Source organism: Lemur catta, chromosome 3 (assembly GCF_020740605.2).
Source record: "Lemur catta isolate mLemCat1 chromosome 3, mLemCat1.pri, whole genome shotgun sequence".
Lineage (NCBI taxonomy): Eukaryota > Metazoa > Chordata > Mammalia > Primates > Lemuridae > Lemur > Lemur catta.
Window position 1 is genome coordinate 41,612,537 of NC_059130.1, and position 144,179 is coordinate 41,756,715.

Consider the following 144,179-nt stretch of genomic DNA (forward strand, 5'->3'; position numbering starts at 1 on the left):
AAGCCTTTGAATAAGATAACTTTTGTTTCTTTACATAGTCCCTGGCATTTGTGGTAGGATTGGGCCTAGTGGCTTAAAAGAGCCATACCAGTCTGTACAAAATCAAAAAGTTATAAAGAATATTTTAGGGGGTGGTGTGTGGGTGCCAATGGTGGTTATTACAGTTGGGGCAGACAGAGCAATTGACGGAAACACAACTTGGTCTCAAGTAGGAATTGAGACTTTCATTTGTCAAAGGTTCCTTGTACATAGTGAGGAAGAAGACTGATGATAGATTTAGTAATCTTACTGCTGTGATGTGCTCCTTGGTGCCCCGGGGAAGAGGATATACCTTGATGAGCGTGTCACAAAATCTCTCTTCCTTGAAAGTAATCTACCAATTCATGCTTATTCATTTGTTTAATATTTATACTGTATTTGTTTTTAGTGTTTAGATTTGAGGCAAAAAATATAAATTAGGCATCACAGAATTTGGGATGTATTTGTCCTTTTGTGAAGAATAGGCAACATTATTTCTTCCAATTAAGGACCAAAACCCAATGACTAATAGGAGTTAGGGAGGAAAATGGGAGTGAGAAACATTGAAAAGGAAGGAGAGATAGAAAAAGAAAATGGGAAAGCATGACTGAGAAAGAGAGAGGAGACAAGACAGTGTTGAAGAGGGTTAGGGCTGAACCACATAGGGTTGGCATAAGAAAAACAGCATGTATATATACTACAAAATATTTAGAAGGAGATATCTTTGACCATTTCAGCTACTATGTCAAGCAAAGAAAATCAGTTGAAACAGTTGTGGGTGTATACGCAGCTTGAACATTAAGAAATGCAAGCTTCCTTGGAACTAGATCACTGGCTTCTTCTTGATTGGGGGTGAGGATAATGTATGTAGCCAATCAGAATGAAAGCAGGTTGTCAGAAACCAATGGGAAGTAGGCATGGAAATGGCTTTTGGCATGGTATCAGTTGGTAATCCTGGCCCTGGCAAACGGACACAGAACTGAGCATTTATCTTTGGGATTTTGAGAGCCTTCATCTTGATTTCAACTCTGAACCAGCTTAGACTTGGAGGAACATATCTCTGGTCTTGGTAGTTTGGGGAAGAGCTCTATTTGAGGGTCATTAAGGATAGCAGGGTTTGAAGATGCCAAGGACCTGAAGGACTGGAGGGACAGGTGAAGTGATTTGAATTTGTAGTATTTTGAATCTCTTTTCTGGCCCACCCTCTGCTTTACATCAGAATCATTGCGACCTGTAGACCAAACAAGTGCAAAACAAGGGACCAAAGATAAGCTTTAAATATATGTGGGCATACTTCAGGAACCTCTAGGATTTTTAGGTTAGGGCTAGCTGCAAGGAAAAGTAGAACAAGTCCTTCTCAGGACCACTGCATAGATTTGCACAGGCTACATTCTGCACAAGGCACCAGCTGAGGTGGGCTATTGGGGCCAAAATCTAGCCTGTTATTCACATGCCAAGCCACATGCCCTGTTTCAGGCTTCATTGCTCTGAGGAAGGGAGCCTCTTTAAAATTTACTCAAAGGCACCATATGATCAAACTAACCTTGGTCTTTTCCTTTGTTTAGGTTATTCACCCTCATCCTCACACTCAACCTTAACTGGGGTGACTCAACTTTGACCTTGTTTCCCATTTCGATTCTTCATTTGGAGGGGGCTGAGAGAGGAAAAAGAGGTATTGGGGTTGGAGTAGTAAAGTGGAATTCCTGAATGATTTGTACTGACAGAGAAGGAGGAGCATAATATTTACCATTGCTCCTTCCACCTCAAAGAGTTCAGCCCATCAAATACTTTTGGAGAGCCTATCTTGTGCCACAAAATGTGTGCACAGCCTAATATTCAGTTAATATTACATTAATTTAATAGTAATATTAATATGCAGTCAATATTCATCCCTGGTCTTTGAGAAACTCACTGTCCAATGGGGAAGGCAAGCACATTCCTGTATCATTACAATGGTAAGTGCAACAATCCATATACCCCCTCTCCCATACATGTAGCAGTGCAAGAAACACCAAAGTACTTTCAGTGTTCCTATAAAATGTTTTTGGAACAAGAGGTATTAATATGTGCTCTGTGACAAGAAGAGACATGCTCAGATCTCACTGTGGTGCAATCTTAGGTAGAAAGAGTGTGGATGAATTGGGTCCTGGCAGGTCTCATGTTCTTTTTGCATATTATTACAGGTTAGTCTGCAAAAGTGAAAGTGCCAATAATAACATATACGAATCCATCAAGTTAAGGCTGGAAAAGCAGTGGCAAAAATGAACTCTTTCTGGTCACAAAAAGATGATAAAAAACCTGATTTACTCTGCGGGAAGCCAGCTGACTACCTTGTTCAAAAGGAATATTTCACACTGCTTGTCTGTTTCATTGTTGTTTGGGGAGGTAGGTGGTTGTTTTTGAAATTTATCTCTCCTCTGCCCTTTGAACCTCTTCTCAGTGCAGAAAGTGATCACAACTACATCAAAAGAAGGGGCTCAATGAAGCTATAAGATGTGAGTGAATGCTGTCAGTCTAGCTTCATTTAATTATAAGTAGCATCTATGCTATAATTCTTCGTTTAGTAACATTTGCTGAGCATGGCAGTGTGGTAGGCATGTAAGGAGAATGAGGCAGTCCTTAAGCTTGAGCAGCCCTCTCATGGGGGACATTGGTGAACAAATAATTACAAAAAATGCAATGTGGTAGGTATAACTTTAAAGGTATGGTCAGGATTCTCTGGTCACCAGAGGAGGGAGAGCCTTATACAGCCTGCCTGGCCAGGCCTGACCTGACTGAAGTATCTGAGATGGGGGGAGGATAATTGGAGCAAATAGACAAATAGAGCCCAGACATACAGTTTACCATTGACATAACTGATGTCATTAATTTCATCCGTTTCATTATGGCTTTTGATGTGATTTTTCTTCAGGAAAGAGGAACCACCCACCCCACCCTCCAGAAGAAAATTAGGAAAGGCTTCACAAATAAGGGCCTCTTAAACAATGATTAAAAATTCAACAGGAATAGGGAATAATATTCATGTAGCTAAAGTAACATATTCAACAATACAGGTGCTTTATTCCACAATTCAACTTTAGAGAAAAGTTTCTAGATTTCTGTAAAAGAAAATTTATTTGGGAAAGATGTCAGCTGGTTTAAAATCCTTTCTTGAACTAGGAAGACTATCAAGGAACAAATAATAAAGCCTAATGAACTTCTTCAATTTTATCCACTGTATCAAGGAGTGAAATTGCTCTCTCTGGGGGTCTTTAAATATTTACTAATGACTTTGGTCCCTTTTGGTCTCACAAGATGCTGACGACCAAAAACCTCACTAGCTCTAGATCCTTTATAGAGACAAATACTCCAGGAGGAAAGGGCATTGCAGAAATAGTGTGAAAAACATTTCTTTATCTGGTCTTACCTGTAAGAAGTAGAGATGCTCCTCAATTTATGATGCAGTTATGTCCTGATAAACCCATCATAGGTTGAGAATATTGTAAGTTGAAATGCATTTAATTCACCTAACCTACTGAACATCATAGCTTAGCACAGCCTACCTTAAAATCTCTTAGAACACTTACATTAGTCTACTCTTGGGCAAAATCATCTAACACAAAGTCTATTTTATAATAACGTATAATCATGGATTTTATTGAATATTGTATAAAATTGAAAAACAGAATGGTTGTATGTATACTTGAAGTACAGTGTCTACTGAATGTGTATCACTTTCCCATCACCATAAACTTGAAAAATCACAAGTCGAAGCATCATTTAAGTCAGGACCATCCGTATTCAATAAATATTTGCTGATTTGGCTTAACCCATAACTGGAAGGCAGCAAATGCAGCATCTAGGGTGTCAATGAATCTTGTCCCAGGCATAAATTAATTGGATTATAGTCTATATCTTGCCTCTGGAGTGAACGAAATGAATGGTTTTGGAAAGAGTAGAGAGTTTCAAAGCAAGAAAATGCAGATAGGGAATAATAAGTGCCATTTGTTACTTGTCTCATAAAGGCAGTTTTCTTTATGGTTAGAGCTTAGTTAAATGTATTTCTGGCTTTAGGAAAATTATAGAACATATGTTGCTGTAGCTTAGGATGAGTGATTATTAATATAAGATATACTATGTAGATATGAAGTTTGGCTTTTTATAATTTCTTGCCATCAGATCTATTGTTAAGATACCCATACAGTGATCCTAACATGTCACTGGGTGGGCCAGTCAGACACTGTTGAAACGTCAATATTTTCCAGATTCACTTGTTAGAGATGCCTCATTATGTGTGTCTTGTTCTTAAGAGATAGATTTGTAACAGTTGTCAATTATTTATCCATATGATATGACACTCAGAAGTTTAAGATTAAATAAGTAGAGAGAAGGAATATTAATGAAATCATTTTGAAACTATAAATTATGTTTAAATAACACACACATTATTTCTTTAGGGCTTTTGAGGACATATATAAAGAATTCTGACGTCCTTGTTTTGACAGTTCTTTCTCTGTCAGGATTTGTGATAGGACGACTGGCCTACGATTTTATTGAGGTATTGTATGTACAATAAATTAGAGAATAAATTAAAGGACAAATACCAAAAATAAGGTTCAATCCCACCTCATCCCCTAAAGCATGGAATTTTTTTATATGAACAGCTAAAAAATTTCACCTGATATCAAAAATTTTGAAAATGAAAACCATACATAAACTAGGGAAGCTGAAAATAAAGCAGTAATTTGAAAGTGAGAAAAATTTGTTTGTATTCTTGGGTTCCTTAGCATCTGCCTTTGAAGGCTTGCTCTGGTTTTCTTCCCCTGGACATACATAGGCTTCTTCCTGCTGTTGTTTTTAATACTTGTAGAGACCACTAGTCATTTTCATTATGAGGCATGGTTATTCTTTTTTAACTGCTAGATTCAATGTAAAACATGCAGCATGTAATATACACTGCAGATACAAGGAAAAAAATCATTGATTTATCCACTTAGTATTAACTCCTGATTTCAACTGCATAGCAATGCAATCAATAACAAAACATGCATCATATAATATACACTATAGATACAAGAAAAAAAATCATTAATTTATCAACTTAGTATTAACTCCTAATTTCAACTGTATAGCAATGAGATCAATAACAATTTGCCTTCACTCATTCCCTTATTTTTTAAAAATGGAGATAATGCTTATACCCCTCTAGGATTATAAAAGCCTCTTCTTAATCTTCTGAAATACCACCACTATTACCACCTAACATCTTTTGCGTGTTTACTATGTGCTAGGCTCTTTTAAGTGTTTTGTGTTTATTAAGTTATTAGCCTATTAACTCTTCAGTTAAATCATTTACTCTCACAGCACCCCAGTGGAAGTAGGTACTCTATTCCCATTTTACAGATGAGGAAACTGAGGCACAAGGAGGTCAAGGAATGAAAGTTAAACTATTCATTGGGCCAAAATAAACTTTTTAGAAGGGAATATTTATAGCACTTTAATCATTGTTGTTATATTTACCGCTAATCTATGTACAACCTTCATGATTTATGTCTTATAAATACAATCTGTACTATTATCTATGTACGCTTTTTCTCTACTGACTCACTAAAAGATTTTAAATCCTAAGCAACTGTCTGTGAAACCACAAGTACTTGTTTAAGATTCTTTCCCCTGCCTATTGTAAATTAAAATAAACATATAACAGTCAAATAAAAAAATACTTACCTGTGAATCACCTAAAATGTTTTCTGGTGTCACCAATGGTAGGTTTTCCACTTTTGAAAATACTGGTTCCCTACCACAAGCAATGTTCATGTAGCCAAAACCCACACAATTCTCTCTCTCTGTATATAAAGGACTATATAAATATATATAAAACCTGTCTGGATGGTTAGAGCAATAAATCTACCCCAAGACCCCCAGGATCAACCTTGCAGATAATCTCTCATTAGTTGCAAACTGGAATGTTCTAAAATTTATATTGATTGACATAGCATCAACCTAATTTCTAATACTTGAAAATGACAGTGAACTAATTTCTTGTTTGCCTTTGTTACTTTAGGTGCACCAAGCTGTCTATCCTCTTCTAAGAACACCAAGTTTTTCACTTTATTCATTTTTTTTACCTTTAATTATATTTATGGCTGCTTTGGATGTGGACTGTTATGTACTCAAGAATATATTTTGGCAGGTAAGAACACATTTTAAAACAAATTATGGTCAATTCTTGCTTATGCATGTTGACAGAGAATATGACTGTCTGTATAGAAGATGAATAATTTTCAGATTGCACATTTCTAGTTTTGCCCTCTTCATTTTGCCAAACCGATAATTAAAGAGAGTGGAAGAGAGAGGGAAGGAATTAGTATTTGCTGAGTGACCACTGTGACTAGGCAGTCTCAGTGTAAATATCAGAGTAAATATGAACTCCAATTTGTGTCTGAGCAAACTGAAGCTCAGCTGTCACAAACAAGGTTGATAAGTGGCAAAACCTGGATTCTAGTACTATGTTTAATTTCATCCCACTGTATCTGTAGATTTGCTCCTGTTTTCACTGCAAAGATTGTTCTTTGTGCCTTCTCTCTTTTTTTCTTAATCATGGTATTGAACTATTTTGTCTTTTCAGAAAGTATTTTACTTTCTTTGGTTTTATTTGGTTCTTTATAACATCTTGAGTTAACATTAGTTGATTGACTTTTAGCTTTTTTGTTTGTATTTAGTGCATTTAAGGTTTTAAATTTTCTTTTTAGTGGCATCCCACGTTTTGATTATAGTGTTTTCATTATCATCCAATTCTAGATTTTCATATAATTTTTTGACCTATTAATTATTTAGAAGTTGTCTTAGATTTTCCAAATGTGGCTTTTATTATTATTTCGCTTATCACATTGCAATTAGAGAATGTGTTTTGTATATTAGGTCTTGTAATTTGTGAATATTTGCTTTGTAGCCTTGTACATGATCAGTTTTCCCAAATGTTCTGCCTTTGCTTTACAAAAATGTATATTGTCTAATTGTTGAGTATAGGAGTCTAAATTTGTTCACCAGATTGTTTTCTTAACTATGAAGTTCATTTTTCTATATATCTTTGCCAATATTGTTTTTCTGCTCAATCTAAGTTTCTACTATGACTCTGGAATTATCAACTTTTCCTTGAAATTCTACTAGTTTTTACTTTATATAGAGGCTAATTATTAAGTATCTACAAGTACTGTTATTTTTATACTTGTTTTTTTTCTCATTATTTAGGTACCCTTTCATCCCAAATAATGCTTTTTGCTTTAAGTCAATTTTGTCTGGTATTGCTATAGTTATACCAGCTTCATTTTGGTTAGTGTTTGCCTGCTATGATTTTTCCATCCTTTTATTTTCAAGATTTTAGTGTTCTTATGTTTAGATGTCTTTTGATAGTATACAGTTGCATTTTGTTATCTTATCCAGGTTAAGAATCTCTGCTGTTTTTTTTTTTAAATTAGTTTTAGTCCATGAATATTTATTGTGATTAAAAATAAATTTAGAAGGGCAAAAGATTTGGACAGATTTGAGACACCAAGAAAGATATATGGATGGACTATAAGCACTTAGAAAGACGTTCAACATAATAAGTCATTGGGGAAATACTAATAAAACCACAATGAGATACCACTGCATACCTATTAGATGGCAACAGTAATAACAACAAACCTGATAATACCACCAAGTGCTGGTGAAGATGTGGAGAAAACAGAACTTTCTTACATCGATGGTGAGAATGAAAAATGGTATGGCCACTTTGGAAAACAGTTTGGGAGTTTCTCATAAAGTTAAACATATATTTACCATATGACCCAGCAATCTTACTCCAGTAAGATATATATATATACTTCAGTATATATATATACTGTAGTATATATATATATATATATACTGAAGAGAATTGAAAACTTATGTTCACGTAAAAATTTCTATGTTAATCTTTATAGCAGCTTTATTTATCATCTCAAAGTCTGGAAACAACTAAAATGTTCTTCCATTGGTCAATGGATAAACAAATTGTGGAACATCTTACTATGGAATATTACTCAGCAATAAAAAAGGAATGGAGGATTGATGGGCACGACATGGAAGAGTTTAAAATGCATTATGCTAATAGAAAGAAGCCAGACTCAATAGGGTCCATACATATTGTATAATTCCATGCATAGACCTTCTAGAAATGGCAGAACCATAGATCTGGAGAATAGATCATTGGTTGCCAAAGACTGGAGGTGGAGGAAGGAATTGAATACAAAGGGGTAGCACAAGGAAAATTTTTGGGGTGATGGACCTGTTTATTTTTTTATTGAGACAGGGTCCCGCTCTGTTGCCCAGGGTAGAGTGCAGTGTCATGGACATAGCTCACTGTAGCCTCGAACTCCTGGGCTCAAGCAATCCTCCTGCCTTAGCCTCCTGAGCACCTGGGACTATAGGCACAGGCCACCATGCTCAGCTAATTTTTAAATTTTTTGTAGAGATGGGTTCCGCCTATGTTGCCCAGGCTGGTCTTAAACTCCTGGCCTCAAGCAATCTTCCTGACTCGGCCTCCCACAGTGCTGGGATTATAGGTGTGAGCCACTAGACCCAGCCATGTTTTGTTTCTTAATTGTGGATGTGGTTACATGACTGTATGCATTTATTAAAACTCATATAACTGTACACCAAAAGAGTGAATTTTACTGTTTGTAAATTAAAAATAGATTTTAAAAAATCAAAAGAGAAAAGTATTTGGATTTTTTTCTCACATATTATGTTGTACTTTGTATTTACCATGCTTTTTCTTTAGTTTTTCTCATTCTTCCCTTTCTCAATCAAATTGATTCAGTTTTCTTTTTCCCTTTTGTTCTTCCTACTTGTTCAAAAATTTTATAATCTACTTTTAATTTTGTGGCAGACACTTCTGATTACTTACCCAATATGCATTCTCTCTTTCTTTCTCACTAACAAAAACTTAATATTTTTTGTTTGGTATGACAGAAGGTCCATTGTAAAAGACCACATTTCACATCATCCCTTGCACCTATGGTAGCCTAAGAAGTCTGTCTGGCCAATGAAATGTGTACAAAAGTTTGCCAGATAAGGTTTCTAGAAAGCCCTTAATAAAGGGGCCAAATCAGCTGGCACGTGCTTTTTGGTCTTGGTTTTATCTGTCTTTCTGCCTGGAGCCCTCCAGTGGGCTGGAGGAGCAGTATCCATCTTGAGATTATGAGGTGGTGAACATGAGAACATGTACTAAGGATGGCTGAACAAAAAGAAAAAAAACAGCCTTGGTCCTTGAGGGCATTGGGAGCCACCATACCAGCATAAGTTTGCTTATTCTGGACTTAAGGTTACTTGAGAAAAACAAAATCTCCATTTATTGACACTGTAAGTGCTGTTTTCTGTTAAGTGCAGCCAGAATTGTTATATTTCTAAACAATGCAATTTTCTTAATGGTTTCATATGTTTTTAAACTAAAATTTTTAATAATCACATTTGATTTAATAAGTCTAAACCTAAATCAATGTATCTATCTTTCTCTAAATAATGTAGGAACTTCAGAATGCTTTAATTTCAATCATCCTTTCTCATCTTATATTTTATTACATTATTAACATAGAACTACCATTTCTGAAATTAGTTGTCATCATTATTATTACTATTATAAATGTTTTAAGTACTAATGCTTCTCTACACTCATCCACATGCTTACTAATTTTAATTTCTTTGCTCACTGTTCCTTCTTGCATCCTACTCCATCTTTCTGGATTCAGCTTCCTTTTCCCTGAATTGTTGCTTTAGTAGTTTTTAAAAAATTTTGTTTAGGCTGGGAGGCCGAGGCAGGAGGATTGCTTGAGGTCAGGAGTTCAAGACAGTCTGAGCAAGAACAAGACCCCATCTCTACTAAAAATAGAAAAAAATTAGCCAAGTAACTAAAAATAGAAACAAAAAGTTAGCCAGGTGTAGTGGCGTGCACCTATAGTCCCAGCTACTCGGGAGGCTGAGGCAGGAGGATTGCTAGAGCCCAGGAGTTTGAGGTTGCTGTGAGCTAGGCTGATGCCATGGCACTCTAGCCCAGGCAACAGAGTGAGACTCTGTCTCCAAAAAACAAAAAAAATTAAAGTAAATTAAAAAATAAAAAATTTTGTTTTTAAAATTGACATACAATAATTGTATATATTTATGGTGTACACAGTGATGTTTCCATACATAAAATGTATAGTGATCCCATCAGGGTAATTAGCATATCCATCATTTCAAACATTTATCATTTCATTGTGTTGGAAATATTCCATATCCTCCTTCTAGCTATTTGAAATTATGTAATATATTATTGTCAACTTAAATCATCCTACAGTGGTATAGAACACTAGAACTTGGTCCTATCTATTAATACCTTCTAGCTGTAATTTTGTATCCTTTTCATTAAAGATCTGTGAGTACTCACCTCTCTTTGTTTAGTAGTCTTTGTTTCTCTGAAAATGTGTTTATTTTGCCTCAATTTGAATAACAGCTGAGCTTAATTGTTGCTTTTGAGACAACTGCTATCAGTCTAATTGTCATTCTTTTGTAAGCACCAGTCTTTTCTCCCTTTTAAGATTGTCTCTTTTTCTATGGTGTTCTGTACAGTAGTCCCTCCTTATCCATGGTTTTGCTTTCCAGGGTTTCAGTTACCTGCAGTCAACTGCAGTTCGAAAATACTAAATGGAAAATTCCAGAAATAAACAATTCATAAGTTTTAAATTGTGTGTCTTTCTGAGTAGTGTGACCAAATCTTGAGCCATCCCACTCCATCCTTCTCAGGAGGTGAAACATCCTTTGTTCAGTCCAGTGTATCCACTCTGTGTACATTACCTGTCCATTAGTCATTTAGTAGCCATCTCACTTACCAGATTGACTGTTGAGGTGTTGCAGTGCTTGGGTTCAAGTAACCCTTATTTTGCTTAATAATGGCCCCAAAGTGCAAGAGTAGTGATGCTGGCATGTTATTATAATTGTTCTATTTTATTATTAGTTGTTGTTAATCTCTTACTGTGCCTAATTTATAAATTAAACTTTATCATAGGCATGTATGTACAGGAAAAAACATAGTATATATAGGGTTTGGTACTATCCTTGGTTTCAGGCATCCACTGGGGTCTTGGAACACATCCCCTGGAGATAAGGGGGTACTACTATGGCTTCACTGTGATGTTCTGGGTGTTGGTATCTTTTTATTTATCCATACTGTGACTTCTTATGCTTCCCACATCTGAGGATTAATATATTTCACCAATTGTAGACACATTTCAGCTCTTATCTCTAATACTTTCTATACTTTGTTATTTCATTCTTTTTTTTTTTTTTTTGAGACAGAGTCTCGCTTTGTTGCCCGGGCTAGAGTGAGTGCTGTGGCATCAGTCTAGCTCACAGCAAACTCAAACTCCTGGGCTTAAGCGATCCTACTGCCTCAGCCTCTCAGGTAGCTGGAACTACAGGCATGCGCCACCATGCCCGGCTAATTTTTTCTATATATATTTTAGTTGGCCAGATAATTTCTTTCTATTTTTAGTAGAGACGAGGTCTCGCTCTTGCTTAGGCTGGTTGGTCTCGAACTCCTGACCTTGAGCGATCCACCTGCCTCGGCCTCCCAGAGTGCTAGGATTACAGGTGTGAGCCACTGCGCCCGGCCCATTATTTCATTCTTGAATTCCCATTTGTTGTATGTTATTTTCTCATCGTATTCTCCATGGCTTTTAATTCTCTTTTATCTTTCTGTGCTGTATTCTATGTAATTTCCTCAAATTCAGCTTCCCATTCACTACTTTTTCTTTAGTAGTGTTTAATCTACTGTTTAATTGAATCATTGAAATTTTCAACCTTTATTCTTTTCTAATATGTGCATTTACAATTATAAGCATTGCCTTAAGCACTTTAAGCACTGCTTTAACTGCATCCCTCTAGTTTTGATGTCTTGTTTTCTTTGTGATTCAGCAAAAAATGTTTTAATACTTGAATAAAATGGAAAATTCCTAAAAATATGTCATTTGCCAAAACTTACTCTAGAATTTAAAAAGACCTAAATAGTCTCATGGCCATTAAAAAATTGAATTGGTAGATAAAAATCTTCCAAAAAGGAAAATATGACACCCAAGCTATTTTAAATACAAGTTCTGTGAATCAGTATAAATGATAACTCCAATCATATGTCTTACAGATAAAGTAAAAGATGAAACCCTCCCACACTTATTTTATAAAGCTTGTTTAACCTTAACACCAAAACTAGACAGGAATAGTAAGAGAAAGAACAATTATGGGCCAATCTCACTCACATAGTTGGAAAAATTCTATATAAACTTTCGGCACAAATATATTCAGTGACATATGAATAATAAAAACGTGATCAACTTGTGTTTATTTCAGAACTACAAAGTTAGCATTAAAAAAATCTCTTTTGTAATTCAATCTTCTTAAAAGATTTAAGAAGAAAAGCCATATAACATCACAATAGATACAGAGATAACATTTGATAACACCAACATTCATCAAAACATGATGTAGGCTGATTAAAAAAATCAACATGCACTCATGATAAAAATAAGGGATAGAAGAAAACTTCCAAATATATATAATTAATAGCCTTAGAGAAACAATAAGGAGTAAGATCATAATACTATAAAAAGAAACAGAACCAGAAAGAAATCTTGAAAATTGAAAATATGATAGCTGAAATGAACTAATTCAATAAAAGGGTTTAATGGGAAAGTTGTGGAAGTCTTACAGAAAGTAGAACAAAAGACAGAGATGGAAAATAAGAATGTTGAATAATACAACTATTTTTCCCTAAGGAATAATTTTGGAAAATAAATATTTTATTATACTTGGGCATAAACAATGTGTTCAGAGAAATTACAAACTGTGGGAATCACTTAATCTGAAGCATTTTATGGCCTCTCTCCTCCTTATTGTAGAAATATTTGTTTTATAATTAATAAAAGGTTAAGGGAGAATCTTCTCTGAATATTTTAGTGCCTTGGTATATAAATTTGTGTTATGTACTACACATAATATGTCAGTAATGATTTACTTTCAACACTGAAGAAGCCAGGGTGTGTTTTATTTTTATTTATTTATTTTTTTATTTCAGCATATTATGGGGGTACAAATGTTTAGGTTCCATATATTGCCTTTGCCCCACCTGAGTCGGAGTTTCAAGTGTGTCCATCCCCCACACGGTACGCACTGCTCCCATTAGGTGTGTATATACCCATCCCTTCCTCCCCCCTCCCACCTGCCCAACACCTGATTAATGTTACTACTATAGGTGCACATAAGTGTTGATCAGTTAATACCAATTTGATGGTGAGTACATGTGATACTTCACTTAGTGGAATGGGCTCCAGCTCCATCCAGGATAATACAAGAGGTGCTAGATCACCATTGTTTTTTGTGGCTGAGTAGAACTCCATGGTATACATATACCACATTTTATTAATCCACTCATATATTGATGGGCACTTGGTTTGTTTCCACATCTTTGCAATTGTGAATTGTGCTGCTATAAACATTCGAGTGCAGATGTCTTTTTTATAGACTGTCTTTTTTTCCTTTGGGTAAGTGCCCAGTAATGGGATCAAAAGGTAGTTCTACTTTTAGCTCTTTGAGGTATCTCCATGTTACTTTCCACAAAGGTTAAACCAGAATATGTTCTATATAGAAGCAGGAGAAATTGCATTCTGTTTTAAGAACATTTTGATATTGAGAACTATTAAACTGGAAAAGCAACAAGAAAGAGAGTTTAAACAGTCTTTTTAACAAGAAGGTAGAATTTTGTTTGTTTGAAAGGGCTGGTTTCTTAGAGGCAGGTGGTTAAACTAGAATATTTTTTAAAGTTATTATTTTCCAGAGTAATTGCATATAATTTATAACCAATATCTGACTCTTGGGACACAAGTAAATGCAGTCATGCCATCTTTAGACTTTAAATCTAATACTATGTTATGAATTCATTCACAGGTCTTGTCTACTGGATTAATTAGCTTTTTTATAGCATTCATCATAATTGGGTATATCGTTCTGGTATTCAATAAAAGTTCATGGGATTTGCAATCCTGCCTGCTCTTTAGCATCACCCTCAGCATTATAGATCCTATTCATTCTGTGGCTTCAATGAAAACTATTGGTATGTCAAATTTATTTCTCTCTCTTATCTTTGAAATATAAGGATACATTTTTTTGATTATTATTTTTTGCATGAATTGTGCATCCAAGCAGAGTAGGAATTTATGCTCTTCTTGGGGATGAAGCATTGCTTGACTTGAAGGAGACAGTGCAAATAAGATAACCACTGAGGATCTGAGATAAACAGAATCAATTATAATCTCAAAGGATATTTTTAAGAAGAAATGTAACCTTTCTAGGGGGTGATAAAAATTGGCATTCTTATTCCATTCCAGTGAATTCTAAGCCACAAGATAGAGATTCTAAGTTGATGAGTTTGTTTACCAGTTCAGAGAAAAAATAAAGACCCCCAGTGAGACTTCTCCAAAGCCTTGCTACCTCTTGTTAGAACTGCCTCCATTTTGGAATGGCTAAGGTTTGGGCAGGTGGCAGAGGGGGTTAGTAGTTTATTGCAAAGAAAAGGGGTAAGTTTTAGTCTGGCTCTCAAATATGTTACTCAATAAAAGCTGATTCCCAAGAGGGTTTGGAGTCCTGCACTACTTCCTATCTTACTTGGTAAGATAAAAGATGATTCCACTCTGAAATAGCCTCCTATTGTCATGTTTTATTAACACAGCAGTATAACATGAAATGGTTAGATGCTATGGTTTCTGTTTTTAATTCAGAAATATCAGAAGTATTGGTTGTATTTAGTAGAAATATATTACCTTATTATTGGAGTGAAAAACCTCCAACCTTTCCAGCATGTGATATTCCTATTTTTATACCCATTTATACCTACAGTTGGGAAAACATAGGAGGGTTTCAGGCACTTTTTGTGGTGATGTTTGAAATTGTTTCAAGGTAATTATATTTCTCAAAGAGTATGATCCCTTTCTCTTTTTTCTCATTATTTCCCTGAACAATGTTTTTTCTGTCTTTCTCTTTTTAGCCATTTTTATGGGCCCTTGTTTTATTACCTCACGCTTGTCCCACTCCCTTTTCTGCAATCTCTGAACTGTAAATTGTTATAATAAATGATCAATGTTATTTATTGCAGTTTCAATTTAAAGTTTTTTTCCAAAGAGCAGTAGAAAGTCTTCTATTTTCTTTAAGAAAAAACTAATGAAGGTATTTGGCCAGCTCTTAATTGATATTTTCTTTATGTCACTAACACTCAGTTAGTATATGAGTTCTGGATCCAGTAGCATTTTTTCCTGGTAGGACAAATTTGATTTGTTTTTATGCAGAAAATCACTGTCACTTATTTTTGATGTTGGCTGGACCACCATATAGCTCTTTTGTATAAATTAGATAAATGGTCCTTCAAAGCAGTTTACTTCTATCAAGTTGTTATATTAATTTTTTAAAGGAACAACTATTTTTTGCCTTATGCCTTAAATTATCATAATATATAAAACTACAGCTTCTACAATGTTAACGGTGCTTCTTTAGATGAGGTGCCCTTGTGGATTGTAAAACTTGTACAACCTAAATCTGAGATGCATTGGCTCCCTGAAAAATGTAGTGGATGTTCATATGGAAGTTAAAAGGAACTTGTCTATTCATTACCTGTTTTAAAAGATCAGATAGGACTCAAATAATTTTTATTTTAAAGCAAATCTGGAAGAGGATCTTATAAAAGAAGAAAATACAAAGTTTTAGTATTATCTCAGTTGAATAAAAAGAATTATATGCTCAGAAAAAAACTTCAAGGCCAGGTGCGGTGGCTCACGCCTGTAATCCTAGCACTCTGGGAGGCCGAGGCGGGTGGATGGCTAGAGGTCAGGAGTTCAAGACCAGCCTGAGCAAGAGCGAGACCCCATCTCTACTAAAAATAGAAAGAATGATCTGGACAGCTAAAATTATATATATAGAAAAAAATTAGCTGGGCATGGTGCCGCATGCCTGTAGTCCCAGCTACTCGGGAGGCTGAGGCAGAAGGATTGCTTAAACCTGGGAGTTTGAAGTTGCTGTGAGCTAGGCTGACACCATGGCACTCTAGCCCGGGCAACAGAGTGAGACTCTGTCTCAAAAAAAAAAACAAAAAAACCCCTTCAATGTGAAAATGGTTATATCTGGGTCATGAAATTATAGAGGTTTTTTGGTTTATTCTTTCCTTTTCCAGGTTTTACAATGAATCAACATAAGATAGTCCCATGTTAAGCCAATAAAGAAGGTAGAGAGTAATTCTTGTGGTATTTTACTATTAAAAATAAGTGTAAGTCAAATCCAAAACTTTATACACCAAACCTTATACTTTACTTGCCACAGTTACCTTACTGAATCTAAGAGAAGAGTTAAAGGATTTCTTCATCAGATAAATCAAATGTGCTAATAATCTCCCAATGTGTTTAACCAGTATTTTTGTGCCCTCTGTCATAGTCAAAGTTGGTAACAAGTAGTAAGATGAGATGATTGTAATTTATCTTAATAGCAGCAGATTAGGTACTGCAGAAGAAAGGATTAGTGAACTTGAAGACATAGCAATAGAAAGTACCTAAAATAAAATACAGAGAGAAAAAGACTGAAAAAAAATGAACTGAGTATCACTGAGCTGTAGACAACTTCAAATGACCTAACATATGAATCCCCAAAAGAAAGGGGAGAGAGGGACGAACGAAAAATATTTGAAGAAATATAGATGAAAAAATTTCTAAATTTGATTAAAAATTAAAGCCACAAATTCAAGAAGCTCAATAAACACCAAGCCCAAGAAACACAAAGAAAACTACACCAAGGTGCATAAAAATCAAATTCCTTAAAACCAATGATAAAGAGAAAATTTTAAAAGTAGCCAGAAAAAAGGACACGTTATATTTGGAGGAAGAAAAATAATAACAACAGACTTCTCTTCAGAAACAATGCAAACCAGAAGATGGTGTAGCAACATTTTTAGAGTACTAGAAGAAAAATACTGCCGTCTGAGAATTCTATGTTCTGTGAAAATATCTTTCAAAAGCAAAAGTAAATAAAGACTTTCTTAAACATACAAAAGCTGAAAGAATTTATCACCAGCAGACCTGCACTACAAAAAATGTTAAAGGAAGTCCTTCAAGCAGAAAGAAAATGACATCAGATGGAAATTTGGATGTGGCATCTACTCAAGCCTCTGGCAACTGCTAACCTATTTTATTCTCTATGTATTTGCCTATTCTGGATATTTCATATAAATCAAACCATTCAGTATGTGACTTTTGTGTCTGGCTTCTTTCACTTGGCATAATGTTTTTAACGTTCACTTTGTAACGTGTATCAATAAGTACTTCATTCCTTTCTGTGTAGGAATAATGCCCCACTGTAGGACTATACTACATATTTATCTGTTCATCAGCTGATGGACGTTGAGTTGTTTCTACATTTTGACTATTGTGAATAATGCTGTTATGAACATTTATGTACAAATCATTGTGTGAACATACATTTTCAGTTCTCTTGGGTATATACCTAGGAGTAGAACTGCTGGGTCATATTTTGTACTTCTAAAATGAGATTGTTTTGGAGTCTGAGTCAAGCTACATGTAGTACCTTGAGACATATTTGCCTGTTTCTGAAGTTCAATGAACAATACAAGGAGTGCTAGGGCCATGTTCCTTTGCCGTTGGAAATACAGAGGCAAAATAGAGAAATTTAAAAATGGTGATTGTAATTTTCTTTCAGACCCATCCCAGTCATGTTACCTTATTTTCCTTCTTCTTCTTTTTTTTTTAAATTATTTTTTCCTATCCTCTCCCATCTCTTCTTTGTTTCCTGTGCAAGAACATCATTTATAGTTTATGTTTCCTTTTCCAGGCATTTCTAAAATGTATATTGATGTCATTAAAGGAGAATCATTGATCATTTGCGGCTTCATATCCATTTTTTTTGGAATTTTTCGGAGCAACTCAATACCCATTTCTAGGTTTACAGGTAAGAGCATTTTTTTGTCTGTATATTTTCTAAAATCATTCTCATTAAAATTAAAATACATTCAAGATGTCTTAACTTTGCTGCTTTCCCTATACCTTACTTTTGGACCAATTAAAATGATATATCAGGTGCCAAGAAAACACTTATAGTCAGCCTTCCACATCCAGGGATTCAACCAACCACAGAAGGAAAATTTTTAGAAAACAAATAAACAAACAACAAAAACTCAATACAACAACAGAAAAATACAAATTAAAAAACAATACAGTATAACAATTATTTACATAGCATTTACATTGTATTAGGTATTATAAGTAATCTAGAGATTTAAATCATCATACTTTTAAATCAAATACACAGGAGTACGTGCTGTAGGTTATATGCAAATACTATGTCATTTTGTATCAGGGACTTTCATCTTCAATTCTGGTATCCTCAGGGGCTTCTGGAACCAATCCCCCATGGATATCATAGGTATGACTGTATGTGTTTTCTTGGAAATTAAGGGGGAAAGAACGTTAATGATTTCATCTCTCTCAATATGCACACAGTTGTGTCACCTCCTTCAGATTTACTTCTTTTCTGGGTCAATCTGAATCTCAATGAGAGATAGTGTGGTCCTGTATTTAAATCTGAGGGTGAAAGCAGAATGGTTCATGCAGTCCTGGAGAGTCTGGTCCCAGAAATGACAATAGCCAGATTCCTGTGGCAAAAACTCATTGGGAGATGGCCTTGCTAGGTTTCCAAGGGTGGTATTAGTAGAGAAGAAAGGGGAAAAAAAAAACACAGCACACCTCTTTTGCCAGATTTTCCAGAGACACTCCCATCTGCTGCAGAATGAGGCCCCCACTCAAAATCTCAAGAGCAAACCAAAGTGCACAGTCCCAAATGCCATTAATGAAAAGAAAGCAAAGTTATAGCTCAACTTTTTGTTTCTTATTTTCTCTTTCCTTCTTTTGTTTTTTCTAGAGTTACCTGTAATCATGGGACTCACTGTGGCCATTTTTGGAAGCATAATATTTGGATATTGGTGTGCAAAAATCATTAAGTTTATATTGACTGACCTTTTTAGCAATGTGCTGACTGACATCATTCTCTGCTTTTCAATGGTGTACATGACTTTCTACATTGGTAAGGCAGAAACAAATACAAAAAATGCTGTCCTTAAAGTAAGCTTTACATATCTTTATTTTTTCTTGATCTTGAATCCAGTTACTTCTTTCTAACATCTCCTCCTTTTTGTGGGCCCTCTGTGTGTCTTGTCATGTTGTCTTACTGCCACCTCTCTCTCTTTCCTGGTCTCTCTTAATATCCTCTTTATTTCAACTACATGTCCCTTCCCCTTGCACTCTTCTCTATGGTTACTTTCTTATTCTTTTTGAGATCTACCTTAGACCTTATGTATAGTCACCAGCAGTCAGTCTCCTGGAAGAAGAATCAACACTGAGCTCATTCCTGCTCTGACCCTGAGCAACCTCTTTGTAAAAACGACAAAGTTGGAAGAGATGCTCCTGAGGTCTTTTCCAGCTCAACAGCCTTTAATTCAATGGATACCAAATTGAAAAGACTGTAGAAATGGCGGCTCTTACCTGAGGCTAGTAGGCAGGAGAGGGTATATTTCTATCTGGATAAATATGTCTATCAGGTATATTTACGTCTGGAAGAGAAGCAAGAGAGTGGAATAATTACAAGAGTTAAGAGTGCCCAACACTGGTGGACCTTCAGCTAGTATAGTCCAGTGAAATTCAGGGAATTAAAGTGTTTACTGGCCTGCGGTAACCAGTCTCCAACGGTCATAGTAACTGTGGCCAAACTGTTAAATTCTGCCTTTGCTCTCATCCCACACAGTGAAGCAACTTCCATCCATGAAAGAACTCATGTTTCAAGATGGAGTTTTTCATCCAGTTACCCCAAAGCACTGCTTCTTCTAAAGATAAATTGCCACCTGGGAGTTGCTCACTACCCTGAATCAGTAAAATTATAGAAAATATTCTATAATTTTAGAAACTGAAGGCTCATTTCCTTCAACTCTCTTCATTTCTTTTCTCCCCCTGTGAAGATTTTATGGATGCCTTAAATGTCTGAAGAAAAACATTTGATTTAATCTTTCTCTCTGCTAGACTGTGAGTTCCTTGACGTGGAGGCTGTCTCTTAGTCATCTTTTTATTTGTTCTCTTTTCTAAGTTCGGAGCTTGCCATATGCCTGATAGTAATTTAACACCTACTGGTTGAATAAACCAATACTAGTCTTTGAAGAGCTTTGGAGTTGGGCAGACTTGGAAAATTACTTCACCTCTCTAAGCTTCAGTTTCTTCATCTTTAAAAGTGGCATAATACCACCTCATATATGGAGGGTGCTGCAGGCATTAACGGGATAATGTGTGCTGTGTGACTCACTTAGCGGGTGTGCTGGAGATAGCTCTTACTGGCTGGCTGCATCATGCACATCTCTTTCCATCTCTCTGTTCAAGTGACATCACGTTGGTAGTTTGAAATTGGCCATGGTGGGAGTCTTTACACTATAGAAATTGGAAGACACTACAACACTACAAATCAGGGCTTCTTCCCCCGTGCCCCCCAAAAGCTGGTTTTAAACATTTACCAGCACACCACTGGGCTTAAGGTAGGGCAGTCAATAAATGTGGATTCACTTCTCCTTTACTTCTGAAAAATGGAGGTGCTTTCCGTCAATGCTTGGCATCCTCCTATCAGATGTATGGGGGCGTGAATTGAGGGCATGGGGATAAGATGGGGTTCCTGAGTCTTTAACATCATTTCCACATTAGAAGACTCCCAGTCCTGGTATCCAACTTTTCAAGTTGGGATAGGGTTGTCATCTAGTTAAGCAGTATGGATTCCTTATGCTTATTTGGGTATGCAACCAAAAAGCTTAATCTGTTCAGCTCAATTCAATGCAAATCAAATGTTTACTAAAAATATATTTAAACATTATGAGGTCTAATTATTTTTTGCTAACTAAACAGTATCATAAAATATTTGCAGCTGATTTCTATGAGTGTTTAATTCACATAGCTGTAGAGTATAAGATCTTTAAACAAATGAGCCACTTTTGACTTAACAGAGTGCAGAGAACTGAGCCAGAATCTTGGTTCTAGTCTTAGCTTTAGCTCCAACTAGCTATGTTACTTCACACAGTACTTTAATTCTTTTGGGCCTCAGTTCCCTCACCTGTAAAATGAGGAAATTGAGTTAGGTAGTGGTGGGGTGGTAAACTGTCTCTCTGGGGATAAAGAAAAGCCCTGATTTGTAGTGTTTGCCAGTTTTTATGGTATAAATTCACCCACCATGGCTGATATCAAGGATGGCTTTGGTCAATAGCTGGCTGCCACAATTACCGAAAATGTAACAGCTGACTTTCCTGAGCAGGTACAAGGTCTCTAAGTATTGGCCTTACAGAGATTGATGATTTTCTCTAGAATTTATGCCTCTGAGATTGTAGCTACTACCAGCATAAAGGGAATATCTTTATTTCGGTTGCATTTGTTTAGGTAAGACTTACTGCAGGGTGTGAATCACTGAGAGAAGGTAGGAATTTAGCATTAACCACTCAGGCTTACATACAAGGGCTGATAGGAAAGTACCCAGCCCCATGATATGAAAAATAGTATTAAAAATGGCTGGATCCATTCTGGACTGCCTTTGTATATCCCCAAGGCAGGACTCTTGTGTCAGGACTGATTTTGGCCAATGATTCTTTGTAGCTTCAAGGCATCACTGTGCCCCTACTCAGAATTAAACCTTGCTAGGTCGCCTCCTGGTACAGTTTGAATTGTGTTCCCTCAAATCCTAACCCCCAGTACCTGTGAAAGTGACCTTATTTAGAAATAGGGTCTTTGCAGATGATCAAGATGAGGTCATTAGGATGGTCCCTAATTCAGTATGACTGGGTCCCTTATAAAAGGGGAAATTTGGACACAGGGACAGACACACGTAGAGGGAAGATGATGTAAAGACGCGGGGAGAATGGCAGCTACAAGGTAAGGAATGCCTGAGGCTGCCAGATGCTCGGAGAGAGGCCTGGAGCAGGTTCTCCATCATGGCCCTCAGAAGAAACCAAACCTGCGCACGCCCTGATCTTGGACTTCTAGGTTCCAGGACTGTGAGACAACACATTTCTGTTGTTTAATGAGGAATTAAAAAGCCACCTCAGGAAGTCTTTTACTCTTACACTTAATAAGTTCCCAACAGCAAAGTCAGAAACAGGCACTGTTAGGAAAAGTTCCCTTGCCAGAAAGCTAAAACATAGGTAAAATTCTCACTTCACATCCTCTGATGTAAACATTTTGGTCACGGTTATCTATTTTTGTTCTTTTCCTTCACTAATAAACACACCATCAGCTGGCTTCAGTCCAGAGAACATCTGATTGAGGTTAGAGAGTCACCTCTCCAAGCACGTATAGTAATTTCTATTTTTGTTGCTATTGTGTTAAATTCACGAAACTCAGACTTTTACAAATCACTCCACTCGTATCAACACATTCATTCTTTTTCATGAAATAATATAGTCACAAAATTGTACAGACATTGCAACATGACAAAGGAGGCAATGCTTCTGGGGCATGGTTGGTTGACAGGTGACGCACCTAGGAATATTGCTATATTGGCGCATGGAAAAAGTTTGAATTTAGTGTACAAAAGGCACTTTAGGAGCGTTGATGTATAATTCAAAAAAGAATGCGAGTTACATAAAAGTCCAGGCTAGAGGCATTCCAAGATGGGGAGAGGGGTGGGTCTATCCTAGCAGGGGGGATATTTTATCGAGTGACATTACTTACAATTTCTGGGGAACGGAGATAATAAAAAGCAGGAGGACTTTTAGTCAGTTTTATTACCATTTTAAAAGTCTACAAACCATGCAACCCTTTCTTGCCTGTGACTGGGCTGATTATTCCCTTTGTTCCTTCTTTATAAGATAATAATTATAGAGAATTGGAAATAAGGTTTTGAGAGGCAGTTTCCCTGTCATCACAGTTTGCAGCACCATTGGTTTTACTATCATTGATTATTAATTAATCACTTTTTTGGAGACTAAAAATTGGATCTCGCTATGTTGCCCAGGCCGGAGTGCAGTGGTGATTCATAGCCGTGATCACAACTCCCTATAAACCTCGAACTCCTGAGCTCAAGGGATCCTCTACTTCAGCCTCCAGGGTAGCTGTGACTAAGGCGCACACCACCGTGCCAAGCTGTCATTGGTTATTTAAGTTAAATTCAGTTAAATAAGTAGATAAAAAGAAGCTTAAAGTGAACTCAGGTGATTAGAGAAACGAATGATAAAATCCTCTTTAAATTAATAAACAATATTAATTTACTAAGCAATAGTGATAAGATAAAAACAATTAATAGCATAATAATATTGATTATCATTTATTCATTGCTTTAAGTGTGCCAAGCACTTTTTATGTTCTCTAATTCAATCTTCACAGCAACTATATGAAGCATGACTGTTTTACACTTAAATGCAGGGGCACTGAGGGAGAAAGGGGAGGGTCGCATTCCAAGAGCAACCAGCTCTGCCCTGCCCTAAAGCTCTTCCATTCCTCCCTCTCACGTTCTTTCCCTTCCTTTCTGTCTGACTTTTTAAAATGTGCTATTCGATGACTCTGCAGCCTAAGACTGTTGGTGTTTATGGTATTCAGACATTCTCCATGCTTGGTTTTCCTGCCTCAGATTACATTTACACCTTTGTTTACAGCCCAGTGAATTACAACTTTAATTAGGGAGGGCTATATCAGGTAAAAGAAAAGCAGGCTTCAGGAACTGCAGTCACTAAGGAAGTACTGAGTTTGGCCCATAACTGCTAGCACATGTAGGGCAATGTTTCTGAGGTGCTTAAGGAGCACCTTGAGGGCTATTAAACTTATTTTTCCCTTATCCCTATTCTCAATGATCGCCTACAGCAGAGCTTGGCAAACTACAGCCTCTGGGCCAAATCTGCCTGTTTTTGTGCCGCCTGTTAGCTAAGAACAGTTTTTACATTTCAAAATGGGTTAAAAGTATCCCAAGAATGGAAAAAATAAGCACCACATGTACTCATCAGCAAATTGGTTTCCCTGATCATCACCTAAGTGCATATTTGGGAATAACACCAGTCGGGTGTTGGGCAGATGTGGGTCGGGGAGGGGATGGGTTTATACCACCTACATGATGAGTGCGATGTACACTGTCTGGGGAATGGACACACTTGAAGCTCTGACTCGGGGAGGGGAGGGCCAGGGCAATATACATAACCTAAACTTTTGTACTCCCATGATAAGCTGAAATTAAAAAAAAAAAAAAGAACATAAACGAATGAATAAGGTAATTTCAAACAGTAATAAATGTCCTAGAAATGAAAAAAAAAAAAAAAGAAGATATTTTGTGGCATGTAAAAATTATGTGAAATTCAAATTTCAGTGTCTATAAATAAGTTTTATTGGACACTCGTTCATTTACATATTATCTGTGGCTGCTTTTGCACTACAACCGTTGAGTTGAGCTGTTGTAACAGGCACCATATGGCCCACAAAGACTAAATATTTACTATCTGGTCCTTTACAGAGAAAGTTTGCCAGCCCCTGATCTACTGGATTAGGCCACTCCCTTGAAGCAACTTTACAAGAACTGCTACTCTTAAGTTTCCTACCAATTCTTCACTCAAGATAAAGTATGTCAGTGTATAGATTTAAATGCATTTAATTTTATTCATTTTTTTTTCTCCCCAGTGGAATTTTTGGGAATGTCAGGTGTTGTTGCTTTAGTCACTGTAGGACTGAATTTAGATTCCTTAACCTTTAAACCGAAGATCAAGTTCATAATTACTAAGTAAGTTTCCTATTATGTACTTGGTAGAGATCTCATAGAAGTTTAGTACATAAGGAGTCTCGCCTTCATGGACATCAATAAAACTCCCTTTATGTAATTTTTTTCTACCTTTAAATTTTAAATTTTGCTATCAGTTATCTTTAAGGAATTTAAGGTACCAACAATTATTGACGTTAATTGATATTCCCGTTATCAATAAAGTGGCTCAAAAACCATAGTGCTTTTAAATATACACAACTCCCTGATAAAATTTTACTTTCAACTGTGGAGATTTAAAAAAAATAAAGACTTTTTCTCTTTGTTTCCTTCATAACGTACCTGAATGACAGTATACTATTATGGGAAAGCTGGAAAAGAGAAGTAGCAAAAAGATGCAGCACCACCAAAACTTCTACCCACCCTTTACCCCTGCTGATGCAAATTGTCACGTGGACATCTCTGCACAGAGGGAAAACCATTTGCCGATCTTCTCAGACAATAAATTAGCCATTCTCTGAGGGACTATGATGAATTACAGAATTGGTTCAGAATTATTGGTCACCAAATCATATTCTAGTATGGAGATTCTCAAGTCAGATGAAAGCAAATGTCGAAATGAGAAAAATAAGGCATAATCTTGAGTTTTCCCATGAAAATTAATTTATTTAATGTAAAGGACTATCCATTCTTTTGAAATTATGCCCTTCATACTCTTCTGTTGTTCAAAATGTCCTTTCTTTTATGAAATTCCAGTGATAGAAGATAGTACTTTCTTTTTCTACTTAGCAAAATAAAAAAATCAAATTGGCACCTATAACTATCCCACTTTTGTGTGTCTGTGAATAAAACTTTACTGATTTTTCAAATCCAAAAGCTTGGAAATAACTAGTTCACAGAACATACACTTGGTGTTGTGTCTGAATTTAGACAGTTTCCTGAACTCAGTCATGCTTTCTGTCAGCATGATTATAAATTACTTATTTTATTCTCTCAATTGTTTACTCTTTTACCTATTCAGCCAATCCTTTCTAAATGTCTGCTGTGATCTGGATATTGCATCTTAGGGTTGGGGCTATGAAAATAAGACCCTTCTCAGAAGGTGCTCATTGTTGAGTGGCAGACATATTTATATAAGAAAGTAATGGTATGTGTGAATAATTATGTATTTATTGGGATCCTACTATATGTAAGGAATTTTTTAGGTCCTGTGGAGAGATTTTAAAAAGTATTCAACTCACTCAGTTATTCCATGACTTCTGAATTTTCAGTAAACTAAGCACTGGGGTTTGGGGTCCCCCCACTCATGCCTTTGCCCTATAGGAGTTCTGAGGCAGATGAATCAAGAGAAGAGGAATCACCCAAAGAATCAAGGATCTCCTTGATTGGGGTAATGCTGCATCAGAGAACTTGGTTTATATCTGCAGCAAAAATGAGGCTTCCTAATGTTTCTTTCTGAGTGTAGCTCTTGAGACCCACCTGCAAAGACACTGGTTTATGGGCAGACACACTGACCTAGTAGGCTGAAAGGGAAAGTCCTGAGAGGAACAGTCGAGAGACAGGAGGCCTTGAGATCTGCCTGTAGATCTCACACCTGGCCCTGACACGGAACCAGACAGAGCGGAACACGGACTCTGCCGAGGCCTCGGCCAATGCCCCCACCACTGGGCTGTGTTGGTCACTGAGTAAGAATCTCTTGGGGTAGGGGGGTGGGGCTACGCGTGTAGATATTTAGAATGCAATCTGGATGATTCTAATGCTTCCTTCTGCGTAAAAACCATGGTGATGCAGACGTTTGGCACTGTAGGGATTCAGAAGAGTGCTTAAGATGGTTTCATGGACAACATAGGATTTAGAGTTAGCCTTACAAGACTTTTAGGAGTTCAGTAGATGGGAAAGAAGACAGGAGAGGCTTTGAAAGTAAGGGGAAGAGCACATGCAAGTCACAGAAGGAGAAGTTGTGCAGAGGGCATTGAGATGATCCTTTCAGTTACGGCAAAGTCAAGGTTAACCAAGTACCTCCCTGAAGCAACCCCAGCTCTGGGCTTAGCTGTAACAGGCCCAACAGTTGATATGCTGCCAGCTAATCCCAGAGAAACGGATAAGTCATCAACTTGGGGAGGTCCTCATTTTTCTGCCTTGCTCTTATTATTTTGCTGTGAAAAGCAGCCCATGGGTATTGGTATGATGAGAGTAATGGAGAATATGGAACTGGGTGTTTTCAGATCCCACAAAATACTTTTAAATGTTACTGTAACAGAGACAAAGGCAGGAACCTCTGCTAAGACAAGCATGGTAGTTATAAGATACATGATTTTATGTGAAAAGGAAAATATTTTAAAAATACTTTGCTTAAAAATGTCATTTCCTTTTCATTCATCCTAGGTTCTTAACAATGTTTTCATCTGTATACCAACATTTAATATATACTTTCTTTGGCATTGTGATTGGATGTGGAGAAACCAAGTATTATACGTTTTACACCATAGTTTTCACGTTCATCTTATTTACAACAGTGACTTTGACTAGGTAAGAATTATATTTTAAAGTTTGTTTTACTGAACTTAGGTTGTCAAGCCCAGAATTAGAATTGGGAATCAGGCGAGTGTAGCAAAAAGTGCCTCAGACATGCAGTCAGGAAACCTGCATTGTTGTCAAGGCCTTGACAATAAGCTTGCTGTGCAACTTGGGTAAGTGTTTATTTTTCAAGATTTCATTCATAAAATGAGAAAGGGCAGACCAGCAGCATTGGCATCACTCGTAAGCTTGATAGAAATGCAAATTCATGGGCCCATCCCAACCTACTGAATTGAATCTCTAAAGACGAGATCCAGGAAACAGTTTTAACCTGCTCTCTAGGTGGTTAAAGTTTGAGCACCACTACACCAGATTCATGGCTCTTAACATTTTTGTTGACTTTCATCATCATTAACTATCATCAATAGCTATGATAGAGCCATTTATTAAGCACTCACTGTGGACTATATGCCATTAGCATGAATACAGCCCTGCAAAATAAATGTTATTGCATCATTTCACAGATGAAGCCAGAGAGCTTAGAAACTTGCCTAGAGTCAACCAACTTTTAAGGGCAGAGTTGGGATTTAAACCTGACTTTGTGAGCATGCTTCTTCCAAAATGCCGTTGCCCACTAGTGGTAGTTGTGTCTGTCCTAAGAATTCATGGCAGTGTCTCTGAAAACTCAGGGTAGTGGCCAAGGGAGCTTACCTTATGAGATGTTCTCATGGAAGCTTGCATCTGCTGACTCAGAGGCATTGTGTGCAACTCAGATAGTCAATGTCACACAGGAGAATATGTACACAGTCCTGTGTGCCACCCCTATCCCCTACCCCAACAGTGTTGGGCCTAACATTGGTGTCAGCCAGCCGTACCTATGTAGCTGTCAAATCAGTGACCATCTTATCTTTTCTCTGTCTGTCTGTCTGGACCTCTTAAAAAATCATTTTTAAATTAGTCATTGCTCCCTAGTATATTTCTGGGTCCAAATCCCATCTCCCACACTTATGAGCTTTATGTCTGTGTGACTTTGGGCAAATACTTAATATAAGTTCCAACTCACTTATCTGTAGAATGGGCATAATAATAGAACTATCTCAGAGAGTTGCAATGAAGATTAAATGAGGTAATGCAAGTACAAGAGTTTAGCACCATGCTTGGCACATAGTAAATGTTCAGTAAAGTTAATTTTTTACTATTATTTTGGCTATCCTTACTTCCTCAGGATGCTAGAATTGAAACTTCAACATAATGAAAGAATTCCCCAAAGAAATGATCTAATTTTAAAACTAAAACATTATTATTAAATAATAAAATTAAAATATGACAACAAACCACTGTATTTGTTTTTTCAATCAGCCGATATATATCAAGCGTCTATTACATGTCAGGCATTGTTCTAGGTGCTTAGGACACTTCAGTGGACAAAATAGCTCTAAAAGACAAAAATTTCTGCCATTAAAGAGTTTACACCATGATAGGGGTTTTCAAACAAAACCAAAAAGCATATGAAATAATGAAAAGAAAGTGATAAAGACTATGAAAACAAACAAAGCAGGGTGAAGGAATTGGTTGAGCCAGTATTGCATAGAGGGCTGCATTTTAAATCGGTAGTCAGGGTAGGCCTCACGGAGAGAAGGTGACATTTGAGTGAAGATCTGAAAGAGGTAAGGGAGCCAGGCAGACAGCAGGGGGAAAAAGCTTTTAGGAAGATACTCATTGCTGTGCAGGCCCCAGGGGAGGGGCCGGCCTGGCATGTGCAGGAAACAGCGAGGAGGCCTTGGTCACTGAAGAAGAGAGAAAGGAAAGCAGAGGAAGATGAGGTTAGAGCACTAATTATGAAAAAAAAAAAAGAGAGAGGGGCCGGGTGCAGTGGCTCATGCTTGCAATTTCAGCAATTTGAGAGGCTGAGGTGGGAGGATTGCTTGAAGCCAGGAGTTCAAGGTTATACGGAGCTATGATCGGGCCATTGCACTTCAGCCTGGGTGACAGAGTGAGACTCTGCCTCAAACTAAAAGAGAGAGAGAGAGAGATAGAGAGAGAAAGAGAGAGAGAGAGAGAACCATACTGAATGATTTTTTGAGCTAAAAAAACTCCTGGAAGAATGTACACCAACCCCTTAAGAGTGGTTACTTTCCTCTGGAGAATGGGATTTGTGGAGGGGGAATAAAGTCAGGGCATTTTGGCTTTTTAAAATTTTATATACTTCTTTACTATTTCAAATTTTTGCAATTTTGATACATTGATTTTATAATTTAAACCAAAGATAAAATAAATAATCAAAACCTGATTCATACAAATCTATAAGAAAAGTAACCAGGTCTCCAACAGATTTATTTACAAAGGGTATACATTCATAAAAGAGGAATTATGAATAACTAAAATATTTTTTAATTTCAAACTTGCTAGAAATTAAAGAAATAAAAAAATGAAAAGTGGTCCCATTTTTCAGCCATAAAATCAGTGGTTTCAGCAAACCATAACTTTGGTCCTGTGAGAGAGTGTGATGGAAAGGACCCTGCTGGACAGTGTCCCTGCCCCCCTCACCAGCTACCTCAAATGACTCTCTGGCCCTTTCTGTCTTCAGTACAGACAACGCAGGACTTCTTCAAGTCCCTCAGACACTTGTCCCTTCAGAGCCCTTCCAAGCTGTCCTCCTGCTGCCCTTCACCCTTGGCCTGGATGCCTTTTCATCCTGCAGATGTCAGAATACATGATACTTCCTCAGGGAAAGCCTCACTGCTTCCTGCCCCTGCCACCCGCCGCCACAGGCCAGGCACTGCTCTTCTACGCTCTTTGGAACTGTGTGATTCTCCTTGGTAGCACTTAATGCAAGTATGAGAGGATGCTTACTTGTACTGTTGATGATTTAGTGGTTGTCTCCCCAGTGTGATGTAATCCTTGAGGGCAGGAATCAGCTGTCTTGATCTCTACAACATCCTTAGATATTCTAGAATAGAATTTTTATACGTATCTGTTGAACAACTAAATTTTATCAAGCATCTTATAAATGTTCATATTCCATTCTAAGAATGCGATTATTAAAAATGAGCAATGTACTCATCACATCATATACATTAAGTACATATGTGCAGATTTTTATATATTAATAAAGCTGTTAAAAATATTTTAGAAAATGTAGACAATGATTTATTCAAATGGTCTTCATTGTAGTTACAGTCACAGTGATGAAAAGTTAGAAACAACCAAAATGCCCAACTACTGAGGTGTGTGAATTGTGGAGAATCTTGTACTTACCTTTTATGAAATCACTTACCCTTGATGTGTATATTTTTAAGACTAATAGAAAATTGTTACTAATCTGTTAATAAACTTTATTATGTGGCAAAACTTTGAAGCATATTTAAAATTAACAGCCTTTGAAGGTAGACTGAAAGCTATGAATTTGTGAGGTTATTTGCATTTTTGATAATCAGAAAAATAAAAATTATGAAACTCATTAAAAGGTATCTTAAAATTATTCAGACTTCAGGATTTGGCTTTGATAAGGTACAAACTTAGGAAAGAAAGTACAATCGATTTCCACCTTGACAAAGTTTAATCTGGCCTCTTTGATGTTGAAGTCAGCGCCTCCCGGGAGCTCTGAATTCTCTTCTGTAGCCATTGGGGACATGGGCCAGTTTCTGACTGGGGCAGTGACATGTATGACCTCAATGAATTTTTTCCATATAGAGTTTATAGGACTTCTTTAAGTCCTATATATATGGGGTATATAACTTAATACCTGTTATAATAGTGCCCAGATCTTAGTATTCAAAAAATAAGTTTCTATTTTTAGACCTGGCTTTACTATGTGACTATGAAGTAGACCCTGGTGGATTTAGTTTACATACACTTAGGTAAATTCATTCCAATCCAGTGACTTCTCAGGCCAGTTAGTTATGGTCTAGTATGTTATATACATACATGAAGCCACCTCTGATATTGTTCTTTTCTTTTTTTTTTTTGAGACAAAGTGTCATTCTGCTGCCTGGGCTAGAGTGCCATGGCATCAGGCTAGCTCACAACAACCTCAAACTCCTGGGCTCAAGCGATACTTCTGTCTTAGCCTCCGAAGTAGCTGGGACTACAGGCATGCACCACCATGCCTGGCTAATTTTTTTTGCTATATGTTTTTAGTTGTCCAGATCATTTCTTTCTATTTTTAGTAGAGAGACGGTCTTGCTCTTGCTCAGGCTAGTGTCGAACTCCTGACCTCAAGCGATCCTCCCGCCTTGGCCTCCCAGAATGCTAGGATCACAGGCAGGAGCCACTACGCCCAGCCTAATATTGTTCTTTTCAACCCTTGGGTTGGCACTAAAAGTGATGGGGGGGGGTATGGATCCCTTATGTGATTGGTCAGTCCTTCAGTCCTTTTGGGAACGGGTGGAAGCAGTTGATCTTGTTCATGTGTGATTGGCCGGTCATGGTGGCAATGGGAAAGGACTAGTGATCTTCTTTTTATCTGGCCAGTCCTGTTCTGGCATCAGTAGGTGATGTCCTTGAAGGCTGTTCTCTGGACAGGGGCTCTAGTCAGGACTGTGTTGTGTCCAGCTCCCTCAGGTTGGTGATACTCCTGAGAGATTGGCAGACTTCCCATTCACACTGCAGGCATCAGCAGGACCCCACATTTCTCTGACCAGCTTCTCCCACCTTGAAGTTCTCCCCTTTGAGTCCCTGACTTTAGATCTATTGGAATTATTCAGGCTTTCTCTTTAGTGGGAAAACAGCATGTCAGTCACCTCTGCTTACAATTAGGGAGTGTCATTCCATATCTTCTCTTTCTCTTCCTCATCCCTGGTGCCCCAGACTGGGGGTGGCATAGAGACACTGTTTCCTAGCAACTATTATTTTTTTACAATTTTTTTTTATTCTTATTTCAGTATATTGTGGGGGTACAAAAGTTTAGGTTACCTATATTGCCCTTGCCCCCCCCACCTCCCTGACTCAGAACTTCAAACGTGTCCATCCCCTAGACAGTGCGCATTGCATTCATTATGTATGTATACACCCATCCTCTCCCCAACTCACATCTGCCCGACACCCGATTAATGTTATTCCTAAATGTGCTGGGTAGGTGCCCAGTAATGGGAAAAGATAAGCTTCATAAGGGAGGCTTAAGAAATGTGTTATGGGGCTTCATAGCTAGTTGTGGGGTTCTATGGAATGCCCACTCCGTGCCAGATTTACATATTCAAAGGAGTCATAGATTGGGTTTCCTGGGAACAGATTCTGAGAGAGAGTTGGGAGACTGTGGCAGAAGGTATTGGGCGAGCGAGGAGGCAGCATGGGGCAGAGGGAGAAGCTGACCTACAGCACAGTTTCACTTGAGGCTCCGCTGAGCTATGGGAAGCTGTGAGTTGGGAGGGCTTTTGGAGTTGTCCCATATCAAGACAAGAGGTTAGACCCTGGTATCCCTGCCTCATGCAGTCGTTGGCCAAGGGCCATCTCTTGAGAGAGAAACAACTTTGAGTGGGGCAGGTTCCTGAGTGCTGGGGCAACGTGCAGTGAGGGACGGAGCCATGAGGGCCCACTAAAGCCTTAGATTCCTACCAGGTGGGGAATGTATATGTCAGCTCTGAAGAGGGTGCCTAGGTGGAATGCCACAATATCCTCTGTAAAAGGGGGTGTGCTTTCTGTAATATATTGGTGTCTGTTTTTTTAACTTCTTCATATATGACCTTCCCTCTGTATAGCCAAAAGAAGGAGTATTAAGGTTTTATAATGGAATGCCAAAATAAAGAAAAGAGTTTGTATTCAGCTTTTGACTTCCAAATATTTCTGAAACCCCACAATGAGATAACAGTCCTGAAAGCCAGGCTTTGCTGAAGATGAGAATACTTTGCTAAATTCTGAAAGTGCCTTTTTTTAAATATCAAGAGACAAGCTTGGTAGTTTAGGATTATATGTTTTTATTTTATGCCATAGTATAGATGATGGAGGATATGAAAACAAGAAAGGATGTAGAACCATTGCTGGAAAGGGAGAGATTAGAGGGAGTTGAGACTAGGGTGGGGATGCCATTTCACCTCAACCCCACCCACACTTCCCCTCCTGTTTGGAACTCTGAGAAAATGCAGCCTCATAGGGTGGCATGAGCCAGTGTATGGCTAATGCTACTGAGTAGAAATGGTCAGTTTGGTAGTAGAGAGGAAGCCTGAGATTAGGGCCTTTGATTCTTACTTAATCCCTTCATGACATGGGAGAGGTCCAGAAGTTCTTTTCTCCTCAGTGGGGAATTAAGAGATACTTGGTGAGTTTGCTAGAGGGGGCCACCAAAGTGACCCTGAGTTTGAAGGCTGCAAAGGAGACCATCCAAACCTAGGGTCAAATGGAAAAGGCAGCAGACCTCAAGGGATCTGCAGTGCTTATGGGTGGGAGGTCTAGTTGACAGGGGGAGATAGTGAGACAATCTGAGCAATAATAATACCATGCACTGGCTTTGCTGAGAAAAATAGACCAAGGATATTTCCCAGTCAATGCGTCGAGAACAGGGGCCACAGGACAAACACAAGACACCTAAATCAACAGACAGTTCTCTGCAACCTTCTCCCTGATGCCATGAGCTGTGTTAATTTTCTCCTATACCCTGTCTTAGAAATGCAGGGCAGGAGGAAACATCTTGGGAAATAGGAGAAACTGCTTTTTGTAGGGAACTTTGAATTGACTGTTTGCACAGGCAAGACCAAGGCAAATCCAAAGAGTCTTTTAAACTAGAAGATACTAAGTTGTGTAATTTGAAAATTTACATTTCTTTCTACCATGGAAACTTGTGTGCAAACTGAGATTGGTCACAGAGTATAAAGAAAGATACATGGCTTTTTGCACATTGCTTGACTCAGCTATACATCTATTATCTCATTTCATCTTCATAACAACACTAGGAGATGAGAATTATTGCCTCAGTTTTATAGATGAAGAAACTGGCCAAGAAAAGCTAAGTACCTTCCCCAAGGTCAAATGGCTAATAAGTGCCAGAGATCTTGCTGAACTAATGGCTCCATCTCACTAGAGGAAAGGCTTTGATGGACAGAATCATCATTAAGTGGGCCCTAAATGTATGGGTGGGCTTTCCATAGAGACTTACTGAGAAAAACACTTCAGAGAGGATGAGACATGACAAGGAAATGGAAAGTCATGGACATAATAATCATTGCTGATTGAGTATTATGTATTGATACATAATTATACCATATGTAATTATGATTATGTATTGATCATGTATTGAGTGCTGACCACATACAAAGCATGATTCTAAACCCTATAAGTGTTGCCTCATTTAATTTAATTGTCACAATAATCCTTTGAGGCAAGTACAATTGTTATCATCATCTTCATTTTACAGATGAAGCTGAGAGAGGTTAAATAACTTGCTTAGGTTTATGTAGTTGGTAAATGGCAGGCCTAAATTTGACACAGGTAGACTGACTTCAGAGGCTCTTCTACACGGCCTCCCTGTTTTTGATATCAGGAAATGACATAAGTTGTCCTATTTTTGCTGGACTCTGATATTTTAGGGAAAGATTATTTAGTAAGGCTAAAAAGGTTGGTTAAAAGTCACTTTGCAAAAGCCTTGAATACAAGGCAGAGGAGTTTGCCCAAATTAATTATATATGTTATAGGTAGTGATTATAGATTTTCTGTTTCTCAATGATAGGAATTCTCTAAATTGGCTCATATAATTCCTAGCTGAGCAACTGATATGCAATATACTTTTTGAGGCTAAGAACATGTCTGATTTTACTTTTGCTGAAGTTTCATTTGTTCTAAATCATTTGAATAATAGTACTGATATTCTTTCAGTGTAGATCTCCTAAAGACAGATTTTAAATTTTGGCACAAGATCCTATAGGGAAATGATCTGGAGAGCAAGAAGGCACAAATGGAAATTATTCATGTGACATTTAGTGTATGATTCTTATGGGAGCTCAAGAAAAATTTGTTGGGTTAAGTTTATTAATGTGTCTACAATAATTTTACTTTTTGGTTATGATCTACATATTATCCCCCCATTCTAAATTCTGAATTCAGTCATTTTATGGCTTTTTGGGGAATAGAAGAGTTTGTCAACATTCTTTGAAGAAGTTTCCCTGCAGAAGTTTATTATCTAAGCAGTACACACTGGTGTTAATGATACTTCCTTATATTTGTTTAGAATTTCTAGCATTGTTTTTCCGGACTTGAGTATTACATGCAAAATTTAGATAGCAGATTTGATTAGTTCCATGAAGTTTGAATGAATTATCAAGAAACTGCATTATTTTATCTTTCCTGAAAATTTTTCTGTGAAATTTAGTATTCAGTACATGGTTTCAACTGTGAATAACATTAATATATAAGGTGTGATTTATTTATTTTTAACATTTTTCTCTACACAGATTGTTTACTATTTTCTTAGTGAGCCCTATTTTGATGTATTCGAGTTATGAATATAATTGGCGATGCGGAGTTGTTATCACATGCTCTGGAATTAGAGGAGTTGTTAGTTTACTCTTGGCTCCTGATATTTATAATTTGTCTGAAGAAAAAGTAGATGCACCACAAATGGTAGGAAAAATTGTGTGTCATGATTTTTTCTTTTTGTTCATTTTTACTTATTTTGTAGCACTTGTCAAAGTATTCAATAATAAAGTTAACCAGTTTTGAATTAGATTTTTAAAATGCATTCTTTTAAGTAGGAAATTATTTATGTTGACAGCACGAAAGGGATCAATAGTCATGTAGTGGTTACGGACTTGGTGTTAGATGAAATCGGGTGCCAATCCTGACTCTACCATTCACAGGCTGGGGACCTTGAGGAAGTTCACCAGCCTTGCTGAGCCTCAGTTTCCAGTTGTGGATTGAGATGATGCATAGTAAAATACCTGACACAAATGCTATTTTTCCATAGCTGTCAGAAAGCATGAAAAAAATAACGTCCTTATGGAGAATCCTGTAGCTGTTAGAACAAAACCTGAAACACAAGTTACATATACTGAGAGAAGAAAGATTTTGTAAATATTTCATCTCATTATATTTATGTCTTTAGGGCTAATTAAAAAAATTAATTTCTTAGAAAATTCTTGCTGAAGACTCCATTACTTATAGTGAAACACAAAACTTGTGTTTCCTTTCTACTCTTTCTCAAAGCCTTTTTCCCATGGGTTAGCTGGTAGATTTCTGGGCAGTCTGGTGGCGGCAGCATCTGTGGTCCTGACACTCTGGGCAAGATCCAGAGAGTCCAGTGCATCTGCTGGCCACCTTGTGTGTTAGGGTACCTCATCATTTGTGACAGTACTGTGTGAACTAGTTAGAGAACTTGCTAGAAATCCCCAGGATCAGCCTCCCACCACCTCCCAGTGAAATAGCCTGCAAACCTCCTTCTAGGAGGGAGAAAACCACTTGAATAATATGAACTTGAGATCACCTGTCCCTCTACCAAGGAATCCAGAAGTAGATGTACAGAGTTTCCTAATATTGTCTGATTTACAGTGCACTTTCTGTTCTTCACTATTTTGCTCATGTCCCAGAAGGCCCAAGCAGTACAGTGTTTTTCAAATACTTTCTTTTTGGAAGCAACTGTCAACCTCTCCATCTTGTAAGTGGAGAAATCAAAATAAGAGAGTAGCCTTCCATATGTACCACAATAGGAAGAGAACTCAGGTGCCCTACTCCCAAAAGAGGAAGTGCTTTTTTTGATGGAGTAGCATATTCCTCACCACATATTTCCTAAGGATTTATATCTGTGGCCATGTCAGGGCATTAAGTTGGAGTTCTAGTAAACCTGTAGTTTTGCAAAGACTTTGGGTCCTTTCCTGTTCCAAAGGAAAAGTATAATAACCAACATTTGAGCTTCTTCAATTCTCTTTTATACAAGGAATTGGCCTAAAACCAAGTCAGTAAGAAGTTAACTAACATTTGATTATCATTTTACAGTGTGTCCTAATTCTGTCTGATGTTAAGAATCCCCTTGGCTCCACCCTACAACCTCTAGAATCACAACCTGCAGAGAAGGGGCTTGGGAGTCAGTATGTTTAACAAACACTTCAGGTGATTGTTGTTAGCAGTCAAGTTTGGGAAACATTCTCTGGAGAAGACACTGCTACTAACTTCATTTTTCAGTGAAGGACATGAGGCTTACAGTGGTTAACTGACCCCAGATCACATGGCTGAAAAATAGCACAGCCACAGCCTATAAAAGTGGTTGTCTTTCTGCTGCTGCATGGCACCCCTGCAGACCCTGCCATGGCTCCTGCCTGCTCCTTCAGAGCTTCTTGTACAGCTAAAGTAAATGCCGGTGGCAGGCACACCTCCCTCCCCTGTCCACGGTCACCCTTGCCTGTTGTTGCTAGGCTTTCTCCCTACCCTGTAGGTTCCATAGTCATGTCTGTGATGCTACCACCTTGCTGTCCTTGCATGACTGCTGCCAAAAGTGGAAACTATAGAGAGCTCTTTCCTCAGTGTCCTTAACCCAGGATCTATATGATGTATTTTTTTCCTCATTCAGATCAAAAATTAATTTCTGCCCCAGTACATCATGTTCAAGCAGTGTCCACAAAATATTCCTTTGGCCTCAACTTACTTATCAGGGGCAGGATTCAAAAATGTGGATTAAGATAGAGTTTTGTTGGTGGTTAATTGAACAATTGATCTCCTTTGGAGATCTTATTTAATATTTTGGTTCTAACTATTTAATGTGTTTTATTTTTAGTTTATATTCTATGTGCAAGCAATATCATTACTGACCATGGGAATAAATTCATACCTGATGATTTGGTCAGCCAAGACATTAGGTAAAGTATATGAATTATGCACAAATTAACTGGGGAGAATAATGCAAATAGGTTATTGTTGGGAATCATGGGGACATTTCTCATGGAGCTCAAGGAATTGGTTTAGAAATTATTCATTTTCATTCACTCATTGTGTATAGATGCTGTATGAATTGGGATATTGGTTCAGCCGGTTTAACAGAAACCAAGGAACAGAGGCTTAAACAAGACAGAGGGGTTTTCTTTCCCTTCCACCACAAAGTCCAGACAAGTGAGATGGTTCTGCTCCACGAGGTTGTCCTAAGATTCAGATTCCTTTTCTTTTGTTGCTCCTCCATTCCCTAAGGTGTTGCTCTTATCTACAGGGTAGAAGCCTGCTCACTACCACCATCTCTACAATCCAATTAACGAGAAGGGGAAAATGGTGGGAAGAGGGGTGTGTGGCAATGGAGGGTAAGCAGCTTTCTTTTAGGGGCACGGTCCAGAAATTATCTGGGGGAAAAGCTAGTTGGGGAGGATTAGGCAAAATTTTATGGTAGGGTTTAGTATAGTCCGATGTGCCATGACTTGGTCCTCAATTTGCTAGTGCAGAGACCTGATTTTGTTAGGTATCTAAAATTGATCAGACTACTGGAGATTTACAGATATAGGCATACTTTGGAGCTATTACAGGTTTGGTTCTAGACCACCACAGTAAAGCAAGTATGGCAGTAAAGTGAGTGTCTGCGCATTAAAGCGAGTATTGCAGTACAGAAAAAATAGTCGTACAAACTATTTGGGTTCCTAATGTACATAAAAGTTATGTTTACACTATACTGTAGTCTATTATAATGTGATAGCATTATGTCTAAAAAATGTACATGCCTTAATTAAAAGTACTTTATTGTTAATGATCATCTGAACCTTCAGCAAGTCCTAATCTTTTTGCTGGTGGAGGGTGTTGCCTCTATGTTGATGGCTGCTGACTGATCAGGGTGGTGGGTGCTGAAGGTTGGAGTGGCTTTGGCAATTTCTTAAAACAACACAACAGTGAAGTTTGTGGCATCAATTGACTCTTCCTTTCATGAAAGATTTTTCTGCAGCACGTGATGCTGTTTGGTTCCATTTTACTCACAGTGGAATTTAATTGGAGTCAGTCCTCTCAAATGCTGCCACTGTTTTATCAGCTAAGTTTATGAGATATTTTAAATCCTTTGTTGTCATTTTAACAATGTGCACAGTATCTTCACCAGCAGTATATTCCATCTCAAGAAACCCTTTTCTTTGCTCATTCATAAGAAGCAACTCATCTGTTCAAATTTTATAAGATTGCAGCAATTCAGTCACATCTTCAGGCTCCACTTCTAATTCTAGTTCTCTTGCTATTTCCACCACATCTGCAGTGACCTCCTCTGAAGAAGTCTCAAACCCCTCAAAGTCATCCATGAGGGTTGGAATCAACTTCTTACAAACTCCTGTTAATGTTGATATTTTTACCTTCTCCCATGAGTTATGAATATTCTTACTGGCATCTAAAATGGTGAATCCTTTCCAGAAGGTTTTCAATTGACTGCCCAGATCCATTAGAGGAATCAGTGTCTATAACAGCTATGGCCTTATAAAATATATTTCTTAAATAATAAGACTTGAAAGTTGAAATAACTCCCTGATCAAGGGGCTGCAGAATGGATGTTGTATTAGCAGGCATGAGAACAACATTCATCTCCTTGTACATCTCCATCAGAGCTCTTGGTTGACAAGGTGCATTGTCAGTAAACAGTAGTACTTTGAAAGGAATCTTTTTTCCTGAATAGCAGGTCTTCACAGTGGGCTTAAAATATTCAGTACACCATGCTGTAAACAGATGTGCTGTCATCCAGGCTTTGTTGTTTCATTTATAGAGCATAGGCAGAGTAGATTTAGCATAATTCCTAAGGGCCCTTGAGTTTTTGGAATGGCAAATGAGCATTGGCTTCAACTTAAAGTCACCAGCTACTTTAGCCCCTAACAAGAAAGTCAGCCTGTCCTTTGAAGTTTTGAAGGCAGGCATTGACTTCTCCTCTACAGCTATGAAAGTCCTAGATGGCGTCTTCTTCCAATAGAGGGCTGTTTTGTTTACATGGAAAATCTGTTGTTTAGTGTAGCCACCTTCATCAATTATCTTATCTAGATCTTCTGGATAACTTGCTGTAGCTTCTACATCAGCACTTACTGCTTTACCTATCTTGTACTTTTATGTCATGGAGATGGCTTCTTTCCTTTAACTTCATAACTCAACCTCTGCTAGCTTCCAACTTTTCTTCTGCAGCTTCCTTCCTCAGCCTTCATAGAAGTAAACAAAGTTAGAGTCTTGCTCTGGATTAGGCTTTAGCTTAAGGGAATGTTGTGGTTGGTTTGATCTTCTATCTGGACCACTGAAACTTTCTCCGTATCAGCAATAAGGCTGTTTTGCTTTCTTATCATTCATGTATTCACTGGAAGAATACTTTTAAATGTCCTTCAAGAACTTTTCCTTTGCACTCACAACTTGGCTGTTTGGCACAAGATGACTAGCTTATGGCCTACCTTGGCTTTTGATATGCCTTCATCACTAAGTTTAATCATTTCTAGCTTTTGATTTAAGTGAGAAACATGCAACTCTTCCTTTCACTTGAACACTTAGAGGCCATTGTAGGCTTATTAAATAGCCTAATTTCAATATTGTTTTGTTTCAGGGAATAGGGAGCCCTGAGCAGAGGGAGAGAAGAGGCGGAGGGGTATGGAGGGTGGGAGGGATGGGAAAGGCCAGTTGGTGGAGCAGTCAGAACACACACATTTGTTGATTAAGTTTGCTGTCTCATACAGACACAGTTTGTGGCACCCCAAAACAATTGCAATAGTAACATAAAAAATCACTGATGACTGGCCACAAATCTTTAATTTGTAAAAACATGCAATATCTGCAAAGCACAATAACGTGAGACACAAGAATGGAAAAACAAGCACCATATGTACTTACCATCAAATTGGTATTAACCGACTTAACTGACCAACACTTTTAAACTGCACCTATAGTAATAACATTCATTGGGTGTCGGGCAGATGGGAGGAGGGAGGAGTGGATGGGTATATTCACACCTAATGGGTGTGGTGCGCACTGTCTGGGGGATGGACATGCTTGAAGCTCTGACTCGGGTGGGGCAAAAGCAATATACGTAACCTAAACATTTGTACCCCCATAATATGCTGAAATAAAAAAATATTTAAAAAAAAAGAATGGAAAAACAAGCACCACATGTACTCACCATTAAATTGGTACTAATCAATCAACACTAATGTGTACCTATGGGAAGTAACATTCATAGGGTGTTGGGCAGGTGGGAGCAGGGAGGAGGGGATGGGTAAATTCATACCTAATGGTTGCGGTGGGTGTTGTCCGGGGGATGGGCACGCCTGTAGCTCTGACTCAGGCAGTGCAAAGGCGACATATGTAACCAAGGCATTTGTACCCCCATAATACTCTGAAACTAAAATAAATAAACAAATAAATAAATAAATAAAAATGAAATGAAACACAATAGATCAAGGTATACCTGTAACACATTCACTGTGTTCATGGATAAACCATAAAATCAATTGACTAATTTGTAGTGAGGATTTTTTTCTATGTCTGGAACACTTGTGGTATTATCAGAGTATTCATCTCTGAATATAACTTTCCTTGATAAACCAAATTGGTAATCAGAAGCTTTCTTGTAGAGCATGGAACTGAGAGCAAAGGAAGGGCAGTGTTGAAGGAGAGTTCTTCTAAGTAGGGAAATAGCCTGATTAATTTACTGTGCCCTGCCCATAGAGACATCATCGCTTTGCTTGTGTCTTTTCAGACAGTCCTGCCCATTCCTGCAGCTGTGTCGCATAGATATTCTTGCAGAACTTCCTGTGACAGCCCACCTCAAAGCCAAGGGCTCTAATGTATGAATGGGGCTAGTAAATAGGGCAGATTTTTGACAGCTTTCCTTTTTCCCAAATTGTGAGTTTGCTCTTGTTTGCAGCGAAAAGGTGTGCTTGAATCAGCAAAAGCCCACACTGGAGTGTGAGTGCAGTTAATCTGATCCCAGAGGCTTGCTCACACCTTCCTTCCCACCAAATTCCTTTGGCTCCTGGGGATCCAGACCCATTGTGCTCTCTTTGCTTAAGATACAACGTCTGTGTTTCTCCTATGCTTGCTTTCTTGTAATTCCTCCTACTCGGATACTCAAAGGTGAGATCAACAAGGAGTTTTACTATCATGGTAATGCTTTTTTCCTTTTCTTTTCCTACTCTATGACATTTTGGTTGTACTAACTAAACTTCAGAATTTTCTTCCTCTATTTCTTTTTTTCTATTCATTATGGAACAAAGATTACACAGCAAGTACTTTATCCTTTCTGAATCAATGCTCATCCTTTCTAGACATACTATGTGTGGCACACATTTAACAGGAACTTGACAGAATTGAATTTTATCAGTAAGAGTTTCAAACCAACTAGCTCCATCTGGTCTAATGCTTTTAAGAGACCCCCTCCTCATGTTACTCCAGGATCGTCTTAAACACTGGGAGCGCATTCAGATGTACCAGTGCCACCCAGTGGCCCACATACACTCATGTTTCCCCAGAGCACCTGGAAAGTGGCTGTTGCCTCATCATATGGGTAGGATCTACTTGGGCAACTGAATACATTTGCTTCTTTTGTAGTCTTAGCCATGAGAATTTTAACTCTAAAGCCAACAAGCTAACAACTGCTGACTCTTCAGCATCTTTGCTCTGGGTCATAGAGAACTGATCCTGATACTTGAAAGGGATATGCCTCCACACCTTTTTGAATCCCCCGAATTTCAAGTACTTCAATTGCACACAGTATCCCATGGAGAATGAAATAAAGTTAAACTGAAACATTCAGGAACCATTTTAATCCTTTAAGAGATATTTCACATGCAATTACAAAAAGAGAACTACTTTGTTGAGATGGAATTGTGAATGAGTAGGCTGAGTCATTTGCTAGTTAAATTCTTCTCTTTGACAGGTGAGTGTCATAGCTATATCTTCAAATTCATACCTCAAGAAAATACAAAGGGCTACAAATTTTGAACGTATAGATTTTCTGGTCAGGAAACAGAGTTGCTAAATTTGACAATCTATACTGCAGTGGCCCTTAAATTGTGGTATATAGTATATAGGAAACAGTTGTAAAACTTGTTAATGCAAATTCCCAGGCGAATCTGATTCTGTAGGTATAAGGTGGAGCCCAGGAATTTACATAGTTTAATAAGCAGCCCTTCTACTTGTAGAAGACACAAATATTTTTCTACACTTTGAGAAATAATGATGGGGTGCCTTGAAGTAGTAAGTCATGTCTTTAGCTATAGGGAAGGAAAGGAAACTAATAAACATTCTTTAGTAGTTGAGTTCGATAAAGTTGAGCTATATAACCAAAAGGAAACAGGTCGTTGGGTAATTTTCTAGAAAATTTTGGACAAAAATTGTCCTTATTCTAACCACTCTGGTTTTTCCATGCAAGTGATCTCAAGATTTCACTGCATAATCATGCAACAATTTTTGCTTTCCTTTGCAGTCTTCACTATTAAGGGCCTTGCTTTTCTTTGTTACAGGTTTGTGTGCTATTTCTCTCCCAAGACAAATGGCCATGAAAAATGTCAGTCAGCATATACAGGAGATAATACAAAACACAATAACTTTATCTAAAACAGAAAAAGTGTTGACAAATGTTAATTGGACCTTCGTAGAAGAAAAAACAAAGATTGAATATATCATTCCTGTGAGTTGATACCTGGCAAAAAATAGTCTTCCTTTCCTTTCCTTTGTCTGACTCTCTTGCTTTATTCTATTGTAAAAAAACCTGATTCAGGTGTCAGAAAACTGAGCAGAGATATTACTAGCTTTGCTATTTTGGTGAAATGACTTCTTTGAGTTCTGTCTTTAAAGAGAAGGTCTTGGTGTTTCAGCCTTATTTGCCAGGTACCAGGAGAGTGGATGATTTTACAAACTGGCTGTTTGAGTATCAGTCAATGGCCTCTGCCAAGACATTTCCGAAAGGTGGAGGAAATGAGAGATCTCTCCTTGTAGAAGTGTTATAAAAAGCAGACAACATAGGCTGATTTAGAAAGCAGTCAAATATAGACGGGTTTGGAGAATTGGGCTTCTAAATCTTCCCAAATGAATATTTACTTCACCACAATTGAAAGCAACACTTCTTATGTGGAAAAACATTATCCAAGTTATACATAGCAATTTATAGGAGTTATTTTAGCAATTTCAGAAGTTATCATAGGAGTTATTGAAATCTTTTTGAGTGCAGAATTTGACAGTTTCTAATTATTTTTACTTATTTTTAAACTTCATCTCTTCATGTTTTATAACTTAGTCTGATGCTTTTCAGTTTTCCTGCACTTCAAGTAATGACAAAGAGGCGTCCCCAACAGATGAAGTTTTAACAGAAGAAGCCAAATTGCACATGGCTGTAATACAAATGGTTGGTACTATTCACATCAACCACTTTTAAATTTCTTTTCTTGCAATGCTTTTAATCCTTACATATAGTTTTCAGGTGACTAGAATTTTTTTCATCTTTTGATAGTCTATTGGTTGTTAAAATTATTGTGTGATTTACTAAAGTTAAAAAATAATTTTAAAAAAACTTCTTTAGGCCTTAAGTTCAAGTTACACACCTAAACTTATTCTAAATTTAGCAAGTTTTAGCAGTCACTTTTGAAAGTCCTTAGAATAATGTCTGGTGCCATTTACATGCTTAGATAATTAAACAGCTTCAAATATTTGAAACTGCTTTTATAAATTTAACACATTTGAGTTCCTTTTGCAGAAAATTCTCTCACGTGCTTATTTAACTCTTAGAAATGTAATAAATTAATATTTATCTGGCAGAGGAGACACCATGATCACAAAGGTGGTTTCCCCAGGACAAGGCTTATCCATTGCACTCCAGAAGTGCTGACCCCTGCAATTTCCCCAAATGTGGGAAGCATGTTCACACTTATAAGTGGGGGCTGAGCAATAGGTACACATACTCATACAGAGTGACTTAATGGACATTGGAGATTCAGAAGGCGAGAAGGTTGGAGGGAGGTGCAGGATGAAAAATTACCTATTGGGTACTATGTACACTATTCAGGTGATGGGTATATTAAAAGCCTAGACTTCTCCACTATGCAATTCAGCCATGTAACCAAAAATCGCTTGTATCCCCTAAATCTATGTAAATTAAAAAAAATACCAAAAAAAAAAAGAAATGTAATAAGTTAAAATAAATCTGGTAAATCAAAAATTCTCTTAAAGTGCTGTAATACCAATATTTAAATGTTCTACCGTAAACATAAGAAAATTACTTGATAAAATTAAATTTGAATCAAGTTATCAAATTGCACATTTTAAATTGGGGCTTTATTCTAGTAGAACAAATTTTATTTAATATGACAAGTGTATAAAATACTCATTATGTCCAGAGTTTCTTCCTTTTCAGTTTCTTTTAAAAACTTATTCATTATGGAGAATTCCTAACATATACAAAAGTAGGCAGAATAGTATAAAGAACCCCCATGTACCTATCACCCAGCCTTAAAAATCATCCACACATGACCAGTCCTGCCCTATCCCAATCCTCATTCAGCCCTCTACCTTCCATACTATTTTGAAACAAATCCTAGATATCATATCATTTGTAAATATTTCAGTACGTATCTCTAAATTTTAAAGTCTTTTAAAAGATACAGTAAAATACTATTATATCTAAAAAGGAATAATCATTAGTAACATTAAATATTGAGTCAATAATAAAATTTTCAATTGTCTCATAAATGTGATGTTTATTTTTATAGTCTATATTTTCTAATTGAACTCCAATAAAGTCCGCACTTTGCAATTAATTGATGTCCTTTAAATCTCTGTTAACCTATAAATTCCTTCTTTTTTTGTTTCACTTTTTCTTTTTGAAGAACATATTTCTTCTTAATAGAAAAATTATTTTCATTTTTTTAAACATTTCTACACTTAATTTAAAATATTCTCATCCAGGTGCAGTGGCTCATGCCTATAATCCTAGCACTCTGGGAGGCTGAGGCAGGAGGATCACTTGAGCTCAGGAGTTTGAGACCAGCCTGAACAAGAGTGAGACCCCATCTCCACTAAAAATAGAAAAAATTAGCCTGACATGGTGGCACATGCCTGTAATCCCAGCTACTCGGGAGGCTGAGGCAGGAGGATCGCTTGAGCCCAGGAGTTTGAGGTTGCTGTGAGCTAGGCTGATGTCACAGGTGACAGAGCAAGACTCTGTCTCAAAAATAATAAAATAAATAAAATAGTGAAATAAAATACAATAATTCTTAGAGTTTGAAAGGCTCTCACCCATAGTAAAAGATTAAGTATGGCCACAAATTCTTTTCAGAGCCTCCTATTAAGAAGCAGTGATTTTATCCCCACCTCTTGAATTTGGGCTGTTCTTGTGACTTGTTTTGATGCAATAAAATGTGGCAAAAGTAATTTTGTAAATATTCTGGAGCCTAGGCCTTGAGAAGATTTGTAGCTTCCACTTTCTTCTACATTGAATGCCACCCTGATATTGTCAGGCAAGGAAGCCGGCCTAGCCTCTGAAGAATGAGAGGCCACATAGAGGAAAACTGAGGCACACAGCCAAAAGCCAGTACATAACTGCCAGACTTGTGAACAAGGCTATGTCAATCCAAGCGGTGGGACAATAGACTCAATCTCTGGATGGTAAGAGTGGCAAAGAATTTATAGCCACTTTAACGTATCACATTTGGCCACTGGCCATAATTACTTATACCCTTCCTACATGCAAAATACACTCACTCTTTTCCAAGACCTCCAAAAGCTTCATCCAATTATGCTTTCAGACTCAAGTCCAGTATCTCATGATTTGCATTTGGTCCAGGTGAGAAGCTCTTTGGTTGCATCCTTTTCTTTAAAATTTCAAAATATTAAGGGGGGTACAAATGTTTTAGGTTACGTGGATCATTTTTGTAATGCTTGAGTCCTGGTTATAGGTATGCCCATCACCCAAATAGTGTTCATAGTACCCATTAGGTTGGTTTGTTCCCCTCTGCTTTCACCCCCCAGTTGCTTTCCATTGAGTTTTACTTCCTTCTGTGAACTTGTATGCTCATCAGTTAGTTCCAATTTAATAGTGAGTACATGTGGTGTTTGTTTTTCCATTCTTCACTTAGGAGAATGGTCTGCAGTTCCATCCAGATCTTGGCAAAAGGTATTAATTCATCTTTTTATGGCTGAGTAGTACTCCACTGTATACATATACCATATATGATTAATACACTCAGGAATTATGGACACTTGGGTTGATTCCACATCTTTGCAATTATGAATTGTGCTGCTATAAATATTCTAGTGCACGTGTCTTTTTATAGAATATCTTTTTTTCCTTTGGGTAGATGCTGGGTAATGGGATTGCAGGATCAAAAGGTAGTTCTACTTTTAGCTCTTTGAGGTATCTCCATATTGCTTTTCACAGAGGTTGTACTAGTTTGCAGTTCCACCAGCAGTGTATGAGTGTTCCTATCTCTTTGCATCCATGCCAACATTTATTGTTGTGGGACTTTTTGATAAAAGCCATTTTCACTGGAGTTAAATGCTATCTCATGGTGGTTTTGATTTTCATATCCCTGATGACTAGAGATGTTGAGGATTTTTTCACTTGTTTATTGGCCATTAGTCTGTCTTCTTTTGAAAAGTTTCTGTTCATGTCTTTTGCTCACTTTTTAATGGGTTTACTTGATGTTTTCTTGCTGATTTGCTTGAATTCTTAATAGATTCTAGTTATCAGTCATTTGTTGGATGTACAGGTTGCAAATATTTCCTCTCATTCTGTAGGTTGTTTATTTGCTCTTGTGATAGTTTCTTTGGCTGTGCAGAAGCTTTTTAATTTGATCAGGTGCCATTTATTTATTTTTGTTGCTGCTGTGATTTCTTTTGGGGTCTTCTTCATAAATTCTTTGCTTAGGCTGTTGTCTATAAGAGTTTTCCAACATTTTCTTCTAGAATTCTTATGGTTTCATGCCTTAAGTTTAAGTCTGTTATCATTATGAGTTGATCTTTGTGAGTGATGAGAGGTGCAGATCCTGTTTAAGTCTTCTACATGTAGCTATCCAATTTTCCAGCACCATTTATTGAATGAGGATTCTCTTCTCCAACGTATGTTTTTGTTTACTTTGTCAAAGATCAGATGGCTATATGAGGATAGTTTTATGTCTGGGTTCTTTGTTCTGATCCACTGGTCTAGATCTTTGTTTTTGTGCCAGTACCAGGCTATTTTTTACTGTAGCCTTGTGATATAGCTTATAGTCTGGTAAATTGATGCCTCCCAATTTGTTCTTTTTGTTTCAGGTTGCTTTGGCTATATGGGGTTTCCTCTGGTTCCATAGGAAGAGTAGAATTATTTTTTCTAGATCTGTGAAAAATGATGTTGGTATTTTAATAGGGATTGCATTGAATATGTAGATTACTTTGGGTAGTACAGACATTTTAACAATGTTGATTCTGCTGACCTATGAGCATGGTATGGTTTTCTATATGCTTACGTCCTCTGCTATTTCCTTCCTCAGTGTTTCATAGTTCTCCCTGTAGAGGTCTTTCACCTCCTTAGCTAAATATATTCCTAGGTAATTTATTTTCTTTGTTTATATTATGAAAGGTATTGAGTCTTTAATTTGGTTCTCAGTTTGACTGTGCTTGGTGTATATTAATGCTACTGATTTGTGTACATTGATTTTGCAACCTCAGACTTTGCTGAATTTATTTATCATTTCCAGTAGCCTCTTGGCAGAATCTTTTGGGTTTTCTAGATATAAGACCATATCTTCAGCAAAGAATGATAGTTTCACCTCTTCTTTCCCCATTTGGATACCCTTGATTGCCTTCTTGTCTGATTGCTGTGGCTAGAATTTCCAGCACTATGTTAAATAGAAGTGGTGATAGAGGGCAACTTTGTCTGGTTCCAGTTCTAAGTGGGAATGCTTGCTATTTTTCCCTGCTCAGTATGATGTTGGCTGTGTGTTTGTTATATACGGATTTAATAATTTTGAGGTAAGTCCAGTCTGTGCCTATTTTCTTAAGCATTGTTATCATAAAATGGTGCTGAATTTTGTGAAATGCTTTTTCTGCATCTATTGAGAGGATCATGTGGTTTTTGTTTTTGCTTCTATTTATGTGATAAATTACACTTATAGATTTGTGTATGTTGAACCATCCCTGCATCTCTTGGATGAAGCCCACTTGGTCATGATGGATTATATTTTTAAGGAGCTGCTGAATTTGGTTTGCTAGGATTTTATTGAGAATTTTTACATCTATATTCATAAGGGATATTGGTCTGCAATTTTCTTTTCTTTTCTTTTTTTTTTTTTTTGATACAGAGTCTTGCTTTGTTGCCCGGGCTAGAGTGAGTGCCGTGGCATCAGCCTAGCTCACAGCAACCTCAAACTCCTGGGCTTAAGCGATCCTCCTGCCTCAGCCTCCCAGGTAGCTGGGACTACAGGCATGCGCCACCATGCCTGGCTAATTTTTTTTCTGTATATATATTTTAGTTGGTCAGAGAATTTCTTTCTATTTTTTTTTAGTAGAGACGGGGTCTCGCTGTTGCTCAGGTTGGTCTCAAACTCCTGACCTCGAGCGATCCATCTGTCTTGGCCTCCCAGAGTGCTAGGATTACAGCCATGAGCCACCGCGCCCGGCCACACAATTTTCTTTTTTTGTTGAATCCTTTCTTGGGTTTGGTATCAAAGTGATGTTAGCTTCATAAAACATGTTGGGAAGGATTTCTTCCTTCTTGATGTTATGGAATAATTTCTACAGGATAGGTATCAGTTCTTTGAAGGTCCAGTAAAATTTGGGTGTGAAACCATCTGGTCCGGGACTTTTTTTTGTTGGAAGATTTTTTTATTGCTGCTTCAATTTGTTACTTAATGTTGGTCTGCTTAGGAATTTTATTTCTTCCTGATTGAGCCTAGGGAGGCTGTGGGTTTCTAAGGATTTGTCCATTTCTTCCAAATTTTCAAGTTTATGTGCATAGAGATTTTTGTAGTATTCATAGGTGATATTTTGTATTTCTGTAGTATCAGTTGTAATTTCTCCTTTTTCATTCCTGATTGAGCTTATTAGAGCCTTTTCTTTTCTGCTTCTGGTTAGGCTAGCAAGAGGCCTGTCAATTTTGTATATCTTTTCAAAGAACCAACTCTTTATTTCATTAATTTCAGTATACTTTTTTATTATGAATTTCATTTAGTTCTGCTCTGATTTTGGTTATTTTTTTTCTGCTGCTGGGTTTTGGATTAGTTTGCTCATTCTTTTCCAGTTCCTTGTGATGATTCATTAGATTGTGGATTTGTGATTTTTCTGTCTTTTGGATGTAGGCATTTATGGCTATGAATTTTCTTCTCAGGTCTGCTTTAGCTGTATACCACAGATTTTGATAACTTCTGTCCTCTTTATCATTTAGTTCAAAGAATCTTTTGATTTTCATCTTAATTTCCTCCTTGACTCGACTATCATTCAGCGGTAGGTTGTTTCACTTCCATGACTTTGTGTAAAGGTGAATGTTTTTGTTGGAATTGATTTTGAATTTTATTCCACCATACCCTGAGAAGATGCATGGTATAATTTTAGTTTTTTAAAATTTGTTGAGACATGTTTTGTGGTCTAGGATGTGATCAGTCTTAGCGAATGTTCCATGAGCTAATGAACAGAACGTATATTCAATGGTTTTGGGTAGAATGTTCTGTAAATGTCTGTTTTGTCCATTTGTTCTAGAGTTCTGCTTAATTCCATTTTTTTTGTTTGTTTTCTGTTTGGATGATTTTTCCTATTCTGTTAGAAGGGTGTTGAATTGCCTGGCTATTAAAGTGCTGATTTTTATCATTTTGTTTAGATCAAGTAGGATTTGCTTTATGAATCTGGGCACACCTGTGTTAGGTGTATAAATATTTAGAATTGTTATGTGTTCTTGTTGAATTATTCCCTTTACCATTATGTAATTACCATCTTGGTCTTTCTTTACTTTTGTTGATTTGAAGTCTATGTTATCTGATATGTGAACTGCTACACCAGCTTTCTATTGGTTTCCATTTGCACGGAATATTGTTTTCCATCCCTTTACCTTGAGTATGAATGAGCCCTGTGGGTTAGATATGTTTCCTGGAGACAGCAGATAATTGGCTTGTATTCTTTTTTAAAATCCATTCAGCCAGCCTGTGTCTCTTCAGTGGGGAGTTGAAACCATTCACATTTATTGAAAGAATTGATAAGTGGGGTGGATTTCTGTTCATCCTGTTTAGTGGTTAGTAGAACTTTGTTGCTTTATCTCTTGACCCATTGTCATATCTGGGCTTTAGCTTCTGGGTCATTTGACACTAATGTGTGTCTATTGTGGTGATCCGTGTATAATGCAGTCTAGGAACTTCTTGAAGGACAGGTCTGGTCTTGAAAAATTCCCTCAGTGTTTGATTTTCTAATAATGTCTTTTTTCCCCCTATACAAAACTTAGTTTTGCAGAATACAAAGTTGTATGCTGGCCAGTATTCTGTTTGAGAAGATTGAGAATGGGGCCCCAATCCCTTCTGGCTTGTAAGGTCTCAGTTGAGAAGTCTGCAGTTAGGCTGATGGGTTTTCTTTTTTAAGTTACCTGATACTTTCACCTTACACCTTGTAGGAACACCTCTTTCATGTTTATTTTGACCAGTTTGGTGACTATGTGTCATGGTGTTTGCTTCTTTCTGATGAATCTCCCAGGAGTCATTTGAGTTTCTTGTACCTGGGTATCTAGATTTCTAACAAGGCCAGGGAAATTCTTCTCAATTCTTCCCTCAAATAGGTTTTCCAACCCTGTGTATTTTCTTATTCACTCTCAGAGATGCCTATGATTCTTATGTTAGGCCTCTTTACATAATCCCGTATTTCTTTGTAGGCTTTGCTTGTTCCTCTGTTCTATCTCTGTGACTGACTTGTTTAATTCAAAGGTGTTGCCTTCAAGCTCTGAGATTTTTTTCTTCTGCCTGATCTAACCTATTCTTAAGGCTTTGCACTGTGTTTTGTATTTCCTTGAATGAGTCTTTCAATTCCAGAAGTTTGTTTGATTTTTCTTTAATAAATTCGGTTTCTTTAGTGAATTTTTCATTCATTTCCTGCATCATTTTTGTGGTTTCTTTGTGTTGGGTTTCTATTTTCTCTTGTGTTTTGTTGAGCTTCCTTACAATTCATGTTTGAAATTCTTCCTCTGTCATTTCAATATTCTGGTATTGGTTGGTATCCTTTGCTAGAGAGCTGGTGTTCCCTTTTGTGGGTGTCCTTTTGCTCTGATTTTTCATACTTCTGGAGTTCTTTCACTGATTCCTTCTCATCTAGGGCAGCTGTTGCTTCTTACTTTTGGATTATCTTTTGTTTAGATAATTACATGACCAGTTTAATCTCTGTGCCAGTAGGTAGGTGTTGCTTGTGGGTGAGAATAACCCACACCCTGTATGGTTGAGTCAGTAAATAATGTAAAGGGTGTGCAAATTGACCTCCCTGTTAGTAAGTGGTGCTTGGCAAAAGGAAGAAGCTGCAATGTTGTTTTGGTGTTCTGTGGCCAGCTATAGTTTCTCAGAAGAAGCACTCTAATGTCCCAGGTGGTGGGTAGGGCCCTGGAACTTTCAGATGAGTCCTTATTCTCCACCTAAGCAGGTGTAGGTAGGGGAGTGAGCCTGGGAGTGCCTGGGTTTGGTGAGCCTGCCCTCAAGCTCCACAAATTCTGGCAAGGGATCTGCTTCAGCAGGGGTCAAAGGTCTGCTCCTTGCCTCTGGGGAAAGCTGCTGGGGAGTGGCTGATGTGGGCCCAGTCAACCAGAAAGTCTGCATGTGGAGGTAGGCCTCTCTGAGACTCATAATCTGACAGTCTGGAGCAGGCCTTGCTCCTTTCCACCCTCCTTTATTCTGTGGTTTCCTCTGGGTCTCTGTCAGCAGAGAGAAGCTTAAGCCAGCTGAGCTCCCCTACAACTGTAATGCAGGCCAGGAGGTTCCCTGCCCATGATCCTGGCCTAAGTTGGGAGCACAGCCCCTCTCAGGGAGGAGGGATGACCCTGAGCACACCACAGGTAGAACTCACACTGCACTCTCCCCACTGATCTGCCCCTTTGGGGCAGATATTCTCAAATATCCCTTGTGTGCACCTGCACAATGTAGTCAAGACCTGGGATCATGGGATCTGATCTCTGGGCCCATTCCCAGGGCCATAGAGATCAATCCTTGACCATGCCAGGGAGAAGCATGCTGGTCCAGAGTCACCCACAGGGTACCCAAGCTGGTTCAATGTCCCTCTACCTTGGGGCATGCCGTGCTTTCGTGAGGCAATCAGGCAAGTGGCACTAGGGAAGGCCAGCAGTCAGGGAGCTCACAGTCTGAGCACCCCTCAGTCCATTGCAGGACCCCCAAAAGGAAAGCTCTGAGCCTGCTCTCTGTGGAAGTCTCTGTGTGGCAGCTCGATCGTCTCTCTCAGCAGCTGTGGGGGGTGGGAGAAGGGGAGAAAAAGAGTCTGGGTGGAGGAAAGCCAGCACTATGGTCATCTCCAACCCTCTCTCTGAGAGGCAGTTCACCCAGAATGACCAGGCTCTGGAGTCATGCAGATCACCCAGGACCCAGTGGACCCTTGTGGTTCCTGTAGTCTGGGCTGGAGTTGGGAAACGCCTGTGTGGAGATGAGCAAGACAAAACCTGAAGAGTTGAAGCCCCCTGTGGAGGACAAAGTCACATAATAGGTAGAGAAGCAATATGGTGCCTGTTGTCCAGGCTCAGGTCTATAGGGCAGGAGGCACCCTGGCAGGGCTGGGAGCCTGGTGCCCTGTCTGCAAGAAGCTCCCAGCTCACTGGTGGCAGAAGTTTCTGGGCTCATGTGGGCAGAAGCTCTCTCTAGCAGCTTGGAAAGCCCACTAACTGTTTCATATGTGAGGGAGGGAGAAAGTAACTTCTCAAGCTACCCTTCTTGCTGGTCTCTGAGCCTCTTGGTGGTTGATCTCTACTGATACCTCTGTCCTTGCAGTTCTGCTCTGCAACCTCTTCCCTTGGAGTCTCCTGAAGGTTCTGGCACCCTTCCTTTAGACCTTCATCCAATCTGTTTGTTTGTTTTTTCTCTTTCTTCTAAAATTTTTTCTTCTCACTCAGATGCTCTGGGTGGTGGTGTCTCTGGTCTGCCATCTTGGAGCTCACTCTATATGCTAAAACCCTCAATGTATGTTCCACCTTTTCATAGCACAGCTGCCTCCCTCCAGCTTCCTACAGCAGTTTCCTCACTGTTCTTCCAGCTTCTACTAACAGTCTTCTCATTGCCCTTCTAATCTCTGCCCATGACCTGGTCCCAAAGTTAATGCCATCCATATATTTTAACTTATGAAGGCTTTCCACAGTTGGTATTGATTTCTGTTTTAGTTAGCTATATTTTGCTATGTAACAAGCCACCCCAAAACTTGGAGGCTTGAAACAACAATGGTTTATTGGTTGTAATGGTTCTGTGTGTTGGCAACCTGGGTGATTCTATTGTTGGTCTTGCTTGGGATGACTCATGTGTCTGCAGGCATCTCATAGATCAACTAGGGTTGGAGGGTCCAGTATGTCTTCACTCACAGGTTTGGCAGTTGATGCTGGTTATCTTTCAGGGCACTATGGTTTTCCTCTATATGGCCTATTCTCTTCCAGCAGGCTGGACTGGGCTTCTTGACAGCACAGTGGTCTCTGGATTCCAACAGGACAAGAAGGGAAACTGCAAGGCCTCTTAAGTCCCAGGCTCTGGAACCTGAACAATGTCACTTTTAACTCCATTCTATTAGTTAAAGCAAATCACAGAGCCAGCCCAGATTCCATGCGTGTAGAAGTAGATTCCACCTCTTGATGGGAGGAGCAAATATACTAGTTGCAAAGGGGCATGGACACAGGGAGGCATGATACACTGGGGCCACTGTGAAAAGGACCTACTGTGTTTACTTCTTTATTTTTACTTATTTATTTATTTTATTTTATTTTTTTGAGACAGAGTCTTGCTCTGTTGCCTGGGCTAGAGTGCCCTGGAGTCAGCCTAGCTCACAGCAACCTCAAACTCCTGAGCTCAAGTGATCCTCCTGCTTCAGCCTCCTGAGTACCTGGGACTACAAGTGTGTGCCACCACACCTCGCTCATTTCTTCTATTTTTAGTAGAGATGGGGTCTCACTCTTGCTCAAGCTGGTCTCTAACTCCTGAGCTCAAGCGATCCTCCTGCCTCGGCCTCCCAGAGTGCTGGGATTATAGGTGTGAGCCACCGCACCTGGCCATGTTTACTTTTTTTGCCCAAAAACTCCTTGGAGTGACTGGCTCTATGTTATCTTTGCATGGCTTTCCCAAGAGTACCTTCTGCTCTGGCATTCTTTGTGCTTTTGTGACCCCTTTTCTTTGCATTCTCCTTCATGAGCTCCTCTTTTTCTTTTTATCCCTTTAATGTTGGTGCACCTCAGGACTCTTAACTCTGTCTACTGTTTTTACTCTACAGTCTCTCCTTCTTTATTCTCAGCTACACTTATTGTTTTAATTCTATCTGTGGACGCTCTTGAAATCTATAATGTTCCTTCCAAACCTCGCACCACCAGCTCTTTAGACTCCTGAATCCAACTGTGAGTAGACATCTTCTTCTGGACATTTTTCTGTACCTCAAATCCATATTGAACTATCCCAAGCCTACTGTTGTATTCCTGGTCTCAGTGATGGGACCATTACCATGTGGTTGCCAGGGCCAGTCCTCTCCATCCCTCTCCCTCCAAGCTCTATCAATCTTACCTTTTAAATATTTGTCAAATATACCCCATTTCTTCCTTGTGTATCTTAATTTAGGCCACCATAAACTCTTGTCTGGATAGTAACCTTCAACTGGTCTCCCTCCCTCCAATATTTCCATTCTCAATTCACAGAGACATACAAAAAGACAGGTGTGACAACACCACATTCCTGCTTAAAAGCCTACATAACTCCTCAGTGCCTACATTTTTGAATGTGAGTTCCAAAGTACACTTGCTCCATGGATGTTAATAGGGACTACATGAAGAAAAAGTTTCCATACTCAAATTAGTTTGGAAAATGCTGGTTTAAACAAAGGTAAACAGATTTTTTTTTGGACCTTCTTGTAGAAAGTCTCAGAGTTTTTCATATGCTGATGTACACTGAGATTCTCCAAGAGGCAATATTGAATGCAGCACCTTCTTCCTCCCTTTTCCTTACCCTGCATAGTTTTCCAGGGATTGGGGTTTTCAGGAATATCTCACAGGATGAGTGTATCACACTCCAAGAAAAGCTTACCTATTGAGATTAAGTCTCAAGATTAAGATACAGTTTTCATCTGGATAATCATGGTCACCCTTAAAACTCAACTGAAGTATCTCCTCCAAGAATTTCTCTCAGACTGCATGTCCACATCAATGATTAATGCCTTGTGATTAATTTTATCGTTTTACATTTCTGACATTGTTTCATAATTATATACTTCTAACTTTTTCTCCTCCCCCACTAGACTGTGAGCTCCTTAAAGCCTTGGATTATACTTTCATTGCCCTAACACAGGGCTTGGAACAGAGTAGGCATTTAAAAAATATTTGCTTAAAGGATGAATAAATGAACATTCCATCATATTAATCAATTATAATTTTCTTGAGCTAGGCTTACTTCTGGATGGGCAGGGCTGGAACACTACAAGTGTGATAATTGCATATATGCCTCAGGGCTGAACTTCTGGGACACAACTTTCTTATAGTGGGCATCTTGCCAGGGCCATCATGGAGCCTTACACAATGGAGAAATCCATCAGCTGCCCATGTAGCCCTCAGATTAGGGGTAGTCTGGCTGCTGCCACCATACCCTTTGGAAGGCAGCTTCAGAGTTTGCATATGTTTTATCAAAGCTATTACTGGTGGATCATTTTTCTGTCTCCTGGAAAAGGAGCTGATGAATGGATGGCCATTGTCTTGAGATATAAGCGGAGTGAATTCCCTCCTTTCTTGCTGTGACTATCATCCCTAAAATTGTAAAACTTGAGCAAGTATGCTAAATGTAGTGGAGGTTGGAGGTAACATTTCTGAACAAAGGACAGGCAAGAGTACATGGTCAGTATGTGAAGAAAGTTTAGACAGTATTCCCAGGAGGTAACTCTAACTTCTGAGTTTAATGCCAGTGGCATGTAAAAGGTGTAATTTTTCTCCTATTTTGGGGGGAGGATTGACACAAGAATACAGTCTATCTTTCCCTTTAGATAGTTCTTTATGGGGTTGAAATGATTAGTTACACTTAGAATCAATATTTTCCACGCTCTATTCTGCTGTAGAAAGATGATGCTACTGATGCTATTTATATTACTAAAGCAAACTCTATGAGTTGCATAGATTTTCATTTTCTTGAAGCTAGGAACCTTTGTATCTCTTGTAACATTCAGGACTATACTTTGTTAAAAATGAGTATTCATTAAATATTGAATAATGAAAGAAATGAAATTTATTTCCTACTAGGGCACTTTTTGGAGATTCTCCAAGAGGGAATATTGAATGTAACATTTCCTTGTAATAGTATATTTTCATATATTGGATTTAGTAATAATGGTGAGGGTTATGTAAGGATTAAGAATAGTACATTACATTTATGTGTTGATTTTTTGTAATTTTTGTTTAAAATTATATATTTAGAGTAGCTTTGAAAAACAGTGTAACGATGGAATCCTTGAAGCAGAGGCAGCTCACATATTAATTGGTGCAACCAAAAGCTATTACCTCATCCAAGGAAAGTGAGTGTAATACTTATTTAATTGATATTTCCAAAATTGAATGGGTAGATGATAACGAATGAACAAAATGAGAATTAAATGTCCAAACTGATCAATCTATTATCTCATCTATCTGTATCCATCTATCTTCTGTCTGTCCATCTGTCCATCCTTCTGTCCTTCTATCCATGTATTTTCCATATTGCTTGTTTATATTTTTCCCCCCTGAGGTTTTATAACCTTGGTGACATTAGGGAATTCTGGAGGAAGATCTGACTACAGTGTAATTAGGTAAGAGATTAGGGGGTCCATAAAATGGAATCTATATAGCTTCAATTACTATTATAATTATTTTGTCTTTATACTGTATGGATTAAATTTCTGGATAGGAGATGTACAGAAGCCTGGAGGCTACTATTAGACTGATCACTGGGGTAGACCAGGCTCTGGAGGAACTGACCCAACTGCCTGTTGATAGATGCAATTAAGTCTGGTGGGAAAAGCTCAGTGTCAGAGATTTATTGATTTCTGGTCACAGTCCTGGCAAACATTAGATAATGGATGGTCTAAGACAAAGCTCTGAGGCAACAATGATAGCAGATCCTAGCTGGGTGACAGTTAATATTTCAGCATACTGATAACCTATTTGGGGACCCTATGATCAGTCCCTGGGATAAAGTTTGGGAAGGGTAGGGCCTTCAGAGTTTTGGAGAGGCTTGGTCTAGGCAACCCATGACAAAGAGAGGCTTGATTCTTAACCCCAAAGAATTGGTCTAGCGAAGGTGTACTTATGTTCTACCTCAGGTCAGGAATGGTTGCAGGAACAGGGGAAGCAGGAGTCTCATGCTGAAAATGTTCCTGTGCTATGACCATGGAAGGCTAGGTGGATGGGTGCAGAGGCTTGGGACTGAGCATATTTAAGAGGTTCATATAAAATTTATATTGGGTATAACTTCTCCTTTTCTATTATCCTAAGTATAGCACTTGCTTTTTATTATAACAAACATGTATACTTTTCTCTGTTAGATTCATGAGTATATATGATGTTTCAACTTATGTAAAAGCCAGAAATTGGCTTGTTAAGTTTAAAAAACTTTTAACTTTCTTGGAATATCGTAAAGAAAAGATACCTTTTCTTCTACCTGGGTAAGTACTGTGAACCTTTAATAGCAATATACTTGAAAATATGACCATTTCTACATTGCCAGAATAGATTACCTTGATTTTTCTTATTTAAAAAAACTAAGGTTATGGTTGACCATTATTGATTGAGTGGGAATGACCAGAGAGCTTGCTTCTCTTCCTCCTTTCTGCTTTAGCAACTTCATTAACATCTCTATTAGAGAGTAGGGTAGAAAAAGAAAAGGATGGTCATATTTGGATTCTTCAAGTTTTAATTGCTATGTCTTAGGGTCATATTGTGTACTGGGCTGCTTACATATTCTGGGTATAACATGAAATAAGGGTAAGAAAAATCTAACTGGTGGACTAGAGCCAACTCTGTTTAATTTCATCTGTGCCTGATGGAAAAGAACCATGGGTGGTTCTGTTAATGCCTCTAATTAGAAAAAAACACAACATGTTCTTAATGATACCTATAACAAATTTTCCAAAATATCACCAAATACAGATTTTACTTAATGTGGGTAGACTCTATTTTATTACATAAATTGCGACCTCACATACTTTTCATAGCAAAGAGACAAGGCTTTTCTACCAATAAAAGATGTCAAAACAAGAGCATACCAGGAGTGTTAATGCTGCTAGATTTTAAGTGCATGTTAACAAAATCTTTTATAACAAATTCTGATGATTTTTATTCTCTTCTATTTAATAAATTCAAACAGAAAAATAAAAAAATTAAAGCTCCAGAATCTTGACATATTTCCCAGTGACCTCTTTTTGTTATGCTCTACTTTAGATTGATTGAAAAGTTTTAAGAAATATATGTCATAGTTATTATTGAATAGAATAGTTTTTCCTGTCCTTAATTTTAAACAATGCCAATGTGCAATCCACTTTTCCCTAAATGTGCAATCCACTTTTCCCTAAATTTTTTTCTTGCTTTGATTTATGAATCTTTGCATTGTTTCCTAAGTACTATAGCCTTGGTTTTAAAAAATGCTTCCCATCCCTGATGTAGATTAATGAGTCATATTTTTATCTTTCTCCATTACAATTTTTATGTATAGAAAGTATGCTTTTGATTTTTGCTTGCTATTTTTCTATATTATTTATAGTCTTCTTCCAATTAATTTTAATGATTTGTTTAAACTAATGTTGAACTTCAGCTCTTAATTGTCATACTTTTAAGCAATCTGACATTTAATTTATCTCATTTTTTTCAGGACCAATAAATTTCTGATTTTTGTATATCACATTGTATTTTCTGAAGAATTTGAATATGCAGGACATATTATAACATTTATGTATATTTATCCCATGATAATACATATGTGGCCAATGGCAAGAGAGTTAAATGTGTCAGCATTGATATCAATAAACTACTATTTTATGTTTTTATATGTATTACAATCAGCATTGAAGGTACTGTTTAAAGTAGAAATGTATTCTATAGAAAGAACATATTTTTAATCCATTTTTGTCATATTATTGAAATAGCTTGATACCAGGAGCCATTTGCTATAATAGTTGATGAGAGCCTGGAATTTTAGTAACCTTTTTGAGTTTTCTGAGTTTAATAACAAAACAGTCACAGCCTTGGACATCAGATAAGTATCATAAAAGTAGAGAGAATCTCAAGGATCAGGTAAAATAGAATTGAAAATCCAGACATGGATGTTTCCCTCAAATACTTTCTATAATGCTGCAAGAAATAAATAAGTGAATAAAAACAAATTGGTTTGCTAGGTCCTTGTCATAATATGAGAACAACTTCTTAGGATAAATTCTTCAAAGATGATTTATCAGCATTACTGTTTCCATGCTTTATTATTAATAGTATTGCAATGAATCTGTTTATTGCCCTTTTTTAATGCTTGTGTTCAGCATTCCAGCTTCATTATAGATTATGTATTTTGAATCAAATGATAATTTTTGATGTTGGAGATTAAAAAGAATTTTGGGAGGCTTCCAAATGAATAACTTAAAGCTCAACCTTGGGAATATAACTCATTTGTAGTTGAGGACTTAACTGTTAAATTTGTAGATCCCCACCCCCCCATCACTGTATACATGCTATGAAATGACATGTAATCTATTTGTTTTCTAAACAGATAATAATTTGGAAAAGGATATATTTTCAACAACCTTGGAATACTTTGGAATTTTTAATTGTGGTTATTGGAATTGTTGATGTCTTTTGTGTATACTTTGTCAGATTGAGACCAAACAACTTGGTTCTTATTCAGTTTACAGTAATAATAGGATATTTCAGAATAATTAGGTTTATTCCTATGTTAAAGGTAAGACTTCACATTTTTAAATATTAAGGTTTTTTTCCCTACATTGTTTGTTAAATGAGTTAAGAAACCTCATTGTTTTGAAAGAAATGAGGGAAGGAGTTGTCTCTTTTTCTGGACTACAAATAGGATAGAACTCTCCCAATACGTGTCTGCTTGGTACATTCCATCACCTTCTTCATGTCATGGCTCAAATCTCACACTGTCACAGAAGCCTTCCCTGACCACCCTATGTAAAATGGCAACATGCCCTCCACACCCCCAGATTTCTACCCCATCCTCTTTATCCCCCTCCACCTGCTTAACTTTTTTCTTCCCAAAGCACTTATCACCTGTTTACTGTATGTTGTATGTACTCTCCATGAGGTAGGGTTCTTTGTTTTGGTCATTGATGCAACCTATGGCTCTAGAAGAGTGTCTGGCATATAGTAAGTACTTTGTAAATATTTGTTGAACGAAAGAATGAAAATCTTGGTGCCACTAGAAGCAGGGTCATCCAAAAACAAGTTCTTGGAGTTTCAACTTGTTCATATCACCTGAACTGTGCAGAGACAAACATATTTTCTCCATAACCACACTGCCACATAGCAGGCTGCCTATGGAATTTAACTTTACCATGACCTTCAATCTCCTTAGCAATTACTATCCCTTCTTTCCATGGCTCTGGTTTTGATTCTGAAGAGAGATTTTTAAATTTTCAGTCTCAACTCTTACACCTACTTTCTCTCTTTCCAATGGAGTTGCATTATATAAGTTTTTAACTTGGGAGCTTTATATGGTTTCACTTGCCACTCTATTCTTTTTGTTGTTGTTTAATTCTTATTACATCAAACAAGCCTATTAGTATGTATTGAAGTTATAGAGCATTAATATTTTAAAAAAATTTCTTTAAACCTTAATGGCAAAACGCACACATTAGAATCCTCCACCTAGTCCTCATTCTCCATACAATTTATTTATTTATTTATTTATTTATTTTTAATTTCAAAATATTGAGAGATACAAATGTTTTTGTTACATGGATAGCTTTTATAATGTTTTAGTCAGGGCTATTAGTGTGCCCATAACCCGAATAGTGTTTATTGTACCTGTTAGGTAGGTTTTTATGCCTCCTCTTCTCTCCCCTCCCCTCTTCTCGATTTCCAATGATTTTTACTTTTTTCTGTGCCCATGTGTACCTATCAATTAGTTCCAAATTATGTGAAAGCACATATGATGTTTGTTTTTCCATTCTTGAGATACTCCACTTAGGATAATGGTCTCAAGTTCCATCCAAATTGCTGCAAAAGACATTGATTCATTCCTTTTTAAATTTTAATAGTTATCTTTAAAGCAGAATTGTTTGCATCTCTAGCTTGTGTGTACAGACTTTCTTTTTTTGTTCCTTCCTTTACTCTATATTGGTGTAATCAAACTTTAGAGTTCATAAGAATTACCATGCAGAGTTGTATACGCAAAACCTGCTTCCAAGGATAATTTTGATTCTATGTGATTTTTGCCTGATGAGCTGAGTTTAGAGCAAAGTGCTCATGTAAGATATAACTCTACCATAACACAGACTTCTCTAGAAATCAGAATGTGTCATGTGAGGCTAAGACTTAAAATGGAAAAATGGAAGGTAGAAATTTCTTTAGGTAATCGCTATCTATCTTATACTAAGAAATGTAAAATAATTATTTTAGAAGTAATATTTTGTGAAAAATACTTAAAATGAAACAAAGATTTAAAGAATGTATTATTGTGGGAGCCAAGTCTATCTAGATTGTGGCCAGCAATGTTTTGCACCAGCTGCCGCTTTGGTCTAGCACGCTCTGACAAATCTCAATGAACTATATTTAAAGAATTAGTATTATTATGATTAGCTTTTTTACTGAGCACTTACTATTTTCCAGGAACCATGTTAAACACTTTACATACATTATCTAGTAAATTATTATAACAGCCCTGTGAGGTAGGTTTCACCACTCTGTAAAGTGAGGTGCCTTAATAGCCAGTCTCAGCACCATGCAGCTTTCAAAAGAAACAAATCTGCATTGGAAAATTTGAAAGAATATTGGATATCTTTAGGTGATCTAAGGGGTAGCTCAGGGGAAGCTCAGGGGATGTCAGTGCATCATGGGGTAAAGCTTTGAAAGAATCCTCTTTAAACATCTCTCCCTTTGCCTAAAGTTTCACAAGTAAACGTAGCAGCTAAAACAATCTCTCTCTGCTCCTGTAATTCGTTCACTATGGTGTTATTTTCCTGTTCACTTTTTCCTCCCGTGTTCCCCTGTCCCTCCCCATCTGCCCCTGTGCTCTGACACAACTTCACCTCTGTGGGAGCCCCTGCCTGTGTGACTGACCGCATTGCTTTTAAGAAGGAGCTTTGCTGGAATTCCAGTATTTAGATACTATTTTCCTCATAATACATGTGAGGAAACCAAGTCCTCAAAGACACTAAGTCACTTGCTCAAGGTCACAGAGCTGGTGACTAGGAGAGCTGGTATTTGAACCCAGGGAGGTTTATATTTACAATCTCATTCTCTTATGTCACTAGACTGGCCTGCCTCAGCCTATGATTAGAGAAATCTAGCGCTAAGAAGGACCTTAGATACTTTAAGTGCCGTATCTTACATGTGAAGAAACTACGGTGCAGAGAGATGATTTATTCAGTTAGTAGCTGTCATCTAGGTTATAGTGCCACCAGTCTTATCTCCTGAAATCTGGGAATACAGAGCCTGAGGGAAAAGGCAATGCTAGAAACTTCCCCCTAAGGCTAACAAAGGCAGTTGTTCATTAGGCTTTAATTTCTTTGGGAGTGGATCTCACATCTGAGTATGCGTAAACTCACCTGGAGGATGTGTTGAAACACTGATTGCTGGGCCCCACTCCAGAGCACCTGACTCAGCCGGTCTGTGCTGGGGCCCAAGAATGTGCATTACTAACAAGCTTCTGGGTGCTGCTGTTGCTGGTCTAGAGATAACACTCTGAGAGCTTCTGCTTTAGAGGGTGCTTTGTGTCATCAAATTTACAGGGTTTTTCTTTTTTACCTCTCCATTATTCCAGATATTAATACCAATACTGAAAGATATTGCAGATGTGCAGATCAAGAAACGCCTCAGCTTGATGTATAGTATTACAAAAGGCTATGTCAAAAGTCAAGAAGATGCCAAACTTTTAGTAAAACAAATTTCTAGCTGTGAATCAATGTATCAGGTGAGAAACAAGCACTGGTCATTTGGGGAAAAAAACACAACACTTAGGTGTATTAATTTAAGACCATTTCTACATGTATTTGGCCAAACTGACAAATTCCAACAGTTGAAGGGGATTCAATTATTTATGACGTTATATGAGGTGCTTCAGAGGAGAATAGTCTCTGATCTTTACATGTCAACTAATATCAAACTTACTTACTATCTTCATAGGAGCAAATATATGATTTTTTTTCTGAGTGCAGAGTAAAGAAGAGATTCCCTCTGGCTTTGTAACATTCTAAAAGACAGGGCACTTGGAAAAGGCTTTATGCAGGAGTAGAAACTTGAACAAGGCTTTAAAGAAAGTATAGGGCTTGAGCAGTGAGGAAGAGAGAAAAAGAGAACAAAGATTTGACAGTGAAAACTTAAATCTTGCTATTGTGGAGTGGGCAAATAGTGGTATTTATTTTTTTAACATTCAAGACCCTCCTCATTTCCAGGCAGTATGCAGTAGGTATCAAATGGGAGCATGCAGATGGAGTGAATCACCTCCTACCCAGGCTCCCTCATATCAGTCTGTCCACTCCAGGCCACTCTCTGCAACTTAGTAATGTTCCTAAAAGGGCTATTTTACATTTCATATGTACTATCTGCTTAAGAATATTCAGTGGCTCTGCATTGCCTAAAGAGTAAGGTCTTTGAATGTAAATATAGGAGAGAACACAGAATAAAACAGCAAAAAATAATCACCCATAATTTTACCACTTGAAAATAATATCACAAAAGAAGTAAAAGTATCTCTCCCAGCTTTCTACCACTACCCAGAGAGAGCACCTAATAACCATTCCTGTGTTAAATTCTTCTGCTGCTTACCATAATTTTAATAGTATGAACTTTGTCTTTTTTTTTTTTTTTTTTGGAGACAGTGTCTTGCTATATTGCCCAGGCTGATCTTGAACACCTGGCCTTAAGCAATCTTCCCAACCTTGGCCTCCCAAAGTTCTGGGATTATAGGTGTGAGGCACCATGCCTGGCCTGCACATGTACTTAAGGAGATTAGAACATTCCTCTCCTTTAGCCTTTTCTTTTCTTGGCTGTCTTAAATTTTCAGGGCTACTATTCTTACAGGGTAAAGGTTTACAACATTTACATTCTATTTTGTGAGTATAATTAAGTCTTCATTATTTTTAATAGGTGACTTTATAAATGGAAAATAAAAAACAACTGTTAATTTGTTATGATTGCATAAACATTATTCACTATAGAACCTATCATTTGATTCAGTTCATAATAAAGGAAATATGATCTGATGTTATAAAAAATTTGCTACTTGAAGGAGACTGTTTTTCATTTAAAACATTCAAATGGATTAAGAAATTTTTTTCTTTTTTTTCCTTTTGGTGATATTCCTTAGTCACTCTTTTGTGAACCCTGTGAACTCTTCTTATTTTCCATTTGATTTATTATGTTGAATTATGCCTATAATTTTTGTCATAGGACATATGGAATTAAATGTCTAAAATTATTTTATTTTGCTCTCATAATTAATAGTTTGACTCTCAAAAACCATTTTCTTTCTACAAAACTTGAAGATGTTACCCCTCTTCAACATTGCTGATATGTCTGATTTTACCTGTGCTTTTGTAGATGACTTTTTTTCTCTCTTTGGAGGCTTTTAAAATTTTCTCTTTATCCTTGGAGTTCTGAAATTTCACCAGGATATGTCTAGGTGTGATTTAAAAACATTATTTCCCACAAAGTACTTGGTGGGGCCTACAATCTAAAGGTTCCCATCTTCTTCCATTATTTCTTTATTTTTTCCCCGTTTGTGTTTTCTACTTCTAGCAGCCTTTTAAACAGATTTTTGAATTTTTAGAGTTAGTCCCTGTTTCAACTTTTCTTATAACTTTCAACTCTTTGATTTTTGCAGTGAGAATCCCTTAACTTGATTTTCCAGGTTACTAATTCACTCTTTAGTTGTGTTCATTCTGCTGTTCAGCCCATATATTAAACCGTATTTTTTTTTGATAATCACTTTTGATCTCTCAAAACTAGGATTGCTTCTTTTTTATAGCAACTGTTTCCTTTTTTAAAAAATTCATATGATGTTCTCTTGAATTTCTTTAAGTTTCTTTACTTTGTGTGTTAATTCTGTTTCTTGGAGTTTATTCACCTATTTGCAGTGTTTGGTTCCTGTGTTTCATTTTGTTCCCTGACTCCCCAATGTTTGGTGATTTTGGTTATATTTTCTTATGTGTAGAGGAGGGTCTAAACTGAACAGTATTGATAGTTGAAAGAAATTCTTTCAGCCCAAGTGAGACTCCTGATTTCTTTTCTTTTCTTTCCTTTTTTTTTTTTTGAGACAGAGTCTCGCTCTGTTGCCTGGGCTAGAGTGAGTGAGTGCCGTGGCGTCAGCCCAGCTCACAGCAACCTCAAACTCCTGGGCTCAAGCGATCCCCCTGCCTCAGCCTCCTGAGTAGCTGGGACTACAGTCATGCGCCACCATGCCTGGCTGATTTTTTTCTATATACTTTTAGTTGTCCAGCTAATTTCTTTCTATTTTTAGTAGAGACAGGGGGTCTCGCTCTTGCTCAGGGTGGTCTCGAACTCCTGAGCTCAAATGATCCGCTCCCCTTGGCCTCCCAAAGTGCTTGTATTACAGGTGTGAGCCACCACGCCTAGCCCTGATTTCTAACTCAATGATGAATTTAAATCCTAATTACTAAAGCCCTAGATACAATGATTGTGTGTGAGTACATAAAACCACAGATGGGCTGGAGGTTATGTCTTCTGGTTGTGGTGCCTATTTTTTGTGATGGCTGTTTTTTTAGTCAAGAAAGAGGGGCTCTTTCCTTACTGAAGTCAGAAGAGGGAAGGAGGCTGTAAAGATACCTACCTTTATTGGATCAAACAATGTATAACAGAATTCTATCCTGTTGATTTACATTGAAGAATGCAGAAGAAAATTAAAAGAACTACTAAAAGGCTAGATTAATCTACATTAGAAAGATCATAGAGCTATTCACAGGAGAAGAGATTTCAGAAGCAGGAAGAAGAGAAAAGAGAAACAAGGTGGGGGGTTAGTTAAGAATGTGTTTTGAGGGGTTTGGGAGAAGATGTGGAGATTTAGGGGAAATTGGCTTGACATGTAAGAGATGAAATAAATTTCCACTGGCATTTTTAAAAGAGACTTCAGTAAAGATTTGAATGCCTTTTTGAGATGTGTTCAGTTATCAAACTAGTATTTATTCTGAAAGTGACTTGGTTCTGGAAACTGGCCCGTGGCAGCTCACCTGTAGAGAAGTAAATATATGTCCATGCTTTCATGATTATACTCTCTTTGTAGGCAGGAGCCAGTTCCTATGCCCTCTTGTGCAATGTCATTCTAGAGCAGTCTTACAGTGTCATTGTAAGTCTAGTTTGGTATGAAGGGGATTTAGCTGCTGTCTATGCACTTATGCAAACAGGGCTGGACCATGGTATGTTGGTGCCATAGACAGGCTAGTAATTTGGCACCTTCCCAATATTGATTCAATGTTATTAAGCGAGAAGAAACAATTTAATAAAAATTATACACCTCATTCTTATATTCACAGTGAGAGGTTTATTACATGTGATTTTTTTCTAAACTACAACAAAAAACCACAAAATCCAGCAAAAACTTAACTTTGCTTAGACTTTAGATAACACTCTGCCATGTATTATTTGGGTGCAGCATTTCAGACATCTGTAGTTGACAACCCCGGAGAACTGTCAGATGCTTGGTCTCAGAACTGTTGGTGTGGTCAAGTGCAAGCTGCCCAAAGACTCAGAGCTAGAGAGTAAGCTTCATGAGGAACAGTGCCTGGGCTATAGTGGGCATCCAACAAATATCTGTTGTATGATTGATTGGACAGAGAATGGAGTTATTTCTTCAGTTATGTAAGGAGTTATCTGCAGGAAACATGAACTAATCAATACCACATTTTCTCATTATTCCACTTATTTTTGTGCTCCAAATAGACTGGCTCCCCAAATAGCTGCTCAGTTGGCTCATCCCAAAATCAGGCTCTGTCTATGAGATTTCTTCTTGGAGCACAGTGGAATGCATACTAATATTTTCCAAGAACTATCAGGCACAGTAGTTATGTAAGCTACTGACTGCATAATGTTCATTGCAATTCATGTCTGAGCTTGGGGAAAGCAATAGAATTGACCCAGAGGGAAGAATTGAGCCAAACAGTCCTAAATCTAACTGTGATTTCCTCTACCATACTTCTTTTTCTCAGAATTTAAAGCCAAAAGTGTACTTGGTGTAATAAGAAATGCATGTTTTTCTTAATTTCTTACAGAAACTGTATCAAATTTTGGAAACCAACAAACGAGATGCTATCAAAGAACTAGGTAGGTAGGTAGAATATCTGATTTTCTGAAGTCACACCTTATTATCCTATAATTTAACCAAAGGAAGACAAGTTTGTGCTGTCATTCACTTATTCATTTGTGCATTCAATAAGCATTTATTGAACACAGGTAATGGGCCAGGTATGGGAAAGCAAAGATGAGTAGACTTTAAAAAGTGCAGTCTGGTGGAGTGCATGAGCATATCAACAGATAATTGCAGGAAGTTAGAGGAGTCCTGTTAGTTGCTATGGGAAAATAGAGAAAACAATGGGAGCAGTGTGGAAAGTGTATTAAGGTAGTAAGGTTAGAGTCCTTAAGGTTGAAAGAAAAAGACACTTGAAGATTACCTTTGAGAAAAGGTTTTTTTTGTTTTGTTTTCCCTTTTTGCAAGGATACTCTGGAATGTAGGTTGCAAAGGACATCATTCCTTGAGAATCCACAGTCACTCCCCTTTACTTGAAGCACACAGCAGGAGCCCAAAGATTTTATGTCAAGCTTTTTGGGTCTGCTTTCCTCATACAGGGGATGGGGGCTGTGGGCCAGGCTCTTGGTGTGTCCAAAAGCATTTGGTAGAGGGCCTGGCATATGGTAGGCCCTTAATAAATGGAGGCTATCAGAAAAGAAGCGAAGTAAAACCACTTTGTACTCATGACCACATTGTAAGATGCCATATGGATTTATGAGGATCATGCTTTCCAATCAAAATGGAAAGAACATGGTCTAATGAATGAAAGTCAATTTGGAGACAGTAGGTCAGAATATTTTGGCACTGTCTCAGAAAACCCAGGACCACTGTTTCATTTACATGTTGGCAGATTTTTATTTCTGTGCTTTTAAAGATTAGGGGCCTAGGAACTGTTGCTTTATATTATGTTTTAGATCAGTATGGAATGTTATAAAGTTTTCTGGATTCAGTCTTGTAAAAGGGAGTGTCTGTTTCCATATGGTTCTGCAACTGATTATTGAGTGCTTATTATGTCAGGAACGAACTGTTAACTACTTCATATGCGTTATCTCATTTAATCCTTATAATTACTCTATGACTCAAATACCATTATTAGAGAGGTTGACTTGCCTGAGGCCATATGGCTAGAAAGTGGTGGGCCAGATCTCTAGCCCAGGTATGTCTGACACTAAAACCTCTGGATCATTGCTACCTTTCACTTTACTGGTCAGTTATTTCAGTTAAAAAATGAGTAAGTACCTTCCATAGGTTGGCCACTGTGCTCAATGTTAGGATTGCAAAGATGCAACAGATACAATTTTAACCTTGACTCACAGTCCAGTCCATGATTTCTCATGTCCATTAAAGTGGAAAGAATATGTGACTTGATCTCAGAAAGACCCATCAGCCAAAGTCCAGAGGCTCTTTCATTCAGTAATTTATTCATCCAACCAACAAAAATTACATAATATGGAGCGGTGAAAATGATAAGTAAAAAATAGTAATACTGCAATGTAATGAGTTCCATAATAGAGATTTGGAGGAGATGTCATGGGAATAAGGCAGAGAGAGAGACTTTCTCATAGCTGGTGGGGGAAGTCAGTTTTCAACTTTCTCATCCATAAAATGGAGATGAAAATATCTCTAGTCCTACTGGCCTCATGAGTTCTGTGTGAAACTAGAATAAAAGGCTATTGTGTAAATACTTTTGAAATTATAAACTATTATATAAATATTAGTTATTGTGGTTATTACATAGGTTACCTACTGAATTTTATCTGCTTTAGGACTCATAGAGCATGAGTGTCGTGATGTTGTCATTGCTTTGAAGACTAAGCAGGCAATCCGTAATGTGATTTCTAAAGCTCTGAAAAATCTCACTTTCCTTTGCTCAAGAGGCATTATTGATAAATATGAGGGCATCGAGATGAATAAGGTAACAAAAAAATTTCCCATTTTGCTTAATTCCATCAGCTCAACAGCCCAGCCTGCACTGTTACTTTAGCAGAGTGTAATGAGAAAGGAGACTGGGAAAAAGTGTTTAGCCACAGGTGTTAACTCTGTGATTGCCTGCAGACACTGATAATGCCAGTGGCAACCGACGTCAGTGCTACCTGGTGCATTCCAGTAGTCAAAATTACTTGGTTGCAAGTAACAAAAATGAACTTGAGCTAAGTTTAGTAAATAAATGGGGTTAGGGGATTTGTTAAAAGGACACAGAGTGTCTTACAGAGCCCACGATAGCTAGGCCGTGTGGCCAGGCCACAGGAAGAGACTTAAAATGAGGACCTAGAAAGGTTTCCAGATTCTTCATTTCCTCTCAGCATTGCCCTCTGTGGCATCTTCCTTTGGCTCCCTCTATAAGCTCACTAGATTTTTCTGCCTTTCCATCCACTGCTGGAATATGTACTGCCCAATCCCACTGACTGTGCCAAAGGAGGCGGATGTCACATTATATTTACATGGTGGGGAGGGGACCAACCAGGTGTCTGTGTGTGTGTGTGTGTGTGTGTTTGTGTGTGTGTGTGTGTGTTTGTGTGTGTGTGTGTGTTGGTGGAGGCCAGGGAAGGGGAAGTTCTGAGAGAAGAGCAGAGAAGGTACTCTAATTAGTTAACAAATGGACTTCTGAAATATTATAAATCTATTTGCGAATAAATTAGGAACTTGAGATGGAGGGGAGTGGAAAGCCATGTTCAGTCCTACAATTCTATTCAAGACTGTATTTGTGCAAAATAAGAGTGTTGTTTCTACTCCCATGTAAGGGTCTGCTTCTCAGCATACAGCAGAAAGGTGGGAGTTCTGGTCCTGTGTTCTGTCTGTGTTGCCCACGGATACACTGTTACTGGAAGTTGCATGTTCTTCCTTGTCACAGGCAGCTCCTAGCCATGGACCGTCATGCACTGTGCGTCTAGTCATTCCCTGAACATAGTCCCTCTCCATGACTCCAGAAGGGAAATGAATGTGGGCTAGGCCAGCTTTCCCCTTTAAGGCTTTATTTCTTTTGTTTCGGTAACATCATAGCAAAGGACTAAAAGGGTAATATGACTTAATGTCTGTCTGAGGGAAGAAAAGGGCTACTTTAGAGTGTTCTTCAAGTTACGCCTCCATACGTACTGTGTATTGCCTTCCATTGTTTTCATTTATCACTTTGGAAGCTGTGTAAGACAAATGCTTGATGCCCATTAATTAAGGTAAATAAATAATAGCCCGTATGAGGAGAGGAACTAATTTTTCCCTATAGGTTTACTCAGAGAGGTAACTTATTGAATACCTACTAATTCATTGACTAATTGTCAGCAAAAGGGATATAATTATCTATGCCAGGTCATAAGGAAATAGGAACATCTATTCAATTGAGTAAATGTATGTTGGAGACCTACTAAGTGCTCTGGACTCTTGAGGAAATTGGGATATTTAATACAACACTGACCCTAAAGTCCATGGGCTCTTCTTTATTCTACCATTTAATCATTTGTTCATCCATCCAACAAAAGTTATATAATATGAAGGGTGAGACATATAAGTAAAAATAATAGTAGTATGTGTGATGACTTCCATGATGGAGATATATAGGCAATACTATAGGAATAAAGGAGATAAAACGATTTTCTCTCACCTTGTGGGGGAAGCCAGAGAAGGCTTCTTCTCAGAGGCCACAAGGTTGGAACTGTATCCTCCAAAATTAGGACTTAGAGAAGCAAATCATACACATGAAAAAAAAAAACTGAGAGAACATGGCATTAAATCATACAGCAATCAGCTGTGAAGTTTAGAAAATTTGATATTGAGGTAGGATAAGTGTTAACCAGATTATAAAGATGATAGATTCAATCTGAGTTAATAAATCAGTGAGAATAGTAATAAGGAGGAGAATAGGGACAAAAAAGGGTTACAGGAATTTAAATAGAGTGAGAGAAGCTGTAGTCAAAAATCAAGGTTATATTTGCCTAACAGTAGTTTATTTAGATTTTCTCAGTTTTTGTCTCATGTCAGTTTTCTGTTACAGGACCTGATAATCATTATTTTGTTTGTTTTTAGGTACTTCTTACAAAAATAAAAGCACTGAATAACTTTCCAATGGCAATCCCACCCCTTACTCCTGACAAATACCTTCATAACATCATTTGGCTGGAAAATAAAGATGTTCTCATTGAATTCTTCAAGGTAAAGTTTCTGCCTTCTATTCTGGCTCAGATTTTAGTATAATTGTTTTCCATTTTTCCACTTCCAAATGCAAGCTTAACAGAAAAGCGGACGCGCTTGGGACTCTGACTCGGGGGGATGGGCGGGACAGGGACAATGTATGTGACCTGAACTTATGTACCCCCATGATGAGCTGAAATAAAAAAAAAAAAATAATAAAATAAAAAAAAAAAAAAAAAAAGAAAGCATGAATCCTATACTGGCCAATTCAGGGTAAGCCAAAATGGAGGCCCAGCAGAGCCCAGAGGAAGAGTCAATTTCTTTGTGAGCCTAAAGGGCAAGATAGTTTTTTCCATGGTGGCTTATCTGCTTAGGATGAGCTTTCTATGTTTCCTGATTATTACTAATCCCATTCTGTTTTATGTTGTGGAGTTCTGGATATCTAGATGCACACTCTGGAAGAGACTTTTTTTTTTTTTTAACAAAGGCCTCAAATTTAAATTATTGCACAGGCCAGGCAGATAAAATTAAAACCAATGGGGTTAAGTATAATAGGGAACAGTGAGAACTGTGGTGTATTTAAGTTCATGCTCTCTCCAAAGTCAGCTGAGTGTTGCTACAGGAATTTTGACTCTTTTTCAACAAACATCTATTGCATATCTTCTATGAACCAGAGACCATCCTGTCACAAAGTCGACAGTTTGCTTGTCCCTTTTTTACTAAAAGTTGATGTAGTATGTGAGAATGTCACAATTAATTAGTAAACCAAGAAGATAGTTTGTATTTTTATGCATGCTACTTGAAAACCACTTTTAGGTTTAAAATCTTATTTATATTTAAAAAAGTAGACGTTGACTCTCCTTTTCCTTTTTTTCATTCAGGAAAGAGCCAAACTTACTTATTTTGACTATGGAGATGTCATTTGTAAAGAAGGAGAAATGTCACAAGGAATCTACTTAATTATTTCAGGAATGGCAATTGTAAGGGGGCATTAATTTTTTTACTTATAATGTATTTTGAAATATGTAATTGTAAGATAAGGAGAAATTTGGAAACCAAAAAAGTTTAAATTTTTAACAATCTCTTTTCCACATGAAAACATTTCTGCTCGAAGTGAGCACTACAGCTGAGATATAATAATAGTAATAATAATACCTGAAATATGCTTCCCATTTTACAAAATGCTGGCCTAGCCATTACTTATTCCTATTCCTCCAACAATCATGGGAGGAAGCATTATTTCTCACTATGTTCACACAAGGAAACCAATACTTGGAGTGGTTTAACTCACCTAAAGGCAATGAGAGTCCAAGAATGAGGAAGTGGGCTGAAAAGTCAGATTCTTCATAAGTAAGTAGGATGAAGATCAAAAATGTAACTTTTATCAAATAACAACATGGCAGTAGTAAGTCCTTATCTATCAACAATAACATCGAATGTAAATGGACTAAAGTCTCTGATCAAAAGACATGGAATGGCTGAATGGATAAAAACACAAGACCCAGAGAGATCAACCAAAATGGCGGAGTAGAAACATTGCTTGTCGTATGGTCTCAGCTGGAAGGTAGAATATTGGACTGAGGAGAGCAGACTGCAGTTGCAGCTAAGGTGTGGATCACAGACAGAAGCAACAGAGATATCTGGGGACTCAACTGAGAAAAACTGCTAAGCTGAGAAAGAAGAAGATAGAGAGGAGAAGACAGTGGCTTGGACCAAACCCAGAGAGGCTCGGAGCCCAGTGAAAGGGTAAGGGGGGTTCCCCTGCCCTACCTGGCTACCTTCAGGGAACAGCGGGACACAAAACATATTGGAGGTGCTTTCAGCCTCTGCAAATGGAGGTATGGTGGCTAAATAGGAATAGCAGGGTGAACCAGTGAACCCCAGGAGTGAGGGTGTTCCAAAGGGACACCCCAGGGGAGAGTGCCATGAGAGACTGGAGTGCCAGTTTTCTTACACCTAGACACTTCCTGCTCTGCACCTCTTCCAATCACAGCATCAGAGAAAGTAATTTTAGCTCAGGCTGCTAGTAGCCACGGCCCCTCCCCGCCATTGCAACTGTGAGAACACTCTGAACTGAGAAGCACATGGACAGCTGCTTCTCTAAGGTGGGTGTGCATTCCTGGCTGAGCCCACCAGAGAGTGGGGCCACCACAATTTGCAAACTTCCTTCCCCCTGGCATTTTGTGGGATTGCGCACTGGCAGCTTAGACAGGTGAGCTGGACTTGGTGCCCCCACCCCAAGACAAGAGGGTGATACAGGGAGATGTAGAGGAGAGGTCTGGGTCTTGGACTTGGGTGGCAAGGAAGCCCTCATGGACATTTCCAACAGAAGAGTGTGGAGGGGCCCTGAGGAACGGGGATCTATGAGCACGCCCATGCCCTACTCCTACTGGAGAACCTCCATATTGGATAGGGGCAATGGCACTTGGAATGAATTCAGTTCCCATGACAACTGAATGCCTTGGGGACCCCTCCCTCGACTCATTACAATAAGGAGTGCAGCTTGAGCCAAGAAACTCTTGAGCAGCCACTTCTCCCAGGTAGGAAGCATGCCCCTGGCAAAGGCCCCTGTGGACAGAGAGGCCTACCTCTCTCCACTTGGGGTCTTGTGGTGGAACAGGCATGCATAATTGGGGATCCCCCTACCTGCCAGACACCCATGCTAGTGGGTCAGACACATGGACTGAGGGATAATTTGAGAGCAGGTCTCAGGTGGTGAGGGAACTCACACAGACTGATCTGATGGGAGAGTGCTGTGGAGTTCCAGGAAGAAAATAGAGAGGGCATTCACTCCACCTGGCAGAGAAACTATGCTAGTAGACAAGGCTCGGGCCTTAGCACTCAAGTGATTAGGCCTCTCCCTTGGGAACAGTCTTCTCAGCTTGGAGACATTACCCTGAACTTCAAGCAAGCAGCTTCCTCTAGTGGCCAGATAAGCAACCTCTGAGCCCCCCCTGAGGCTTTGCAAAGCCTCTCAGGCTCTCGCAATTCAGCCATGATTTGTCTTTCTCTTCCCCTCACCTCAGGGGGAGTAGGAATCAAGCAACCCTCTGGGAACTAGAGGGTCCCTCCTAAAGCTTGGGGCAGTCATATGCCCCACCTGGGGGACCAGAGCTTACCACGAGCACAAAAGACCATCTCAGCATCTGGCTGTTCCACACAAACTTCAATCAGTGATGGGGGAACAACCTCATAGCTAAGTACAGCACCTCCTGACTCAAGCAAACAGGGAGTGGCTGGTTTGTACTCACAAAGACCACCCACCATCTCAGAGATTAAGCTGGGGGACCTAACTCACTACACACTGTCGGGAAGAGGTGAAGACAACAAGTCAGAGGTAAACTGAGAGGTTCATCAAACCTGCTAGAATACCCTATAGTCAACTCAGGACCAGCACTCCTCTCCCTGGCATGCTCAGGGATCAATCTTTGGGGACCCAGAAACAGGCCTGTAAGCCAGGCCTAGCACCCCCAGATATTGACCAAGAGGCCAGATGAGAAGGAATCAGAGAAAGAACTCTGAAAACATGATAAATCAGAGCAAAAGAAATGAATAACTCCTTATCAATGGTTACCAACCAAAAGGCAAAGATTGAAATGACATATGAAGAATTTTGAATATGAATTGTAAGGAAGCTGAATGAAACACAAGAGAAAATAAAAACCCAACACAAACCACAAAAACAAAGCAGGGAATGAATGAAAAATTCACTAAAGAAATTGAATTATTTAAAAAAATCAAGCAGAACTTCTAAAAATGAAAAGTTCACCCAAGGAAATAGAAAACATGGTAGAAAGTCTTAAGAATAGGCTAGGTCAGGCAGAAGAAAGAATCTCAGAGCTTGACAAAAACACCTTTGAGTTAAACAAGTCAGTCAAAAAGAAAGAATAGAGAATAAGAGGAGCAAACAAAACCTACAAGAAATTTCGGATTATGTAAAGAGGCCTAACATAAGAATCATAGGCATCCCTGAAGGTGAAGAAGAAAATATTTAAGAGTTAGAAAACTCATTTGGGGGGATAATTGAGGAAAATTTCCCTGACCTTGCTAGAAATCTAGATATCCAGGTACAAGAAGCTTAAAGGACTCCTGGGAGATTCATCGTGAAGAAGCAATCACCACCAACATATAGGCATCAGACTGGCCAATGTAAACACAAAGGAGTCACTCCTTGCAGCTGTAAGGTGAAAGCATCAGGTAACTTACAAAGGAAAACCCATCAGCCTAACTGCAGACTTCTCAACTGAGACTTTACAGGCCAGAAGGGATTGGGGCCCCATTCTCAGTCTTCTCAAACAGAATAATGACCAGCCTAGAATTTTGTATCCTGCAAAACTAAGTTTCTTATATGAGAGAGAAATAAAGACTTTCTCAGATAAGCAAACACTGAGGGAATTTTTCAAGACTACACCTGTCCTGCAGGAAGTTCTCAGAACTGCATTATACATGGATCAATACAATAGACACTCACCAGTGTCAAATCACCCAAAAGCTAAAGTTCAGAGCCCAGCTATCACAGTGGCTCAAGAGGTAAAACAAAGCAATAAAGTTCTACTCAACAGGATGAACAGAAATCTACTCCACTTATCAATTCTTTCAATAAATGTGAATGGCTTCAACTCCCCACTGAAGAGACATAGTCTGGCTGAATGGATAAAAAAATACAAGCCAAATATCTGCTGTCTCCAGGAAACACATCTACCCCACAGGACTTATTCAGATTCAGGCTGAAGGAATGGAAAACAATATTGCATGCAAATAGAAACCAACAGAAAGCTGGTGTGGCCATTCTCATATCAGATAACATAGCCTTCAAATCAACAAAAGTAAAGAAAGACAAATGTGGTGAAGGGAACAATTCAACAAGAAGACTTAACAATTTTAATTACTTATGCACCTAACACAGGTGTGCCCATATTTATAAAGCAAATCCTACTTGATCTAAACAAAATGATAAACAGCAGGATTGTAATAGCTGGGGATTTTAACACTCCACTGACAGAACGGGACAGATCCTCCAAGCAGAAAATAAACAAAGAAACAATGGACTTAAATGTGATTCCAGAACACATGGGCCTAGCAGACATTTACAGAACATTCTACCCCAAAACTACTGAATATAAGTTCTTCTTATCAGCTCATGGAACATTTTAGAACCCATGTACTCTGCCTCCAGTATCCATACGCTTAGTCACTATGCAGTACTCCCATTAGAATCCTAACAAAAATATGATCAAATACCTAAAAGATGCAACATACTGTACATGTTCCTTTGGGGAATTTTCTTGCAATGGCTGGACTAGCTAAGCCTGCTTAAAGCATAAATTCAATGATATTTGGTTTGAAGAGGTTATGTTAGTACTTTATTGATGCTATAACAAATTATCACAAATTTAACAGCTTAGATTCATTATCTTATGGTTCCACAGGTCAGAAGTCTGGTGGGCTCTGCTAGCTTATCTGCTTGGGTGCTCACAACGTTGAAATTAAGGTGCCAGTAGGGCTGCATCCCCTTCTGGAAGTTCTGGGATCAGAATCTGTTTCCAGGCTCATGGGGGTTGTTGGGAAAAATCCAGTAGTTCCTTATGGCCATAGGACAGAAGTCTTTGCTTCTTTGCAGGCTGTCAGCTGGGGACCACCTTGAGCTCCTAGAGCTCCTCTTTGGTGCTTGCATGCAACCCCCACATCTCAGAACAAGCAAAGGCATGTGGAATCCTTCTCAAGCTGCCCCATCTCTCTGACGGGCTCTTCTGCCTTCCTCTTTTACTTTTGAGGGCTCATGTAATTACTGTCGGTCCACCAGAATAATCCAAGATCATCTCTTTAAGGCCAGCTGATTAGTAACTTTAATTCCATCTGCAAAGTCCCTTCATAGCAGTATTTACTTAGATTAGTATTTGATTGAATAGCGGGCAGGAATCTTGAGGGGACTTCATTAGAATGCTGCCTACCACAGATGTCATCTTCTTTTCTTGGTTTGTAATAAACAGATACATTCTTCATTGCTTAAAGGTCATTTGAACTACATTGAAAATTAGGGCCATTTAAAAAAATTCAAAGTCCTTTGGAAGCATGAATGCTTCTAAAAGTCTGAATGGTAATCACTAGGAGAGGGTGACATTCTGATCCCTGTTTCCTGTGTCCTTAACAATAGCCTTCCTCTTTGACGTTTACAGCTAAACTTTCTAGAAAATTCTATAATTCTCCTCTTGATTCTTGCAGCTTCCCCTTGAAATCTGACATCTCTCCTCTTTCTCCATCGATGCCTACCAGTTCTCTTCCTGTAGTACCTTGAGCATCCTATGTTTATCCTAAAACCTTTTCCTGTTGATATTTCATGGTAATTATTCTTAAGCCTTTAAAAGAGAGACTAGGTTTTTACTGAAATCATGGCTTGGTTTTGGAAGCATATTAATTTACAATGTCTGATTTATGTGCCCATGCAGTCAAAAGTTATTTTCTGCCTGAGGCATGAGCCCAGGTGGACTCAGAGTGGGTCTGCATTGGTTGCAGACTGGAATTACTAGTCTTGGTGGGATTTTTATATGAGACAGGTATAAGTACAAAGTTGTAAATAGGGGTCATTGACAACTAAATTGGAAATTTATAACTAGAGATTGGAAACAAATCCTTGCCCTGAGGAATTGAAATGTGAAAGAAACTGTGATTTTTGTGACAGCCTAATTCTTCCTTCACACCTGATAGGATTCATGAAGAATCTTTGCCTTCCATTAGAATAAATGTAAGAAATAATGGGAGCTCCTACAGTTTGATCAAAGTGTTTTACATTTTTTATTTCCCTTTGCACATTTTTCCCCTTTTGCAGTTGCATTGTTCCCCTCCTACCTTTGGAATAGAGAGTAGCCTAAGGCCTGCTGCAGAGACTAAAACCATGTTTACAGAGTACTGTACTAGCGGGGACATAATCGGAGAGTTGAGCTGCCTGCTTAAGTGTGAAATTGAATATACTGCGATCTGTGAAACGATATTAGAGGTAAGAAAATGGTTCTGTCACGGGTAATTATTTATTCCTCAAGCAAATAAAAAGTGTCAGCATCTTTTCTTCTTCTGGGTTCTGATATCTTATTTAGTCACTCAGCCAGCTATTGGGAGGCAGCATAGACTATCTGAGAGAAAGCAGATTTAGGGTCTCACATGCCAAGCTCTGCTACATCCTGCCCATGGGACCTGGAATGAGTTATTTAACCTCCTTAAGTCTTAATGTCCTTATTTATTAGGTAGAGAGAATACCTACCTTTTGATGTTATGAGTATTAGGAAAATACCCTTGTAAAATGCCTGACACATATAGGTGCTCAAAAAATGGCCACCATCATGGGAGGAGTGTTTTTAAAGAGTATTTCTTTGTTTTTAAAGTTCCTTTCTTCTATTTTTTTCCCTTGCTAAATAAGAAGTTATTTATTCAGCACATAAGTGGCCTGACTTTCCACTAGGTGTGGGGAATTCAAATAGATATGAGCCAAAGTTCCTGCTGCAAAGAATTCTCAATCTTTTGGGACTATTCCATGCAACAGAGCAGGATCCAGAGTCTTAGGGATGCGTGGAGTAGAAGAGAATGTTAGCAGTTTCATACCATTTCATTTCCAGAAGAGTATAGAAGGCATGAATCTAGTCACAAGGCTGAATTGAATTAATTAAAGTTCATTTAACTTGAATTCTGAACAAGTAGTCTTCTTTTTCATTCAGGTAAACAGTTTGCCTCTGGAAACAAATACTACGCCCACTGTACCTACTGTAAAAGCATAGACAAGTTTCTGTGTCTCAGTTCCTGAAACCTAGGCTCAGGAGCCGTATCCTTCATTGTACCCATCGACTGATATAAATTTTCCTGGTCTATTTTTTTTTTTTTTGTATCCCTGTTGTTAAGTGAAACCGGTCTATTATTAAGTTTATAGCTTTAATTGGACCATCTTATACATAGCAAACAACCTTTTCCACAATACAGATGCTTTAAAATGGCAGAGTATCACAATTATGCTAGCATTGACAGTTTTTCTGAGAGGTAAGATGAAGATTAGATCTGCAGGCATGTTGTTTTTCGATGGTCTTATAATTTAGTTCCAAATTGAGCTGCTGTGGCCTGGTGTCTTGTTTCAGGCCTGCTTTATCTCCCTGGAGGATTTATATGAAGGCTTTGATGTCTTCTGGCCATCCCTGGAATATAAAATATGGCTAAAGCTTGCTCTCAGTACTGCCTATCAGTATTTTGAATCAAGTCTCATTGATGAGGTAAGTTATATAATTAAAATATGAATGAATTGAGTTTTTATTTACTGTATACATATATATATATATTTTTTTTTACAAAATGCATTTCATGTTTTTGAGACAAGGATAGAAAGGAAGATTGTGTCTGATTTTCTAAAAGGAGATTACTGGAATTTGACCACTCGCTTCTCCCGACTTCCTACAGATTTTTGATCTTCTTGTCACAGCTAATTTTCCCAGACTATTTGCAATCCTCCCCTAAAACAATAAAAAGTAGATTCAGCAAGTATTAAATAGATAAATTCTCCCAGAGCTAAGCATAGTGTTAATCCGAATATGTTACTGACCACTCAATGTGGTATGTATTGTAGTCCACTCTACCTTCTTTAATATAAATTTCTGGCCTTTTCAAAATCTTTGCTGAGGTGACTGAGTCTCTTCCATGAACCTTCCTTCCAAAAAATAGTGGTTCAGTTCTGTCCCTGGACTGGCACAGTTTACAATCCCACATTTGTATCCTATTTAATATTAATAATTATTCAGACCCCTACTATGAGTCAGGAAGTGGGAAAGTGACAGACCTGAAGTTCAACAATATTCACTGAAATAAGAGGCTGGATATAAATGCTGAAATTCAAAAATGAGTGTGTTATACAAGCCAGTCAGGTTTTTTTTTTTTACTATGTGGCAATAATGACTTTCAGAAAAATTTTATTGGAGGGGTAAGAAGATTGAAACTCTTCCTTTTACCTTGCCTCTTCATGAGAAGTAGGACAAATTCAGGGTTGTATGAAACAGAGAGGAGAGAATTAGGACCAACGGGTTGAAACTATATGGAGTCAGATTTGACTCAATAATAAGGTGAATGTCCTTTGTGATTTTTTTTAATTCACAAGCAACACATTCATTATGTAAATGAGAAAATACAGATATAAAACATTAAAAAAGAATAATAACCTTCTACCCCCAATTTTACTCCCCAGAGAATCTCTATTTAATACTTTGGTTTATTTCACTCCAGTCTTTTTCCATTAAAGAACTAGCCAATTAAGACTTTTTAGAACAACACCCAGGCACTGATAAGATTATGTTATTTCTTCCCATTCTAACACCACAGAACTCAAAACATACATGCACTTAAAAACCAAACTAAAATAGCTTATTTTTAGATTTTCCAGTTGCTAATTTTCTTATGTTTGGTACACTCTCAGCAAGTAGGTGTTTGATTTGCCTGTCAGTGACTGAGATTCAAAAACGGGCTTGTGTAGTTGTGCACTTTTAGGGGCTGGAAATGTTCAGACTGAGCCGACGGCCCCTGTCAGGGCACTGGCCAGGAAATTCCTACCATTGGACTGACCTCTAAGCTCCTCTGTTGCTGTGCTAGCACTGCTGTAACAAAGTACCACACACTGGGTAGCTTAAAACAACAGAAGTTTATTGTCTCACAGTTCTGGAGGCTAGACATCTGAAACCACAATGTTGGCAGTGTTAGTTTCTACCAAGCGGCTGTGAGGGAGAATTGGGTCCAGGCCGCCCTCCTTGGCTTGCAAAATGGCTGCCTTCACCTTCACATGGTGTTCACCCTATGTGCAAGTCTGTGTCCACATTTCTCCTTTTTATAAGGACACTAGTCCTTTGAGATAGGGGCCCACCCTACTCTGGTATAACTTCATCTTAACTAATTGCATCTGCAATGATCCTGTTTCCATGTGAGGTCACAGTCTGAGGTAGTGTGAGTTAGGACTACAACATAAGAATTTGGGGAAGGGGGAACACAATTCAATCCATAACAACTCCCTTCCAGTTCCAGTCCATGATTCTGAGCCTTGAAGTGTAGCTCAGACTTGGTGCCTTGCTTTGTTTTGCGTTGGCTTTTTGTTATTGTTTGTGCACTTGTCAAGTGGGATGTTTGCTTACTGCTGGATAAAACCTCTGAAGCTTTAAGACTCTGGTTCTTGTGCAAATAGAAATCTACTGAGGCATAGCTGACCACCCTGCTGTGGCTGACTGAGAGTTCACGAATGAGGGTCATGACACAATAACAACATAAAAGCTTTGAATTCAGAAACATGACAGAGGCCATTCTAAACTCTAAATAAATTCTGTCTGTTGGTACCAGGGTCCATGTGCCTCCTGATATCTTCAAATATTTCAGATAGATCAGTCAATCTGCGTTCTTCTTGATATCATGTGTCAGTCTGTATGATTTATAGAAAAAATGTAATTTTATTATAGGACTTAAAGTTTCAGAAGTGTGTGTTATTCAACCACGCATATGTGGAGACATTATCAAGCTATAATGAAATGACTATTGATAACATGACCATGAAATTTGTTATCATTGTGTATGGCAGTGTAATTGATACTAAGACGGAGGAAACGTATCTTGCACCTTGCATTATACCTAAAACCTGCGAGCAGGTAAGGAGTATAATTTCTGAAGAGTTCTTTGCTTTTCAGGGTGCGATATAAGTGACTTTAAAACTCAACTGACCACCTTAAAAAGAAATTAAACCTGTAAAGACCCCGCAGTTCTTAGCTGCCTTTAATAAGACAGTAAAAATGTACTCAGGGATTCTGTGTACTGTAGTACAGGTGCCCTGCCCAAGGGTGTGCCCAAGGGGCAAGGGGGCTGGAATCTGCCTGCTTGCTGCTTGCCAAGCCATTTGCTCTGGCGTGGAGCTGTGCCTTCCCAGAGGAAGGACGGGTTGCAATGCGTTTTTCCTAGTTCACACCAAGGCAATGATGCTGTATTCTAGGTGGCTCTGGAAGTATCTGCGCTTGCTGATAGGAAGGGATTTGAGTGGGGGCTACATAACTTTTTTGCCATGTTAGGGGCTGTGGGTACAGTTTGATAGTATGCCCTGGGCCCTGACTTCATCACTCCACACTTCTGTAAGGAGGGGGAAGTGTGAACCTAGGACATACCAGGGCTCGGGGAGGGTAAGAGCAAGGTCCCTAATGGGCCAACCCACCTGCTATTGGCCCACAGGCGTGACAGGCGGGTGGGACCCAGGAATGGGCAGGATCAAGAGGCCAGGAGAAAAACTGACATTTCTCTAATCTGATAGTAGGTTTCTCCCCTTTCTGCCATTCAGACTGTGAAAGCGCATTCATTAAATGAAGCTTTATGTCCTGGAAAAGTTGGTAAACCTAAAAAGTGAATTTGCCTGTTTCATAAAATTCTTATTTTGTCCCTTTCAACAATTCAGAGGATGAGAGTAATTTACATATTTTTAATGGAAGATGAAAATCTCTTCAGGTTTGAAGTGAAGGGTGGAGGGGAGAGGCAAGGGGGGAACAGAGCAACACCCACAGTTCAGTTTGTTAGGAGACCAGGTTTGGAGTCAGGCACGCTTAGATTTAAAACCAGATCCCCATTCCTATGTGGTGCATGAGCATAGGCAAGCTGCCCAACATGTCAGACCCTCACTTTCCTCCTCAGTAAGATGGGGTAATGACAGCAGCCATTGCATGGGGTTGTTATGAGGATTAAATGAGATAATATGCAGCATCTAGAAATGAGAGTTATAATTACTACTTGTCTGCTCCTGGGCCTTCTGAGAGCCAGATTTTGTGCATGTGGGACAAAAGCTCTAGGAAAGGAAGACAGTCCTGCCCTCCTGGGAAGGCTGGGCCTTGAGTCTTTGGGCATCAATGTGGGAATAAAAACAACTCATTGTGTGCTGGGGATTCCTTGCTTTCCAAACTGGGATTTCCTGTCTAGTTACAGGTAAGGTGTAGAAATTTCCTCTCTGGTGTCTGTAACTATGCAACATCAAAACAAGTATGCTGATCGAAGACTTTTTGAAACAACATCAAAGAGGATTTGAAATAAAAAAGATAGAGCTGAGGTTGAAGATTCAGTTCTATGCTTTGGCTTATTTCTTAAATTCTTTGGAAAGGTTGAGAAGCAGCTATGTTAGAGATCAAAGAATGCTCTTTTGACTAGTTTTGACTTTTTTCTTTTAGGTTCAGGGAACTTCTGATTTAACCAAGCTGCTGATAATTCAAGCATCTGAGCCTTCCAAAAATAATAATGCCACCAACGTCATGGGTAAGGGATTGCCCTTTAATAATAGGAAAACCATCAAGAAGGAACTTCTACACATGAAAAATTCATTTAATTCTTAGAAAGTGATTTGCAAGGGCGCTGTGTGGGCTTATCATTAGTCCTCATCCTTGGGCCCACCGTGGCTGCCACATTGCTGCTGGGAGACTTATCAGAGACTTCCAGACACTGAAATCCAGGTGGCTCCTTCCTCTCCCATGTGCCTCCCTCCATACATGTGACAGGGGAGAGAGCAGCTGCTATGTTGCAGTCTGTTCCTGCCCTGGTAGGCTGCAGCCACACAGTGCTGTTGGGGGTGGTGCAGGAAGTGGGAGGGGATAGACTCTCACAGTGGGCCCAGGTGTGGGGAACTGGTTTGCTCCCTGCAACCCAAGGGAATATGGAACCTGACCCAGGCTCCAAATCATGGTCACAGCTATGAGTCAAACGACTTGCCTTAGGTACACTCTGATAAATGTTTATTAGCCCCCAGTTGCATGCATCACGGTGCTAAGCATGATACAAAGAAGACTTGATAAGAAGGCCTTGCTCTACAGAAAACACACTCAAGATCTTTTATTTCATGGTCAGCCTGATATCAACATTCTCCCAGCTGCCCCAGTCTGAATATACAGTCATTTGATTTGTTATTCTAATCTGCACCATCCCAGTTGTTTACAATTCATATGATCCACCAGCTTAGATATTTTGCAATTCTTAATGGTAATTTGGGGGGAGGATTTACATGATTTCAAATTTGGTGCAAAAAGTGAGATTTTATTAATATTTTCTATCTCACTATTTCTCATTTGTATAATTTTAATAAAATGCAGCTCCACTGTGTGCTGGGCACTGTGCCAAGTGCTAGCTGGTGAATAAGCCAGACGAGGTTTCCGTCCTCCTGGGGAGGAGAAATAGACATTAAATAAGTAATTATGCTTTTCCTTTAGCAGCAATTTGAATCTCAGACATTCTTATGTCTCCTTTCCATCCCCTGTTCTGGGATCATATGTGGCACCATGAGTTATGGAGCCTCCTCTGCTACTAGGTCACCTGTCCAAGTTGGCTAGCACTGAGATGACCATCTCCCCAGCTCACAAAGTCTCCTTAGGTCTGCCACTCTGCTGCTTCCAAACCACTCTTGGGGCACAGGAGTCTACGGCAAGGCTGGGAGCTCAGGGCCTGCTGTCTTCTCATGTGGGGCACCCCGAGGGCTACTGAGTCAGAGATCGTAAGCACTGCTAGGAGCAGGGCACAGGTCCCTACTGTTCTTGGGTTTATAGGTCTTTCTCCTTCCTTGGGACCTCTGGAATCATTTTTAGACTGAAGGAAACACTTCACTCTGTATTCCCCAGTGGGTTTGAAACACAGGTCACAGATGGTACAACCATGGCCTTGATCTAGGTAGTAGACTGGGTTTGGCCTCCACACATTTCTTTTAAAATTTTTAAATTAGTTGCCAAGTTTGAAATACACAGAAGTTTCACATTTTAAAAAAGCAGATTTTGAGATTTTCATGAAAAAATGAGGTCTACCAACACTCAGCCCTCATTCCTGTATGTGGTGACAATTAGACAGAGCTGAGTGTCAGCTGGCTTCTATAGAGGGAGCAGATACTCTGCTCTCCAGTTTGCCATGGTCTGTCCCACGCCCTCGTTTTCATCCAGCCCACTTCAACTGTTTGCGTGATCTGCCTGTTCTCTGAGTTTGTCAGCCCTTGTATTGTACTTTTGGGAGCTTATTGCAGACCTCTGAGGGAAGAAAGTAAAGTGCCTATATGAAAGGAGGAAGAAAGCAAACTGATATTTCAAAATATTCTCCTGTGGCCTTTACTCTTAATTCCTAATTCACTTTTTCTGTTGAATACATGCATTTGGTTAGCATCGGTCGACTCTAGTCTTCAGCGACCAAGAGAGAATATAAGTGGAAGAGAAAAGATGACATAGTAAACTCAGCACTTCAGATTTTTCTTATTGTGAATATTAAACTACACAGCTGAAGTAAACTATGAGGCCAAGTAGCAAAATGTGGGTGGTGGGAAGAGACTCCTAGCTACAACTCATTAATTTGGACAAATTGGGATCAGGCTTACCTATGTTACTTAAAAATTAAAATGACAGAATAGTTTTGAAAGATGTAATTTTGCCCCACCCATCTTCTTCCCTCCTCACTCCCTTCTCCTGATATTTAGTTCAGAGTCGAGATCTGCAGGATTGGGGCTGGGGAGGGACAGGCATCACGCATATGTCTCGGCCGGGTGTCTGTCTGTGCTGCTCCCTTGGGAGTGGGTGTTCCCGGGCGGGTGTGGGTGCGATGCTGGGTGTACCTGGAGCCACACGCTGATCACAGCATCTTCCCAGAGTATTGATTTTACTTGGGCATTTTATAAAGGGAAAACTTAACTCTTTTAACTGTCATGTTATCTAAAACATCTTATATTAAAATAAACATATTATGAAACAGGGTGACAGATTTACATGAAAGTGTAAGATAAAATAAGAGGCTTCAAAATATTTTGTTATGGAGAGTTGCATAGATTTTTGCCCCCTCCCCCCAATTGTTTCCTACTTTCCTCAATGATCAAGACTAATTTAGAGAAGTTTGAGAAGTGCTGGAAGTCATGCCTGGAGTTGAGGAGGGAAAGGGGCTAGGACAGAGTAGAGGGGAGTCTGGTGGGGGAGCAGCCTACAGGGCTCGTGTCTCTGGGGGGCTCTGTTAGGGCTCCTCACAGAGCTCATTTGGGCCAGAGCCCCCTGCTGGGTGGAGTGAAGGAGCAAATAGCTCTGACAGGGCAACAGGGTACTAGGCAAATAGTGCCAGGAAGCAGTAATGATGTTAAGGACGGGCTTCGGAGACCTTCGGCATTCTCCCTTCTTCCAGTCTCCTAACAGCTGGATGCCAAGTCACCCCAAGTAAACATGACCGTTAAGGAAAAATGACATGCTATATAAATGCTGCTTTAAGAGAAGTCTCTTGGCCCACCTCATCCCCAACCAGACAGCCACCCTAAGACCCTTGTAACAGAAATTTTCATCCTGTCACTGTCATTTATGATAATCATGGTTTGCAGTGTATTTGTCTGGGGAAGGAAAGTTGCACTGGCCAAGCTTATGGTCAATAGTTCCTTTTTTGTTTGTTTTTTAGAGACAGGGTTTAGCTCTGCCTTATAGGCTGGAGTCGTAACTCACTGCAGCCTCAAATTCCTGGGCTTAGGTCTACCCTCCCACCTCAGCCTCTCGAGTAGCTGGCACTACAGGCACGTACCACCATGCCTGGCTAATTTTTTTTGTAGTTTTTGTAGAGATGGGGGTGGGGGGGGTCTTGCTATGTTGCTCAGGCTGGTCTTGAACTCCTGGCCTCAAGCAATTCTCCTGCCTCGGCCTCCCAAAGTGCTGGGATTACAGGCATGAGCCACCATGCAGGACAGCAGTTTCTTTAAACAAAGCAACTTATTATAGTTCTTTAGGCAACCCTTCTAGGGTCACTCAAAACCCTTAATAAGTGATCTTTTAGGAGGAATATTTCAGATAATAAAATGGAAACTTTTTAATGAGTTTTCTGGTTCTAAGAAGCTTTTTCCTTGAAATGTTCATAGTCTAATATTTTACTTTTGACTTTCTTTTATAGTTGGAAACTGGATACCATTTTAGAAAATAATATTTATGATGCAAATATGATGTGGAGTCAGGTTAAAGACCAAGCTAATAGCCTGGCTCAAATGCTGAAGGATTATCTGACAAGGAGTTTACTTAGAAGCTGCTGAAAGAAGTTTACTGCTGCATTTATCTTGCAAGCAATTGATGGACTGCTGTAAAAACGTTTGATTTTAAGTAGTTGCATTATACTTGAGATGTTAAAAAATTTTTCAGGATAATATATCCTAAAACTTATAGCCTACCAAATGAAACTCTTTTCCAGGGAGAGCAAATTATAACAGAATACATGATCAAAAGTGTTGTACAACTAATATATTACTGTCTAAAGCATTAAGCCTATAATTTTTGTTTGTGAAACTGCTATAATTAGTGCCTCCCTGATACTTTCTAGAGTATAGTTATTCTCCCCTCTCCATTGTAGTCAATATTGAAAAATGGAACTATATTCCACAAATCTTAGTTACTGAAAGCAAAGTTTAGGAGAAATTAACATTCTTATACTGCATAGCACTATTTGATGTCATTTTTCATTTCATTTTTAAAAGTCAAATAAAGTTGAATTTTATGGCTGTTTATTATTTGGAATCCATTATTCCTTTTCATCTCAACAAGACTTTGAAAGAATATATGATACTTTAGGGAAAACCACAATAGAGGTAAGAATAGAAGGAAATCATATCCTCTTCATTAAGCAACATGTGAATATATTTAAAAATGTACTTAGGATCACTTCTATCCTGGAAGTGCATATTCATTATGTAATATTTTATATTTGGAAAAGAATACTTTCACAAGATTCTCACAGCTTCATGGCTGCTTAGTGACAGACCTGAATTCAATTTGAGGTTGTGACCCCTTTTCCTTAAGCTCTTTCCATAGTTTTATACTGACATCATCTATGCAGCTAGAATAGACACAGCCGAACAAAATACCAAGGCTGAATGAGTGGTGACAGGGGCAATGGATTTATTGAGGTTGGGGAAGAAAATCGATGAATTTGCAGATTCAACAATAAATGTTCCATTGGTCTACAAACATAAGACTCAAAGTTTGAGTAATGTTGGAGATTTAAACTTCGAACTGTCACCATTAAAAAGTTGAAGCCAGATTCTCCATGAGAGACAAGGACTAAAGAAGGCAAATATCAAAGAGAGTGGTGAGCGAACTGATAGCCAGGGAAGTGACAGAAGACAGAGGAGTCTGAGAGACCATCAGTTCACAGTAGTAAAAAGCACAGATGTACCATTATCCTCAAGGTTCATATTCTTGAGCGTAGCAATCCCATTAAGGCATTAGGTTAGGAGGGCTCTCTATACTGGGGATCACAAAACCATTTTAGGAAGGATTCTAGGAGTCAGGCTTATAATAATGTAAAGGAGCAAAGTGGGCCAAGATAGGTGGTGAAATCACGTGTTCTTCAGCTGCTCTTCCATTTTCATTATAGGAAATCTTATAATATCTGTCTTTAGAGAAAAGTACTCATGACCATCCTAGCAAGAAGGAAGCTTCTGCTCCTCAGGACATGAGTCTAAACTGGTACTTCAAAATGTTACAACACAATTCTCTGATCCAGTTTTAACAAAGGATTTTATTTGTTGATCCCTAAAAAGCAAAATCCAGAAAATAGCAACTGACTGCAAGAACAGTTCTGTAATAAAACATTTTTGACCACCTTCTCTCTGCACAAGGTGTGCCCTTTGCTGTACACATCATCAGGAGCAGCCTGACACATGGAAACACTGTGAAAGGTACGTGCATTTGTCAGATGGCTCACACTTCTGGGACACCTCCCTGGCAGGCAAGGGGAGCCTTTTCTGCAGTCTGCCCCTTTTGATAGAAGTTTACTGCAAATTTTCTTACAGCAAAATATTTAAAGGTCCCACCCTTTGCTCTTCCCACTTCAGATATCTACTAGAAAAGTACAGAATTGAAAAGCACTGTGATCAAAACAATGAATGTTAAAGAACATCTGGGTTACTTTAAGTTCCTGGGTTATATACGTGGGTATTTACAGAGGAAGTTGAACCTCAAGTTCTGTTGCTTCCAAAATGGGTAACAGAAGAGAGGATTTGATTAGAACAGCTGAAAGAATTGATAGTCATTCTACTACGGTGTGAAGCAAGCTGTCTCAACCATCAACCGATACTACCTCATTGATCACAAACCCCCTAGAGATCCAACATGATGTCATTGATCACAAATCCCATGGAGATCCAACATGATGTGAGTCTCAACTGTAGAACATATTTCAGAGACAGCCAGCAGAGTGCTGATATATGAACAGAACAGAGTGCTGGTGTTGGTAGATAGTAAAGAACCCGAAGAAATTTTTAGTGCCATTTTCATTTAATAAGCCAGTAGTATAGCAACCTAAAGACCTTGGTTACGATCACATGAGGATGTTTTTAGGGAACTGCTGCAAGAAAACATGATTGGCAGCTGACATCCTCTGGCTCACTGCTCTTTGTGAGCAGCTCTGGCACCAACTTCTCGGAGAGACTTAAGGCTGGGGTGTGTAGCGGAGGTATTTCTTGCCAGATGGGAGTTCTTTGGTGAAGACTCCTTTAGGGAAAAGTTTTTTGGCTTCCTCTTCAGGAATGGTTGGAAGGACCATCACGCTACCTCCTTCCTGTTGAAAGACATGGAAAGTGGTGAGATTCAATCTTACAGTGGAGCTTAAAGCTTCAAGAGTTAACTTCAGAAAAGTACCTACAGGTCCTAATAAGACTAATCAAGTATCCTTTACTCTCTCCCCTCTTAAGAATTTGGTTTCACAAGTTGATCTTTGACACTTTTGAGAGGTAAGCATTTCACCATCTTAACAAGAAATAGTCCTGCTTTAAACCCAGCAATGGGTTGCCAAACACTCTACCTTTCAACTCCCAGTGTGGATCGTGGCCTCAGGCCCTGTGTGATGAACCCCCCTCTCCCACCCCTCCCTCCTGAGGCTCTTTTCCACGCATGCTTACTTGCTTTTTCTTTGTTTTGACAGGTGTGCACCATCACGCCCAGCTAATTTTTCTATTTTTTTAGAGACAGCATCTTGCTTTTGCTCAGGTTGGTCTCAAACTCCTGGCCTCACGTGACCCTCCAGCCTCTGCCTCCCAAAGTGCTAGGATTATAGTTGTGAGCCACTGCATCTGGCTTTGGCTTTCCTTCTATTCATCCAACATGCCAAACTCACTTGCAGATCAAGCTCCTTGCACTAACTGCTCCTTCTGCCTGCAGTGCTCCTTCCTCACAGACAGGCAGGACTTGGTCACATGCTTTCTTCACGTCCTTCCTAAAGGTCCCGTCAGAGGAAGGCATTCCTGGGCAATCAAATATGAAACCAACTCGCCCACCCCTGTGCTCCATTCTCCCCACCTCTGCCTGACTATTCTTTGTAGCACCTGTTGTTACCACTTAATAGACTACATAAACTTGTTTACTGTTTGTCTCTCCCCACTGGAAGTTCTATGATGACAGGGACTTTACATTGTTTACGCGTGCCTGGTGCCCACTGCCTGGGCTCAGTAAATGTATGTTCAATTAATGGATACAGAATTTAAATGATTTGTCCGACAGAAAAAACCACAAAACAAAACAACAAAAGCTGGTATTCAGGTTAGCATATTTAAAAAAATGTAGCAATGTTAATATACTCTTGTGATATTATCCATGTCCTACATACTTGCAGAAATCCTGGAGATTAGAAGTTTATGAACAAGTTTCAAAGAATTTTACATAGGTTTAAAAGACTGAAGCATAAGAGAAATGAAATGCTTCATGACATTAACACACCAATAGTTTTATAGCTGTGATTTAAGAAAAATGGTCAGTCAAGGTTTTGTGATAAATATTTTACCATTAGGGAAGGGTTAGATAAAAGTTTTTTTTTTAAACCTATATTAGAAAAAGGAATCATTCTGACCAATTAATTTATCCAAATTTTCTGAAAGTTAGAAAGCAATATAGGGGGTTTGCGTCTTATATAAAAGGTGTTAAAGACCTTGAAAAGGGCTCTCAACACATCTTAAACTTAGCCATGAGGAAAAATCCTCCCAGTTTGCCAGAAACAGAGCCCTAGGTAACACAGACTCTGGAGGTAGCTATTTAGAGACTGGCCCTTCAGGCCTTCCAGGCAAGTTGAATATCTGCTTTTTTAACATCTTTACCTTCCAATCAACTGGTGTGGCAACGCGCTTTTCCGCTGTCAGCTGGAGAGAGATAACTACTCTGAGAATCTCATCAAAGTTCCTGCCAGTGGTAGCTGGGTAGAGGATAGACAGCTTCAGTGTCTTATCAGGACCAAAAATAAACACCTGCAAAGCACAAAAAGGCATACGTAGGAAGAGTTCTTTGAGTGCTTTTGGTATTAAAGCCACTTAGAAAGTTCTGCAATCATTACAAATGTTCAAGAGTGTAAAAACTAAACAAAAACAAAGCATCTAGAAGGATACACCAAACTGGGTGGCTAGAATATAAATCATTTACTTCTCCATGTTATTTTTCTAAAATTAAAAGGGAATCATATTTGGTTCTGGCTGTCCCAGTAAGAAAAACTGATATGCAAATTTAATACAGGAAAGGTCCCAGGAAGTTACTATGTCAACTGGGGGTGATTAGCATAAAAATAATACTAATGGACTGGGTGTCGTGGCTCACGCCTGTAATCCTAGCACTCTGGGAGGCCTAGGTGGGAGGATCATTTGAGCTCAGGAGTTCGAGACCACCCTGAGCAAGAGCGAGACCCCATCTCTCCTAAAAAGAGAAAGAAATTATATGGACAGCTAAAAACATATATATAGAAAAAATTAGCTGGGCATGGTGGCGCATGCCTGTAGTCCCAGCTACTCGGGAGGCTGAGGCAGGAGGATCGCTTGAGCCCAGGAGTTTGAGGTTGCTGTGAGCTAGGCTGACGCCACGGCACTCTAGCCCGGACAAGAGTGAGATTCTGTCTCAGGAAAAAAAAAAAAAATACTAATGGAAGTTGATATTGGTCCTTGAAGAGTTGTATATTTATGCAGATGAGGGACTGGGATCATTCTCTAGTCGGTGGAGAACAAAACAAATAAGTTCTTAAAAACAGAGCTGACTGAAGGAGAAGGATATGGCCCATCACTATAAAGAGAGGGAGGGCTCTCAGGAGACAGCCTATAGAAAAGGTTTCTCAATTCTAGATGACATCTTAGGATCAACTGCTTATTATTTTGTAGATTTCCAAGAACTATGAATTAAGCAGTTTAAAAATTTAGCTGGAAATTTCAGACACTTTGTATCAATCAGTATTACAGATAACCAATGATGTTGTCATCAATATACAGTTACTTCATAATTGCAGATATTCTCCTATTTCCTCTAGCTGGTCCAAGCATTTGGACATACAGCCTGATCAGTCATGCTGACTACAAAGTGGAAAAGTGGATTTCTACAACTTACCACACGAGCTGTCACAGGCATGCCCTTTTCATCCTTCTCTGCAGGGTCCAGCATGCCCAACAGGATAGCAAGGTCCCGATCCTTATCGTCGATGATGGGAAAAGGTAACTTTTCTGTGGGTTCATCACCATTGTAAGCGTTGATATCCTGAAATGCAGGTGAAAGAGGAAAGAGAAATCTAAACCCAACACATCCTCTGAGTGTCATCAGTTAGCCATCACCTTGCAAGATAGGGAAGAAGACTATAATTGTAATAATTTTCTCTAAGCAATTTTAATAAGACAACGAATAAATGAACACCCCTCATCATAATTATTAACAGGAATAGTGGTAGGGTGCAGTATTTAGTTTATAACCATAGACAAAAGCCCTTTTCATGCCCAATTCTCTTAAATTTAGCATGTTTTTACTGCTTTAAAGGGTTTAGCAGTAAACCCTTTAAAAGTTGAAGAATATAGTTAGATCCTAATACAAGGTACCTCTGGGTATTCAAATACTGTAAAAACCATCAGGAACAGTGGGTTCATTAAGTCTATCACATTTAGAAATAATGATATGAGCAAAGAACATTCTATAGATCTGGTCTCTGCCTTAAAAGCACCCTGACTTACACATTAAGTTATAAGACAGAGCCTGAGAAATGGAAAAAAAAAAGTCACAAAACTTAAAGCAAATACACAAGAATGGAGAATTAAAAATACACTTCAAGGACAAGTCTAAGGTAAATGGGTAAAAAGGCAGAAGTAAACTTACACCAGGGTGAAATTCAAATAGAAAACAAAGCATTTCAAGTCTTAACTAAAGGAAAATGGTGTAGTGCCCTCCTCCACTAGTAAAATTTTATTCATTCGTTCATTTCTTCTATTCCTGTCTCTGAAAGCTTTTGGGGAAAAAACTGTTTCATTATTTCATCAAGCATTGATTTAGCACTTAATGTGGACTAAGAATGTGGATCACAAATGAGTAAGCCATGGCTCCTGCCCTTAAAGGAACTTCTAACTTGGTTACAGGATTCCCATATGAAATGGCAACAAAAACAAGACTGTAATGTTTCAGTGGCAGATTGCAAATGAAGTATACGAACATCCCCATTGCTTCAAGAAAGAGGTAGGACTTCTACCTGGGCCATTGAAGGATGGATAAGATTTTTCCAGGGAAAAGGAAGGCATTCTAGGGAGGAGAAGCATCATTAATGAGACCTGTAGCAAGCCTGTGCATGAATTATTGATAGGAGTGAGGAACTTAGCTGGGCAGAGTTTAGGAAATAATGGAAAAGAAGATTTAAAGTTGAAATAACAGGCTGGCTGTGGTGGCTCATGTGTGTCATCCTGGTGTTTTGGGAGGCTGAGGTGTGAGGATCACTTAAGGCCAGGAGTTTAAGACCAGCCTAAGTGACATAGCAAGACCTTGTCTCTACAAAAAAATTTTTTTAAAAAATTAGCCGGCTGCGGTGGTGTACAGCTATAGTCCCAGCTACTCAGGAGGCTGAGGTGGGAGGATCACTTGAGTCCAGGAGTTTGAGGCTGCAGTGAGCTATAATGGCACCACTGCACTCCAGCTGAGGTGACACAGCAAAACCATGTCTCTAAAACAATAAATAAAAAAAATAAAGTTGGAACAAGGTCAGTCTATTTATTATGTGGAGCCTTGAAAGTAAAACTGGGGCTTTTCAGTACAAAAACTTTGTGGATTTCTCAACAGAGATGTGACAGGGTAAATTTGTTAATGTGGCATTAACAAGCTTTGAAATGGGTAAAACAAATTCTAACATGTTCCCTAATTTTATTATCTTCACTTTCCTCCTGTTGTCACTGGCTGCCTATCAAGTGATCACAACTAAATAATAATCAAGATGATTTTGTACTTGAGGTTTCCGGAATAACCAGTTGAATATAGTTTGGGTGCTGCTTCTGATAGTTGGGAAATATTTAATGAGATCAAAGCTCTGAAAACCTCTAAGGCAGAAGCTCACCAGGTAAAATGAACCTGGGTATGCTTCTATACCTTAAAAGACATTATATAATGGGCTATAAACTCTTCCTTCAGCAATTTGTTGTTTCAATTATTGCTATGTAGTAATTCTCTACCCTGCCTCTTGCATGACAGGCATTACATTATACCCATGAACACCAAAGAATCACATGCTTTGGCTTTACCTTAAATCAGGTTAAATCCTACTGTTATCTAGATAGTGCCAAAAAGAACATTGGTTTCAGGTTCAAATCACATTGCCACCATTTTCTAGCTGGGCAAATTTGAGCAAGTCCCTCCAACTTTCTGAGTGAAAAAACTGTTCTTATATACAAAAATGAGAAAATGAAAAATGAGAGCAAAAACCATATACCTACCTTACAGGGCTCTGTTAAAATCTAATGAGAAACTGCCTAGGCGAATGTTGTAGAAATGTCAGTTACCATTCACTGATAAGTGTAAGCAATGAAAAAAAAAACCCACCTCAAGAAAGATAATTGCCCTTTCTTTTTCTCCTACACGTGACTCTTTTAGTCTCAGACACTTAGGACTAACTGGCATCATTAATAAATGGCCATGGGATGCAGCCCTGGGTCACCATCTCACAAAACAGTACATCTTTTATTCAGTCACATGGGCTTCACATAGTGCCTAGTACATAGTAAGTGTCCCTTAGAAGGCAGTTATCATTATTACTTAGTAGCACGCTATAAAATGTTTTCAAGGTTAGTTTAAACTAACAAATTTATTGTCCAAGTAAACCCTTTTGCTAAAAATAGACAATTCCTTCAATTTATTCATGCAACAAATATTGACTGGCCCCCTACGATGTACTGAGTATTGTTCTAGAAGCACACAAACAGGATTCTCTGCCCCTGCTGAGCCTACACTCTACTGGAGAGAAACAAACAAAATAAGCAATATGCAGAGTATTTTAGATGGTGACAAGTGCTGAGCTGAGGGGGACAGTGAGTGTGGAAAGGAGTTATAATTTTAGATAAAGAGGACAAGAAGAGCTTTAATGAGGTGTCATTTGACTTCTGACCCAGGAAAGGTGAGGAAAAGCCAGAGAAATACCTGGGGAGTGCTTTTTCCAAGTACGATTCTGGATAAATTTTGAAGGTAGAGCTGACAAGTTTGAGGATAAATCAGACATGTGATGTGAAAAAACAAGAGGAATTAAGAATGGCTCCTAGATTTTGGGCCAGGGCTGAGCAACTACAAAAATGTAGATGCCATTAGCTGAGATGCGTTAAACCCCGGCTTTAAGAATGGGGCCCAGTTTCAGACATGCTAGGTTTGAGATGACTGGCTCTTCTAGGGGAGAAGCCAAGTAGGCAGTGATTAGAACAACCTGGAAGTCAGGAGGGTCTAGCCTAGAGATGGAAATTTGAGGAATCATGGTATATCGATGGCATTTAAAGACATGAGTGGATGAATTCACTCAGGGAAAGGCTGTAGACAGAAAAGAGAAGAGGTCTAAGAAATGAATTCGGGGCAACTTTAGCATAAATTAGGAGTTGGGAGATGATGAATAATCAGTCTAAGCCTGAGCAGAAACAGCTAGAATGTGGTGTCCTGGAAGCCAAGAAAGGAAAATGTTTCAGGAGAGAGAGTGATGAGTTGGGTTGAATGTTGCTGGTAGGTCAAGATGAGGACTGGGAATTGACCACTTTCACTGTGTAGTCCAAGTCAAATTTTCAAATAATCAGTGAACTCTGAACCTGAGGCTTACTTGTACTTTCATCTCAAAACCAAGCTGTTCTCTGTCATTTTTAACTTGATCTATAACCTCAAGCTCCAAACACATGCCCACTGGTACTACTATACCTTGCTCCAGGCAAGATGGTCCTCAACGCTGTCTATTGAAAGGGCAATCAACTTAACATTCCTCTTGGCAAATTCTGGTGCCAGCTTCGCAGCTCTGCCAAGCTCCGTGGTGCACACAGGGGTAAAGTCCCGAGGGTGGGAAAAGAGAATGCCCCATCTGGAAGAAGGAAAAAGGAGGTCACAAATGAATAAAGTCATTATCAATGTCATGTAGAATGAAAAGCCACAATTTCTGGACCAAAACCAGGTTTGCTTTTTTAAATGAAAGCTTATGATGACATTTACTCTTAACCTTTTCTGTTGAGGAATGCTTTTCAATGATTTTACTTCCAGAAAAGCCTAGGCTTATAGTACAATTCAATCAAAAATGGGAAATTCAAGATGGTAAATATTCAAAAAGTCTAATTTTAGGGTGTTGCCTCCTTTAATAACTATGGAGCCACCCTGACTCCTTTTTAGCTAATTAAATCTGTGCTACTTAAGCCAAGCTGAAATAACTTTTTATTTCTTCTTATTCTTTTCCACATTTTTTTCTAGCATAGACCCTGACATTCAGCTCCAATAATGGATGTCCCAATATGCCCTGAATCCAAACAAATGTCTGGTTGCAATAATAAACAGATTATGTAATCCTAAATAAACAGGTTTTTATCCTCTATTTATATGTAAAATCACAGTTGACACTTGGCTTCTTTGAAGCAAGTGGACATAAAATCTTTTATAAAACTACTTTACTGATCTAACCTGCCAAACAAGACACCTGACACTTGCACCCTGACAAAACAATAGCATCTTAACAGTTTAACCTATCTCTCTTCATTTGCAGTTTCTTTTCCTTCATGCTTCAGACTAAGGAGGTAGAAAACTGACAACCTACAATGTAGATTTCTACAACTACAGATTCTTAGGAAAATACTAATATCTAAATCATCACTGTCTAAGGTTAAACTTGTATAGATTTTGAGCACGTTTCAAGCTGAGTCATCAAGAAATTTGGGGTGCCATTTCCTTCTCCTTGGTGACAGAAAGTACTCTTTCAACTGAAAAGGAAAATCTAACACTCGGTTCTCCACATTTCCATCGACTTAAACCATCCAAAACTAGTAGATAACTAAATCTAGCCCAGATACTAAGGTGACCTTTCCAAAGTTTGGCAAGTTTCCCTGAGCACAAAGAGCAAAGCAAAGACAAGGGCACTTCCTTCCCACCCACATTTGCCACTCAGCTCCCAAGGTTTCAGGAAAGAAAAAGATCTTCTTCCAAAAAGGATGGAGGGCCCTATGGCAAGACCGGGAAGAAACACATAAGTTTTTAAGATTGTGGAGGTGTGCAATATGTTTACCTTCTTGTCAAGGGCAATAAGAGGGACATACAGTATACCTTTTCAAATAAGTAATATGAGTAAAAATCTAGGCCTTCTATTCTATGGAAAAAGACCTATTTAATGGTCAGATGAGACTCAGGGGAAGGTCTTCAGAAGTTGAGAAGAAATGGAACAGGGCATTTCTTCTTGTATTGTTAAAGGGGTACTGAATTAGAAAAGTTAGTTCTTTTTCCATTGTGAGTCAATAGAGACTGTTTTGCTGAATCATGCTAAGGAACTGGTTTTAAGCCACTTCATACCCTTCCCTCTCTCAGAAGCCAAACTAATGGCTAGAAATAGGATAAACTCCAAGAATGTCTTACCTTGGCCTTTCTTCCCCTCTAAGTCTTCCTACTGCTGTTGATCAGAGTAATTCAATTCTTTCTCCCATTTCCTGCCTTTCTCATTTTCAAAAGACAAAAGGTTTCCTCCATTAAGAGAATGGTCCACACTTACTAAGCCCCAGAAAACCGCTGAAAAACACGTTTCATTTAGTGACAATGTACTATAAAAAAGCTGCTTCTGCCACACACAGAACAGTGATAAGGCTCAACAAAGCCACCAAAAGCAGCACCCAAACCCTGTTAGTTGTTTCTAATTGTCAGGGGTAGGGTAGATGACTGTAATGTTTAAAATTATTTTGTTTTTTTCTCCAGAAAATACCTGGATCAAAAATTGCCCATCTATTGATGGGGCTGTTTCATTTTTTCTTATTGATTTTTTTAAGTTCTATATAGATTCTTGTTATCAGTCCTTTATCAGATGTGTAGAAAGCAAATATTTTCTCCCATTCTGTAGATTGTCTATTGGCTCTAATGATAGTTTCCTTGGCTGTGCAGAAGCTTTTTAATTTGATCAGGTCCCATTTGTTTATTTTTGTTGCTACTGTGATTGCCTTTGGAGTCTTCTTCATAAATTCTTTGCCTAGGCTGATGTCTAAAAGAGTATTCCCAAATTTCATGCCTTAGTAAACCTAAGTCTGCTATCCACCGTGAGCTGATTCTTGTGAGAGGTGGGGATGCAGTTTCAATCTTCTGCATGTGGATATCCAGTTTTCCCAGCACCACTTATTGAATAGAGATTCTTTTCCCCAATGTATATTTTTGTCTGCTTTGCCAAAGATTAGATGACAATAAAGACATATGCACTGGAATGTTTATAGCAGCACAATTCACAATTGCAAAGATGTGGAAACAACCCAAGTGCCCATCAATAAATCAGTGGATTAATAAAATGTGGCATATGTATACCATGAATACTACTCAACTACAAAAAACAATGGTGAACTAGCACCTCTTATATTATCCTGGATAGAGCTTGAGCCCATCCTTTGACGTAAGGTATCACAAGGATGGAAAAACATGCACCACGTGTACTCGCCATCAAATTGGTACTAACTGATCAACACTAGGGTGCTCGCATGGTAGTAATACTCATTGGGTGGCTGTCAGGTGGCAGTAAACCCACAACTAATGGATGCGGAGCGCACTGTATGGGGGAAAGGCACACTTGTAGCCTTGCTTGGGTGAGGCAAACGCATTACATGTAACCAAAATGTTTGTACCCCCATAATACCCTGAATTAAAAAAAATAATAATAAAGTGTAAACTCTTGGGCTCTGTTCGAAAAAAAAATTGACAGTCTGACTTCAGATCATATGGAATTTGGAAAAATTAGGCAAAAATCCACGTATTATAATGATATAAAGTGCTCAAATTTCTTTTCCAAGTAGGGCAAGGAATAGGATACCTAACCCTAGGCAGACTTGTTTTATAAATGCAGATATTTTTCTTATCTTTCTACTTGTGGCTCCCTGAGAATGTACCACTTCTAATCAACTCTAGATAGATCCAGAGGCCAATAAACAACAGCAACAAAAGCATGGTATTAACAGCTTAAATACTGACAGCATTTATAATTGTTGCTACAGTAAATATACTTTATGTCAGTATTTAATCCACCCAAGCTAAGAGTTCTGATAAGATTTTATGTTTCATAGGGGTGAGGTATACAGAAATGGGAGGTAATCCACTCTGAAAATCCCACGTAGTTTTAGAGAAATATTAATACCTAGATTCTCAGTATGAGGCTGGCCATAATCTGTACTCCTAAAGTCTTTTTGTGCTTTCAAAGTCTGAATGTTCCATTTCTTACTTTTTGCTAACAGAGTCCTCTCTTTCACAAAGCTTAATTTTTCCCTAATCAGTGGCTGGAAAATGGCCTTAAGGGGTTGTAAGGGAACAGGCTTGATATCTAAGAATCTCTCCTAGGTTCTCTGCATAGCCCTGTCCAATCATTCATTAATTTCATAAGCTTCTCTCTCTCTGCCTATATATACACACCCCTGTATATTGTATACAAACCTGGGAGGAGGTGTCAGGAATTGTCAAGCCTTGGTGCACAACAGTGTAGTGGGGCCACTGGAACTCCAGAACCACAATATAACTTGACATGCCTGGAATGTTTCTAAGGAAAACTAAGTAACTTAACAGTTTGCTGATTCAGGAGTTGTAAAAAAAAAAAAAAAAAAAAAGAGCATCAATTTACTCCTAGTTGTAGCAGCGTGACTGTGAGGCCAAATCATGGGTTATCAATTTGGCTATCACCAGCAAGGCCACGTGTCCGCAGCAAGGCAAAAAGGGGAGAGGATAGTGAGGGACACACCACTGGAAAACAAAAGGGTCTCAGAGTGGGTAAGTGCACATCCTGGAGGCTGGAACGAGACCAACACTGGCAAGAATAGATCACTGCAGCTGAACAACCTCAGAAAGCCCTTCCTCAAAGTGTTACAAGTTCTGGAATGAAGGACGCACCTACACACAGTGTTCCTGGTTTCTCCCAAAGCCGTTATCACATCCTATCTTGGAGGAAGCTCTAGACAAAAAGTCTTTTGGCTACTTACTTGGCAGCTGGTGGTTTTAAATTTTACATTTTGTACCCAGAATCCTGCAAATACCACTGCAGCTAGCAGCCCCCTCAGATAACACTCTGGGCCTCCTCTCACCTGTGGCCGGCAGCAGTGTCCTGACTTCGGCCTTAGTCACTCCTCTTCCCTAGGGAGCAAACTCCAGAACGGAGGGAGGGAGGGTGGTGCGACCTCTGGCACGAGTCCTGGAAAGTGACCGCAAATGCCACCCTGCCCGTGCCCCCTCGGCCTGACCACGCTACTTGCACAGTTTAGTAAGGCAAGTTAAATAGACAAAAAACCCTCCTCCGCACAGGCCTTGAGTTCCCAGGGCCCGCGGAACCCAATGTTGTCCCCCGCACTCCCCAAGCCAGCACGGCCACGCCATGGGCAGAGAGACGAGAAGGGATCGAGTGACCCGCGCAGGGCGGGCCGAAGAGCTGCCGGCCCCCAGCGGCGCTCCGTAGACGCGGGGCTGGAGCCACAAGGCGAGAGGCACGAGCGGGAACTGGTGCCGGAGGAGGCAGGCGGCACTCAGGGGGCTGCGCGGTGGGGAGGACGGAAAGGAGAAGAAATGGGGAAGGCACCTCCGAGTCCGGGCGTAACCGAGGCTAGGGCAGGGCTACGCGGTGGGCACTTACGAGTCTCCCAGATAGTCGTGGAAGCGAATGCGGCCTATGGTGGTATCGGCCTCGAAGTTGGGAGCCTTGTCCCCGAGAAGCAGACCTCCGGGCATGGCGGCAGCGGTGACGCGTGAGGATGAGGAGGCGCAGTTGCGACAGCAACCAGCCGCGTTCTGGCGATAGAAGTGCCGCTCCCGCGCGCAGGAATAAGTGGAGGCGAGGGGGCGGGGGCGGGGCCCGGGCCGAGGGGGCGGGGCCCGGGAGGCGGGGTCGCGGGCGGCGCTGGCGGGAGCGAGGGGCGGGGGTGCAGGGAGCGGGGCAGAGCCCGGGGCGGGGCGCGAGCTGGACGATCGCGGCCGCTGCCCAGGGCGCCGCCGGGCCTCGGACCTGGTGGGATTCTCGGGCCCTAACGCCGGTCTCTCCGCACGGGACGCGGGGCTCGATACGTCGCCCCCTGGAGGCTTGGGGGTGCGCAAGGTCGATCTTGCAGGGCGTGTAGGCTTTAGGGGTGAGAGGAAGCGGAAGACTGTTAAGGAGAGCCTCAAAGTGGGGAGTCGCCAGGCCCTCCAGGCTGCGACGCGCGCCGCACGAGTCCGCGCAGACCCTCGGGAACGTGCTAACGGTTCATGCAGTAGCTCTTCCTCTCGGCCAGCTCCCGGCTGAGGGCGACCTCTCGACGGCCACCCCTCTTTTAGTGTGAGCGTCTGAAGACCCGGCCGCTCTAGCCAGTCTAGCCATGATGAGGATGTGGCAAGACCCAGTAGCGTGGGTGAACTTATGTCAGAGGAAGTGGCTTTCTTATTGCAGCAAAAATTCCCGTACCAATGTCAGTGCTAGGGTAATATAACCAAACTTTAATTTTTATTCTGCTCCCTACCCCCCGTTTTTTATGAACCATAAAATAGTCAACACAGTTATCCTGAATTCTAAATGTAAATTTTAGAACATACTTATTTGGACCTTCTGTGTGTGCAAGTCAACTCTGTCACCCAGGGAGGTGGGAGGTTTACATTCATGTCTTTCCTTTCTAAGTGCCAAGCACGAGATAAGATGTCTGTTTTCTTGGAGCTTTCCTTGTAGTGAGAAACGACAAATGGCAGCAAGCACATAATTAAACAAGAATATATTAAAGAGCATTAAGTCATATTCAGAGAACTAAAATAAGTTTATGTGCTAGAGTAGCGGTCCCCAGCCTTTTTGGCACCAGGGACCGGTTTCATGGAAGATAATTTTCTTGCAGACTGGTGGGTGTGAGCGATGGGGAGGGGGACCGGGTGTAAATACAGAAGATGAAGCTTCGCTTTCTCGCCGGCCGCTCACCTCCTGCTGTGCGGTGCCCCCCCCCCCCCCCCCCCCCCCCCCCCCCCCCCGCTTTCCTAAGTGTCATGGTTTCATGGAAGACAATTTTTCCATGGATTGGAGGGGATGGTGCATCGGAGCTCTGCGGCCCAGTCCCTAATAGGCTGCTGACGGGTTAGGAACCACAGTACTAGAGGGCTGGAGCTGGAGCGATCTTTTGGATTGGGTGGTCTGGTCTGGGAAAGCCTCCAGGGTAATGTAGATAAGCTATTGAGCACATGATAGGTGCTCTGGAAATGGTAGCTACTATTTGGATGATGGTAATGGCTCATGCAATAACGTGTACTTTGCCTACTACCCAGGCCTGGTCATACAATGGAGAGATACAGTCCCTCCTCTTACCAGAAAGGCAGATTTACATGTAATTATGGTAAACTCTAGGGTAAAGGTTGCTGGGGGAAAGTGCAAATGGTTTGAGTTCAGCTCTGGGGAAAATCCTCTGGATGGGGTTGGCAGGCTTATGGAAGGTGCATGGCAGTGTTGAGTAGTGACTCACATGCTGTGATTTGAGTTTTCATCATAGTGATGTGTTGTGTGTGTGTGCATGTTAGTCATACTTACCCAGTTCTTCACTGAACAAGGACTTGTGGTAAGATTACTGGTGAAATTTCTGATACCAGATATAGTTGTTTTTGCACAGCTGTAGGGTTTGGAGAGAACCTTGAAGTCCTTATAGTTACCTCCCGAGGGACAGGAGGGAAGGGATTGCTGGGATTTGCAGAGGCCAGTGACTTTGGGCTGATTCACATTGTCTCTCCTGCTTGGAACAGATTGAAAGAAAAGGTGAAGGAATTGGCAATGGCCATTTGGAAGAACTACAGTGTATTATGATGCCTGTCTCTCTTACTAGATGTTGAACTCCTAAAGGTTTGACCATATTTTATTGATATTGGAGACCTGTTAGACATAGTGGGCATGAGGACTAGGTTGCATAAAATATTAGAGAAACATTTGGCTACCTTCCTGCAGCCACAATAGCAAAGTTTCTTGTTTGCAGACAGCTGGGAGTAAAAGAGCAGTATGTCCCTCGTCATACAGTCATGTGATACATAATGACATTTATGTCAAGTCTGACTGCATATTCTACAATGGTCCCATAAAATTATAATGGAGTTGAAAAATTCCTGTTGCCTCATGACATATAGATGATCCTGACACTGTGTAGGTCTAGGCTAGTGTGTGTGTTTGTATCTTAGTTTTTAACAAAAAAGTTTAAAAAGTAAAAAAAAAAAAATTTAAAAATAGAAAAAAGCTTATAGAATAAGGATACAAAGAAAGAAAATACAGTATTTTTGTATAGCTGTACAATGTCTTTGTGTTTTAAGCTGTGTTACTACAAGAGTCAAAAAGTTAAAAAACTTTAAAAGTTTATAAAGTAAAAAAGTTATAGTAAGCTAAGGTTAATTTATTATTGAACAATGAAATCTTTAAAAATAAATTTAGTATAGCCTAAGTGTACTATAATGTCCTAGGCTTTCACATTCACTCACTACTCACTGACTTACCCATAGCAACTTCCAATCCTGCAAGCTCCATTTATGGCAAGGAACCTATAGAGGTGTACCATTTTTTATCTTTTATATGGTGTTTTTACTGTGTCTTTTCTATGTTTAAACACACAAATACCATTTTGTTACAGTTGCCTACAATATTGAGTATAGTAATGTAGTAGACAGGTAGGTTTGTAGCCTAGAAGCAATAGGTTATACCACATAGCCTAGGTGTGTAGGAGGGTACATCATCTAGGTTTGTGTAAGGACACTCTATGGTGTTCACACAATCATGAAATTGCATAAGGATGCATTTCTCAGAACGTATCCCTGTTAAGTGACCATGACTGTAATTGTAACTAGGTAAAAATCCTTATGCATGCAAGAGGAGACATATAAAACTTGAAATTAATGTTAGGATGGTGGGATTGTGTTTTTTAAAAAAATCTCATACGCTTTCTTGTTAGATTTGATTGTCTTTTCAGAAAAAAAAAAAAAAAAAGACTGGAGCACAGGAAACGTACATACCCAAACATCCCATTAATAATGGCAGCGCTATCAACCTGCTGTGTGAATGGGGCTGATAATCTCTTCACTGCTCTTCTTTATCACGTTTAATGTAGCCACTCTTTCCTATTATATTAATATCTATTACAGGACTTCTACAATCTGGAGAAGTCAAAGTAGGAAATGTGGGGGTAAAAATAAAAGACAACAGCTTTTAAAATGCTAGAATAAAGAATAAGTCTCAGAGGGGCTTTGGAGTAGTAAATGCTGACACTTCTTTTCCCAGAGAAGCATAAGCATTTTGTAAAGGAAAGAATGTATTATTTTTACAGAGTGGGCAGTGAATAAAATTTGTAAAGCTTCGTATATGTATATCTACAGAGGCTGTCATAGAGAGGAAAGAGGGGAAAGGGAAAGAGAAAGAAGTTAGCAAAGAAATCACAAAAGCTGGGAAAGGGAAGAAGAGAGAAAGAACAGTGGGGAAAAGAAGGTGTCTTCAGTGGTACCTATTAGAATGCCTGTCTTGCCCAGGCTCCTTCCTAAGGAAAGCTGGCCACACGGTGATTGTATAGGACCAGTTGTCTTGAACTGGATGCTGGTTACATGTGTTTACTTTGTGAAAATTCATCAAGCTTTGTGCTTAAGATAATTGCCCTTTTCTGTGTGTATATTATATAGTACTTCAAGAAGGCTTAAAAAAACAAAAAGGAAAGAAAGGAAAAGAAACCACCGCTGTATGTAGATTAGAGTAGTTGTATTATACATGAGCTATTATTTCCCTGAATTGCTCAAAAAAGCTTACTCTGAGTATTTCAAAACAAACATCACTCATCCAAATTGGTCAATGTTGCTAAATTGTTACAATCAACAGTATGACTACAAGGAAGGTTCTGCCCACATGAAAAACATTCTTGAGATCTTTCTTTCTCCATAAAACCTTTGTTTAGGTGCATCCTGAGTGTAGAGTCTTATTGAATGGTTGATAGCCCAGGGCCAGGAAGCAGGAATAGTGAGCTTCGCCTCAGCTTCCAGCCCTGGCTGTGATTAAGTAGATAGCCCAAAGGTAGTGGACACCTTTGCAAGCCTTTACTCTATAAAATTCTATACTTGCTCATTCGTTGATCTAATCAACAATCTGGCAACAGGTGGTGCGTTTGATTAGTTTGGTATCTGGTGGTCTCTCAGTAAGTGTTAGTGCTTTCCTTGAAAATCATTTCCCCAGGATATCTGCCTTTTAGTAAGTAGTCTTCAGTCTAAGAAAGGATCCGTGATGTTTTGAATATACATCTCCTCCATATTTGTGAGGCTCAGCCTCACTTCTTCGTTATTCATGTATGAACCACACCCAGGATCAGGGAGGAAGAAAAGAATAGGGAAGGTCTGAGAAGGTTAATGGGGCATTACCTAGTGATAAAAATAATATAGAGTTTTTACATTTTGGCTCATCAAAATGTCCTTTATGCAGAACTTATCCGATGGTCACTACATAGTGTGAGTCATAAATCTTTACTTAGAGTTAGAGGGGAACTTTGCGGTCATATAATCCAAACCCCATTTCCAACCCTCTCACCTTCACCATTTTGCTTTTTTGTTTTTGTTTTTTTAGAATATACCATATTTTTACTGTAACATTCACCATTTCAAAGTTGAAGAAACTGAGTTAAAATCAGAAATGGAGTTTTTAATTTTATTGAATGGCTTTTGGCATTCAGTAATGCAAAGCATAAAGCTTTTCTCCTTAATCTGTTAGTATAATACATGAATGTATTTCCTAATGCTCAATCACCTTGTATTCTTAGGATAAACCCTGTTTGGTAATACTGTTTTATTAATATATGCCTATATTAGCACAGAGGACACACTCAACCATTTATCTTTTCTTCATTTCTTATAGAGTCACATTTTTTTTTTCAGTTATCTATCCATTCTTAGTGCAGCCAGGTGCCTTAGGGAAGTTGACCTCACTGCTAGCTTCAGATATAGTCATGACTGATCCAAGCTAACAGTAGTAACATCACCAGGGAATTTGTCAGAAATGCAGATTATCAGAACCCATGCTAGGCCTACTGAATCAGGAACTCTGGGGATGGAGCCCAGGAATCCTTCAGGAAGTGCTAATGCTCTGGTCTAAAATAATTCCATTCTGTTGATTAGGATCTGTTCAGTTATGGGTGTGTAATTCAACTCTTGCTAATGAGACATGACAACTGCTGGGGGGACTTCTGAGAAAAAGTATCCTTGCTCCTAAATGGAAATCTAGGAATCAGTTTTTCATCTTCCTCTGGAAATGGTGCCTGAATGCTTGGAAATATTGCAGTCATGTTGCTGTCAAACCGGGAATGACGCAACACCAGGAATGGAAGAACAGGAAGACGGAAAGGATCAGGATTCTTAATACTGTTGAACCACAGCCTACCCCTAGAGTTCCTGTTGAATCCAGAACTATACTTATTTTTAAATATAATTGGAGTCAGGGTTTCTGTTACTTGCTGTCAAAATCATTCTTAACTAGATTTACTAATATTTTACTTTATATATATATATATATATATAATTTTTTTTTTTTTTGAAGACAGAGTCTCACTCTGTTGCCAGGGCTATAGTGCTGTGGCGTCAGCCTAGCTCACAGCAACCTCAAACTCCTGGGCTCAAGTGATCCTCCTAGCTTAACCTTTGAGTAGCTGGAACTACAAGCACATGCAACCACACCCAGCTAATTTTTTTTCTATTTTTAGTAGAGACAGGGTCTTGCTCTTGCTCAGGCTGGTCTCGAACTCCTGACCTCAAGTGATCCTTCTGCCTCGGCCTCCCAGAGTGGTAGGATTGCAGGTGTGAGCCACGACGCCTGCCCTACTTTATATTTTTAATTCATATTCATTAGTGAGATTGACCCAAGATTTATTTTATTTTTATTATTGTTAGATTTTAGTATCAGGATTAAATTTCTTAATAAAGTCAATTGGGAAGCCTGTCATGGTTTTTATTATCTGAATTGTTTAAATAACCCAGGAATTATCTGTTCTTTAAGAAATATTAGAAATTTATGGTAAAACAATCTGGAACTGGTGCTTTCTTTGAAGTTAGGGCCTTTGCTACATTTTCAAGTTCTTCTTTGATTATTGGGCTAGTTTTCTCTCTTCATGAGCCTATGTTGTAATTTGTATGTTCCTAAAAATTTTTTTATGTCATGTAGATTTTCCAATTTTTTGGCAAATGTTGGAAATTTTAGAATTTTAAAAATTTCTTCAACTTTGATTATATTTCTTTTCTCTTTGTAGATATTTGCATTTTCTCTCCATTTTCTTGTTCAGACTTACTAATGGTTTATTATTCCCAAACTAATTAATTATTATTCCAAAATAATTGTTTTATTTACCAGGTCTATGGAATTTTGTTTTGTCGTGTTTTCTAGTTCCTTAATTTCTACTTTTACTTTTATTATTTTCTTTCACTTATTCTCTGCTGGCTTATTTGATGTTCTTTTTTTAGTTACTTGAATTGAATGCTTAGGTCATTTACTTTCAGTTTTCTGCATATATGAATAAGATCACTAAAAGCTCTGAATTTTCCTTTGAGTTAAGGCTTTGATGGTATCCCATAAAATGTAGTATTTTTTCATTGTTAATTTCTAAACAGTTTGTGTGATAGTATTGATTTCCCTTTTAATCCAAGAGTTATTTAGAAACCTCTTTTATAATGTCAGTTTTTTATTTTATTACAATGTGATCTGTACTTTTGGGTATTTGAGATTTTATATATGACCTAATCCTTGATAAATGTTTATTAGTGCCTCGTGGCCATTTAAAAAGTGAGTTCTTGCCAAGTAAAGGGCACAGCAAATATTACCTGTGTACATCTGTTTCTCTGCCTTTCTGTTGATCTATCTATGATATTCACCCCTCCCCCCATCTACTTAAGCTTATTAAGGTCTTCCCTCTTTCTCCACTGTTTCTCCTGCTATGTCATCAATCACTGATTCTCCACTGGATCATTCTATTAGCATACAAACATGCTCTAGTAAACTCTCTCACCAGTGTAAATATAATGTGAACCACGTATGTAAGTTAAAATTTTAAGGAGCCACATTAAAAAACTAAAAATACAGGTAAACTTAATTGTAATATATTTTCTTAAACCCAATATATATGAAATATTATTTCAGCATGTTATCAATATAAAATTTATTAATGAGATGTATATATTTTTTCATACTGAGCCTTTGAAATCTGGTATGTAATTTATACTTACAGCATATCTAAATTTGCACTAGCTACATTTCAAGTGCTCAGTAGCCACTTGTGGCTACTGGCTATCATATTGAACAGCTCAGTTTTAATATTTTTTCACATTTAAAAGTTCAACCTTTTTTTTTTTTTTTTTTTTTTGAGACAGAGTCTCACTCTGTTGCCCAGGCTAGAGTGCCATGGCATCAACCTAGCTCACAGCAACCTCAAACTCCTGGGCTCAAGCAATCCTCCTGCCTCAGCTTCCGTAGCTGGGACTACAGGCATGTGCCACCATGCCCAGCTAATTTTTTCTCTATATATTTTTAGCTGTCCATATAATTTCTTTCTATTTTTAGTAGAGATGGGGTCTCGCTCTTGCTCAGGGTGGTCTTGAACTCCTGAGCTCAAACAATCTGCCCGCCTTGGCCTCCCAGAATGCTAGGATTACAGGCGTGAGCCACCACGCCCGACCCTAAAAGTTCAGTCTTGACCCAATATTTCCTCCTGCTACCACTCACTTCTGTGTCTGTCTTTCTCTTTTTGTCTTCCTCCATACATTGAAACTCATCTTGTTAAATCCAATGGAAGCTTTTCTTCACTTTCAATGCATTTGACACAGTTTTTTTTTTTTTTAGAAATGCTTCTTTTTCTGCTTCCATTATACCAAACTCTCCTGACTTTTTCTGGCTACTTTCTCTGTCTCATCCCTCCTCTTACTTCTGAATGTTGGTGCTTCCCAGGGCACATTCCTTGGCCCTTTACCTGCAGTTTCTCTGTACGTTATATCTAGTTCTGTGGCCTTAAATAACTTCTATATGCTGATAATGCTCATTTTTGTCTTCAGACAAGTTCAAAATTTGTATAGCCATCTATCTGCCCATTTAAACCTACCTGGATGTTTCATAGGCATTTGAAATATGTCCAAAATATAATTCTTAATTTCCTCCCTCCCCCACCACAACAAATTCATTCGATCCACAACTGAATGTCCCATTTTCCCTTTCTCTTTGGAAAAAGGGTCATTCTAACTCCTGCTTTTACTCACCTCGCCCAGGAGTCTTGACACCAAGTCGAAGTGATTCTGCCTCTAAAGCATATCTTGTAATGTTCAGCTTCCTCCATCTTTACTCCTAGCCTCTGTATTCAGGTGTGCTAGTTATTTATTCCCCTTAGCTTCAAACCCACTTTCTTTGTCCTACTTCATGATACCAGAGCTGTACCCTGCAAACTATAATACATTTTTTCTCTGATAGACGGCTTTCTGTTAGGTTCAGCCAATTGGGGGCAGCGGGTGTGCTGACGGGATCCTCAAGGCTGGAGAAGGAAGAAGGGACTTATCTTCTTCCTGTTATTCCCCCCTCCATATGGCAGTGGCTGCATCAGCACCCAGCTGGCCCTGGCATTATTACTTGTGCTGGTGGATTGCTCCTGTGAGTCCAGTGAGTGAGTGCCCTCCAGAGGTTTCTTCTTCACCACAGCGGTGGGTGACGTTTCTGCAGCAGCTGAGCCATCTCCTTAGAGGCCTGAGTCTTAGCCTGGTGGGGCCCTTTCTGCATTTCTAAGTTTCCTCTGTGTTTACCTTTTCCTCAGTTGTAGGAGTGACAGCCATAATCTGTGATTCGTGAAATGTCATGTGCCACCATGAAATTCTCCTTACCCTTTTTAGTACCTAACTACCTTTCTACCACGTTAACAGTTCTTTATAATTACACTTTCTTCATTACTGTGGGTTTCTGTCTCTTGACCAGCCACTAACTGTCGTGGAAATTGGTACTAGGAGTCCAGGAAAAAGACTTTCAAATACTGATTTTGGGGTTGTTTTGGTCTGAGCCCCTTGCCAGTGGTAATGCAATGCTAGTAATCCATGACATTCAGTGGCATCACAATAAAATTATCACACATGGTCAATTGTGATGAAATGCCAACTGCAGCATATGCTTTGGGGGCCCAAGTGGCTGTTGCACTTGACTCTTATGGCAGTAATGATGACTTTCAGAACCATAGTATAGAATGGATATTTTCGAGCATAGTGGAGTGCTTACAGACAGAAAATGAAACACTCAGGTCCTTAAACTCTTGGTTCAGTTCTTGGTCTGAGAACCAGAGAACTTCCATGGCTGCCCTAAAAGAATTTTTTATTTTTTGTAGCCATAGTGTTGATGTTGTTAAAAATTAATCGCAAGAATTAATTGTACAGGTTGCAGAATTACAACATAAGTTGAATTCACAGCCTTGCCAAGTGTCCCATGTGAACTTTAGGTCATTGATCAGGAAGGAAGGAGACCCCAAAACTCGACATGGGGACTCTGGTTGGACTGAAATGAAACTGAGAATCTTGAGCCCCTGAATCACTCTAAGTCTCCCTTGCTAGTGGAAGTAGCTTGCCCTTCTGTACCTGAGGAGTCTTCCCCACTCCAAAAACAAAAACAAAAACAAAAACAAAAAACCCTGCAATTGCCTGACCTGGGACAGATACCTCACAAAAGAGAGGATGCTCACTCTCCTCAAAACCTACCCCAAACACTCCTATTGCCACTAGACCTATAAGTAGTGTCAATTTTCAGCATGTTCTAGTGGCCTGGAAGTGGCAGCAGGTCTCTGAGTATATCTCTGGTGCTGAGCCCAGATTCCCAAATTTGCTCCTTCTTCCAAAGAGTCACTATTTGCTTTGCAGAGAGAGTATGGGCCAAGATAACCTCACCAAATACCAGGCTCCAGACTCTCAAGAAGTCTCTTTCAACACCATGGTTTCAAAAACTAAATTTGAGAGGCAATTTTAAGACTCTTACAAAGAAGAATTCTCTCCAAAGAAACATATCTATGGTGGCTGTTGTTCAATTCTGCACCTGTCAGCATTGCCTTCTTGCTTTTTCATTTGCAAAATAAATATACTTCTAGCTTTCTGACTGTGTTGTTGATACGTAGGTGGCATAGAAATCTTGGGTTGGTAGAAATGGGGCATCTGACAGAGACTGTCTCTTTTTGTCTGAGATTTGTTCTCCTGAACTTTATGAACGCTGAGTTGTTTTTGGCAAATGGCTTGGATTTAGCTGTTGAAAGAGAAGAAGGTCTCAGTATTCCAAGGGGAAAGAATGTAGGCTTGTCCTAGTCCTTTGATACTGAGCACAATTGTCTCTAAACTAAATTCTTTCACTTTACAGGGGCCTAGACACTTAAGCTATGTAAACAGAGTATTTGCATGTGACATACAGTCAGTGACAGTCTTTCCCAAGAGTCCCCATAGGCATATACGTTTATTTTACAATTAACAATCAAAACTCTTTGTGAAATTTTGATTGGTAGATTGGAAGCCCAGAATTTAATCTTATACCTTTGGCTTATTTTTTTGTGTACCCACTTAGGTATGTAGTCAGTTCTTGTCAGTAAACACTCAGCCTTCATATCCAGCTTATATTCTGAGAGCACAATTCCATTGAAAGCCCAACTGTGGGTTCAGGCCTGGTGGGCACCTATTCATTTTGCTCTGTTCCATGGTCCCAGCTCTGGGACCTGCTCATAAGGGGACGTGGGTAAGATATGTGGCTGATTCAGAGAGAAGCATTTCTGGTAGAGGCTAAGCAATTGAAAGTACATAATTCTTTTTGGAAGAGCTGAGAAATGTCATTGGTGTCGCCTTTTTAGTATAAAAGTAGACTTACTTAACATTTAAACAGACTATCGGATTTAGCAAATATTTAAAACTACTTACAAAGTGAAATTATTTATATACCTTATTTTTCCCCCACTCACCCATTTATTCATTGATTCAACAAGCATTTCTCCTCCCTGCGTGCAAGGTGCTGGTATAAAGCTTCAGTGAGCTTATAGTGTGATGCTCTTTTCCCTTACCTTGTTTCTTCTGTTTTCCCATTCCTTTGTCATTGCATTTTCTCCAAACATTTCTTCTCTTCCATCCCCCCTTTCTCTTACTTACATTATTTAAGTATGTAATAAAAATAATTATGATTCAGATGACTCAAGTTGGGAAGATATGGATGGGGTTTTAGTGGTTTATAGCAATGGTGGGCTGCGCTCCTGCATTTTACTTTTGCCACTGACAACACCTGCTTGTGGGACAACTGGAGACATTGGAGTGGTACAGACAATGCCGGGTGCCCTGCTGAGGTCAGGTACAAAATGTTGGACTTTAAGCTCTAACCATCTGCCCTTTCAAAGTCTCCCTTTGTCCACCTCCAGCATAAGTACAGCCCCTATTCCTTCTGAAACAATTTTAGTTTTAGGGGATTCTCTCTGCCCACCTAACTTGCCCATTTGGAGTCTGGAAAATTTAGTTATACAGAGGTGTGTCACCCAAAAGAAAACAGTTTGGAATGGCTCCAGTAAGGCATGTGTTTACAATTAGTCTAGAATGGACTCTTTTTTTTTTTTTTTTTTGAGACAGAGTCTCACTCTCACTCTCTTCCCTGGGCTAGAGTGCTGTAGCGTCAGCTTAGCTCACAGCAACCTCACACTCCTGGGCTCAAGGGATCCTTCTGCCTCAGCCTCCCGAGTAGCTGGGACTATAGCCATGTGTCACCATGCCCGGCTAATTGTTTTTCTATATATTTTTAGCTGTCCATATAATTTCTTTCTATTTTTAGTAGAGACGGGGTCTCGCTCTTGCTCAGGCTGGTCTCGAACTCCTGAGCTCAAACGATCCACCTGCCTCAGCCTCCCAGAGTGTTTTAGGATTATAGCGTGAACCACTGCACCGGGCCTAGAATGGACTCTTGAGGGTTGGGGACTCTGGTTTTATGTTTTCTTGTGGCTGCCTACCACATGATCTCTTTTACTTGCCCAATAAATCTGTTGTGCTTACTTAATAAACATTTACTGATAGCAGTGAATAAAAACTATGAAGCTACGCTGGTATTTCAGTGGTTGGTGGACAAATTCTGTAATAAAAACCAAATGAGAGTGACTTCCACCTGCCTTTCTAAGCTGGGGTTTGTTTTTATATTTCAGCCTTGATTCCTAAACTGGAGCCAGAAACCATGGATCAAAATTGGAAACAACCACTGAAAACAAGATCAGAGATGAGAGCTCTGCACAGCTCAAGCTCTTTCATAATAAGTGTTTAGTGCAGACATAACTTAGGTAGTGGGGGCCCATATTCACTCTTTGCAGAGTGAGCAGTGACTCCCTAGGAGAGGGAACCTGGGCTCAGTGCCAGTGTTACACTCAGAGCCCTGCTGCCACTTCTAGGGCACTGGCACATGCTGAAATTTGACCCTAGGTATGAGTCTAGTGGCAATAACAAGTATTTGGGGTAGTTTTTGAGGAGAGTGGGCATCTTCTCTTTTGTGAGGTGTTTGCTTCAGGTGAGGTAGTTATAGGGTTTTTGAGGGGGAGGAAAAGAAGACTTCTCAGACACAAGATACTTTTTTTTCTAGAAGTTTACTAGCTTTAGATTTTTTTGTTTAAGTCTGTAATTCATTTGAGTGAATTTTTGTATAAGGTGTGAAGTATAGGTCAGGTTTATCTTTTGTATCTATCTATCTATCTGTGTAAATATGCGTGCATTTATTTGCATCTGAATGTCCAAATGTGCCAGCACCATTTGTTAAAAATACCATAATTTTTCCATTGAATTCCTTTTGCACCTTTGTAGAAAATCAATTGACCATAAATAGAAGAGTTTATTTTCTGGATTCTCAATTCTATTTCATTGGTGTATATTTCTGTTTGCCAATACCACACTGTCTTGACTACTATAAAGTCTTGAAATTAAGTAGTGTCAGACTTCTATTGTTGGTTTTTTTTTTTCTTTTCTTCCAGTTATTCTGGTTCCTTTGGCACTCCATATAATATTTTAAGTCAGCTTGTCTGATCTACAAAAAATCCTGCTGGAATTTTGATTGCATTGACTCTATAGATTCATTTGGGGAGAACTGACATTTTAACAATACAGAATCTTCAAATCCATGAATGCTGTATGTTTCTACATGTATTTAGCTCTTCTTTGATTTCTTTCATCAATCTTAAGCAAACAGATTATGCATATATTTTATTAAGTTTATACGTAAATGCCTCCCTTATTTTTGGTGCTATTACGAATGATACACACACACACACACACACACACATGCACATACATATTTTTTTTAAATTTCAAATTTCAATTATCCATTGCTGGGGGAATATGATTGACTTTTGTATATTGACTTATATGTATCATACCACCTTGCTAACTCACTTATTAGTTTTAGGAGCTTTTTGCAGATTCTTTAAAATTTTCTACATAGCAAATCATGTTATCTATGGATAAAGATATTTTTGTTTTTTCCCTTTCAAAACACATGCCCTTTACTTGTTTTTAATTGCCTTATTATACTGAGAGAGGGGAACCTTCTCTTGTTCCCAGTCTTAGGGGGAAAGAATTTAATCTTTCATCATTAAGTATGAAGTTAGCCATCAGTTTTTCAGAGATGCCTTTTATTAGGTTAAGAAAGTTATCTTCAGTTCCTTGTTTGCTGAGGGTTTTTTTTTTTAATTATGAATGGATATTGAATTTGTTTTCATGCTTTTTCTCCATCCTATCAGATACTCATGTGGTTATTCTTTAAACTGTTGATATGGTGAATTGCATTGATTGCTTTTCAAATGTTGAATGAGCTTGCCATTCTTAGGGTGGACCCCACTTGGTCATGACATATTATCCTTTTAATATATTGTTGGATTCAATTTGCTAATATTTCATAAGATTTTTGTATTTATGTTTATGAGAGATATTGGTTAGAAATTTTCTTAATTGTGATGTTTTTGTTTTATTGGATAATGCTTACCTCATAAAATGAGTTGAGAAGTTCCTTCCTTTTCTTTGTCTGGAAGAGAGTGCCGTAGAATTGTTATTTCTTCCATCATTGTTTGGTAGACCATTGAAATCATCTAGGTCTTGTGTATTCTTTTTGGAAGACATTAAACTACAAATTCTGCTTTTAAAAAATATATATAGGAAATAAATAGATTTCCTTAATATACATTTATCTGTTTTTTGTGAATGAATTTGGTAGCTTGTTTTTGAAAAATTGGCCCATTTAATCTACATTGTCAAATTGATAAACACAGAGTTTTTCATAGTACTATTCCTTTGTTATCTTTTTACCTTCTTTCTTTTTTCTTTTGGAGACAGAGTCTCTCTCTTTTGCCCTGGCTAGAGTGCCGTGGCATCACCCTAGCTCACAGTAACCTCAAACTCCTGGGTTCAAGCAATCCTTCTGCCTCAGCCTCCCAAGTAGCTGGGACTACAGGCATCCACCACCATACCCAGCTAATTTTTTCTATATAATTTTAGTTGTCCACATAATTTCTTTCTATTTTTTAGTAGAAACAGGGTCTCGCTCTTGTTCAGGCTGGTCTCAAACTGTTGACCTTGAGCAATCCTCCCGTCTCGGCTTCCCAGAGTGCTAGGATTACAGGCATGAGCCACCGTGCCAGCCCGGCCCCTTGTTATCTTTTTAATTAATGTGGGGTCAGTAGTTATGTGCCTTCTTTCATTCCTGATGTTGGTGATTTGTGTCCTGTTATTTAATCATACTGTCTAGAGGTTTACCAATTGTCCTGGAGTTTTCAAAGAACTAGCTTTTGGTTTCATTAATTTTATCTATTGTTTTTCTATTTTTAATTTCATTGATTTCTGTTCTTAGTCATTGCCTTCCTTCTGCTTGCTTTGAGTTTATTTTGCTTTTCTTTTTCTAGTTTTTTAAGGTGCAAACTTACATCATTGATTTGACATGTTCTTATTTTTCAATATAAGCATTTAGTGCTATAAATTTCCCTGAATCGCTGCTTTAAATGCCGTCCACAAATTTCGGTATGTTGTATTTTCATTTTTATTTATTTTTTTCTAATTTCCTTTGTGACTCCCTTTGACCCATGGGGAATTTAGAAGTCTGTTGGTTTCCAAATATTTTGAGATTTACTAGATATCTTTCTTTTATTAATTTTTAATTTAATTCCATTATGGTCTAATACTACTTTGTATGATTTCAATTGTTCTAAACTTGTGAAGGTTTGTTTTATGACCCAGACTATGGTCTATCATGGTGAATATTCCATGTATACTTGAAAAAAATTGTTTTCTGCTCTTGTTGGATAGAGAATCCTATAAAGGTAAATTATGTCAGCTGGTTATAATGTTCAGGTCTCATATATTGGTACTGATTTTCCACCTACTTCTATCAATTACTGTGAGAGGATTGTTGAATTCTTCAACTATGATTGTGGATTTATTTAGTTCTCATTTCAGTTCTGTTTCTGTCTTAAGTTTTTGGACTTCTCTTATTAGGTGCATACATTTAAGATTGTTATGTTTTTCTTGATGAATTGACCCTTTTCTCATTATGTAATATCTTTCTTTATCCCTGGTAAAATTCCTTGTTTTGAAGTCTACTTTTTCTGATATTCATACAGCTACTTCCTTTTTCTTTTATTTAGTGTTTGTATGCTATCTCTTCCATCTTATTACTTCTGACTCATCTATATGTTTATTTTTAAGGTAGATTTTTTGTAGAAAGTTGTCTTATTTGTTTTTAATCCAATCTCACAATCTGTGTTTTAATTGGTGTGCCTAGACTATTGACATTTTTTTTTTTTTTGAGACAGAGTCTCTCTCTGTTGCCTGGCTAGAGTGAGTGCCGTGGCATCAGCTTAGCTCACAGCAACCTCAAACTCCTGGGCTCAAGCAATCCTCCTGCCTCAGCCTCCCGAGTAGCTGGGACTACAGGCATACACCACCATGCCCGGCTAATTTTTTCTATATATATTTTTAGTTGTCCAGATAATTTCTTTCTATTTTTAGTAGAGACGGGGTCTTGCTCTTGCTCAGGCTGGTCTCGAACTCCTGAGCTCCAGCGATCTGCCCGTCTCAGCCTCCCAGAGTGCTAGGATTACAGGCGTGAGCCACCACGCCCAGCCTTGACATTTAATATAATTATTGATATGCTTGGATTTATTTTATTATTTATTTTCTAGTTGTCCTCTCTGTTCTAACTTTCCATTGGTCTCTCACTATGTTCTCTGACTCTTTTCTTGCTTTTCTTCTTTATTTTGCTGTTGAGGCCATCAACTGAGTATTTAATTTCAGACAGTGTAATTTTTTCACTTCTAAGATTTCCATTTGGTCCTTTAAAACAAACTTAAGATAGACTTTATTTTTTACAGAAGTTTTAGGTTCACAGCAAAATTGAGTGGAAAGTACAGAGAGTTTCCATATACCCCCTCCCCCTACACACACACAACCTTCCCCACTATCGATGTCTGGCACAAGAGTGGTACTTTTGTTACAATCAATAAACCCATGTTGACACATCATTATCACCCCAAGTCCATAATTTACATTAGAGTTCACTTTTGGTGTTGGACATTCTATGTGTTTAGACAAATATATAATGACATGCATCAACCTTTATGTTAATAGTATTGTACAGAATAGTTTCACTGCTCTAAAAATCCTCTGTATTCCTCCTATTCATCCCTCCCTTCTTGCTAAGCCCAGGAAACCACTGATCTTTTTACTATTTCCATAGTTTTACCTTTTCCAGAATATCATATAGTAAGAATCATACAGTATCTAACCTTTTCAGATTGGCTTCTTTCACTTAGTAATATGTGTCTAAGTTTGCTCCATGTATTTTCATGGCTTGTTAACTCATTTCCTTTTAGCACTGAATTGTTGTCTGGGTGTACCACAGTTTATTTATCCATTCCTCTACTGAAGGACATGTTGATTGCTTCCAAATTTTGGCAATTATGAATAAAGCTGCCGTAAACATCCATGTGCAGGTTTGTGTGGACATACATTTTTATTATAACTCACTTGAGGAAATACCAAGAAATGTGGTTGCTGGATTGTATGTTAAGGACATGCTTACTTTTGTAAGATGGTTCTTTTTTTATAGTTTCTATTTCTCTGCCCATAATTTCTGTTTTTTCCCTTTGTTCAAGAGCAGTTATCTTTACTTTGTGTAGCATAGTTATAATAGCAGTTTTAAAATGTGTCTGATTATTCTAACATCTTGATCATCTCAGTGGTGGCATTTATTGATTGTCTTTCCTATGCACATTTTCAGCTTTTCTTGGTTCTTAAAGATATGTGTTGAGAAATTTTAGATTGCATCCTGCACATCTTGAATATTTAATTAAAATTGGTCCCATTAAAATCTTCTAGGGAATCTTTAATTGATTATTTTAGCAGGTAATCATCTTGGTTTTGTTCAGACTCTCTGTATTCTGTGGGTGATAGTTCCAGTGTCATTCCCAGTTTTTTGGAACCTATCTTAGGCTGCTTTGAGTATGTTCAGGGTTGAGCCTGGGCCTTTCTTTAATTCTCTTCTCTCCAGGATTCCCCTACAGTCACCCACCTGTATGGTCCCCTATTCCTTATCTTTTGTCCAGATAGATTGAGATTTTTTTGGAGTTTTAGCTGCCTGTGCTACTACCAGGTCCTGTGACCAGGACTACTTTTAATTATATGTGGAGAGAGAAAAAAGAGAGAAAATTTACCTAGTGATTTACTCCAATACTCTTTGGACCACAGAAGCCCTTTTCTGTTTGTTTAGCCTGAAAGGCAAGGTTTCTATTGGGATTTTATTTCATTTTTTAAAAAATTTTTAATTCTTAATTTTTTTTTTTTTTTTGAGACTGAGTCTCGCTCTGTCACCTGGGCTAGAGTGCTGTGGCGTTAGCCTAGCACACAGCAACCTCAAACTCCTGGACTCAAATGATCCTCCTGTTTCAGCCTCCCAAGTAAGTGGGACTATAGGCAGGCACCACAACGCCTGGTTAATTTTTCTATTTTTAGCAGAGACGTGGTCTCACTCTTGTTCAGGCTGGTCTCGAACTCCTGACCTCAAGCAATCCTCCCACCTTGGCCTCCCAGAGTGCTAGGACTATAGGCATGAGCCACCACACCTGGCCTCTACTGGGATTTTAGTTGACCATGCCACTTGCCACCCTGGCTCTTCTGGGTTCCCACCTTTGGCAAGGTGAATGGGGGAAAAGGGGAGGGGATTTCTTCCCATGTTCTCCAATTTAAAGGGCCCCTTTTCCCAGATTTGTTTCTAGAAAGAAGGAATTTATCTTGAAGTGTTAGCTGTCTGTAGCACCACCATTGTGCTCCATTGTGTGACTGCCCTTGGTTCAAGGCTATGAGAAACAAGAGGATATAAAATTAGAAATTCACCTCTGTACAAATTGCTGTTTCAGTTTTTGACTCCTCTTCCTAATCTGACTGCATTTCTTTACTTTTCAGAGTCCGTAAGTAGCTGCTGTTTGTATATTGCCCAGAGTTTTTAGTTGTAATCAGCAGAGGAGATAGGCTTTAGTGAACTCACTCTTGACTGTGCTTTCTTTGGCATTCTTTTTTCAATTCCATCTCTACTGACTCTCCCAAGATACAATGACTGCTGCCTCTCCTAGACTTTTATTCTATGAACTAAAAACTATGGCTATCCTTTTAAAACTGCACCTGCCACTTTTGATGTTTTACTTGTGGTTTTCATATGCTGGCTGAGCAGTAAAGCTTTTTTAGGAATAATAATTTTTTTTTTTTAAGACTAGTCAAGTGCAGTAATGAGAAGGGGGGAAAGTAGCAGAACAAGTAGTTCAATCTGTACCTGACGGTGAATAATCAAGTGAAATAACTCACTACCTTCGGACCAGCCAGGAGTAATAAAATTTAATTCACTTTGAAGCTGACCATTGTAAACGTAGTTTAGCACTAGCACTAGAATGCAATATGCAACCACACCTGTCATCTGTCTTTTGTATGCTTTTCATCAGTGTTCTGTGGTCAGCAGGTCTATGCAGACCTATCCCCAAAAGCTGAGGAAGCTGAGAGGCCCAAGAAACAGGCCAACAAGCCCAGTTTCTCAGAAAAGGACTTAACAAACAGAAGCCATGTCTCTGATGGCAGAGGGATGATACGATATGGTGGATCCCACACCATTACCCCTCAGATCCAGGGCTTATCCACCACAGGGAAGGAGGAGTAGGCAGGACAACTGAAGTGGACCTCTCAGAGAAAGGCAAGAATGCTATGTGAATCTGCAGGACTTATGTTCAGGGTTGTTTTGACCTAAAGGCAGAATAACAGTAGTTAAAGTAGAAATCTTAGGGGCATTCATGGAACAGAGGTTAATAAGAAGTCCACATGGTGGATTAGCATCCAAGATGGAGTTGTTTTAACCTCCATGGTCAGCAATCTTCCTCTTCCTTCCCAATTTATTTACTATGCCTCTAATTCATTCTTCCTCTTCTCTACCCCTAGCCCACTCCCTTTTTCCAACCAACCTACCCATATGCTTACTCTGTCTGGAAGGATCTTATCCTTTGCCAGGAGTTCAACTACTACCTCTAAGAACTAAGCCCATCTTTAGCTCCCATTTCTATCCTCTTTTTAATTTCCTTTTCTCCAAAAGAGCCACAGTTGCATCTCTTAGAATAATGAAGGTATATATTTTCACTTAAAAAGGGATTATAGTCATTATAGAAAATCTGAAAGTTTTCAAAAATTAAAAACAAAAAGAATTTCCTGGCCAGGCATGATGGCTCACACCTATAATCTTAGCACTCTGGGAGGCCAAGGTTGGAGGATTATTTGAGGTCAGGAGTTTGAGACCAGCCTGAGCAAGAGCGAGACCCCGTCTCTACTGAAAATGGAAAGAAAAAATTAGCTGGGCATGGTGGTGCATGCCTGTAGTCCCAGCTACTGGGGAGGCTGAGGCAGAAGGATTGCTTGAGCTCAGGAGTTTGAGGTTGCTGTGAGCTAGGCTGATGCTGCGGCACTCTAGCCCGGGCAACAGAGTGAGACTCTGTCTCAAAAAAAAAAAAGAAAAAGAAAAAGAAAAAAAATTTCCCAACAGCCTGACTATCCAAAGATAAATACTCAATGTTATGTATGTGACCTTGAGTGAAATTTTAAAATTTAAGTTAGAAAATTTTATACATTATCCAAACTCTTTGTAGGAGAAAACAGAAAATGTAAATAACCAAAAAGAAAAAAAAATCACCCATAATAATACCACCCAGAAGTGAATACTTGGTTTAATTCGGAGGATGCCCCACACGTGTGACCACGCACGCTGCGTGGTTGATTAGGGTGGGAACACTTGAGCCTGAGTCGGGATCACAGCCTTTCTATGTTGGAGGCAGGGCTGAGGGGAACGGGTGTTGATATGCAAAGGCTGATTTACATAAAGGGTTTGAGTTTGGTATTTGGACAGGCTTGAGATGGGAACTCCTAGTGTACAAAATTTAGGGAATGGAAAGAATTTTGTACTGTTGTGTTATGTGCCTTCTTGTCGCTTTTTCTTCTGCTTTCCCAAAGAGCTCACCCTGTTCTGTCGACTAAATCTCAGGCCTATGGAGACAGGCCCTGTGGGCAAGAGGCTTAGATGACAAAGGAAACAAGAGCTGGGAAGACGCTTTCTTCACATGTCAGTCAGGATGCAGCAGGGCTGCAGTGCAGTCAGCGCTGAGGTTTCTCAGTGCATTTTGCAGTGCAGCCGTTTAGTAGCTTCGGGAAGTCCTAGGAGACAATGCCTTGTGCTGGGAACCAGTATCCAACCAGTAACTGCGATGGGCTGGGACAAGAGGGAAGAGGGCCAAAGTGAAGTAACATAACAACATTAATGATGAACAAGTTATTAGAAGTAACCTGTGGAGACTCCAAAAAAGAACTAGTAGTGATTTTATAGGGGGGAGTTCCTGGGGCCAAGAGTCTGAGGGTGTGTGTGTGTATATTTATGTACATGTGTACATGTGTATCTATATCTATACCTACGCGTATCTATCTTCAAAAATGGGATACTTCTACATGTACTATTCTATAATCTTCTTTTCCCTTAATAATACATCTTGAACATCTTATATCAAATATACAAATATTTTATTTTAATGGCTGCATTGTATTTCATTATATGCATGAGTATTCCATTGTAATCACTGTAGACATGTATACAAGCACTATGATTTGTTTAGCCATTAATCTATCTTGAGGTTGTTTTCAAGTTATTATTAATTCATTTATTATTAGCAGCTCATCTTATTAAAATAATAATGCATTTTTCTCTTAAAAAAAAAAAGCAATGCTGTTCTGACTCCTCATGCTTTCAGCCTTATAATCATCCTGTTTGGTGCCATTTAAAAATTTTTAAAGTATATCTGCTCATCTCTTCTGTATATCGTGTTAAATGTGTTCTCAACTTGATGTCCATGGCCGCTGGTGCTGCCCCAAAGGGAAAAGGCAGAACGGACCCTACTAGTGCCCACACATTGCTCGCCTTCTTCCCCGCCCCTCTCAAGGCCACTGTCTGGAAAGGGTCTGATAGACTTCTGTACTCTAAACGTTATAAACTGAGTGGATTGGATTTCCCAGGGACATTCTCATTTTAAAGGCAACAAAGAAGTTTTAGAACCAAATGACTGAAATTCTTAGGTATGTGGGAAAGCTGTTTTGTTTTGTTTTGGGGGGTCGGGAGGATTTGGGGAGTGGGGACACTTATATACCCTTCAGGACATGGCTTACTTTTCCTGAATGAAAGACTGATCCTGACGCTCTTGGTCTGTGTGGTGGAAATGCCTGCTTTATTACATAACAGTGGACTTACTGTGCATCTACTCCTGACTCATAGAAATCAGCAAATACTATGAATCAGAGGTTTTACCCCTCCCTGCCACTCCAGACCCAGCTGTTAAACACTGTCGGCACGGCACTGGCGTCTCATTTCTGTTTACCAGGCTCCTGCACAAAATTCACTCCAGTCCTACTTTGGAGCAACTGAGAACTTCAGCCATTGGATCTACCTTCTCAGAGCTGCTTCATGTGGCAGATGGGTCGGGTCCGTTTCAGCGAACCTGGTGCCAACTCACCAGTCCCCTCCTGAGGATGGAGTTTTGGTTTTTGCCTTGCCCTTTACCCGGGACAGTTAATCATACATTCCACAGGTAGAGGTAAAAAGTAACCACGCTTATCTGCACCCGGGGGAACATCATGAACACACATAGATACAAACAGACATCCTTGTACACCCATGCATTAAAACTAAATTTTATTTTAGAGTGAAAATGAAAACTAAGAGTTCTTCAAACAAGTAATAACAATTTATCTTTGGACTTAATTTTATAGCCTTTTAATGGCAAGGAAGGGGAGTATAAGGAAGGGGGGAGAAAATGAGCCTGAGGTGAAGGAAGCAGGTGGGGAGGAAAAATCTGGAGAGGGTGGGTAGGAAAAAAAGGTGGACCGTGGAATGAAAGGTGAGGAGCCCGCCAGGCTTCACAGTGAGGGCGGTGGTTGGGGTTAAACTGCTCCGGTTTCTCTTGGGCAAAGGGCACAGAGGAGGTTACGCCTGTTCTGACTAGCGCTCTAGGGATTTAGCAACAATCGCATTCTGAGAGAAGCTTTTATTTTTATTTTCCATCTTTATTGTTTAATTTTGACAGGATATTTTCTCACACGATTTTGAACATCTTCACCTTGTGATGAAATTACTTAGAATTAAAGATTTAGTAATTAGATCATATTAGTGATTTTGTAATTAATATTAGATTATATAAATACATACACCTTATATTTTGCTTTGATGGATTTTGAACCTGACAGATGGCATTATTTTTAGGAGAGAATTAGAATGCCTCATTTCACAATGTCTAGAGATTGCATCTGAAAACAATGTTTATTTAAAAATAAATCTATTTTTAGTCTATTTAGGAGCTAGTATGAGGAGCACACAATGCAAGCAAATAAAGTAAGAAAAGGTACTTCAACTGGAGGCTTCACTAGTTTATTTGTTTAACTGCCTTGAACAACGTGCTTAGTTCTCAGTTGAATAAGAAAGAGAATGAGGCCCTGTTGTCCACTAGGATGGACATTATATTGTGGTTTGAGGTTTCTGCTGTCAGACAATGTAGTCTCCTATGGTGCGGAAGAACAGCATCACCTTCAAGCAAGGTGGCATTCGAATGGACAGAGCTGTGTTTCTTGGAGGAGGAGGGAAGGTTTGATTGATTGTTTGCAGGCTATGCGTTTGGTGGTGGCAACAGAGGAAGGGTTGTGGTCACAAGGAAACCTGCGGAGTCATTCAGCAGCTTTTCTAGTTGACTCAGACAGCCTGTGTCCCTGGTATCATGAACTAGCACCTACAGCAGTGCTTGGTGGTATTTAACTTCTCATCACAAATAACTTTCTTCTTTTCTTCTTTCTTTCTATTGTTCCTTCCTTCCTGACTTCTCTGAGGGATGGTAGGATTGTGGCCACAGGCTGTCTCTCAGTGCATTTAAGAGTGATGCATCCCCAAGGCAGCATCCATGCCCTGAGGACACAGGGTATGGAAGAGTCAGTATAATGGAGGCACTGGCCCCCCCTTAGCACCTGCTGCAGGCAGTCAAGGCGAGGCTGCCAGTGTGGTATCACAAGGAAAGTAGCTGTGCTCAGCAGTGGCAGAGTCTAATCTTAGGATGTTAGGGGGTTCTGGAGAAGAGCAGTGTTGTGTGCTGCTGAGTCATTAGGAATTGAACATTGTGGGTAGAAAATGGCAGAACAGAAGAAACAAGAGGATGCAAGACTGATCATGGAAAAACTGGAGTGAGAAGAGGTTTTGCTGGCTGTAACGATATAAGACATTTGCATGTACATCATGTTGTTGATTAGCAAAGAGGCTCTTTGTTCTGAAATGTCTTCATCAGTGAAAGTCAAGGAGATGAGCTTGGTGGGGACACAGTGAACTGTCTGCATCTCCGCATTGAGTCAGTACTGGATCTGCAGAACTCAGCGCCACCTCCACTGACAGCTCCTGGCTGTCAGCCTGCAGAGCCCCCTCTGTCTCTACGTGTGTGAGTGTGGAGCTCGTAATACACTCAGCTTGTCCTGATGGGGTGGGACAGTCTCAGATTGTTTTATAGGTGCAATTTAGGTCAGGGATTGTGCTATTTCTCTCGAACTCTCATTTATTTATCACATAGTAGGTGCATGAAAATATATGCTAAATGAAAATAGATAGTGCAAAGAGCTCTAAACTTGGAGGCAGATGATCTGGACTTTGATTTGGTTTTACACTTGTTACACATGAGCTGGGACAAGACACTGACCTTTCAGCTTTCTCATTTCTACACAGAGAATAGTGATCTCTGCTCTGCCTACTTCGTCAGGTTAACGTAACAATTCATGAAAAGGTGAATCTTTTTTTGTGAGCTGTAACTACTATAGAAAGGTAACACACACTTCCCTTAGGTCTTTATTCACTTGTCACCTGCACAGTGAGAACTTCCCCAGTCTTCAGCTGGATCTAGACTTGGGGAGGTGAGAGAGCCCAGGCAGTGTGACTCGCCCCGAGCCTGGTCCTGCCCCTGCTTGTCATTACCCTGTTCTGCAGATGAGCTCCTTACAGAGACTTGACTGTTTTCCTAAATATGGATTTTTATTATGGGCATTTAGAAGTCCACACTGCAGAGATGGTACACTATTGATCTCTGTTGTCTATAGGCTTTGGGCAGGCTACTTCTCTCATTTATATATTCAGAAAATTATGTTAGATGTTGGGGAATCACTGATGAAGAAAAATTTAAAAAAAAAGGCTTACAGTCCAGTGAGGGAGACAGAACACAAACAAGTAGACAGAAAAATACATGAATGTAAATTGTGATAAGTGCTAAGAAGAGACAGACTGGGTGCTGTGGGGGAGGAGAAGGTTGGAGGGGAACATACTGGGAGCAGGTGGAGGAGAAAACAAGCCAGCCTCGCAGAGAGCTGTGAGAACATTCTGGGCAGAGAGAACAGGATGTGGGACAGCCCTGAGGCCAAAGGAGTCTTCTGGTGAAGAACTGCAAGGTGGCAGGTGGGGCTGGAGTCTAGGAAGAGAGGCAGAGAATGGCCCAGGTGAGTCAAGAGGGGTGGGCTCATGAGTGACTGAAACTGTGGCATGTGTAGTTTTAAAATCGCATCATTGCCTGAGTCCAGGACACTCTCCGTCTCAAAGTCAAACTCAAAATATTTCCTCTGATGCTCACACCAAAACCTGGGAGATACCCTGGTCTCTCCCCTCTTCCTAACCACCCCCTTCTCACATCCAATGTGTCAGCAAATCCTACTTCCATCTCTAAATATCTTTTCAAATCCATTCACTTCCCTTCACTTCCACTGCCACCATCCTAGGTCAGGACCTGGCCCTTGCTGCCTGGCTACTGTAGAAGCCTCCCAGGCAGCAAGCAGTGTGCTGGTAAGGTGGAGGAAGATCGGCCTCGCAGCATTCTCGATTTTCCTTGGTATAAATACTCACACCGTGGCCTATCTCAGCCCACACACATGACACTGCTGAACATGGCATTAGGAAGACATGTGCACAAGAGCACACCACTGCTTAGGTGTTCCTGCTGCCTTCTTGCAGCACTCCCAGAGTAATCTCTTACATTCTCAACTCTGATCATGCCCCTACCCTCCTGGGGTTTGACTTTATCATGACCTGGGGAGAGCCATCTTAAAAGGAGAGCCCAGCCCTGTCCTGGGTTCTTGTCAAGAATTTTAGGCCAGAACTTGAATCCATACCTAAATCTCAGTCCTGAGTCTTCAACCGAGTGACCTCAGCAACATCTGAGATGGTAGATTAGCTCCTTTAGTTTGATAGAGGACTTTGAACCCTGGGAAGGTGCATTAGTAAGCATAGGAATCAAGAAGGGAAACAACACCACGCTATTCATATTTTTATATTTCCTAATTTTTTATATTTCCTAATTTCCTAAATTAGGAATAAGTTGGTAATCTTTGTGGTAATGTATGCTTTGTTAATTAAGATGTTTGAAAAGTTTTTTATTATGATCAAATATATTAATTTATAATTTTACTTTAAAATGTTTCTGAGTGTTTCATATTAGACTTAAGATTTTAATTTGAAATATATAAAAAGTATCAAATTTATAATCAACGATTGCATGTTTAAAGTAACCTGATCGGTCCCATTTATGTTCAATTTTTTTAGATTCGCAGGAGTTGCTGAAATGCTTTGATAGTTTTCTGTTTCTTAGACTGCCCTGTCTGGAGGTAGAAGGAGTGGAGATGATTAGATACATTAAATTTATAGATACAATTTTAAATGTTTAAAGACTAATCAAAGAACAAATAAAAAGAATTCTTATTTTTATACCAGCATTATTGAATCTATGAGTAGAATAACAATAATCTTAATTTAAACCTAAATGCTTTTAAAAACTAAGTTTTAAATTTTTTAATCAGGATCTAACTTAAAGGCTTTTAAAAACTGGGTTTAATTTTTATTTATTTTTTTTTTTTGAGACAGGGTCTCACTCTGTTGCCCGAGCTAGAGTGCTGTGGCGTCAGCCTAGCTCACAGCAACCTCAAACTCCTGGGCTCAAGCAGTCCTACTGCCTCAGCCTCCCGAGTAGCTGGGACTACAGGCATGTGCCAACATGCTTGGCTAATTTTTTCTATATATATTTTTAGTTGGACAGATAATTTCTTTCTATTTTTAGTAGAGACAGGGTATCGCTCTTGCTCAGGCTGGTCTCGAACTCCTGACCTCAAGTGATCCTCCCACCTCAGCCTCCCAGAGTGCTAGGATTACAGGCATGAGCCACCTCGCCCAGCCTAAAAATTGGGTTTTAAAATTTACAACTTTAATTAGCTAAAATCACTTAAAAGACAGGAAACTACCGGTGTTCCTTTCAATGTGCAAGAGTGTCTCTCTGGCTTTAAAAACTCAGTTATTATCCCTCCAGATGCAGGGGAAACTTTTGGAAAGAAAAAAGGACAGTGGTTACTGCTGGGCAGAAGGAAGAGTTATTTTTTGTCATATGATCTTTTATGCTGTCCGAATTTTTAAAATCTTGTCTGATTACTTTTTCAATGAGAAGCAAAATTAATTTACAGAATAACCTCTGAAGGAGTTGGGATCTAAAGGCTAGAAGGAGAAAACCTCTTGATAAAAGGGAAGGAGCTAGATTGGTGAAAGTGGGCACCCGAAGGAGAATGAAAAGGGATGGAATACATTGTTTCATATAAAGAATGCCGAAGTCTTACAGATTGCACAAACAAATCTTTGAGCCAGTAAATCTTTTAATCATTCTACAAGTATTGCATTGACTCCACCCAATCTGCATGTAACATTTGTTCCCTCTCCCAGTCCTGACACTACCCAAGGGTGGAAATGTAGTTAATGCTCACACACACCCTCCTGGGCTATGCTGAATGTTGGTTCAGAAGCAGGACATGACTTTAGAGGAGATGGTGGGTGTCCAGATACTGGAAGGAGGTGTTCTTCTCCTCTTCAGCAAGAGAAGTAGAATATTATAAGTTAAATCATAGGCTAATTAATAACCATTAATATTTGAACAGTGCTTCACAATTTACACTGCACATTCAAACAGATTTTCTCATTTAGTTTTTGCAACAACCCTATGAGGTCACCCATTTTATCGGAGAGGAAACTCAAACTCATGTAAGTGATTTACCCAAGGTCAAAGTGTCTGTGATGGTGCAAGGATTACAGTCCAGCTTTTCAGATAGCAAATTTGGTGTTATATGCTACCATGTCTAATCTTGGGAGATGTTTTTCCTGCTCCTTAGCTCCTTAGCTTTGCTGTGTAGATAGTATATTGACAGAAATCTTGGCTCTGGTCTGCCAAACACACTGCAATTCTCAAAGGGTCACATATTCCTTTGGTTGAGGAGCTTTCTTATAAGACAGCCAAACGTGTGACTATAAATTAGTCATGTGTACCCTTAAGGGAGTGATCCAAGGGAATTGTAGTAACCCATTTTTACAGCTGGTGCTGGGTAAAATAACCTGTTTCTCTCTTTGCAGCCTTTCAGAGGACATTAGATGGCTGAGATATTCTTCATTCTTCAAACTAAAATGTATCTTGTCAGATTTGCTAGTAAGAGGGCTTCAACTGTAATTGCTTAAATTCCATTCATAATGAGAACATTTTGTTACTGCACTGAAGAGTGTGTGCCAAGAAATTGTCCTAAAAATTGCTAAGTAAACCAAATGGCTTTGGCATAGAATAAGCTCCAAAAAGATTATGGCTGAGGTTCACTTGATAGCCAAATCAACCAACCCTTAAAATTCAAAACAAAACCCAGTCTTCATACCTTAAACATGAGATCTGAAACAAATAGAAGAACATATATATGAATAGAAGAAAATATACACAAATATTGTATGATCTTTGAATTGGAAGACTTCCTAAGTATAAATGCCATTGAAGAAACCACAAAGAATATATTTACAAGCACGGAAAAATGTTTAACTCTGTATATCAGGAAATATAATGAACAAAATTAAGTGGCATACTGGGAAAAATAGTTCTACCTGGTAAGTCAAAATGCGATTATTCTCAATATAGTAAATAGGCAAAAGACACAGTTCACAAAGAGTTACAACTAGCTGATGAATATAAGTGGAAGTATTCAACCTCACAAAAAGTCAAAGAAGTGCACTTTAAGCCCACAGTATGATACATTTTACCTGCTAAAATTGGCAGGGGAACATATTGAGTCTTGTATGATGCTGGTAGAAATGAAAATTTTCTGGAGATGATGTAGCAGTGTGCATTAAGAATCATAAAAACGCTTGAGTTTAACAAGAAACTTGCTGGACCGGTATGAAGAATGCCAACTTAAAATTTTTTTTTAATGTAGCAATGTGCATTAAGAGTCATAAAAATGTTTGAGTTTAACAAAGTTTAACAGGAAACTTGCTGGACCTGTATGAAGAATGCCAACTGAAAAAATTTTTTATGCATTTATGTTTACTGTGGGACATACCATGTTCCTGCATGGAAAGATTCAATTTTGTAAATATATAAATTTTCTCAAAATTAATTTTTAAATTTAATGCGATTCTAATACAAAACTCTAGTAGAGTTTTATTTGGGAGTGGGGGGCTGATAGGAATTGACAGTGTGATTTTTAATTTTTCCTTTATGTTCTTAGTAAAACATTTTCTTGGGGTGCAGAAAATTATATAATAGAAGAATAAATAGGAAAGAAAGCCAAGAAGATTTTCAATAGGAACGATATGTAGGAAAGATGTGCACAATGGGGTATTAATTTGTATTGTAAAGAGTTTAAAGATAAGGGTGCTATAAGTTGAAATATATAGATGGAACAGAGTAGAGTGACCACATACACACCCAAGCATATGTGCGTACCTGTAGTCCCACGTACCTGAGAGGCTGAGGCAGGAGGATGGCTTGAGCCCAGGAATTTGAGACTAGCCTTGGCAACATCCTAAAAAAAAAAAAAAAAAAAAGAAAAGAAAAGAAAATTCCTCCTTTTAATTGAATTAAGGACCACCTTACATCTTACTCTGGTATGATTCATCTTAACTAACTATATCTGCAAATAAGTTATTTCCAAATAAGGCCACATTCTGAGGTACTGGAGAGTTTGGATTTCAACATGTGAATTTTTAGGGGACACAATTCAACCCATAACAACTTGGAATTCTTTGTGGTGGGTCAAAAGTTGAATAAGAGTCAGTTTCTTAGGAGATGTTTATTTATTCCTTGTTTGGGAATAGACTCATCAGATGCAACCACCACCCTTAAGATGATAGTGCAAGGCTGGATATGAGTACATTTTAAACCAAGAGCACTGTGTGTGGTGCACTTGAGGCAACATTCCTTATTATGACTGCAGAAGGGCAGTGTGAATTCCAGGAGTCTTGGGGATTGCAGCAATACATGTATATTTCCATGCCTTCAACAGGTTAGTAAGTTAGTCACCTGAAACACTTGATATCTTGTTTGCTTATTTTTATCTTCCCAGTGTCTAGCATAGGCATAAAGTCTCTGCCTGGCAGACTTCAATGTTCAATAAACATTGAATTGAATTACCAACCAATGCTAAGATTTATCTATTTATTTATTTGAAATATGTCTCACAATAGTATACATCATTTAATTGTTAGTGTTTCCTTCTCTTAATAGCAAATATAGTAATGGCGTGTCTTACAACCAGTAGGTTCTTAGATTTGATGGAATGAGATATTTGCACAAAATTTACCTAATAAATTGCTACACTTTCTACATGAACAGCATCGTTTACAGGTAAAACATCTAGAACTGAGTTTTAGTGCTCCTTCAGTTTTTTTTTTTTTCCAGGAGAGTTCTATATTCCTCAAAGATTCCTCAAAAATAATATCACCAATGTTGCTACAACCTGTATGTATTAGTCTGCTTGGGCTGCCATAACAATATACCCCAGACTGGGTGGCTTAAATAATAGATGTTATTTTCTTACAGTTCTAAAGGCTGGATGTCCAACATCAAGGTGCCAGCAGATCAGTTTCTGGGAAGGCCTCGCTTCCTGGCTTGCAGATGGTCACCTTCTCACTTTGTGCTCACATGCATGTGGCCTTTCCTCTGTGTGCATGTGTGGAGCAAGGTCTTTGGTGTCTCTTTCTCTTCTTATAAGGCCACCAGTCCTGTTTGATTAGGGCCCCACCCTTATAATATCATTTATTCTTAATTTTCTCCTTAAAGGCCCTATGTTTAAATACAGATACATTGGGGAATAGGGCTTCAACATATGAATTGGGGGGGAATGCAACTCAGTCCATAACATTCTGGTTCTAACTGCAATTTTCTAACAAAGATCTAGCTGCCTTGGGCTCAGAAGCGTGTCTGAGAGTGAGCTGGTCTCTGGGTTTGAATTGGGTTCTTCACTGGGAAACAACCCTTCATCCTTTATCACCTCTTTACAGCATGTTCCTAGAAAGCAATGTTCCTTGCTTCACTTTGTTATGCACCAAGTGCTGATCGTGGAGGACATCTCATTCCTCCACGCTGTTAGGTCTTAGCTATTAGGTATCAGTTATCAATCCTCATGGCTTCCTTCACCCACTTCCTACAGGTCCTCCCAGGGCATTGCTATGCTCTTTGCTGCTCTCATCAAATACATATTCTGACTGAGGCGGGAGTGCTCTATACTGAGTTTTTGGAGTTTTTTTGGTGTTTGTTTGTTTTGCTTTTTTAAGACAAGTTCTCACTGTGTTGACCAGGCTGGACTCAAACTCCTGTGCTCAAAGGATCCTCCTGCCTCAGCCTCCTGAGTAGCTGGGACTACAGGTACGTACCACCATGCCCAGCTATGCTGAGCTTTAACACCAGCCCTGTGTTCACAAGTCATCTTTGGGCACAAGTGAGGCTGAAGGAGAACACATCTGCTGAAGAAATAGGCACATGACTTGATGACACTCACCTAGACACCCACTCCCTCCAGGAGGGACTTCCCATGGCCAGCATGGGTTGGGGGGGGGGGTCTGGGTTCTTTCTGGTTCCCTTTCAATGTCTCCATAACCTGTACTGAAGGCTGCAGAAGGCTAGGGCTGGGGAGAGATGCCTTTTCTCTTTATCTGGCTTTCCTTTTCAAATTTGCCTTCACACAGAAGGGTTTTTCCAATTTTTCTAGCTCTTGGTACTGTATTTCCTCATCATGAGGCCTTTGTACACAATGAAAGGAAGCTAACATTTTTGGAGCACCCACCACATGGTTTTTGTACATTACGTTACTTAATTCTCGTGTACCATTTTATGGTGAGGTTCAGAGGTGCTCAAAAGTTAGGTAACATCCTCAGGTCACCAGGGAGTACTTGGGCAAGATCTAAACCCAACTCCAAACTTCATCAAAGATCAAAATCAGGTTACAGTCCTGGACATACTTTTTATTTCATACTTCCTAAGATCATGGGATATTGTCACTGGAGGATAGTGTGCAAGGTAATGAAACCACCCTTTATAAAATTAATAAAGGGCTGCAAGGTGGGAACTTTGGCAGGGATCTGAACCCTGCAAAGGTATAGACATAGTTAAAAAATAATCAGCCATTGTTCCCTAGCTTGCCTTCCTGTAATTGCTTACTACTCAGGAGTCATGTAACTGATGGGTATAAGCTTGGTAGCTTTCTTAATTGCTTCTATAGAGAACATCACCATTGTAAAACCCAAGACTGGTCTTTGAGATATTTCCAGACTCTGCATTTGGGTGGACCAACTGACACCAACTGGACCAGTGGCCATACTTAGGAACTGTCTCAGCAGGTCCTGTGACTCTCCACCTGGGACTGACTCAGCACAAGACAATTTCTGCTTCCCAACCCTGTGAGTTCCTCCCCAGCCGATCAACAGATCCCATTTCCTAGCCCTTTGTCTGCCAAACTATCTTTAAAAACCCTGGCCCAAAATTTCTCCGCGACATGGATTTGAGAAATTTCTTCTGTCTCCTCGCCCAGTGCCCTGTGATACTGAACTCTTTCTCTGCTGCAACTCTGGTTGTCTCAGCCTATCGGCTTCTCTCCGTGCAGGGGCAGTATAATCTGGTTGGGCAGTAACAGCAGTGCACGTGAAAACATTTGTGCACCGTGAAATACTTTATTTAGAAAGCAGGAGTAATGGCAAAAAGAATAATTTTTGCAGCCAACCTTCCCCCTGAGGAGAAATCTTAGTAGCTGGTTCACTTGGTTCACTAAAGGCAGATTAATTGACACTTTGCAGCTGAGGGCCCATGAAGTCATGGGAGGCAGCAGTTTCTCGCTGCAGGCAGGAGGCCCCAGCGAGGCCCCAGCAAGAACCAAAGCCCAGCACTAAGGCTTCGCAGCGTCTGGCTCCTCCTCCGCCTCCACGGAACGCTGCCAATCTCGTCCCGGTGGGCTGAGAGCGCCCCCTACTGCCCAGCAGCTTCCTCAAGAATGGAGGGTAAAGGCGTTAACCCGGACAGGACCACGTACTTTGGATTTCAAACCCAACCTGAAGGTTATTGTTTCAGGAAACCGACGTATTTTCTTAAATAAATGATTATATTGGAAGATATTTAGAATGCTCCAAAGAAAACTGGAGACATATTTACAGCGATTCATTCACTTTAAGACCCATAAGGATAAAATATTAATTTAATAATACAAATAACATGCTCTTTAGCTCTCTGAAGGATGGCAATGAGGAAACCTGAAAAATAATGATCTAGCAATTACTGGCTGAACTACATTCTAAGAAATGTTAAGATAAAAGGTGGAGATTCAAAGTTCTAATTTATGCCTTTGGAGGTAATGCTTATTCACACTACAAATGGATGCTTTGTTTTACAAAAGGCTTCCTCACAGACCTAGGCTTGACTACCAGTTATTCTAACCTTAGCAGAGCTTTGAGAACTGGGGAATGGAAGGGGTTTGTGGGATCTATGGGCACTAGGGATGAATGTATTATGTTGAGATTTCTCTAGGATTAAGTACACAGCCTCTGAGTTACATCTGACATACATAACAAATTATATAAATGGTGGGATTGCCTGTCACTTAATACAATTATTTGTACATACAAAGTATAACATTAATTCTTGCAGTGAAGAACTCTATAGTCTCTTCATACTAATGTGTCCATTTAAATGGAACCCTACTTGCTATGCACATACTTTTTCAAAGATTCTGTTAGGGAATTTGAATACCAAGTTAATTCTTAACAAGCAACAAAAAAGAAAGCAACTAAATTCAATGAAATCCGTTACATCCCTTCCCCCATAATACTTTTTCTTTTTACTTTGCTAAAAGAGTTCCCTCTGGCATTCCCTCTCCTAACCCACAGGGCTATTTAATGTTGTCTCAGCTATATGAACAGGTTCATAATATCTTTTGATATAGAGAAAATGGAAGATTTTATGTTATAAAAGTTGTTCACATTAAACATGCAAATATGAAAGAAACATTGTTGAGCCACAGGAGTGAGCTAAGATAGCTGTTGTGAATTCTGTGCACTCAAAATGAAACAAAATGTACGTTAGATGCCTGGCTGGGTAAATAAAGACCATTCAAAACCGCATGGCTGCCTTTTCTCAGGGTTGCGTGGGAATTATAATAGATTCCCAGGCAACTGTCTGTGTCTGCGAACCCCTTGACCCTGTCTTCCTTCCTTTACAGAGGTTGCTCGGCTGCCCTTTTAACGCTGAAAGCAGCGGGGAGCAGGAAGGGCGGAGGTGGCCAGGGTTTGACTCAGCGGCTGTGGGCAAGGTCCTTCATGTTCTATCTCAAGGACTGATAAGGGTTAAAAATAAAGTGTAACACTTGAGTGGGCTTCATGAGGAGTAGCTATTATAAGGCTTATTTTACAAAGCAACAGCTGACAGCTGCAGCGCAGCACGTCCCAAAAGTTCTTGCTAAGACAGAGAACCCCTACTGTATCACTTTAAGGCTGCCGTCCATGACCCTGGCTGCGGACCAGTACCAGTCCTTGGCCTGTTAGGGACTGGCTGCACAGCAGGAGGTGAGTGGCAGGCAAGCCAAGCTTCATCTGTATTTATAGCCGCTCATAAGCTCCGCATCCTGTCAGATCAGTGGCGGCATTCGATTCTCATAGGAGTGTGAACCCTACTGTAAATGCCCCTGTGAGGAATCTAGGTTGCAGCTCCTCATGAGAATCCAATGTCTGATGATCCGAGGTGGAGCTGAGGCAGTGATGCTAGCACTGGGGAGCTGCTGCAAATACAGATTATCATTAGCAGAGAGGTTTGACTGCACAGTAAATGTAATGTGCTTAAATCATCCTGAAACCATTCTCCCCCACCCCCCACCCCCGCCCCATCCTATGGAAAAATTGTCTTCCATGAAACTGGTTCCTGGTGCCAAAGAGGTTGGGGACCACTGCTTTAAGGGGTTGTGGTGGTTACATTCTCACTTAAAAAGATTTCCTTCTGCAACAAGGATATATGAGGATTAGAGGATATTGCAAAAGTTACATAAAACATTTTATTCATGCCCACTTAAAAGCTAAACCCACTAAGTCAACTTCCTGCCTTTTTTCTCAAACATCTATAGAATGCCCACCAAGTGACAGGCACAATGCTGGGTGCTGGCGATTCCAAGGTGAAGGAGCCACATGATCTTTTCCCTCACAGCTGGTGGAGGCTGTGGCATAGCCTGTGCTCAGTCCTGGGTCTCAGTCTTTTGATGACCAATTCCTTCTTGGACTCTTGTTTCCAAGAGCCATGGAGCGTGAGCAGAGTCTAACAAAGGACAGGCCCCTCTCAGCTTCTCTCTCTTCACAAGCGAATGCCGCGCATCTTATACTAGAACTCTATTTATTTAGCACCTAACAGATGGTAAGAGAATTCTGCATACTTTTTCTTGTCTGTTTTGGTTGGGAGCACATTTCTAAGCATGACAAATGTAAACAGATCATTTGGAGAGATGAGAAAATATAGGAAAGAAGGAGAAGACCATTCTTCCCCCTCTTTCTGAAAAACAGGCATTTTTTATAGAAACTAGATATTTTCATAATGATCTTTTAAAAAATATTTTAATATAGAAAAATTTAAGCATGCATAAAAGTCAAGAGAATAGTCTAATAAATTCCTATGTGCCCTTTGTCCAGTTTTAGCAATTATCAGCTCATGGCCTGATCTTGTTTCACATGCATCCCTTCTCCTGTATTATTTTGAAGAAAATTTTATATATTGTTTTATCTGTAAATAGTTCAATATGTACTTCTAATAGACAAGGACTCCTTTAAAAAAGTAACCACAAGACAATAAATTCACCTAACATTGGCAATAATTCTTTAATATTATAAACTATCTAGTCAGTAAATTTTCAATTGTCTCATAAATGGGTATGTGCATTTTTTGTAGCTTTTTGTTTGAATTAAGATACAGATAACCCAGACTTCACCACTATACAATGTATACATGTAATGGAATTCAACTTGTACTCCCAAAATCTATTAAAATAAGAAAAAAGGAAAAGGTAAGATACAAATTAGCTATGCATATTATAACTGGTTACTTTGTATCTTAATCTTTTTTATTCCATAAATTCTCCCTCCATATCCCTCTCTTTTGTTACCCTTGCAATCTGCTGAAAAACTGTACTTTGTCCTGTAGATATTGCCACTGGATTCCTGTGGTGCTATATACCAGTGCCCTTTATCATTTGTTTCCTATAAATTAGTATAGTCATGTGCCGCATAAAGATGTTTTGGTCAAAGTTGGACCACCTGGTGGACCCACATATAGCAGCAGTCCCCAACCATTTTGGCACCAGGAACCAGTTTCATAGAAGACAACTTTTTCCACGAAAGGGGTGGGGAAGGTGGAGCTCAGGTGGTGATGCAAGTGATGGGGAGTGGCTGTAAATACAGACGAAGTTTCGCTTACCTGTTGCTGCTCTCTTCCTGTTGTGCACCCCCCCCAGGTTCCTAAGTTTCATGGAAGACAGCTTTTCCACCAGCTGGGTGGGGAGTGTAGGGGGGTGGGGAAGAGGGAGCGGTGGAGCTCTGTGGCCTGGTCCATGGCCCGGGGATTGGGGGCTGCAGACATGTAGGACAGTGGTCCCATAAGATTATAATGGAGCTGAAAAATATGTATTGACTAGTGATGTAGCCATTATATTGTTGTAGCACAACACATGACCTTTTCTATGTTTAGATACACAAACAGCCTTGTGTTACACTCACCTACAGTATTCAGTACAGTAACATGCTGGACAGGTTTGTAGCCAAGGAGCAAGCAATAGGCTATATACCATATAGCCTAGCTGTGTAGTAGGCTATACCATCTAGGTTTGTGTAATTACATTCTATGATGTTCCCACAACAATGAAATCACCTAACAATGCATTTATCAGAAGGGTATTCCCTGATGCATGACTGCAGTTGGTGTAACTGAACCAAACTGGGGTCCATTTGCCCAGTGCAGTAAAGCCAGACACTGATGCTGAGATTTGCGGCATAAGAAAAAAGCTTTCATTGAATGGTGCATAGCAAGGAGAATGAAGAGAGAACACTTAAGAGTTGAACTCTCCAATGGCTTACAAGTAAGGATTTTTAAAGGCAGGGGTTCATTTCAGTAAAGCAGAAGTTGCAGGCAAAATCGTAAATCAATACATGGAGGTTGTATATTAGTTTGGCCCAAAAAGGACATTTTTGAAATGGGGGCTTATAGGTCAGAGGTAGATTCAGAGATTCTTTGGTTAGCATTGGTTAAGGAAGTAAGGCCTTGTCTGTAAACTTGGGGTCAATGGAAAGGAAGGTTGAGGTTTGGCCTGTGGGTGTGACTCTTTCCAGGCCCCTCAAGAGGAAATTTAGAACAAATAATAATGGTCAGAGTTCAGTCCTTAGTTCCCCCTAATCTGAAGCCTACATGATAGTGGTTGGCATTTTCCATCTGGTAGGAGTTTCTGAAAAACAACTCAAGAATATATGTTAAGATGTTATCTTTTAGTTCGATAAAGAACAAAAACACCTCATGACTCTGGCTTGCTTGGGAGACTATTATTATTATCTTTTTGCTGATCAGGTTGCTCATTTAGGTTTCCAAGGCTGGCTAGGTGACTGGAATTTCTCTTGAAGGGACTCAAGATTTTTCCTTTATTTCCATGCTTGGGGGACCCAGCAGGCTCCCAAGAGGGGTCCCTGCTCTGTCTCTCTGTCTCATTGGATCTAGGGGCTTGATCAGATTCAGGTTCCATTTTTCTGTCAAAATGACTTCACAAGGGGTAGAATAGTCTCCTGTCTCTTCTTTCCCCATGACATTATTTACAGTGTCACTGGGGTTTCCAAACTTGGTTGGAACCAGTAAGACAGTGTTTTTCAGCTTTACACTATTGAAGACTTGGACCAGATAATTCTTTGTTGTAGAGGGCTCTTCTGTGCATTGTGGGATGTTTAGCAGCATCCTGGCCTCTACCCACTAGATACCAGTAGCATCCACCCCCAGTGTGACAATCAAAAATATCTCCAGACATTATCAAATATCCCCTAGAAAGGGTAGGGCAAAATCACACTTGGTTTAGAATCACAGCTGTGCCAACCATCAGTTCTTCTCAAACGTTATCTGTCTGCAACCTTTAATTTTTCAAGTGCTAATCAATTGACTGAAACAGGCCATCCACTACAGCTGTTGTATTCATTTTCTATTGCTGCTACTATAAAAAATTGCTACAAATGTAGAGGCTTAAACAGTACAAATTTATTATCATATAGTTCTGAAGGCCAGAAGTCCAAAAATGGGTTTCACTGGGCTAAAATGAAGCTGTCAGGAGGGCTGTGTTACTTTTGTAGGCCCTAGGGGAGCCTGTTCACTTGCCCTTTCCAGCTTCTAGAAGCTGCCAGCATCCTTGGCTTATGGCCTCTTTCTTAATCTTTAAAGCCAGCAGTATAGCATCTTCCAATCTCTCTCTCTGACTCCCTTGCATTCTTATTGTAAGAACTCATGGGCCCACTGGAATAATCTCCCTATTTAAAAATTTCTAATCTAACCATATTGGAAAGTCCCTTTTGCCATGCAAAGTAGCACATTCACAGGTTCTGGGGATTAGGATATTGGGGCTCAGAAAACAATACCCCAAAGTGGCCCTTTCACATGCTATTTTGAACTAAAGGAGCAGCCTCAGAACCTAGGTCTCTCTGACCTTCTCCTGCCCCTGTCTCTGGCCCCCTTCCTGTCGCAAAGCACAGGGAGGGGCTTTCCCTGGAATTCCAGTATCTAAGGGAAGCTCCTCCAGAAGGAAGCAATTATCTTGAGCCCCCTCCCTATAACCTCATCAAATGGGGATGATTAACTCCTAGGAAGGAAGAGTAGATTTGACATCATACCCAGAACCCAGAGGAACTTTGTCCTAGGTTACTGTCTGTTTTTCAGGTTCATTTATCTCCCCTAGAAAACATTCACTCTTCCTCTAAAATGCCTATGGCCCTCACTTCTGTCTCCCCTATGAAGAAGAGTATATAAGCTTCTACATTTCATTGGGTTGTTGGGTATTCACTTTCCTGTGATACCCCCATGAACGTAATAAATTTATATGGCTTTTCTTCTGTTAATTGGTCTCTTGTCAGTTCATTTCTCAGACTCAAATATCAAACCTTAAAGTTCATTTCTCAGACTCAAATATCAAACTTCAATAGGGGAGAGAGAGGGTTCTCTTGCTCCAAAAACAGGGACATCTTCTGGGGGCCATTATTCTGCCTGCCATTCCCATATAACTGAGAGTCAGAAAGTGTGAAAAATTCTTCAAGAGATTTACAAAGAGTGGCTTCAACAGAGAAGAGAACAAAAATGTTTGGAATGTGGAACAGTCCGTGATTTGGTCACGGTGTCCAGGCTCGGACTGCTTGTGTCTAGTTAGTTCATAGAACCACCCGGGCCACACGTGGGTGTGTGTGCATCAGCCATTTACTTCATCTCATTTCTCTGTTTAACAGGACTGAATTTTTAACTGCTTGGTGCTCTTTTCCGCCTGGTTGTCCTGTTGCTGGCCTCTCAAACTGGATGTGTCCCAAGTGGATTCGTTGACTTCCAAACCTGCTCCTCTTCCCCTCTTCACTAGTGTCTGTGGCTTTCCCACCCTCCTAGAGCCAGATTTGAACCTCATCCTTTATCTCATCTCACACACCAATTATTTTCTAAGTCCTAGGGATTCCATTTCCATGAGAGCTTTTAAATCTATCCTTTCTTCCCTCTTCCCAGTGCCTTTCTCTTATTTCAGGCCTTTAGATGCTTTTCCTGGATTACGAAATAATCTTACTAAATTACCCTCTAGGCAGTCTCCATGGTCCCAGCTCTTCTTCCTTCAGCTGTGGTCAGACAGTAACAGCTGTTCTTACGGAGCGCTCTGTAAGGAATACCCTTAATCCTCACATGACACTGAGCCAAGCTCAGTGGCAGGCCAGAAGGACAGAGGTTCAAAGTCACCACCTACGAGGGACACCAAGACATCATTAAAAATCCAATTTGCCAGGAACTCCTGTTGAAGGGTTGTGCCCCCAGTTCAAAAGAAAGGAGAGGGCTCAGATTAACTATAGGGTCATGTTTGGCTGGGTGGAATATTGAAACTGCTTGGGAAAGCACAGGAAAGGCTGGGGGCATTGCCTGACTCAGTGCTCAACCTCTCCTGTGAAAAATTGAATAAATATTTAAAGAATCTCTGACTGAATGGGCACCACATTATTGTATGCCTGAAGACCCGTCTGTCTGATCCCACTTCACTTAGGAAGCAACTGAGGCTCAGGGGATTTAAGTAATTTGCCCAAGTTCACAAGGGCAGTAGTGGCAGAATTGAAAATGTATTTTAGGAATTCAGATTTCCCTATTCTTTCCACTCTATGACCTGGCTTCATTCATGTTTAAAACTTAATTTCTCACTTTTCTTTTTTTAATTTTTTTTTTTTTTTTTAAGAGACAGAGTCTCACTATGTTGCCCAGGCTGGACTTGAACTCCTGGACCCAGTTGATCCTCCTGCCTCTGCCTCCTGAGTAGCTGGGATTAGCCATCAGACCTGGCTTCTCACTCTTTTTATATGTAAATGTTGCAGTAAAACCAAACTCATCACTCTTCTTTGCTGGACCTTGAACTTCCCCACCTTTATGTCTGTTCGTTCGTGGTTCCCTCTGCCTGGAATGGCCTGGAACCCATCTCAGTCCTCGAAAATCTTACCCTTGAAAGCCCAGCAGCAACACCACTGCTTCCAGGAAGACATCACAGAGATTCCCACTGGTCACAGCCCATACCTTGTTTCTGGTAACTTTCATCACAGATATTCCTGTGCAGGTCTTCCTCTCCTAGTGAACATGTCTGTGAGGGAAGG

General features: G+C 39.2%; 2 protein-coding genes and 1 non-coding gene across 3 annotated transcripts; 2 read left to right on the forward strand and 1 right to left on the reverse strand.

Annotated features, from left to right (window-relative positions):
• Nucleotides 1-2,279: 2,279 nt before the first annotated feature.
• On the forward strand, nucleotides 2,280-87,196 carry SLC9C2 (solute carrier family 9 member C2 (putative)). Its single transcript, XM_045547341.1, has 26 exons — nucleotides 2,280-2,403; nucleotides 4,455-4,555; nucleotides 6,062-6,190; nucleotides 13,990-14,155; nucleotides 17,926-18,042; nucleotides 19,012-19,173; nucleotides 24,768-24,867; nucleotides 27,229-27,372; nucleotides 35,739-35,907; nucleotides 38,051-38,132; nucleotides 43,719-43,885; nucleotides 44,507-44,599; nucleotides 57,827-57,924; nucleotides 58,930-59,049; nucleotides 60,252-60,450; nucleotides 61,140-61,328; nucleotides 64,371-64,520; nucleotides 68,833-68,884; nucleotides 70,616-70,764; nucleotides 72,867-72,992; nucleotides 73,853-73,951; nucleotides 79,798-79,965; nucleotides 81,089-81,220; nucleotides 83,435-83,620; nucleotides 85,172-85,256; nucleotides 87,132-87,196. Exons 1-26 carry the CDS (start codon nucleotides 2,280-2,282, stop codon nucleotides 87,194-87,196), a joined length of 3,372 nt encoding a protein of 1,123 aa, XP_045403297.1.
• On the forward strand, nucleotides 44,995-45,157 carry LOC123636072. The gene has a single exon (XR_006734310.1). It is a non-coding gene; the product is annotated as a U1 spliceosomal RNA (small nuclear RNA).
• A 3,278-nt stretch (nucleotides 87,197-90,474) lies between the features above and the next one.
• On the reverse strand, nucleotides 90,475-103,265 carry PRDX6 (peroxiredoxin 6). The gene is made up of 5 exons (XM_045547342.1): nucleotides 103,038-103,265; nucleotides 98,129-98,285; nucleotides 94,328-94,474; nucleotides 93,064-93,210; nucleotides 90,475-91,535 (listed from the first exon to the last, which is right to left on the reverse strand). The coding sequence occupies exons 1-5, from the start codon at nucleotides 103,130-103,132 to the stop codon at nucleotides 91,407-91,409; spliced, it is 675 nt and encodes a 224-aa protein (XP_045403298.1). The 5' UTR covers nucleotides 103,133-103,265; the 3' UTR covers nucleotides 90,475-91,406.
• Between the last annotated feature and the right edge of the window lie 40,914 nt (nucleotides 103,266-144,179).

What these genes read in the sequence shown, in the direction of transcription:
- SLC9C2 (XM_045547341.1), top strand. Translation starts at nt 2,280, where the DNA reads ATGAACTCTTTCTGGTCACAAAAAGATGATAAAAAACCTGATTTACTC. An exon ending in TTTCATTGTTGTTTGGGGAG is followed by an intron (nt 2,404 to 4,454) that starts GTAGGTGGTTGT and finishes TTATTTCTTTAG; the next exon opens with GGCTTTTGAGGACATATATA. An exon ending in GGCTTCAATGAAAACTATTG is followed by an intron (nt 14,156 to 17,925) that starts GTATGTCAAATT and finishes TTCCTTTTCCAG; the next exon opens with GCATTTCTAAAATGTATATT.
- PRDX6 (XM_045547342.1), bottom strand. Translation starts at nt 103,132, where the DNA reads ATGCCCGGAGGTCTGCTTCTCGGGGACAAGGCTCCCAACTTCGAGGCC. An exon ending in CACGACTATCTGGGAGACTC is followed by an intron (nt 98,286 to 103,037) that starts GTAAGTGCCCAC and finishes TCCTTCTTCCAG; the next exon opens with ATGGGGCATTCTCTTTTCCC. An exon ending in ACCATCTTGCCTGGAGCAAG is followed by an intron (nt 94,475 to 98,128) that starts GTATAGTAGTAC and finishes CCTGCATTTCAG; the next exon opens with GATATCAACGCTTACAATGG.